Source organism: Crassostrea angulata, chromosome 7 (genome assembly GCF_025612915.1).
Source record: "Crassostrea angulata isolate pt1a10 chromosome 7, ASM2561291v2, whole genome shotgun sequence".
Classification (NCBI taxonomy): Eukaryota; Metazoa; Mollusca; class Bivalvia; order Ostreida; family Ostreidae; genus Magallana; species Magallana angulata.
The window spans coordinates 55,932,067-56,049,577 of NC_069117.1; the positions used below are offsets into that span (position 1 = coordinate 55,932,067).

A 117,511-nucleotide genomic window follows, 5' to 3' on the forward strand; every position below is an offset into this window, starting at 1 on the left:
CCTCATCATTTCTAACTTGCTCTATAAGTTAATAGAAAAACAATTTCTTTCATCAATTATTTTAAGCATATCATCAGCAAATTTGAGAGGACTCCAATCCGAGAGAGATTATACTCTGGCCGATGACTCGTCAAAAGTCTAAAATCAACTGGGGCATTGTTGAAACGGGGTTGATTCCCAGAGGAGAATAATTTCAGAATCCGAATTAATAAGTTAATACTATACCCAGATAAAGATTTTCGCTAAGTTAATGTATACAGATATGAATGTTTGTTGTTTATCTAGCTATACACTTACAAATAATATATATTACTTATATCGACACTGTTGAATATTTTTGAGGTACGTAAATATTTTAGAAAAGTGTACAATCAAATTTGTGTTGGAACAGACGGTTGTGAAGCTGTAAGAGGATTTATCGTATAATTACCTTTCTGACTCTATTACCTTTCTGACTCGGGGCCTGAAATTTGAGAGAGAGAGAGAGAGAGAGAGAGAGAGAGAGAGAGAGATTTTAGTTTTTTTAAATGTGTTTAGGAAATCAATATACAAGCAACATATGTCAATAAACGCATGTATACATGCATGCATGTATCTGTAAATGTGAATATATACTAAACAATCCTCCTTGTAAAGCCATTTAGAATACGTAAAACCTTGATGCATTGCTCAATTTTGTGTGCATACGTTGAGATGTCGGCATTTCTTTGATGCTGACAAAACGACCTAGCAAACTCTAATGCGGTCGTATTGCACTTCGGCGGCATGTCTTTGATACCAGCGATGCGACGAGCGTCTGAATTTAGCGAGCTGCTAACAGAAACGAGCTCTATATTTGTTTTGAAAAAAAGCCGCTGTTATTTTTATTTATGATAAAAATCAAATAGAAAACATTAAAAATCAATCATTATAAAGATAAAATCGTTAAACAAAACATAAAAGAAAGAAAAAAATTCGGCACTTTGGGACTGAACACGGGTCGCCGAGGCACAAGTCCACCACTCTAACGACTGAGCTACGCGGACTCTCGCTTCAGAACTTTAGAGCCCAAAATCTCGAGAATGCGTGGATCGATTTCAAAACAAATTTCATATTCTGAAGTTATTTAAGTGTCTCTATCGAATAGTAACATAAAAAAATTTCAAAACAAAAATAATAAAAAAATAAGGTTTTTCAGTTCCTTCCAGTGACGACCGGAAGTAACGGCAGACGTTCGGATATGCAAAGGGCACTGCGGCTAACAACTTTCTATCATTCCTGAAAATGTGAAATTCCTATCTTAAATGCTTTTCAAGAAAAACTGTGAACAAGCAAAAACGTAAAATTTTTAATATATCGGTACCGGAAGTGACGACTTAAAAAAGCTCGCGTAATTTTCTTACAAATTTTGTCATGAATAAGATCTGAAAGTTTCATGAAAATCGGCTGAGGTATTTTTGAGAAAACGTGACAGAAAAAAAAATAATAATAAAAGTGAAAAAGAAACAAGGCAATAACAATAAGTTCTTCCGTGGAAACTGAAGACCTTAATAAAATGTAAAAACCGTAACTGTATTACAATTATTGTGAAAAGACTATAATTGTTTCAAAGACAAAACACAAATTTGCCAAGTCATGAAGGATTAAATGAATTTTTGTATGAAAAGGCATTATCCCTGAACTCTTACATTAAAGAGCATAGATGTGCAATACTTTTACAACGTTAAGATATAAAAATAAATAAATCGATGGCTAGCAGAAATGCCTTGACTTTAATGGTGTAATTTTTTGAGCAAATAACAAATGGCAATATAGCAGATGGTCATATAAAGTGAAGTTGGACCTGATGATAAACTTATTTATAAATATTTTGGGTTGAATTAAATAACAAACGTTTTTACCGTGGGAAATGAAACGCCGGATTGAGAAATAACACAGAAGCAAAGTCTTTCTTCGTAAGGTTGTTTACCTTGATAACTGATGAGAACAAAGAAGTACCGTTGACATGTACCTAGTTCACCTGTCTCAGAAGAAACGATCACTAAACATTCTGAGCTGTTAGTAGGATAGAAATAGTATGGATATACTATAAGATATACTGAAACAGTCTACATTTGTTCAGTATTTTGTATGGCATTGTTTAATCGAAACTTATAGAAAACGACAAATATTTTGATGAGCATCATTGAATATAAGATATTCTAACAACATGTAACAAACAAGTCAAATTAAGCCATGTGGTCCAAAAAGGCGTTGAAACCTGGCCCATTTAACATGCCTCTCTATAAAAGAGAAATTTCTGAAAATTGTTGAACAAAAAAGATTTAAAATAATAAATGTTTTTGGGACCATAGAAAGGGATTGTCTGATTTGCTCTTCACATATCGGTCTTAGAAGGGTAAAAAGTCTTTAATCTTTTAATATTAATATTCTTATAATCATTTTTTGTTAGAAAATTGTATATGATACAGTAAAGCAGCAAAACGTTGTATTGAATAAATTTATATGTTTACATTTCACATATTTTTTGTCTGTAAAGTGTGTTGAAATCTACGACAATTACACTATATTTACATTCAACATATTTTTGCATGTAAAGTGTTTGGAAAACTATTGCAGGTATAACGCTGTAATACACACAGGGCACTGAAAGGTTAAAATGGCGAGTTTTCTTATGACGTCACAAACGTTGAACATCATAAGCAAAAATCAAAGTTCACGTTTGTGGCTGTTACAGTGGCTCTTCCCTTTATATGAACTTACCCTTGGGATAAAATGGGAATGCTAATGTGTCAATCACATTTGCAGACAAGGAAAGAATTTAAAAAATATTAAGATATAAGCATTAAATAATAATTTTTTGAAAGATACATTCTCATAAATGCAGCGATGCATGATTAAAAATTAGCGCGTTCCTCAACTTTTATGCACGCACTGCTTCAGTTATGAGACTGTATCTTTCAAAAAATGATTCAATGTTTAAATATAACGTCATCAAGGGATTTAAAGGGTCAGATAACCAAACCTTTGACTATCTCAAAAAGGAGATTTTTTAAAAAAGCAACATTGAACGAAAAATGTTCAAAATATTAATCTAAATTCAATGAATGTAAAACGCCACAAATACGTCACAATACAGAGATAAAGATTTGACGAATAAGATGTTCTTCTCCATTTATATGGAGAAAACATAACATAAGTAATAATAATAATGTCGAGCAAAAGTTTTATGATTCACAGGGGCTGTAAAATAAGGTCTTACACTTTATATAGAGGGCCTAGAAACACTTAAGAAATAACAGCAAGTCAAAAAGTTCACCGGGATATGAACTTGGTTGGTCGCGTGATAATCCTGTGAAGCCCATATTTAAAATGATTCAAATAGGAGATTTATTAAAAACAATATTGAACAAACAGAATGTCACTTTTAATATTTTAGGAAAACAACACCAATTAGAATATTAGAGTCTGGTCCTTCGTATAATCTTTAGATGTCTCAAAAAATATTTCAAAACAGTTGTTTAACAACTTGTCACTTGGGCTGTTTAATGAAATTTAAAAAAGGGACTGGTTTTCACATGAAAGCTAGATAGGTCAAAACTCTTTAGTTACACTTTTTTATTAGCATTTTTAAAAAATTTTGTTAATCATTACAAAAAAAGAAAACTTGTGTTCTTTTGTAACCATCAACGTTACAATTTTTAATGGAAGATAAAAATTTAAAACCGATAATACGTTATCTTCCATTAAAAATTGTGTTGAGGTTTCAAAGATGTGACGTCGATGGCAATTGATAAGGAGTATATTTGTATTTCAAATCATGCACCCATTAAAAGGCATTGTATGTTAAATCTAAAATTTCAAAACGGGTTGTGGATTGAATTTACCAACATACAAAAACCAAAGAAAACAAAAACAAAACAAGAACAAAACAAAATTATGCTAACCCCTTCCCAAAAAGCTCCCAAAACACCCCTCTCCCTAAAAAACAAAAAAAAAAAAAGAAGAAAAACAAATTTATAAAAAAAAAAATGTTGTGAAAATCGGACCTTCCTATTTGCTGACGTTTTTTGTTACGTTTAATAGAACACCGTGAAATGTGTTAAATGAAAAACAAAATTATGAACGATGTGCTCAATTTCACGTATCGTAATATAATACTTTTATGCAATAAATCCAAAAAGATCATAGCAAGGAAGGTGCTTCGAGAATATAATCCGTATTCTCAAATTTCATTTGAGAATGAAAAAAAAACGTGACCATATTTTATTAAGAATAAACCAACAAATTGATTGTCTAACATCCTATACCATGAATTTATTATATATTTTATCAAAATGTCACGACGATGAAACGTAACAAAATTTACAATTAATGCACCATTTTGCATAAAGTTAAATAAAAAGACGCTTATAAAAATATCTGAAAGTAGAGGTTCAGCTCGGAGCCATGTATATATTACTTACTTTTTTCTGAAATGTAACTTTTGCCATATAGTGCAAAAGTTTAAACCTAATCGCGAAATATAAAAAGAAACAAAACATAAAGTAAAATAAACGAAACAAAACAAAACAAAAACAAGACTAAGGGTATGCCAAATTTTATCAAAACTTCTTTTTTTGCTGGATCCAACTTAATGCAATCCAATTTCAGCCATAAGTTTGTCGTGACTGGCGTTTATTTAGGTTGCTGTAGGTCTGCATTACTGACAGACACGGAGACACTCGTGACTGAATGACTGCACGCAAAATGGGCACATGACGTCATACAGTTGAAATGTAATTGTTACGTATTCTCTTTCATCTGTAACGAGACAATCAAATTGATTAATATTTGAATTTTTTTCCCGAGGTGCAATTGTTTTTTATACAACGGTTAATATATACATCAAGCTTTTAACAATTTTGAAAAGAAAGCTTTGTTCAAAGAAAGGATTGCAACAATGTTTTGTATATTCTCAACTCAAGATCTTTATATGTTGAAGGTTTGTTTGACTTGACATTTGTCTTAAATGAACAGTGTCGAATTGAGTGTCATTTCCTATGAAAGAATTGCATTTTATGATTGAAAAAAAATCATCTTCTGTATATTGTAGGCCTTTGATCGTAGTGCAATTTATTATTTTTGAAAAAAATTAGTCAGTGATCTACTATTTGGGTTAGTGGCATTTAATTTAATTTTGAAAAATTTGAAAAAAAAATAAATTTTACACTATGACTGAAATTTTATTGAGTGGGAAAATATACCACAGTTCTTAACCTTTTTAAAAAGAAATAACTTTTATGAAGAGCAGTGTACTAGTAGCTAGATAGATACAAAGCAAAAGGTTTGAGCAAAATTTTTAAAAATATTCAGTCTGAATTTTTCTCTCCAGTTTTCCAAACCCTAGCGATTTTTCATTCAATTTAAAAAAAAAAATGAAATGATAATAACAATTCATTATTTATAGTACTAAACTACTTATATTGTCCTTATTCTGCTGGCAAATAATTTGTATTAGGTTAACAAATTCGAGAATTTATATATATTTAATGTTTGTCGTACGAATATGTGAGACAAATCTAACAGAAAATATGAAAATTCTAATACAGTTTTTGTCTAGATCAAAGAGACGCCGCGGGTATTATTCTACATATTGAACGAACGTCTTCTTTTGATTATCAGATCAGAAATACCTATTAGTCTCAGTTAATTCAAAACTTAGAAACATAAAAGAAAGTTTATAAACCATGTCAATTTCACAGTTAGTTCCACTCAAACGGTGTGTATTGCCTCAATATTTTTTTTTTTTTGGGGGGGGGGGTCTCAGTGCTGCTGTTCCAAGGACCTTTTTTACATTTAATAAAAGAAGTATTAATCTAATTACCCTTTAATTGAAAAGAATGTGATTCAAAGATATTTTATAAATACGAGAGGTGCATAAATCTCCGTAAGGAAATTGTTTTTGTTCATGTTTAAAGGGGCATGGTCACGAGTTTGGTCAAATTCTGTTTTTATGTTTTAATTATTTACAATGCTTTAGAAATGCATTTCTAATGATCAAATAAAATTTGAGAGCCATTCCTAGAGTTATAAGTAAGATACAGGATAAACAATTCTTAGTCATGTAAACAAGACTCGTGCCCTGTTTTTGTTTATATAGGTTCAATATACCAATAAAAATCTTTTTCCAGTTATTTGTCTATCTTTTTGATTTATTTTAAGCATGAATAAACAGTTTCTAACGTTTAAGACAATCGTTTGCGGTTTAAAACTGAAATTTTTACTTCAACGTTCAAAATGTAAACAAACGCTTTGTTTACAAAGCGAAGAATTTCAAGCTCTGTAACTCGCTTATAACTCAACAAATGACACTCAAATTTCGGTTGCCTGTTAGAAATGCCTTTCTGAAGCATTGTAATTATTAAAATCGGAAAAATAATTTTCGACCAAAATCGTGACCATGCCCCTTTAAGTGTCTTTGAAGAAAAGATTTTCCCCTTGGATCGATTTCAACTGTACTTCTTTGACAGGTATGTTTATTCTCGTTTAAATACTTAAAAAACTAATGGAATAAGTAGCATGGGAAAGCTTAGTTATGATTAAAATTTTTCTAAGAAATTCAATTTAGTGTATCAAGTCGTTTAATTGGTATCAACAAAAACCCATTGGTTGAGGTGTAAAACTTTATTAAGAAACTGTGGAAATTCTTTAAAAAGGTGATATTTTTTCCTTCATAAACTTCATCGTATAAATTAATCAATTGATTACTTAGTTTTTTATGTAATATCAAAATGACAAAGTGAAAAACCTTACCTTTATTACTTATGTACTGAAAAAAAAAACCCATTTGTATACAAAACAAGAATCGCCATTAGAAGAATCGTATATACAACCATCGCGTTCCACAATGCGTTTCACATATAAGTGAAAATAATTTGAATTGCTGTGATGTGTTTTTGGTAATCTTGGTGGTCTTTTTTGTAATTCTGGATTTTAATCATTTAAGGGATTTCTGTTTTAATGAGAGATCTGTCTTTTCTAATCAGTTCAGCAAAGAACATTTTTAGAATTCAACCATGCATAGTGGAATCTTTTGCAAATTCAGATTGATTTAGTAACAATTGCAATGTTTAAGACGATTTGTTGTTTAATTCCTCACAGACCATCAGAGGTATATGATAAGAATTCCTAAGAATTCCTATTGTATTTTACGATCTGACAGACTTATATTTAATCCATCAAACTATAATCAATTTATTTATTAAATTGAATAGACCAAGGGCAAATCGTTGTAATGTAGTATGTGTAATCTCTGCACTCTGAAACGTCTAAAATAATAAATATGAAAGGAGCATATTTACTGACACCTTATGATGTTTAGAACTCATAATAGAGAGGTTTAGCAGACCAACGGGTACGCGAACTTGTACGTGTAGGTTACAAGTTAGAACAACGCGTACCAGCTCACATTACTTTTCTTGTTTAGCAGTTGTAACGTGTACCTGTACGTGTAAATGTTTTAATGTACTTCTAGAAATCCTCTCCTGCTAAGCTGAGAATTTTAGTCACAGTCGAAAATTGAAAATTATGTATGTGTTAATTTTAATATACATCATTCTTTATATATGTATATTTTATATGATCACAGATGAATAAAATAGGAGAGCCATTGCATGTTTGGAGGAAGAGATACGTGTATTAATATTCCAATAATATATTAAGTTTTAATGAAAATTTATGTTTGTTGATATCAGTATTCACATTAGATATTCAGGCTTTAGAAAATAGCCAACACTGAAACAGAAGTTACAAGTTCTACTTTATGGGAACTTTACAATTTACACGTATGTTAATTCGGGAATAAAACAATCTGTAAATAATTCCTAAAAAATATGATAATTTATTTATTTTCAGCACTTTTCAATAACCAGTAATTTCATATTTCGTTCGGAATTTTTTTAACAGAGGAAGAATTTTTTCCGGCAGGAATAGTGTTGAAGGTTTTTTGGGAAAAGAGACAGGCACTCCCCTTAAATGGAATTTCCATTATAAAAGGAATAAAATAGAAAAAGTTATGTTACTGTTGAAAGAAACTGTCTAATATTAGAACAATACATTTGTCTGATTATTTTGTTGACTGGTGAACAGGATATCCAAGCGTTTTTAGCCGAGTTTATTACTAGTCTAGTGCCTAAAAGCCGATCTAAGAATGAATCCACAATGTTTTATATCTAACTTTTATCAACATAATAATACGAAATAACATACTATTCTGAATCAGTAGTTCGGAGTTATGGTTGTTTTTGATCGTTGTGTATGTACGCTTTTTTTTTTAAAAAAGACGACAAATCCACAAAAGTTATTAAGAAGTGCATATCCTGTCTTAATTGGCAAATTTATTTATTGCATATTACATTCCCAATATAAGCAAACATATAGTTTGAAAATCTCATTGCTAAATGATAGTTTAACCTCAAAATGCACCTTAGAGTAAACAAAAGTACAAAGCAAGCATTTTAAAATATGTACCAAGAGAAGAGGATCTTATGGTGGCATATCTCTGCCCCTTGTGTGCAAGTTATTTTTCTACTTATTATGTCGACATGCAAGATAAATATGTTGACATGCAAGATAGTTATGTCAACATGCAACATAACTATGTTGACATGCAAGAAAACTGCAATCAAATAAGAGTTATAAAAAATCTCAAATATCGCCAACATGTGACATCCAAGATGCTAGATACGCTACCTATTGATGTCAAAATGCAACTTATTTATGTTAACATGCAACTTCTTTATGTTAGCATGCAACTTATTTATGTCGACATGCAACTTATTTATGTCGACATGCAAGTTAGTTATGTTAACATGCAAGATAAATATGTTGACATGCAACATATTTATGTCGACATGCAACTAAGTTATGTTGACATACAACTTATAAGTTATTTATCTTGCATGTAAACATAACTTAGTTGCATGTCAACATATTTATCTCGCATGTCAACATAAGTAAGTTGCATGTTAACATAACTAAGTTGCATGTCGACATAAATAAGTTGCATGTCGACATAAATAAGTTGCATGTCGACATAAAAAGGAGGCATCTTGCATCTTGGATGTCACAGGTGGGCGATATTTGAGATTTTTTGAGATTTTGTATAATTCTCATCTGATTGCAATTTTCTTGCATGTCAACATAGTTATGTTGCATGTCGACATAATGATCTTGCATGTCAACATATTTATCTTGCATGTCGACATATTTAATAGAAAAATAACATGCACACAAGGGGCAGAGATATGCCACCATAGGATCTGAAAAGAAGCACTGTTAAAAGTATTAAGTACAACGTTCAACTTGACATAGCAGGATTTTTAGTACACTCCAAGTCTTTTAACAGGTTTCCTTAGATAATCGGCTGAATTCCCTGCAGTCATGCTGGCTATGATATTGCTATTTGCAATAGAAAATGCGTTTAGAACACACACTGTTCGACAATGGGGAGATCCAGCGCCATGTTCCTGTTGACATCTCGCGCAAATAGGATCATTGACACTGCTCGTACTCGAACCTATAACTGGACACATGCGTGTGCACTGATTGGAATTTGGTCCGTATATGAAGAGACAAAACACGCAGAAACTGGTCCCATGGGTTTCAGGCCTTCTTCCGTGACAAAAAGTGTTACATTGTGGAGATCCGACGCCATGGATAGATTGACAGTAGGCACACTGAATGTCATAACGGCGGACCCCGGTTTGAGGCTGAGATACAACAGGTCCAGGATAAGGTAATGGATTCATACAGTGAAAATAACACTGAGGGGAAAATATTCCGTAGATAAGTTCACATATCCTACAAATAGGGGTAAATCCTCCTGTTTGAGAAAATCATTTCATTCAGAATTTACATTTAAATGTTAAGTGTATAAAAAAATTAAACAATGCTTTTAGAAGATATTTCAATATTTTTTCTTACCTTCAATTTTATCTTTGGCCAGAACCAATCCTGGACCGTTTACTATCACCAGCCAGACCAACAGGGCACCTGTTCCTCTCATTGTTCAGAGATCAGTTCAATTGAAGAACCGGATACACAGGCTATATACTACGTTCGACACAGATGTCCGCTGTCAGAATGCGGAAATCTTTGTAATTTTAAAATAAGTTAAGGAAAGTCCACCTATTAATTATTTTCATGTCATATTGTCCAACAAGAATGAACAAAAAGCCCATTAATGTGTTTATAAAAAATGAACCGAGATCGTTCTTGTCTAATTAGTGTTTTAAAAAGGTGTTGTTTACATAGGGAATTTAAAACAATTAAAATATAATTTTAATAACTTTCTAGATTGGATGTTTGTTAAGAATAATTAATCTTGTTTGTATCGGCGGTCTTAACTGCGGCAAAGTTTGATTTATAGTTGTTTATATATTCGAAAAGATTAAATAAAGATCGTACATTACAGTTAATAACTATAATCATGGTCAACTGTTAATAAAAGATATCAATTTTTACAAAAATGGCCTCATGATACAATTCAAGAATCTTCTATTGGAGTTAAATACAGAATTTATAAAACAAGTATTGAATGTTAACGTTCCTTATTATTGTAACCTAGCCAATGAGGAAAAATATTAGTTAAATTTTAGATACAAATTATCACCTTCTTGTATAGGTAGGAAGGTGGAGTAGTGTTCAACGTTATTGCAATTTATATACTAATAACAGAATTGGCGATAAATTTCAATTCGATTAAGATTGTAAAGCATAGGTAATTTACGTAGTCGGTTTTTTTTAGCTGAAGTATGCCTTTTGAAAAGTATGAAAAGTCTTGTGAAATTATGGCTTTATAAACTTTTGCGGTATTAAGAAAATAGTTTATGTTTATTACATAAATTTATCAAATTATTTGTTCACTCCATGTATAGGCATAATTCAAAGAAGAAAATTACATGCTTTTTCGATTTTTGAGAAAACGAATCTTGTTACACTTCAAATTGTTTATATACGTGCGAACATTACATTTTCTACAAAGTCACAATTCCACATAAATAACATAAATATTAAAAAAAAAACCTCCTAAAAATCTCGACAATGAAATGAACAGTTAAAAAGTTTTAATCTAGTAATGGTTCTGTACGATAAGAATATCTTTTCTTTGTGTAGGACACTTCCATATTGTGACACATACTTCTATCGAACAATAAAAACAATTACAATATCATTATTTCTTTTTTTCTCTCCAAAGTTGTCGCATAACATTTTAGCTGGGATAAGAACGTTCATTAAGTCATGGGTTTGAGGCCCACTAATTTTTACCTAAACACATTTTTCTAATTTGTTATCATTAAGAGCTTTTGTTTAAACTTCATTAAATCACTTCCAAGAATAAGCATTCATTTATTTAACTATTGATTATGAGAGCTCTGATTTTAGTTCACGAGCTGTTACATAAAGAAAAGAACAAATCTTATTGTTGGATATTTAAATTCCAAATTTACTGCATTAGTGTACATGTAGGAGCAAAACAAAACACTGTTTCTTAGTTTATTTACATTCGTACACATCCAGTAAACTCAAAATAAGTCAGTATGACATGAGACTTTCTACCCGGTTTCATTTGATTCAAAGCATGATATCTAATATACGAAAGCCGAGAAGGATCATTCGAGATTCGAGATTCGAAATACGAGATTCGAAATACGAGATTCGAGATTCGAAATTCGAGATTCAATATCTAAATTAACCAATCAAATCAAGGATCTGAAAATATGTATCCTAGCGACATCAAACTGTTCTAAATAAAAATCATACGTACATGCTCTTATATACAAATAAATGCTATGTTCACTTCTCCCTACCTTACTAAATAATTATTTGTATTTACTTTTACACAGGATATCTAAGTAGACTAGTAATAATGCAGTGTGCTTCGCGGATCTAAGTGATTTTGTTTGCCCTGGTGCATTTCCACCTGATGCGTTTGAACCCTAAGGTATTTCACCACCAGTAATAGTTTAAAACCCTTTTGTGTAAAAATGCGGTTATGGTAGAGAACTTCATAAGCGTAGCTAATTTTTTCTGTAGGGGGTCCTAGGCCAATTTTAAAAAATTTTACTATGTAAAATGAATAAGCTCCAATTTTCCCGAGGAGGGGGTCCAGATCCCCTGACCCCCTCCTTTCTAGATCCCCGCATGAAGATTAGTACATGTATCTAAATAATCTAAATATAAATAATCTGTCCTGTTTCACTAATTAATATAAGCATTACTTATCGTTTTTATGTATGCAAACAGTGATACACTAGTACTATGATTATGAACAAATCATTGAGATATTATCACAGCATACGGAATTATTAATAAATACAATTTTTTTCCTTTTCCTCAGTAAACAACTTATTATGAGTCTTACTTTTGGAATTGTTTTCAATATAGAAGGATACCTACTCTCTACAATTAAAGGTAGGGATGATAGGGTGCCAATTTGTTCACATTGCCGATTTCTTGTGCAGAGAACAGTAAAACCTTTTATTTGATTGTGCATGAATATTTCAAAATTAATTGTTGTACATATATTTTGTTATAATTCATTCATTGATATATCAACAAGAAAGAATAAAAGCATATGTTTCACAGCCAAGTTAAGTTTCTCTGTAGTTTCCTACCCCCTACCCCCACCGCACCAAAATTGACTATAATTACATATAAGTCACACAAATGTTTACTTTTTTTGTAAGTAAATCTCTAAAGATGTAAATAAGCACTGCAAACAAAGATGTGTGTATTTAATATACTACTACATTACACTTAGCCAGATAAAATGTAATCAGGATGAAGCTACAAGGGGTGAGTGGTGCAAATTTACCAATTTGTCGCCATACATACAGAACACCAAATAAAGAAACTGTGAGTGGTGTGTGGAATGCATAAAAGATGGCGGCAAATTATCTCAAATAATCAGTGCAAAAACTCACAAATAGGCTGTTATTTGTTACATATCCTGCAAAAACATTGATAAAAAATGTTATCGTCCCATAACATAGCCGATTAAGTTAATGTGTACATATGGTCAACGTACATGTAATTCTAATATACAAGAAGGCGGACGTATCAGGCGGGGATCCAGAAAATTAAATTTCAAAAATGATCGGTTGAATTACATTAAATGCTTTGAAAATTGTTTTAAACTATCGCACGGGTCAAAATGCGTGATAGAAGCTATGTACAGTGTAATTGGAAACTTTCATTTTATATCAATATGTAGTATTACCTATTATAACAAATGAGAGTATAGCACAACTGTCACAAGCAATACATGTCCTTTACCGGCACCACCCCCCCCCCCTTAAAAAATGAAACAATTGCCGTTTTATTTGCTAAAATGTGTGTGGTTCAAGATTTTTCTAAAGGACATACCCGATTAGAATTGAAAAAGAGTCGTATTTGTCAAAATATTTAGATTCATTTGGTTATATTTTGGTCCATTTGGGTAAATATATGCACCAGCGCAGCTCTAATTTATATATAATCAGGCCATAAATTCAAAATATTTTCAAAAATTAATAGCTTTAAATCCAGTGGATGAAAGAAAAGGAAAGCAAGTCGAACTCGATGAGTGCTAATACCTGTGTTGAATGAATGATACAGTAGGATATGCGCAAAAAAGTCCCGTCTACTCTTTCCTACCCTATAATTATTGGAATATTAAATCCGATTATAAGAGTCAAATTAAAAATCAAGTACGGATATGTACCTGTTTATCAAAAGTAAAACTACTCATAATCTATCTACAGTGCATCGTTATGGAGCTACACAGAAAGTTTTATATTAATTTGCCGAGCCAAATAAAAAAAAACCTGGAAAACGAAGAGAAAACAAAGTGGGGACAGAATAACTGACAAATTAATTAGGACTATATAGCCCCCCCCCCCCCCCCCCCTCTTGAAATGTATATACTGCAAACAGATATTTGGCGTACAAGTTACAACATCCGCACACAATTTAAAGAAAATTTCATGTTTTTTTTATCATTTTCGCTAGCTAATGTAAGACATCACAAATACCCCAAACCCCCTCACGGAAAAGGAAATGCTAGGTGATGAGAGAGAGAGAGAGAGAGAGAGAGAGAGAGAGAGAGAGAGAGAGAGAGAGAGAGAGAGAGAGAGAGAGAGAGTCGATGTAAATCACAGGTGCGCTAACATCGTTAAAATTAAAGCTTGCTAGTTGGTCTGCCCTACCCTACCTACCTCCTCTCTTTTCTCGTTTTAGAGGCTTAATTATTGTCTATATATGCTTGTAACAAATCAAATCAATTTCAAATTCTAAATCAAACTGAATTTGACACTACAAAACTCTCTCTGTGTCTGTCTGTCTCTCTCTCTCTCTCTCTCTCTCTCTCTCTCTCTCTCTCTCTCTCTCTCTCTCTCTCTCTCATATCGACAACGGCATTGCCATACCCTACAATACACTATTCTTATCTGGATTTTTGTCTTTGAGGTTGTAAATCATTATATCTTCTATGGTTTAAAACTTTATCATAACCTATATTTTGACATGTCGATTATTTCATTGAGTTTCGTTTCATAGCTAAAACATTTGGATTAAACAGATCTTTCTTCGCGAGCCGATTTTTACACAGTTGGGGCGAATACACTTCGGGTTAAAATTGTTCGGGGGGAAATACATACAGGGCAAACAAAACCACTTAGATTCGCAAAGCCAACAGTGTTATTTCTAATTTAATGGTTTATACTGTGTGAGGTTAATTCATCAATGTTAATTTAACCATTTTATAACCACTATATAAGAGCTATTAAGACATTTATTTGTAGGAAAGAACATGTACGAATGATCTTTATTTAGAACAGTTTGATGTTGCTAAGATACAGGTTTCAGATCCATGATTTGATTGGTTAATTTAGATATTGAATCTCGAATTTCGAATCTCGAATCTCGTATTTCGAATCTCGTATTTCGAATCTCGAATCTCGAATGATCCTTCTCGGCTTTCGTACTAATACCTTTACCAAAATTATTACAAAATAACCACTACTCTTTTGACTTCATCTAAATTCTTAAAATAAAAACATTATCTAAGTTATAAATAAAATAATTTCAGTGTTGTGTTTAACATTTTTCTTTTTTTTTATTAATTTGATGGATTCTGGATCTAATCAGTTTAATTTATGCAAATGCGTGCAGTAAAATTTAAGTTTCTTTCAGAAACGCATTTTTACTTATTTCAAATACATTATATTAACCTTTTGTCCTTTTGTCAACTAGTTTTTTGTCTATTTCAATTCTCATCTATGATGACAACAAATAAATTTGAACTGATTCAAACTAACTACCATAAAGCTTAAAAATGTTAAATCAGATAGGCATACTGTGAACAACTATTGTATGGCACAAGAGTCGGAACATGGCTCTTCTCCGAAGATTAGACTTCTGTTTGCTCGTTTTCTTTGAACAGTATGGCGTCTTGTGAACATTGATCGGTGTTGTACAGGCCCTCACAGCTTGTTTCCAGTAAACCTATCCTTTAGAGAAACAAACTGATGCACATTGCAAGGAACGTAACCCGTGCCTGCGTGTACAGTCCGCACATCCAGAGTTCGACAACGGAGAACTAGATCTTTGTTTTCTGGATAATCCCGGTCCTACACAAACCGTGTAACATTTTGGAGACCCTTTTCCATGGATGCTCTGGCAGTAAGCACATAGGACATCAGTGTTGTTCGTTGTGGAATTGTCTGTAATAAACCTATATAATCACACACTATTTGGCTGAGAAAATCTTCTCCGTTCCTTTTTTGAATACTTAGAAAAACTTGTTCGGCTAAATCGCATTTGTTTAATTCAACATTTTCATTTTCTCCCTAAACTCTAATTAACTTTTTTTTATAGTTAAAGTAATTTACTTACCTCTATTTACCAATTGGGTTGCAACTTCACTGAAGTCTTTGAATAATATTTGGAGACAAAAAACAACAGAAATAAGAAATAATCCAGAAAACTTCATTATTGCAATGCTAAGTGATTAATCTAATTGTTACAATGGTCGTTGATGTTTTCATGTCATAGTTTTAAACGCCACGCTACGTTTGCATACGGATTAGGTTATTATCTGTTTATAATATATGTTAATATTTCAGAAATTCATTTTCTAAAACAATGCTTTGAAAGCACGAATACACGCAAATTTCAAAGCTTTTATAAATACCAAGTTTCGCATAATTTCGACAAAATGAACTAAAACTTTGTTGACTACAGTCATGAGATTTATTTTGTTTTGCATTTAAAATGAATGATTAATTTTTGGTAATTGAATAAATGAATAAAACGAGTGGCATGCTTACGGAAAAGGTTAACTTATATCATTATTAAGAATAATTTTTTTTTTAATATAATCAAATAATGTTCTTTTAAGAATTATCGTAAAAATATTGTAATATTTAAATTATATATGCCTTAATATGAAATAAGTATTCATAAAGTCCAATCTAATTTATTTCATCATTCAACGCATTAGAAATTCCGTCAAGATTGTTTGTACTGTTAAACCCCCTGTCACACTTTGCTGACCTCATCCGACAACTCACGACTTGCACGTCCGTGTATGTTGGTTTTTAAGGCTCCGCAGGCGCCCTATAAAGATCAGTCTGTCCGTCCGTCCTTCCATCCGCCTGTCCGTCCGATATCTTTTGTACTGAGTATATATTTTTCCCCTTGTCCCAATCTGGCTCCTACTTCACCCACAGAGTCCCTTTGGGTAAAGGGTGTGCAGGGACCTTGAACCATGTTTCTAGGTGTAAGGTTACGGTCATAGCAGAATTATAAATAAAATCCTTGTCCGAAGCATATCTTCTCACCCCTTGGCCCAATTTGGCTCATACATCACTCAAATAGTGTCTTTGGTCATAGAGTGTGCAGTGACCTTAAATAAGGTTTGTAGGTCAAGATCATATCAGACCCTGCAAACAATCCTTTTTTCAGAGCATATATACTTTCCACTTAGCCCTATTTGGCTCATACTTAAAATAAACAGAGCTTATGAATAACGGGTGTGTAGTGACCTTAAACCAATTTTTAAGGTCAAAAGTGAAGATCAAAGCAATATTATATTTAAAAAATCCTTGTCCGGAGCATATCGTCTCTCCCTTTTCTCCAATCTGGCTCATACTTCACGTACATAGTGACTTTTATTAAAAGAAATGCAGTGATCTTATATGACGTTTGTAGATTGAGTGTCAAGGTCATGTCAGATCAAACAAAAATCCTTTTTTATGAGCATATATATGCTCTCCACTTAGTCCATCTGGGCTAATACTTTACCTAAACAGAGCTTTTTGGTTATTGGCGTGAAGTGATCTTGAACCAAGTGAAGGTCATGGCAGATCTCTTTATAATCAGTTTTAGACCATAGATTATTGACCATTTGGTTAATCTGTTCAGATTGAAAAAAATGCCTGTATGTAATTGGTCATGAGATTGAATTAGACATTCTATGCCAGCTGGAAAATTTTGAAGTTATAGGTGAAGGTCAAAGCAAAATTTTCGGGAATTCTTTTCATCATATTGTCCACTATTTGAGCGGGGCCCTTTGAGATGGTTACCATCTTCATGTTGTCTAGTTCAGCTTAAATCGAAATAAAAAAAGCATCCGTCTACGAGTTTTAAGATAATATTTCCACGCACAACGATATAATTAGGATTATTACGACCCCTGAAGGACTTAAGTCAATTTTCATCTATATTTTACTTAGGAACATTATAGTAACACAATAACTAAAAAAGTCACTTTTACCTAAAAAAAAATATCTGTCTGTCCGTTTGTAATTCAAAAAGAAGAGAAATATTTTTTAAAAAAGCCCAAAAGCATCTGTGTTATAAATTCGGTGAAAGTTATTAAGTTTAATTTCTTCGACTTTCAGACTTTTTCAAGAGGCATGTATGTACGGTGCCTGATAAATCGTTGGCACCTCTTGGTGCGTCGTATCTAAATTATTATACATTATTGTGAAATGGGTAAAAAGGCCTAGTTAATTCTGAAGGATTAGAAGACTTCTATCGACTATTGATAATCTTGAATGTCTTATTTTCGCGTCATCTGGTTCTGGTTGGATCCAGCTTACTTTTTTTGAAGACCATAGCTATTCGCTGACTTTTCTGCCACGATATATTTACATATTACATTTGACCAGAAAACATTTGACCTTTTAATTCATTGTACGTTGAAAGTTTTTGGGTGGCATCGTGATCGATAAGGAAATATAAATACAAGCAAATACCTTTCAAAGCCATGTTATGATCAATACTACGACCCCCCATATAGTACATGTGTTACATTAAGAGTTTAAAATCGAAGATTTCTAAACTTATCTATAACAATCTTAGATTGTTATAGATAAGTTTAGAAATCTTCGATTTTAAACTCTTAATGTAACAGGTTATCGATTTAAAATTTACAAGCTGCTATGAGAACTTAACTTTAATTTTTTTTTCTCAAATTAACTATGCAATTTCTTTTGTAACAAAAAAAGGAAATAACCAAAAAAAAAAAACAAACAAACGGAGATGCTTTCATGTGACAAAATGTTAATCCTCTTGACACTAGTCTTTGATATCTTCTTAAGTTAATCTCCAAGCAAGTTAAATAATTGTTGGACAATAGAAGTGTGAAATTATCGTAACAGCTATATGTGTGAATGTTTACTTTTCTGGCACGCCATTACTATTCCTTTGTCAAAAAAGCAATGCCTGTCAAAAAAAAAAAAAACGTGTAAAAGGGAGAATGGTTTAAGATCTGGAAGAGAATGGTTGGGCTAGCTGTGCTGGAACCCCGCACGTTAGCATAAAGTGATATGTTGGGCTAACTGTGCTGGAACCCCGCACGTTAGTGGAGTGTGTGTGATATCGGGCTAGCTGTGCTGGATTTCCGCACGTTAGTTTCGATTTTGTACAAAGAATTATATCGGACTGTCCGTGCTGGAATCTCCGCACGTTATCAAGTTGTTATCTCGGAACTCCGAGAATCAGTTTTCATTGGAATACCATGTACCGTTATTTCATCAACTTAAATACAACTTGTTGAACTTTTGTTTCGTTTTGGAGTTTTTATTCAGCGTAAACTTGAGCGAGTGTAACGAATTGAGCTTTCCCCTGAATTCACCATATGGATTTTAAGAACTTTTACATGTACAATTTACAGTCTAGAATACAAATCAAATACAAGATACGTTCGTGAAAGTTGGGTAGTATTTTTAGTAGAAAGCCGATTGGCATGCTACCTGGCTAACCGCAACTTCACGGAAAATTCGCGATAGGAACTTTACACTTAAAATTCATTGGTGAAAATTGGTGTGAGAATCGAATTGTTCCCCGTCCTCTCAACAGAGCGAGTGATAGAAACTCTAACGTCATGATGAACCAACAAGTGCGACCGTCCATCAGCAAGAAGTCCGAAAAACAGAAATTACGGGACAGGAATCGAATGCAGCAGTTTTTGGATAAGAAATTCCAGGGATCTCCGGACTCTGTGTCTCCGCCCGCTACTAACGTTACCATCATAACGACGCATTCGGAAAGAAATCCAACGCAAGCTTCCCATGCGGATTCGGAATTGACCACCACCACTCCGTGTCCAGGTGATGTAGTGGAAACCCGTGCAAACACCGTGGACGAAATAATTAAAGAAAATTCAAAACTGAGAGAACTTACAAAATCTTATGAGAGAAATATTAAAGACCTGAATGGACAGTTAATTATATTACAGACCCTGTTACAAAAACAATCGAACTGTGCTGCCTTACAGAGCAATTTAATAGACGCTAAATGGCTTTGAATTAACTTGTATTGTGAATTTTTGTCAAATATGTATGTTTGCAATGTTTTTAAAGGTTAAATATTGTTTCAAAGTAGAACTCTGGGACAGAGTTTATTAAGGCTGTGAGAGAGATTGTTATAGATAAGTTTAGAAATCTTTGATTTTAAACTCTTAATGTAACAGGTTATCGATTTAAAATTTACAAGCTGCTATGAGAACTTAACTTTAATTTTTTTTTCTCAAATTAACTATGCAATTTCTTTTGTAACAAAAAAAGGAAATAACCAAAAAAAAACAAACAAACGGAGATGCTTTCATGTGACAAAATGTTAATCCTCTTGACACTAGTCTTTGATATCTTCTTAAGTTAATCTCCAAGCAAGTTAAATAATTGTTGGACAATAGAAGTGTGAAATTATCGTAACAGCTATATGTGTGAATGTTTACTTTTCTGGCACGCCATTACTATTCCTTTGTCAAAAAAGCAATGCCTGTCAAAAAAAAAAAAAACGTGTAAAAGGGAGAATGGTTTAAGATCTGGAAGAGAATGGTTGGGCTAGCTGTGCTGGAACCCCGCACGTTAGCATAAAGTGATATGTTGGGCTAACTGTGCTGGAACCCCGCACGTTAGTGGAGTGTGTGTGATATCGGGCTAGCTGTGCTGGATTTCCGCACGTTAGTTTCGATTTTGTACAAAGAATTATATCGGACTGTCCGTGCTGGAATCTCCGCACGTTATCAAGTTGTTATCTCGGAACTCCGAGAATCAGTTTTCATTGGAATACCATGTACCGTTATTTCATCAACTTAAATACAACTTGTTGAACTTTTGTTTCGTTTTGGAGTTTTTATTCAGCGTAAACTTGAGCGAGTGTAACGAATTGAGCTTTCCCCTGAATTCACCATATGGATTTTAAGAACTTTTACATGTACAATTTACAGTCTAGAATACAAATCAAATACAAGATACGTTCGTGAAAGTTGGGTAGTATTTTTAGTAGAAAGCCGATTGGCATGCTACCTGGCTAACCGCAACTTCACGGAAAATTCGCGATAGGAACTTTACACTTAAAATTCATTGGTGAAACATGTACAGCCCCCCCCCCCCCCCCCCCGATTTTTAACCGCAGGAACCTAGGCAATGCGAGAGGTTGTGCCATTGGTAAACGACTTATACTAATCTGTATTTTAATTTTGTTCAAAGAGTTTTTTTTTTACTATTTCAAGCAATCATCAAATGTATTTTAAAATGACACCGTAGTGATCTTTTTCATTTTCACAGAATTGGCCTGATCAGCTTCTTTAATACCTTTATATATAATTTTTCGTATCAACACATTTCCAACCCGATCAGATTATATTCTCTTTATATGAATTTGTCGAATTATAATATCATCTTTTACCAGTATTTATTTTTATGTACTTCAATCTATGACATGTCTAATACACTGAGCGATATATCTTTGGATACGGTTGTACTGGAAATGGCTGTGGATACGTTTGTCCAAGGTAACCAAAAGACGTTGAGGATGGGGCAAAGCGCTGTCCGGCACAGTATATGCTACACTGCGGGAGGTTGACGAAGCGGCAGTAGGCACAAATTGTATCGAAGCTAGCAAATCCTTGAACCACTGCAAAAAATCGAAATCCAGGTAAAAATCTTTTTAATGCAAAATGATCTGCATTACTTATTTTAAAAAAAAATCCCTTTGTATTATTGTGCTTTTAAGAAGAAAGAACTGAAATTAAGATATTAAACCTAAATTAGATACCAGTAATTCATATAAAGATAATTTATATATAGTAATGATAAAAATGGTAATTTGTTTTTATCGATAAAGTTTGAACTTCTGTTATTTATGAATAATTACATCGAAGACAATGAATAATTTAATAAATTGGAATTAATAAAGAGTATGAGAATCATGACTTTTTTACAACCAATCAATGACGATTTAATCCTTGATAAGTTATTTCCGCAATATGTAGCCATCATGGTAAATTTCATTTATCCGGGAAAAAAGATTTTAAAACCTACCTTGCCCTGGGTAGTTAATTTGTCCAGGTAGGTGATATGTGTCGACGGTTACAAATCTCCAAGCACAAAGTGTGCAAAGCACAAGAAAAATTGACCCCTTCAACATATTGTGTTCATCAAGAGACGTATACTTGAAAACAGACAACTGTGGCCGCAACGCACTGCGAGCTTTTAATTATGAGGTCTTATTTATAAAAAGAACATGACCAAAAAGGGGACAGATCATAAGGCTTGCCCGTTAAAGTGATTTATATTTTTTACGATTCAGGAAGTTTGAATTTTTATTGTCAAATAATAGATGTTTACAGAGAGACGTATGAACACTGAATCAGCCGCTGTTCGACGTAATAACATTTTAGGAAATTTAGCAAAACTACGTATTAAACTATGATGAGAAAGACAAAGAGAAAGGCAACAGGTGAGCTCATTATTAACTTCATTTAAAACCTTTTCACATATATAAGGGAATAAATGGGAAATAACCATAAATCATTTATTATTTCAATTTCAATATATATCTCATCTTCATATTTAATCAGATTTCAAAATGCTTATCAGGTAGTTCAATTCCTAATATTTTTTTCTTATTGGTTTAATAAGTTGAGATTTGCGTATTGGTTTTTTGAACTAAAGATTCCGGTTATAATACAGTAATATTTTACATCCTGATTTGTTTGCATAAAAGTAGAGAAGTAAGAAAAAGTAAATTCTTGTATGTAAATGCTGCTTTATGATGCTAAATAAACAACATCAAATTAAAATCGCCCACACATAAAATTAACGTAATTACCATTTTTCATACTTTGAACCACTGTTGTAATAATCATTTAATGTCAACGCCTGATTGTGAAAACAATTAAAAAGCGTCTCCATAATAGCATTTGACATTTAGTTAAATGGTGATCAGACCTTCGACCGCCGGTGACAACTGTTCAACAGATCTATTACGGTAATGGTTGTCTGACATGTCTGTTCTTTTCTGCCAGGAATACACGACAGAGGAGGAAGTGTTTTCCATCTTAGCTGAAAATCAAATGCAGTTCCATGGAACTGCCCTGTGTCATAAATCAAACGTTCCTAACATAATTTTCAGGATGTCGTTATAAGTTCTGTTTTTATGTGTAATGTATATCATTATACTTTTCATCTCAATTTAGGCAGACACCTGACAGGTGAGATACAGTAAAAACAAAAGTGGTTATATACTCTTTAGATAATGGTCTATCATTTGATATATATGGATTTTTATGAAACTGCATCTTAAGTGGATGCAAAAATGACACATTGAAACCGGCATTATGATCCGGCACAGTGTTTTATATTCATGCTGATGTTTATTTGCATGAAGTATTTGTGTATCATCGCTTTAAAACCTAGTCAGGGATATGAAATATACATGAAACACCAAATATAAACATGTTATTTAGTTCGCTTCTGCGACTGAAATATAGTGCTAGAAACTCTGTAGAGAACATTCCTTTTTACTAATGAGAAGATATGATTTAATGATTATTTTTCATAAATACATATCAAGTTGGTTATGTAAGTTTGAGCGTTTAATTTAATTTAATAATAAAACGTACTCAAACGCGTGATGACGTTTATATTTGTGCTCATAGCCCATTAATAGGCTAAGTGTATAAACAGAAAATTAGACGTTGCACATTTTCAATGCAAACATTATGGGAAATATACATTGAATGAAAATATTTTCTAACATTAACTTTTGGATACCTTCATGTCGTTTGAAATTACCCAGACACTTCACTGATTTCTTTTAAAGACGCATTTTCAATGATGCGATAGAGCGAGTGTTTCGTTAGAAATCGTACACTTTTTTCCTCTCTGACTACATGGTTGTAGTTTTGAACCTGAATGCATGCAGCTCTTTGTATCCAAGATTAATCTTCAAGATTAATGACTGATTATTTTATCATATTTTGACGTGTCAGAACTGATAAAGATGGCAAATGTAGGTGAACTTTTTTTTTTTAAATTCAATTTATTTAAATATCAATCCAATCTCGTTTGGGATTCTTCAGAAACAAGCAAGTATTTATGACATGTCAATAAATCAATTACAAACGCAATTATCATAAGATGGGTTGATAAAAGCCTTTGGTTATAACAGGAAATGGTGATTTTCGTGAATTAACGTAAGGGTCAGTTGGAAGAAAATATCTTAACAATTAAACAGTGCGTTGAAATATTGCCATTATTAAAAAAGATTCTAAAACTTACATTTTAAATCAGAGTTTAAACAGTTAATTATACAACGAAGGACAATAATGAATCACTATTTCTGTACCACTGCGTTCAGTTTTAAAACAGGTGTAAAGAGTGGAATACATTTAACGCAAAGATTTAGACAGGCTTAAAGTGCAATCGGCTTTTAAAACACTCAACCATTTCGTTAATTTAAACACCAAGTTTCACACAGAGCTGACGCATGTTGGTAATTTTTAAACCATTCTAGTAATTCAGCTCGAGTTTCTTTTTTTCAGGCTTCAAGCTTGTATAATAGTCTCCTATGTCATACGTAGTCGGAGGTCAACTTCAACTTCTTTATCCCTACCCACTGCTTTGTAAAAGTCACTGTTAATATTAAGTGAGTGATTGATCGTTCATAAAATCGTCGAACTATATTGCATGTGTTTTTAAAATAGAGCCAACATAACTAACTACAAACCATGCGACCAATCAGTGTGCCTCGAGATTTATTTCATTCCCCATATTTAATTATAAAATAACTGTTTACAAATTAAAATACTAGTTCTATCTGTTTAACTGACATAAAACATAAACTTACTTTAATTTAAACCTAATAACAAAAATACATAATTTCAACAGATGTATTGACTGGTAGCATAAACTAAGTCTAAATTCACAGCTTGTAAGCAAACAAACCCCCTGAAGCTACATGAAATAAATAAAGAATGATAATGTTAGCCTTTGAAAGAACGTGTTTTCTACCTTTATATTTGCAATTATAAATATCATCACAAAATAGTTTATAACCTAATGAAACTGTTTTTATAACACCCGCTACGTTATATTACAAAAGTTTTAGAATCTATAATTAAACGTTTCGAGTTTCAGAATCCATCTAAAATCCTGAACATATTGGTAAATACAATACATAGGTTACCGTATGTAAGTTTGAAATGAAAATTACATAAATTCGAATTCAAATGCACATTATAAAATTTTCCACACAATTGAATGATATCATCATGATAGATTACAAAGAATGATTTGTTTGCTAACATCAACATTATAAGAGTAAAAACTCCAGTCAAATGATAAAGCGTGAGAATCAATATTTAAACAGACAAAATTTCGGAAAAAGTTTACAAACTTGTGACCAATAAGTTCAGGAATTTAATACTATTCAACTTATAATAACATTTATCTTTTAAATGGAATAAAAATGTCACAAGACACACTAGATCTGTGTAATCACAAAGGAAAACATTATTTTATCCTTCAAGTATTTTTAAATTACCACAGATGCTTTTATTTTATTAAGGTTTCTTTTACTCATCTTTATCTGATAAGTCTTCTAGCTCAATTAGGCATCTCATCGTATTTTGTATTTTATAAATAAGTCTCTACCTGCAAACCTTGAATACATCTACATGGTTTTTTTTTTAAACTTTTTTTCATCTTTACACTGATTACTTTTATTTTGATTTTAATCATAAATGACTATCAGGGAAAATGTATTCAAGGAGTAAATTTACTATTATAATTCATTATTTCTGTAAAATCTGGAGCTAGCTGTGTCCTATTTTTAAAGATATTACTCTACGGATAATTCATCAAAATGATTGCATGTCTAATATTTGCCATCAATCACCTGCCTTAATAGGCGTGGTATCTCGCTCCTGGTGTGGACAGGACAAGACTTTTGGTTTTTTTAGATTAATTTCTTTTATTCGTTGGAAATTTTATTCGTGAAAATAAATGTTTTAATTAGTAGTAATAAACTTATTTTAAAAGAAATGACAAATTATGTTTAAAAGATATAGAATGTTGTTCCAAAGAACATATCTAGTTTAGATTGATCTATACATCGAGGTTTAATTGATGTAATTTAGAACAGTTTACTAAATAATTAAATTCGTGACATCTATGATTCGTTTAACTTACCCAAATTTATCTTAATTTGATTTACCATTTACTAATAAACATTTCTAAAAACTAAAATAACTTCTTTTCTATCATTCAGCATGATTTTCAAAAAAAAAAAACTTAAATGGAATATAGGTAACAAAAACTGATTACTAATTGTGAGTTAAAGTTATGCATTATCAATATTCTTATAAAATTATTTCAAAATTCTCAATCATTGATCATGATAATTATTGTTTGGATTAGGTTTTTAATTTGATTTAAAAAGGCTCGAATTTTACGTTGATAGGCCATTATTGGCTTCCTTAGTAGATTGATAAAATATTTTTCAAAAATAAAATCTAAGGCAAGAGAGACATATAATTAACTCGGGATGATATTTAGTGACGTTTGTTAACCCAGGTTAAAATTTTCTGTGCGATGAAATTATCTTACTTTTTCATTATCACAACAAAATGACTGAGAATCGGAATGATTACTTAAACATCATTGAGTGTACTGGCGATTTATTTTTGACAAGTATGCATTTCATTATGATATCAATACAAACATTTTTTGTGATAAGTTAAACATTTTTGAAATAAATTTCTTATTGAAATACAATATATAATTTTTGCTTTTTTCTTACGGGACCAATAATTAAATTGTCGATCGAAGGCCCCCGACGCCAAGATTTGGTGGTTGCCTGGGATAAGGATGAGAGCAATACAGTGAACAGCTATTTGGGCCATAATAATATCGACAAAGTTGGCACATAAAATCATAGTTCCCGTAACTGTAAGCAAGTGTCTGCGGCGGTGCGTAATATCTTTGCACTGAAATTAAATTGATAGAATAAGTCTTTTTAAAATTCCAAATAGAGAGTTAAGAAAAAGAATAATTTTAATAATGCATCTACCTCTTAAATTCCTTTGATCTAGTCTGATCATTTGTACGGGCCTCAAAAAACTATCAATTCTTCTCAGTCCTGTATGTATAGCAAGACAAAATGATATTATTTAAACGAATGCATATATATTGAAGTATGTGACTCCTACCTCAACAAAATGATAATATTATTTTAAAATAAATTAATAATAATACTTATAATATTTACCAGAATGAATTACTCTAGCTGTATATTTATCCCGAAATTTTTTAAATATATCTACTATATATGTTTAAGAAAAACTTACCTTGTCGTCCTACTGGCCTCAATATTAGTGAATGGATACATAAAAATTGGCTGCATATCAACAAAAATAAGTGAATTTTCATTTTTTTTGGTTCTTCTCTACACGCCGTGTAGTATATAGAGTGAGGGTTTAGGAAGTCTTTTGTTTTTATACAACAAATAAACAATCAATCACTCAAATACGGTTAGCTTAATCATCCATATATTTTCATTCTTTTTTACACAGGTTCATAAATTTAACATATATCAATAAAAGAAGGTTTTTCCAACACAATTCATCAATAGTTAAAAGGCGGTATGAGAAGAATGATAATTATTTTTGTCATACAGAAATAGAAATTACTAAAATTGTTTTCGTAAAGTCACCACTAGATAAAGATTGCACATTCTTTTAAACAAATTTAATTTTCTTTCTGAACCGAAAGTTCAATCGAACTTATATGATCGACCGACACCCGTCGTCTATCTGTAAATTCTCCTGTCTGTTTTGTGGATACTGCTTTTTAGAAACATCTGAACAAACTCAGCTAGATATATTACAAAACACCGTTGCATAAAAAGGGAGACTGGGACATAATTTACAGAACAAGAAACTTTAGAGATAACTTTAAGAAAGCCATAATGTATTACTGTATTTTACAGATGACTACGTACATCCTGTCAATGTTATGCACACAAATTCTGTAAACTCACATGTTCTTTGTTTTAATTGAATCATACTTAAAATGAAATTGGTCTCCATATTCAACTGTTTGATCTCTCTATTGTATACATACAAGTTGGTAATTTGATAAAGTGAATATGTTAAAAAGCTCTACATGAACAACATGATAAAACCCGTAATATGTTTATTACTGGTAAACACACGCTTCATTTAGAACACGTTATATGACTTGCAAGCAATTGGAATCATGCTTACCTACCCCCACGATGTACTTAAAATAAGTAAATTGAATAATAAATATAATTGATTCAAGCATAATTTCCATGTAATTTTAGTATCTCAATCAATAATACAGATCTAATCATGCTGACTGACGTTGTTCATACTTATTGTCAGACCATAACTAATCACAAAATTGACTACGGACTTTTCCGGTTTTTTTTTTCGATTACGACAAAGAGCACACGGCGGGTGTGACCGGACAGCAGATGATGCTCACTCCTCCTAGGCACCTGATCCTGCTTCTGGGGTTTTCCAGAGGTCCGTGATTGCTCTGCTCTAGACTATTGATTGAATACCGAATTGTCTACGGATTTTTCTCCGTTTTTGCCGATCAAGATATTTCCCCAAAATACGACATTTTCCCCGATAATGACATTTTTACCGATATAATATTGGGTGCACGGCGTGTGTGACCGGTCAGCAGAGGATACCTTCTCCTCCTAGGCACCTGATCATACCTCTCTCTATTTGGAGGTCCGTGTTGCTCTGCTTTGAATTTGTATTTCGTTTTATGGATTTTTGAGATGGTTCAAGGTTAGTTATTGTCATTTTTTCATCTAAGGCGAGGTAAGCTACAGACAAACAAGTTGATAATACAGGACTTGTTTGAAGTCATGTTTTCATAAATTCTATGGTTAATACAATGACCTTGTCTGCAAATACAATCTTCCACTCTTCTTTTAAAGGTTCGTATTGCTCTACTGTGAATTTGTATTTCGGTTGATGGATGTTTGAGATGGTTGACAGTTTGTTGTTGTCATTTTTCGTTGATATTCTTAACTAAGTTACTTTGGGCATACATTTTTTTAAAGTGGTAATTAGATTACTGCCACTCTTCTGTGGGAATCTATTATATGCTATTTTGTTTTATTTTTTGTGAGACAAACATCCAATAGCCTTTACAGTGTACTGTTGTTCTACGAAAACTGCAGTTGGATTTGATCAAAGGCACCGCTTTTACTGTTATTTGCAGTCTATGTACATCATTTTTAATTTTTACCGTAATAGAAATATAAAGAATAAATATTCAAACATTCAACAAAAACCATCCGTTGAATTAGCTTATTAAAATGTTATTAATTTTTTGCAAATACCATAAGGTGGAAGGTTACATCGTTACAATATGTCTGACATCCGTTTGAAACGCCATTTTGTTCCGTATTGATAGCATTATGTCGTGGTACAAAATAGCTATACACCGTTCAATTGAACTCTTCTAACGAGGGAGATGGGATAAGAATGAAATCACCAAAAACGCTTAGAAAATATGTCAATTCCCTTCGTGATTAAAGCTTTTAACTAACATTGATTATCAGCTGTTATGTACAGAATACGTGACATCGAAATGATATACTGTTTCTTTGCTATTGGCAATACACATCTGCAACAGACGATCATAAATATGTGATGGATTATCGATAAAGGTGAGCAGATATAATATTTTCACTTGAACCATATTAAATGCATAATTAATATAAAACTAAAGTTCCGTAGTACCAACTCTCGTATTAATCACTCCCAACTTCCTAAATTTAAAACATTTGCAGTATAAGGCTTGCATTGAAAGTTAGACACTAAAATAATGTATTTTAATTAAAATAGATATAGCTAGGTAGCAAAAGCAGTGGAAGCCCGGATTTGCAAGCCGAATGAGGGAACGACAGAATCTTGAAAAAGAGCATTTTTTTAATTACCACACGTACATGTGTATCACTATGGACATCTAATTTATGTGTAAATATGCATATTGTTGTTTATAATTTGTATTGTATTTAAAAAAAAGCAAAGGCAATGTAACTACTAACATTTTGTTTTAAAGAGTTAAATATAAATATAATGCATTCATCAAAGATATAATTTTTCAGATTCAAACATTATCATTAGCACTCCTAACCTTATTTCTACATGTTAGCATATACTTGTACCTTTTCTTAATTTTCATTCGTGATTTTTTTTTTAATTAGAAAACTGATCCCAAGATATTTGAGACCAAGTAAAATCAAGAAAGATAACTCTTAAGCAGGATCTTTAAAACCAAGATTTTTGCAATAATTCAGTATTTCCTTTAATTTTTCAATTTTATTCAATTCCTTTTTTTTCATCTCATTAACCAACAAATATTGTTTCTATTTTCAGATTTTTGTGGGATTTTATCCAGCAGTTTGCCTTAAAAGAATTTCTAAATATTAAAGTTTCATATTTCTGTGGATTCCAATAAAAATCATACAAACTTCATTAATGATTATTTTGTTTTTTCATTTTCCGAACTTTATAGAATTTCACTTTCATTGGATTTTTAAAACAGAAATGTTTAAAAATTTGACATATAAGGAGTTATCTGAAGGCAGACTGATATTTCAAAAATTCTCTAAAAATAAAGTATTATACTTTGAGGTCTATTATTGTTGAATACAGTGCCTATTATTTGTAACAAATGCATGCAACAAAAATCTCCTACACTAATTTCGTGTAGACATCCCCCTTAATTAACAGTTTTTAATCATAACCGTTTAAACCTTAAGCAACAAGTATACAAAGTGTATGTCTAATCATAACATAAGATGCGTTAGAGACTTTAAAAATTAACTTAATTGTGATAAAAATTACCCTACAGCTTCCAGAAATTTACGCAACGGAATTTGGAGCACACAAATTAAAACATTAGTAATTGTCTAACAAGTTTGGAACTTAAACTTGGACGAATACGCATTTCATTATGATATCAGCACAAACATATCATAAACATCAACATGTTCTGATAAGTTAAACATTTATTTAAATAAATTTCTTATCGAAATACAATATATAATACATGTAGTTGTCTTATTCCCTTACGAGACCAGTAGTTAATTTGTCAATCTGTAATTCACGTAGTCCAGATATGATGGTTGCCTGATATGAGGTTGAGAGCAATACAGTGAACAGAAAACGTAAGGAAATGTTTGTAGACAAAGCTGGCACATGAAATCATAGTTTCCGAAACTGAAAGCAAGTGTCTGCGGTGATGCGTAAATTCTCTGCACTGAAATTAAATTGATATCATAAATCTTGTAAAATCTTAAAAAAAGAGAAAAGGAAAAGAATAGATCAAATCATTCGTGTACCTCTTAAATTCCTTTGGCCCAGTCTAGCCAATTGTACGGGCCTAATAAAACCATCGATTCTTCTCACTCCTGTATGTATAACAAGTCAGAATCTCATTGCTCAGACGAATGCATATCTAGAAGTATGTGACTCCTACCTCAACAAAATGATAATCAATGTATCATATTTTTATAAGATTAATACTATAGTAATGATATTTTATAGAATAATTTGCTAACTATATATTCATCTCATATTATTTTAAATACATCCGAAAAAACTTACCATGCCGTCCCATTTTCCTCAATAATAGTGAATGGATACATAAAAATTGGGTGCATATCAACAAAAATATATAAATTTTCATTTTATCTACTCTACACGCTGTGCACTGTATAAACTGAGGGCTTGGGAAGTGTTTTTGTTTATATACAACAAATAAACAATCACTCAAATACTGTTAAACGGAAACTGGGACATAAATTACTGAGCAAGAAACTTTAGAGATAAATTTTGGAAAGCCTTTATGAATTACTGTATTATACACATGACTACATATTCATCCTGTTAATGTTATGCACACAATTTCTATAAACTCACATGTTCTTTGTTTTAATTGAATAGTACTTAAACGTGACATTGGTCTCCATATTCAACCGTATGTTCTCTCTAATGTGAACATACACGTTTATGATTTGATCATATTTATTACAGGTGAACACACGCTTCATTTAAAACACGTTATATAACTTGTAAGCAATTGAAATCATGTGTACTGACCCTTACAATTACTATGAATAAGTAACTTGTATAATAGATATAACTGACTCAAACATAATCCCCATGTAATTTTTTAGAATCTCTATCATTAATACAGATATGTATGTTACTTGAGTTTTCAAATGGACTTGAATTTTATTTAAAAGTGTATCGTAAATAAATATGAATTAATCATATTACAATCTTTAAAAAACTATTGCTCTTTTTGCATTAAAATTACGATTGACTTATTTTTATTTCCATTTTGAGTAAACATTTATTTTAAGAAATTTCAGACAGTTATCCCTTTTTCTCACCTGGCTTTTCTTAAAAAATGGGGGTAACCCGAAATGTTACACATCATTCATAATGATCAACAACCTTTACTGGGTTTTTACTTTTCATTCTCTTAAAATTTATAAATAGTTTCAACACTATTATAGTAATGGCTGTAAATTAAATTGTCTATTAGCTACGATTTATCTTTTACAGATCCCATAATGACAAACATGGCCTACTTTATTTAATTGATTGATATTCTTTACAAGATGCTTTGGGCATTTTTAAAAAAATTAGATAGATTACTGCCACTTGCTGTAGGCATCTGTTATATGCTATTTTATTTTATTTATGTGAGGCAAGCATCAAATAGCCTTTACAGAACACTGTTGTTGTACGACAACTGCGTTTGGATCTGATCAGTGGGACTGCTTTTACAGTTATTTGCAGTCTATGTACATTTACATTTTAACGCAATAGAAATTTAAAAAATAGATATTCAAATATTAATTTTAAAAAAACCCAATTTTTTCATCATATAGATAAAAAAAAATTATCAAAATGTCATTCACTTTTTGAAAGTACCTTACCCGTTTTTAATCATTACCGTTTAAACCTTATGCAATTCAAAATAGAACGTTTACTGTAAGTGTTTTTAAATCTCTATTGGTGCATCAAGGCCTAATTAGCACAAACAAATCATACATTAAATTGTTTTAAGAAAAAACTTTGTGTTGGAGCTGCCATGTTTTGCCACTGAGTCTTCCAAATATAATTTGTTCTTTGTACTATCTTTTAATCGGTTTGGAGTGTTTTCAAAATTGTCAACTAAAACAATAACGTCACCTGATATGCTTACATTTTGGATACTTTAAACTGATTTTTAACTTTACACAAATGACAGAAATGTGTATGCTGATTTTCGTGATGTGAATACACGTGTATTATTCTCTTTGTCTGATAGATTTAAAAATCTGTAACATACAAGATTAAAGAAACCGATAAATAAATCATTTATTCTTGATATTGGATTTATTATTATAAAGTATCATAGCGTGGTGTTTTCATTTTTGAGTTTCATTTGTCATGCCTGCTAGTATCTGAATATCGAAACACTTGTATATTCGACCATGACGCCAATATTGAAACAAGACAAACAAATGAAGAATAATGATTTTTATCTCCCTGAAGTCTTGGTAGCCAATGTTATTTTAAACCATTTCTAAATCTATGATTTTAGTTTTTTTTTATACTTACAGGTAATCACAAGCACCTGTGGATTAAGTACATCTCGTTAAATAAAATCACTATTTTATTATTCTTATTATCTTCAAATCATTATTGGAGACACACACAAAAGGATACGCCAAGAAAAAGTCCTATAAATATAAATTATGATATATAATACAAATAAAGGGTTAATTGCCAATCCAAAACCTAAATGTGAAAGGCAGATATAGCGAACATAGAAATGGCTCATTATGTAAAGCCTCTATAACGGTTGTTCTTTATGAACTTAAATACTTTTTTCCCACTTAACAAATTTTTGACTTGTTTAACATATACTTTGTCAATGTGATTATCTATGTTTAATGTGAAAATGGTATCTAGGAATTGTTATTAGCATTTTGTGGTGAAATATTAACATTGATTCTCCATGAGGTTTCTAATGTTGTACATGTTTATTTTAACCTTCAGGGACACTGTTTATTAATTTCTTTTTGTTTATTAGTGATGTTTACTCATTTTGATTCACGATATAAGATATTCTTTAAAATGTAAATTTCAACAACATTAAAAGTACTCATTTTATCGTGATATAAAAAGGATGTCAGAAATATTTTAGCCAGATAGTCTGCGGTAGAGAGCTAATTTACGAATTAGTAATTACATAAAATTATTTTGTTTCGTGTACCATAATATTGATATACATGTAATAACATGTAAAATAAGGCATAGTATCATTTCCACTTTAATTAAACAGGGAAGTTCAAGGAAATTACCATAAACATCCATTTTAAATTGACACGCTTGAAAAACATAAAAAAAAACCTCATGTCAAGTTTGAAGTTTTTAAATAATAAGTATTTAATTTTAGATTTAAAAGAGCTTTCATGTGATTGCTTATGACTGGTTAATATGTTCAATAAATGACCGAGTGATAGAAAATTCTAGTTTCTCAAAAACATCTCTGAAATACACGATGACCAACCTGCTAACAAGAACAAAATCACACTTCTCCTCTCCCTTGAAAAGTAATGTCACTATCAAAAAAAAAAGGAAATGTCAAAATCACCATATTTCGAAGGAAAAAAATTCATTGCGGTTCAAATCAGTCTCCGTTGAAATGTAGTTTGTCAGCCCTTGTTTCCGAAAGGGCAGAACTTTGAACATTCTCTCGGATTTAATATTCGTTGACACAATGGACACACTTCTCGGCTTGAATACACTGAAATTAGAGTAGATCATCTTGTTAGCTGATGATAATAGTTTTGAGCTTGACTAAAGGTTCGACTGAATTTAGTACTGCTCATTAATCTTTTTTTGTAGATGCTCTAAATTATCTGTGCATTTAAAGAAAACCGTACCTTTCTGTTTATTAATCCATGAAGTCTGTGAATGTATCAATACAACTTGAACACAAATAAAAAGAACCATATAAAATAGCTTCATTTTATCGAAGACCTGTTCGCGTTATATAAAGTATAAAACGTACACTGGAGGATGTCTCTGATTCAGGAGCAATAGTACAGGCGTGTCCTTTTTTGCTTAAAATATGTATTTTCTGAATCATGAGCATGAATTATGGCCTTATTCTAAATCAGAAGCTTATATCACAAATTTTTTGTCGTTCTTAAACATATTCATTTGTTTTAATTTTTTTTGCAATCCGGGTTAGGTTTTATAAAAAAAACTCCTTTATACAAATTTGTCATACACTGTTAATTTTATTTTTAATTCGGAATCAGTTATTCTTTTCCTTAAAGAGCTTAAAAAACAAATAAAAAGTTATGTTTTGACTTAATATTTCCTACAGAATATTTATTATAAAGGACATGAAGGACAAACACAAATAGCCTGTATAAAGTAGGAATAAGAACAAAAAGTAAATATGCTATTGCAATTACGAATAGTTGTCACTTTACGCCAATTTTTTATTGCATCTGTAACATTATTTTTAATACAACTCTCGTAAATCATTTTCCATTTTGTTTATATCGCAGCGTTTAAGATATGTCCGGTTCTACAAAGTGGACGTCCATAAATCATTGATATTATGCAACTGCACATAATATATTACCGTACCTCAGGAAGCATGGTGAAGGACAACGCCGATACGTTGCTTGAAGACTCTCCTAAGTTTTTCTATTGCTCAACATATACAGGTTTGTGTACTTAAATTATACTCATCATTACAAGTATACGTAGCTTTTTTAATTTGCTTGATCTTTAACTGTGTTGAAATGTTATGATTATTTTTTTAAGGAAAACATACACACACACAAAAGTTAGTCACTGAAAAATTTTTTGATGACAATCTAATATCAATTACAATTGCAAAATTTCACAAAACAAATCAAATCAAAGTAGAAGTTTGCAATGAAATAATTCATGCTCTTCTACCACAGCTAAGATTTTCTTTTCTTGAAACAGTTATAATGAATCATTCGTCTGGCTTTCGTTCATAATGTAATTAGTATTTCAAGTCGTTTATTACGGGCCGCCAGAAGGCGGTCCGTTATTTGATATACATTTAGATATTGTAAACGGGTTTCTGCGAGATAGTTATTTTAAATATAGAATTAATATTATGCTTATTATTATGAATTTAAAGTAAATTTGCATGTAGAAATATGTTTTATGCCTTTAAGAAATAAAGTATATAGGTTCATTTATTTTTGTTTTACCTGTAAATATAAAGTAGGTCAAAGACTGTCGTGTTAGATGCGATTTTACCGAGACTACAATCTTTTCGGAAAATTTTGGAGTTTTTAATTGTATTGGGATCGGTATACAGGACATTCTATATAAATGATATATTTGAATTTCTTTGTTCTACGTCAAATGAGATGACTTTGTGTGTGTAATTATTATAATTCCATGTGAAAGTGGTAAAAATATATCAGAAAATGACATCCATATCAATAATTTACGCAAAAATATGAAAGACCTGTCAATTTAAATTGACCTGATTAAATTTTGAATACTTTTGAGAACCTCATGAAATAAAATAAGCATGATTATCCTCATAAACTGAAGTGTAGATAAGATTTAATATTCTATTTCGGAAAAAAATATCCGGCTAATTTTTAACCTTTAAAATTGTGCAGTTTTTACCGGATAAGCATATGATCTTACATGGTTCAATACAATACAACAACAAAAAATGTTTTGAAATGCATAATATCTAAGAGAACAATAATGAGTTGAACTTTGTCTTAGAATATTGTACAAATCAATGTGTTCACCATTACTTCATACTATGGTAATGGTCATTCAATTACCGTTATGAATGCTTACAGTAACGAATTCAATTCTTAATAATAAAAGTAAAATGTTACACTTCAAACCGTGTTGCTGAAACATATTAATCAAAATTTAATTTACAATAAAGATTAATAGTACAACCAACTCGTTATTTTCTTCTTTGTGGTGCGTTTTTATGTAAACAACTATTGCTGATTCATACATCAAAATTTTAAATTTATATATTTTTTGCGGCCCATTTGACCCTTGCGTCAATATTTTTTTCTTGTTTTATTTTGAAAAAGCGCGGAGAAAATGAAAGAGTAATATAGGTTGAGGACAATGATTGGAACAGATATTTGTATTGTGACCATAAACTAAAGCAATTAGTAGACACATTTCATACAACGAAATCGAATTGGCGTGGCTCCGTGGTGCGTAATTTATCTGCACTGAAAATAAATTGACATTAAAAGTTTTCTGCAGAATGGTACCCATACACAGAAAATGAGTGGAAAATTCATTTTCATTACCTCTGAAATTTCTTTGATCCCGTCAATTTATTTTTTCTCAAACCTGTTTCTGGAATAATAAAGAACAAGATTGCAGGCATAAGTGGAAATTTCCAAATTATCAAAACAGGAAAACAGGTGTGAAACTAATTATCGAAACTTATCTGAAATTTAAAAAAACCTAACCATGATGCTCAAGTTTTCTAAATATAACTAAATGTCATCGTCGGAACCCAGTTTCTATCCGTTACAATGCTTTCAACAAAGCAGTGTAACGGATAGAAAACCCATGGGTTCCGACGATGAGTTAATGTAAACAAAGAAATTGAATGCAAAATAACAGGAGTATGCAAGCTTTCATTCCCTATCGCAATTTTCTTCACCACGTCTGAATTAACAATTTATAAAAGAAATTATCGAATAGTTTTGCTCATATTTTAAAAAAATCCGTCGATCAAATGCATTTACCAAAAGCGTCCATATGGACTTATTCACTTCACTTGCGTTCACAAATAATCATAAATCTTTAAAAAAAAAAAACCGAAAAACGTATCCCTAACATAATCCATCAATAAAAAGCATTATGTGTAGAATAAAATTTTATTGATACAACAAATTGCTTACAAAGGATACTGTATTTTTTTTATTTATCCTTAACCTATATTTGGGAGTTGATTTTAGTCAACTCTCCTATGCAGTTACTCTGGCAAACTGAAAGTGAAACAGTGTTTGGACCTAAGCACAAAGCATCACCACTGACAAGAAAATAATAGAAAAATTTAAAGTAATGAATGCCTAAGCATTTTTTTTTCAAGAAAACGTATCTATAAACACTTTGAAAATAGTCAGATTTTATATAATACAAACAACTAAGATATTTTTAAAGTCTTATGTATTCCTACGCCAGAGTTTAAGATAGCCTCGTTCAACCAAACGCTCGGCTGTCTCCGTCGATCTTCAACAAGCAGAAATGCACTCTTGCTTGTCGGAGATTCACGGAGACAGCCGAGCGTCTGGTTGAGCGAGACTAGAGTTCGATATTAATATAGTGCTTGGATCCATAATTTTTTTTAGAATTGCTTCGATTACTTATACATAGTTTGAAATCTATCTTTAAATATTAAACAACATGATTCATATGGGGTTTCTCGAAATTCTTGTCGGAAAAGTCTAAAATTTATATAATAAAAATTGCGTAATTCAAATACAGACTAGAAACTAATTGCCATGCAAGATAAGTTGATTTTAAAATAAATGATAATCGATACAATAAACTCCCGTCAGTGCTTCAGTACTTCGATATTTATTAAGTTTTCCTGATCATCTAAATTTAGTCGCATATTTTTCTGCAAATTTTCCTGTCTGTTTTTATGTACATTTTTGACTGTTTCTCCGGAACAACTGACAAATTCAGCAATGTAGTACAAAAATATACTTGCGTTAAAAAAATAACTGAATCCTTCATAGGACAGAACTGCTTCTATTCTACGATGATCATAAAAAAAAATTACAAAAGGATTAATTTTAATTACATGAAATAACGTATGCCATTAAGTTGTTTCTTTTGCTTTTGACAAAAACAGAACCGCTTTCTAAAAGAACTTTGCACGAAAACGTGGTTCTATCTATTGGGTTACATTTTATGAATGAAAGAGTTTTACAATATGTCAATATATAATACGAAGGACATAATTTAACAAACTGCATAAAATCCATCCAAATCCCTATATACATGCAATGTTTTAAATGTTAACACAAAAAACTTAAATTCAACCTATAATGTAAACGAAGTAGTAAAAACAGTAACGTTGAAACAATCTGAGAACATATATATAAAAACTGTAAATAATAAAGTATATAATCCATGTTGTAAAAACCTATCAAGTTGCTACTAGAAATACAAAAGTATTTTAATGAAATTGTTAATCAAATACGCAATTACATTTTTTACATGTAGCTTACCTGAGCTGAATGCTTAGGTAAGTTTTCTGATCAAAATTTGTCCGTTTTCTGTCGTCATTGTCGTTGGCGTAAATTTTTCACATTTTGATCTCCTTCTTAAGAACCACTGGGCTGATTTCAACCAAACTTGGCACAAAGCATCAGTAGGTTAATCAAAGTTTGTACAAATAAAGAGCCATAACTCCTTAAAGGGGAGTTAAACTAGAATTACTAAAAAATTGTCGGAATTTTTTCAAACACAGGGCGAAAAACCATCTTTAAGCAAGTCCTTAAAGGTGGCTTAAAGGTGACTTAAAGGAGCTTAAAGGCTATACAACCTTTAAGCCGCCTTTAAGTCACCTTTAAGCAAGTGCTTATAGGTCCTTAATGTCCAAACTTCTTTAAGCCACCTTTAAGCCACCTTTAAGCATCTTTGAGTGGCATTTACGCTCTCTTTACACTGCCTTTACACTGTCTTTAAGTGGCCTTTAAATCAATATTGATCAAGCTGAACAATAAAAACATATATTAAAAGCAAAAGCTCTTTTATAGAGATGGGAGGGGGTCATCCGAGTGATAATATAATTTCCAAGGAAAGGGGGGGGTGTTCCAGGCGGTTTTAATCGTCGCTCCATTAAACGCAGATCGCTATCATCAGCACCGCTCCGATGGACACAGATTGCCGTTATAAAATTCTTTATAATTTTTTGGGGGTTTCAAAATTATTGTAGGGATGAGCGCAGTCTCTGTATCTTAATATATGCATAAAACTAATTAAAGTATGTTTGTTTTTTATTATAAATTAATCGGTGAAAAAAATCTCTCTCTCTCTCTCTCTCTCTTCTCTCTCTCTCTCTCTCTCTCTCTCTCTCTCTCTCTCTCTCTCTCTCTCTCTCTCTCTCTCTCTCTCTCTCTCTCTCTCTCTCTCTCTCTCTCTCAGTTCATCCGGTTATTAAACAAAATAAAGATAATGAACCAAAAATGCATGATTTAATTTGTTAATCGGTTTAAGGATTGTATTTTTTTTTTCAATTTTCATTATTTCTAACTCTAGATCTGCTAGATACATGTTAAAGATGAAAAGACTCTCAACTGCCTTTGTTATATCGGGCAGGATATTACTGCTTTGTTTGTCTAGACATAGTTTTGTTCGTTTGTGTATATCTAGTTAGAGTCTATTGTTTGTCCAACTTAAGAAAACCCCTGGAACTAACACAGAATATACAAGATATACACAACAGTTGTGTCGTGTGCCCAGGTGCATGTTTGTGTATATCTAATTAAAGTCTATTGTTTGTCCAACTTAAGAAAACCCCTGGAACTAACACAGAATATACAAGATATACACAACAGGTGTGTCGTGTGCCCAGGTGCACGTCAGGGTTTCTAAAGGCGTTGAATCTTAGTATGTACGAGTATACGATAAGTCTAGTGAATAAAAGTTAATTTACATTTGTAATTCATTTTCAAAGTATTATTTCCTAGCTCTGGGTTTCAAAGATGTTATGTCAACAAATTATCGATACATGTATGTAAGAGTAAAATCTTGAGGCTCATTAATTAATGTACCGGTGATCATAAATAGGGGTTGATTATTTAAATATATGTATAAGGGTAAATATGTCAAATATACCCGGCCTGGCACATCATACAATTGTATGTACAAGTCATTTGCAATTGCCACATGCAGTAAATACGTCACCGGTAATTGGTAATTTTGTTTGTTATAGAATTGATAGTTTATAAATCATGTACATACAATTACATGTAAATATTTAAACATATTGGAACGGCGCCGCGATCATGAAAACCGGGAAATTGCGGGAAATTGAACAAATACCCTTATAGTATCAATGCATTTAATAAAAGAAATGATTTCATTTTCTTTCTTACATTTTTATAGCTATAAATAAGATGAACGTATATCTACTCGGTTTAAATTTATTAACTACATGTAAGAAAGCCTACTATAGTGAACCTAACGGTTTCCATTTAGGTGTAATATATTTTTGTTCACTGAAGACCAAGTTCCGTATTTCATTCTAAATACATGCATGCATGTAATTTATAAAATAGATATAAGTGATTGTTACAAACTGAATGGTTTGTCAAAATCTTTTCAAGTAAACACATTCAATACAGTGATTCAATATCCACTGATATATAGGATATAAAAACGCTCTTATATATGTAAGTTGCCGTGGCGCATAGGATATGTGGTGATGCTAGTAGACTAAGGGTCCCGGGTTCAATTCTCGCCGTGGCCGGTTTTTTTGTTGTTGTTTTTTTCATTTTTCTTTCTAGAACAATAACCGTTTTAATACCTTTTCTTTCATAAAGTTGATACATTTTGTTGGAAATTAAGCACAATATTGAATTAAATTTTTTTAATGGCTTAAAGGTGGCTTAAAGGTGGCTTAAAGGTGGCTTAAAGAAGTTTGGACATTAAGGACCTATAAGTTGTCCTTAAAGATGGCTTAAAGGTGGCTTAAAGATAGTCTTTAAGGTGCCTTTAAGCCATCTTTACGCTTTCTTTAAGCCACCTTTAAGCAATACATATAGCTTAAAGGTAGCTTAAAGGTGGCTTAAAGATCGTCTTTAAGCTACCTTTAAACACCTTTAAGCTATCTTTAAGGAGGACTTAAAGATGGTCATTCATCCTGTGAAAATCATTTTCTCCAAAAAGTATTAGGTAAGGAAAACTGTAGCTTGTATGGAAGCCTCCACTGGTACATGTAGTGTAAATTCATGTAGTGTAAATTCAAGTTTGTTCAAATAATTGTCCTTGGGGGTAGGGTGGGGTCACAATGGAGATATATAGAGAAATAATTAAAAATCTTCTTCAAAACTTTATGGACCAGAAAAGTATAAACTAGTGTTGAAGCATCCTCAGGTAGTATAGATTCAAGTTTGTTCAAATTATGGTTCCCGTGGGAAGGGTGGGGCCAAAATTGAGGGATAGAATTTACATGTGAATATATAGAGACAATCTTTAGAAATATTCTACTCAAAAACTATTTGGCCAGAAAAGCGTAAACTTTGTGGAATTATCCTCAGGTAAAGTACATTCGATTTTTTTTTTTCAAATCATGGACCAAGGGGGTGTGGTGGGAGGGGGGGTGTAGGGGGGACACAATTTGGAAATGGATTTTTTCTAAGGAATATATATTGTGAAAATCTTTTAAAATCTTCTCAAAAACTATTAAGCTAGAGAAGCTAAAACGTGTGTGAAAGCGTCCTCATGTAGTGTAAATTCAAGTTCTTTCAAATCATGGTCCCTGGGGGGTAGGGTGCATGAGGCCACAATTGTGGTCGAACTTTTGCATAGGAACATATTGTGAAAATCTTTGAAAATCTTCTTAAAAACTATTTTGCCATTAAAACTTAAATCTGGGTGGAATCATTCTCAGGTAGTTTAGATTCATGTTTGCTAAGTTCATGGTCCCCGGGTGAAGGGTGGGGCCAAATGGTAGGAATGGATTTTTACATAGAAATATACAGAGAAAATCTGAAATATTCTTAAATTATAAGTTGCTTACACATGTTTTTCGTAAGACATAATATGGTTTCCGAGTATATGTCTGATACTCATCGAAAGTTCCTGAATCATTACATATATAATAAAGAACTGAACCTCACAAAACATGGCTAAGGAAAGGATTATAACGTTCACACATCTGTTTGATTGGTTTCATATTAAAAGGGTTTTATTAATAGCTGGATGGAAATAAACATCTTATCAGTTTTATATTTAGAGAATAAGAAATGTGCTATTTATTTATCATGACAATATCTTTGAATTACGACAATTACCTTCGATTTCTTTATCACATTTTTCCCATTTATCCATTATTTTACACCCGATTCACCGCTCGAAGACTTTATTCCGGTAAGCATGCTACTGTTCCTTAACACTTACATATTGTAGTACTCACAATCTTCGCACGCAATTAGGCCATACATAGAAAAACATTTTCTTTGGTTGTTTTAAAATTTTGCGTAAAGTAAGTCTTTGATATTTGTTAGAAACGCAAGATATAGAGTTGTTTTTCAAGACAATTTAAAACATTGAACACATATTTTGCAGTGTTTCGGCATCACGATTTTCTGTATTTCGAAAAAAAAATGAACATGAATATTAAGATGCTTGATAGCTTCACTAATGAAAACACACTTCTTATAAGAAATCGTAGTGGTAGTATCTGACATATTTCTTTCCATTTGGAGGTTTTTGGAAACACTTCGCATAACAGTTTTAACATCACGGTATTATCTGGATAGTTTTATTCAAAATCATTGCAAGTTTTTTTTTACTTTCAACGATTTATCAGATTTGTTAGGAGAAAGTTAAAATTATTATTATTTTTAAACACATTTACAATAAGATGTCCACTACAACATGGTTCATTTTCATGACTTATTTCGTAACTTGCATGGGAGATATTTTGATAGGAATTATCCCCCTTTTCTGCCATTATGAATTTTTTTAACAATTTCAATTTTCTGCATCTTATATAACTGTTAAAATGGTACCCATATCTACTTTAAGGAAATTCAATACTTTTTACCTCTAAAATTATTTTGAGATTTTTTTATTTTCTCATTATTTTTAAAATTAGGTTTCTTTTATTTCAAACCTATTGACTATTAAGTTCTTTAAGAAAAGTAAGATTAACGAAAGTGTTTGATTACCATTCGATTTTTATATAGTAATAATTTTATCGAATAAATTAGGTTTTTTGTGTACTTTATAAAAATTTAAGGCTTCGATTTGAAAATTAAAGAGCACAAGACAGTGAGTAAAACGCACGTGTTCATTATTTAATGAAAATTGTAGGACTTCTAGAATTGTTTTCAACATTGTAAAACATGTATTTTCAAATCGTTGATAATAAAATTATCATTTATCAATAGGTTACAAAAAATAATCAATTCATCTGATGGTTAGGCTAACAGATAACAAGATGTTTTATCGTTAGTCCTATGCATGCAATTTAAGAATGAAAATAAATCGAAATAAGAAATTTATATGTGCTCATGCATAGTTTTTTACATACACACTCCAGTGAAGAGTGAAACACCCACACACTCATATAAGAGAGAGAGAGAGAGAGAGAGAGAGAGAGAGAGAGAGAGAGAGGTGACTAAAGTTTTCGATTTAAGAAAGTTCAATTAAAATATTTTATGGTTAAGAATAAATACCTGTTTCGAAAATTTCAAATCATTTTCTTCATACTTTTTAAGTCTTCAATTGATTAGAAAGAACACTTATACGAGTTTGTTAAATTCATAGTAAGCCAAGTAGAACATGATAATATTTGTAGTAAAGTGATCAGTCTCTGGGTGGTTCTTTTTGTAAACACAAATGACACATACGGTAAGGAATTGACTGTTGGAAGAGCAAGAACGTTTTGCGGACTTTCCTCACTACTAAAATAGGAAAATAGTTCAACTTATACATATGTAAAAGTCATTTCCTGAATAAGGAAGGTGTCTTGTATTGATTTCGGCTAGTCAAAATGATAAAAGTACATATGATGAAATGTGCATTAAACAAGATGAGAGTAAATGAAAAGCTCATATTTTTTCTCTCTGTCTCACAGTTGTATAACTTGGTATAGAAAAAATAATTAGATTCTTGAATCTAACAAGGGCTATATTTTTGCGGAACCCTAGCGTAGGAAAATATCATATGTTTTTGTAATTCAAACGTACTGTTGATTTATGAGCTCCATGAAAACAATAAAATTGATACTGGATTTTTTATCTAACGTACACTCAAAATTAAATAGAGGGGTTTCGGAATGTATTTTAAAAATACAAATTTCAGAGAGAGAAAGAGAGAGAGAGAGAGAAGAAAGTTTTTGATTTAAAAAAGGCAGTAAAATTTCGAAATATTAGAATATGCGTTGTTGTTTAATACAACAACGCAAAATAACGATATCTCCATCATCTCTGCATGTTTACATGCCTCTTACAGTTGATACATGTGGCTTTGTTTGTGAGAATGGGAAATCCGTTATCTTTCATCCAAACTCGTCGTTGATTAATGATCTAGTCTGGGGTTTTTTCAACATTTTCACACTCTTCAGTTTGATAAATGAAGTTTTCCATGCCCTAACTTTAATTTTACCGGTATTTAGATCCGCTCGTTCGGTGCACCGTAGACTCGTTCAAGTCTCTATGTTGTTTTTTTATGTATTCTTGCAAAATTTACTATGCTTCAGAAATGTTGATTCCTACTCTCTTATTTAAATGCATCAAAACGAGAACACTTAAACAACAAATATAAAGATTAAGGCAAGTCTGGGTGAACTGGTACAGACTTCGTAATTTGCGAATATGTACCGCCCTGAGTAGATTGACCTAAGTTTACTTTAAACGAAATGCATGTATATTAAGCATTTATTTTTTTCAGTCAACTTTAAGAAAAATAGAATACAAACAATACAAAAGTTGTATAATGCTGAATGTTTCACATTTCTAATAATGCATTGTTTTCTGTTCGTTCTATTCGTATAAAATTAAGAGAGTCTTTAACTATTTGGTGGAATTGAGACATGTTCACGTTTAGGGCACACGCGACAAAGTGTGGAACAACAAACCCTTTGTAAACTTTAATATATTTTTAAGCATTATTTGACTATTATTTAATAATATATAATGTACCGTTAAAATGTGCATTTTAACTTTAAACACAATAAAAGCGTACATATAAAAAGATTTGACGGTAAACATTCCCTTTTCTAACTGGCAATGCGTTTAACTGCGTTGCTTCATGGCTAAGTTAGATTGTTTGACGTCATCAACGAATTTAAACCTAAAAAACCTCTTTCTGCTTCAGAAGGCTTTGCATTAGATTTTCAAACTGCGCGTCTTTCACTGTTAATTATAACCAAAGTCCACCTACGCATTTCGTTACGAGATCGAACTGCACTGTTTCTTTTCTTGATGCCTTAGGCCTCAATCAGCTTGCTCAAATTATTATGTTTTGTACTCGTGTTAACAATTATTTGAATAAAAAATTCTGATGCATTTTATTTGTAATAGAAGTATTATTGCCATGTGATATTGGACTATATCTATGTTTTGACAATGTTAATGAAGGGAACACAGTGCACACTCTATACTGTATGTGGCCCTAGTTTGAACTTATTCTCATCCAGTCTGATTTGAATTGACAATAAAATGTCCGGCCGTCCAAAAATGTCGACAGGGTTCTTTGTTTTTGGATTTTTACAAGGTCCCAAAGCTGGCGCTCTGGAATACATGTTTCTCAACCACAAACGATAAGGAGGTCAACAACTTCGTAGTTATATACATTTTAAAATAACATTTTCGTAACTAATTATTTGTATTACAATCTGTTCTGATTTAAAACTTTAAACTTAATTGTTGAAAGCATGAACAAATATAAATGTATGAGCAATTATAATCTATTATCTTTGTTGTTGACTTCTCAAACTTACATGAATTAAGATAAAATGAAAGTTTTGACTTGATATACATGTAATTTTGATTCCAGTTTTAAAATACTCAAAGACCCCAGCAATGAGAATGTAATTAAAACGCACAATGTTGTATTTTGTACACTGATATTTGTTTTTTGAGATTCATGCTCTTTTTAGTCACAGGTTGTCCAGCGTAAGAATACCCGTCTATCTATTTACTTTCAACATTATTATTTCAATCCATATCAGCCTCATTCAATGAATAAACAGAAAATAATATCATTTCTTTAAATGAAGAGCAACAGTGAGATTAGCCACAGTATTCAAAGTATTGTGTCATCTGCCGGAATATTTTCTAAAAATCTCCTAAAACCTGACGTTAATACACATGGAACGTCCGACAAGTAAAGACAACTCGGGAGAAAGGAGAAAGGAAGGCAGATCAGTTCCCCCCTTTTTATGGATACTTAAGCACGAACACTCCCTAGGGCCCTGGGTATGGTTATAATTCGCTAACGTCTGTGTATTGAGGAATCAAAATATATAATAATTAGCAAGATCTAATACAGTAATTTAATTGTTAATTTTGGCAGTTTAGAAAAACAAACGTTGAATTTTAAAGAATTATCATGAACGGTAACATTTTAAAAGAAAACTGAAACACTACTACAATAGAAAAATACAAAAGTAGATTCCATTTATTATGAATACAGAAAACTGCTTCCGATTACATGTTATTATAACTTGTAACCTGCGAGTACCCTTTATTGCCGAAAAATACACTATTACTCTCTTCATTTAAGCTGTCATGTAAAAATTTCTAGGCAAATCTCTGCACTGTTCATTTATTTAATTTGATGAATAATTTTTATTTTATTCTCATCAATATCGACACTTTTTTGGCTAAAATTAAACACTGTCCATGACCTTCGATTCGGGTTCGCGTACCCATTATTGCCCCTCATATCTTTTCGTTATTTTCCAGTAATTCATCGGTTAAAAGTGCAAGATTTTGAAAGAATGTCAAAATATAAGATAAAATGTTAGAATAACACAAAAAATATGTAATAAACGCAATTCAATCATATTACATGTATAAGCAATATTCTTTTCGATGTCTCTGCGGCCACCTGCACACAAACGGAGGAGAATGTGCTTCGCATGTCTCGGGACAAATAATTAAAAAATTAAATAAATACATTGTTTATTTATTTAAAAGCTTTTTAAAAATAAGTTTTAGTGTGTCCAGTAAAAGAAATAATGTGTGTGAAAGTTAATAGCAACGCCTCTGATTTACACCGCAGGTGCGTGTCGATTAACCTTTTATCCGCGTCAGGTTGGAAACAAAATTGCTACTTACAAGCAAGCAGACGCTCGGTTTTCTTTCTTAAATATTGTGTAGTAGAAATGGTATCTTGTTTATTTTTGTCAAATATCATAACACGGAGGTAAATATTCTTCGAATTTGGACCTAAACAAAAAATGCCCTGTCATCAAAGTGGATTACAAGTCAAACATTCAGTACCATGAGTCATCGCACGGATACAAATGAGAAACGTTTTCGTAGGCTTACCTTTGTTAACTTAAAAGTGAGTTCCGAGATGTTTGATGTAAATTTTCTTCATTCCCAACTCTTATAGTGTCTTTAAAAGTTTATTTCTTATTTTTTTGGTTTGTAGCTAAAAACAACGAATAAATAGCAGAAATCTTGTTGTTTTTATAACAATCGGCAATAATGGGTACTCGGCAATACTAGTAATTAATACTTGCACGTTAATTTCAACAATATCTAAAATGGGAAATTACTAGCCACAAACAATAAAGAAGTACCAATACCGACACTAAGAACTACATATTTATAAAAAGTAGAAAGATACAAAGATACAAAGAGCAGAAATTTACAAATCAAATACAGGTTCAGGAGATTCTTAGAGTCTATGTAATTTTCTATAAAAAAAAAAAAGTGCGTAACAATTTTGAACAAATAACCGCATTTTATCTACCATTTATTGTAGACCCGTTGTACTTTCTGTTGAGTCTTCTAAACCAGATGAGTCAGAACTACTTCCTGACCTGCGCAGCAACTTCTCGAGCATGTTGCTGGTGCTGGTTACTGGGGACAAGCAGTCTTGTTCTGCCGAACACTCCCTCACAGGTGCGGAGCTTCCCTGTTGTATCATATCCTCGCTGTTGATCAAGATTTCATTAACACTACCTTGGTTCTCAAACAAATCCAGCAAAATGTTGCATTGCTCCGTTGTCAGCTCTATGACCTCCTCCATGTTCTGCGCAACAACACTACTATTCTTATCTGTTCCAAGAGAAATATTTTCTTTCGGGTGACTTTTTGGGATATCTTTTGTAGCTTGCTCATTTTTCTTGTTGATCATCATATGCGATGTTTTCTCTTGAACCTCAAATTGATTTTCGGCATGAAAAAAATCGAGCTTTTCAAATTGTTTGTCGTCTGCTTGCATTCCTGTGGCCATCTTTTTCCTAAGGTATTGTCGTAATCCTTGTTTGAGGTTTGGGTTGCATTTTTGTTCGCGAAATTTAGATAATTTATTCTTTTTGCAGCTTGGTAATTCTTTTTCTTCGGTTTGTTGCAGGAGGGACATTGTACTTTGCTTGCAAAACCCCTCTACCATGGCATTTATTTCTGACAACTGTCGTTTGGGCTTCTTTTCCTGGTTTTGACGTCATCCATATCTTCTGTTAAACCGTATAGTTTGATTTTTAGTTCCAGTTGCTGTAAATATAAATGAATACCTTTTTCACATGTAAGGATAAAAGTTTGCTAATTATTACAATTGTTGATAGTCAGGTGTCCTTTAAGCTTACACCTTGTAAATTGGATTTTATCTATACATAAAGATGTCATATTTCAAAATGAGTCCATGTTGATCTAATTTTTAAAATCATTTTCTTTGTTTCTTATATTGAACTTTATTTGGATTGTGGCCCCACTTTGCCGTCCTTGAACATTAAGCTAACTGAATGTCTGTTTGCCATATTGTCTTTCATTGATGTAAGCATTCCTATGTAAGCTCTTCATGCTTTATCGAAATATTTCAATACACAGAATTTTAAATTATGAGAAGTGTCAAAGAAATCAGGGGATCCAAAAAAAGGAATTCGTAGTCTCAATTGTTTTCAATTCTAATGTTTATTTGTACAAGTTGTTCATTTATTAATATCAACGCTCTTTAACCGGCAAATGGTATAATCCTGAACGGTTATAAACTTTGTTTAGCGCGCTTTGTTGGGGGAAAGTGTCTGAGAAATGAGGATTCGTGATGTTTTGAACTACAGTACTAGTGCAAGATTTAAACGGTCAGCATATTTGCAAAATGAATATGCAGATCTAAAGCATCGATACTTCAAACTGCGAACGTGCTCTAGGTGAAATTCATTTCTTCTATCGATAGCAAATGGGAAAAAATGATATAAGAGCGTTACAGATTTAGAATATAAATCAGTTTGCCCCTCCCTCCGCCCCACTTTCAAAAACGATGCTACGTGCCTGGTTTGAATACATTTATAGCCTTTAGGTAACTGACATTTATTTCATGATCAATATGAATGCTTTCAAAATACTTATAGTCATTTAATAACAATTGATATGAAGTCATTATTTTGTAATTTCTATAGTCGATACAATAGAATAGCAAATATAATCTTCGGCTAGGTCGAATGCTGACCGACTCTTACTTATTGTAAGTTCATTATTATCCACCGAATTGTCTACCAATTTTCCGTTTTCCAGATTACGACAAAGAGCACACGGTTGGTTTGACTCTTGGTGTGACTGGTCTGCGGAGGATGCCTACTTTTCCAAGGCACCTGATCTAACTTTTAATTTTTGTAGAGGTCCATGATTGTTCTCTGACTGTTTTGTATTTTTTTTTTTACTTTGGTTTTGACTTCTGTTCGTTATCACCACATTTCATGCATGTACTTACAAAAATTCTGAACAATTGTTTTTGATTTTTGGCCTTCATAACTCGCTGGTTCTCCTCCAGTTTGTGCAGCTTGCAATTGTCTCTCTTCAGCTCCTTCATGAATTCCACGGCCGCCTTTAAGATAGAGCCTTTGTTTTGTTTGAGGTCACTGTAAAAATGAAATTTACTGTACCCATATAACACCATACACACTGTTACATGTATCTTTAAAATGACTTTGTTAACATACTGGTGAAATTAGCGAGATTCCGTAGGAAAAGAACGAGGGGCAGAGAAAAGATATTTGGGGAGGTGTTAAGGGGAGGTTGGTGTAGGATTGGTTACGACGATGGAGTAAATCTTCTTGGCGGAAAAGCACATGTGTAATGTATCTGGTGTGACATGTAAAATTATTCTTTTTGGTATATAAATTAAATTTGTTGTCCTCAATCGTGATAGAAGTGCCTTGGAAATTAATTAAGCTGCATTTGTTACAAAATCATCATAAACAATTTAAAAACATATAAACTATTTTCTTACGGTGGGATACTGGAAGGTAGAAGTGTGCCTAATTCTTTAATCCTGTCATTAATGTTATATCGTCTGCGTCGCTCAACTGAAAATAAACCAAAAACAGAAAAAACACCAATTAAATGTAATATTTTTATAAGTGAAATGTATAGAATTGTAATCGCTTCGATCCATTGCAAACAAAGATTTTGCTGTGCCCCCTCCCGATAATAATTGCGTTCTGCGCAAGCTTTTTTTATTTATTCTGTTTGGTATGATATGATGTTTTGTTTGTTATGACATATTGTTTGTTTAAATATGACAAAAAGCACATCCTCCCCCCCCCAAAAAAAAACCCCAATTATTCATAAATGAAATGATTACTCACTTATATTGTGGTTATCTTTTTTTCTCCTGTCTTTTCTCCAGCTTTCCTCTTGGTCCCACGTCATGGACTGCTGGGCATTGCCCTTTAGTGAACTATGGCCACTCCCACTGGCTATTGACGATGTTTGTGGATAATTCGCCAGTCTTCCCAAAGGACCGTCCTGAAATAAAAAGTTTCTAAACTTGTTCAGCGGAATGCAGTGAAATTGATTACATCGACTGTTTTGTTCATTGAACTTAACCGTATATTTTTTTTATTTTACAACGATTAAAAAATGAATAAGGCTCAACAATGTACATGTATTTGCTATTTGCTGAAAACTGAACACTTACGGGTGATGAGACAGATTGTTCCAGCGTTTCTAAATCTTGGTCAAAGGAGGCGTCCACTTGAACTGCGTTTATTACATTTCCTATCAGGCAGTCCACCTACAGTTTAAAACACACTGGATCAAGTTCCACAAGCCTGGATCATAAGCTGAATTTTTCATCATATACAGTTGTTTTAAAGGCATTGAATTCAAATTGATAGTTTCAAACAACCTTATTTGGCATAATATTATCGTTTTGAAGGCATTGAATTAAAATTGATAGATTCAAATCTCCTGATTCCGCGTATTGGTCAGTTTATGGCCAATAGTCAGTCTGTCGGTAAGATTGGTTTCTAAACCAAGGATTCAAACCAAATCTCAATGAAGCTTACATCATCTAGATCTTCCATGTTGGAAATGGCGCTCCGTAGCTCTTCCGAAAGAGGAATATTGTCAATATCTTCGCTAGAACCGCAGTCTACAATTGATCCTAAAACATTTTCGATGTCCACACTGCTACAGTTTTGTAGATCGTGGGCAGTTGCTGACGCCGAAGAATTGATGAAACCTTTAGAGTGATTCTACAAATGACCAAAATATTTAGACTGTCAAGGGACCTGCAATACAGATTTGACAAAATATACTTCTATGCCATTTTAATATAGAAAAAAAAATTGACTTTTCAAAATCTGATTTAATCTTTACGTTCCATGGGATTCTCGATCTGAAACGTAAATATTTTGATATGAATTTCATGACCTATAGAAGTCAAGTTTGCTATTTCGATCTATGATAAGGCAAAAAAGTTTTCTGTGGAAACAAATTCAAAGTAAGACTCCTTTGTATTTAGATTCTCATTCTATATTGAAGCAGTGCAAATAAGGGTGTTATACCACCGAACTGGAACTTTTTAAATAAAAATCCATTCCCGTCAAACAGTGTAAGGAAGACGCATCCGAAACGGTAAAGCCTGGGTATTAAAGGTTACCAAAAATAATAACGGTAAAGCCTGAGACTCAGACCAGTAACAGTAAAGCCTGCGATTTAGACCGGTATAAAATTCTAACGGTGAGCTTGAGACCAAGACTGGTAAAAAAAAAGGTGACCAACAATTATAATGGTAAAGCTGTTGATCAAGATCGGTATAAAATGGGACCAAAAATTCTAACGAATAGCTTGAGACATAAACCAAAATACAAGGTAACCAACAATTATAACGGTAAAGCTGTTAATCAAGATCGGTATAAAATGGGACCAGAAATTCTACATGTAATAGTAAAGCCTGAAACATATACCTGGAAAAAAGGATACAAACAATTTTAACGGTAAAGCCTGACACTCAGGCGGGTAACAGTAAAGCCTGCGATTCAGACCGGTATAAAATGTGACCAGCAATTCTAACGATAAAGCTTGAGACCAAGACCGAAAAAAAGTGACCAACAGTTATAACGGTAAAACTGAGACCCAGAAAGAAATAGAAGGTAACCAACAATCTTAACGGTAAAGCTGTTGATCAAGATCGGTATATAATGTGACCAAATTTTTCTAACGATAAAGCTTGAGACATAGACCTGGAAAAAAGGATACCAACCGTCGTTTTATGCTGTTATGCTGTTTACTATTAAATATGTTCTTTTAAACAACTGAACTATCTTTTTCTTTTATTATAATTTTTAAAAAGCATTTATCTTTCACTTTTTATTGTTAACAATGCTTCCGTAGTGCATTTTTTTCTAATATGATCAACTAAACTTTAAGTGTCACTCGAACAGTTAAAAGCAAGATACAGAGCTCACAATTCTTTGTTATGGAAACAAGGATCGTGTGATATTTTATGTTTACATTAATTCAATATACCGATAAGCGTTCATTTTCAAGCTGATTTTTCCATCTTATAGGCTGCCGAAAGCGGATGAAAAGATTTTAATGCAAATCGAACAACTGATTTTTAAAACCATTTTAAAATAGGTCAAATACCAGATTAGAACAAAATCTACAGCATCTTTTAGAAAATTAACAGACAATGATGGAAGACAAACGGTTACCGATGCACGCTCTTTTATCGGTTGGTCGAAACCTACAGCTACCAAAGGAAAATCACGGATTGCACGAAATAATCATATATATCCTATAAAGGACGATATGGCTGTTCCAAGAGAAGTCTTGGAAATTTTTCATACTTTTAAATGAACATCGTTTGAACCCTGACATATTTAAAAATATCAAGCAATAAAGCATAATCTGAATTCAGGATGTCTTGGGACAGACTATAGTTTTATCTAAGTCTTAAATATAGTACAAACAATATATTATGAAAAAATTATTTGCAGAATTTTTTACCCGGGGGAGGGGGATAACAAGAGATATTTTATAATATTCAAATTTGCTTGTCGGGAAGAGGGATTCAAGGCCTATTTTCAGTAACTTTACTATGTAATTTTATTTAGTTTGAATTTAAACAACCAAACCCCTCCCCCTTCTCCCATCCCCCCCCCAAAAAAAAAAACACGCATGGCTTTTATTACTTACATTGAGTACAAAATATGTTTCCTTACTTTTCAGAAAAAGGACTGTCCATACATGCCAGGATAAAGGCGGGATTCCAATTCACAGAGTAAATTTGGATTGTTATTATGTCAATATCAGAAAATAATGCAAGCAATTTGTGTACCTTGCCTTTATACAGGACACACCCGCCAAGTGAGTATAGTTGTACCTTAATTGTAAAATTAGAATAGTTTTATAAAGCCTTTCTATAAAAAAACGAAAGAAAAGGTGAGCCCGCTCAAATACATCGCTAACAACAAAATTCTAAATTCAATTTCAAAGGGCTAAATTTAAAAAAAAAAAAAAAAAGCACAACAAAAAATATGAAATCAAATTTTTAGCAATATGCACATATACACGAAAGGTTTTGTGAAATTCCATGAAATGGTTTAAGAGTAGCTGCGTTTTTAAAAAATAAATTGACAAAAATTACTAGTACCAACCCCCCCCCCCTTCCAAAAAAAACCCCAACGATTGACGGATGACGCACTGACTGACGGACGGCTCAAGCCCCCTCACAAATTGTTGCAGTATGGGATTCATATATTAAATTGTTCTGATCACAGACTTTTGATGTTTAAATGCATTCACTATTACAACATGAATCGTAAAAGAAAGGAAAAAAACCAAAAAGCAAGTCTGAGCTCCTCATGCAAAGTGGACTCTGATCAGTTTATCACTGGAAGCATAAAAAATTAATCAAAATTTCTTCAAAATTTAAGAAAATTAGAGGAAATGCGGGCTAAGCAACATCAATTTTAGTATAAATATTCATTCCAATTTAGCAATATAAGCTGATAGACATTACATGTATGATATATTATCATTTCATTGAAGAAAAGAATCTTCAAATCTTAAACAAATATCTGCAGAACTTCTAAGAGCTACACTTATTTTTATCATCCTTTACGTTGAAGAAAAAGATAGTGACCTTGACCTGACCTTAATTCAAAAACAAAAATTTCAAATTTGATAAAACTGATAGAATCATTTGGTAATACGATCCGTTTGACTGTGTCAAAATTTCATGGATTTCTTATTGTAAGAAGAATGTTTGATAACGAGAAGATTCCTTCCTTAAGGAGTATATGATATATAACACTAGCGTAAAGATTAACACTTTTGTGAAATCAAAATTTGCGTTGGTTTCTTATTTTCTCCTGCGTAATGGTAAGCGAAGGAGTACTGCCTCTTTATGAAACGAGCGCCATGCGTATGTAAACTAAATGAATGTAATATCCTGATTAATAATGTATTTTGTTTTATCGACACTTTATTAAATTTCATTTAAACCAATTGTACAAAATTTTTCCAGTGGGGTACCATAAAACCTCGAAAAATGTACTGTTTTTATTCGTGCTTTTGTTTTTACTCTATTGAATAAATTGAGTGATTGCTTATTTTCCAACGTAAAAGGAAAGGTAAAAATTAGAACTTTATTTCGTCATTTTTAAGGTCTTCCGTTTCCAACGGAAGACCTTATAGTTTTCGTACAATTTCTTATTAAGGTCTTCCGTTTCCAACGGAAGACCTTAAATCTTATTAATAAGTCCAAAGGAAGACCTTATAGTTTTCGTACAGTTTCTTCTTCTTATTTTTTTTCCACAAATTTTGTGCACGCGATTTCTCGTAAACTATCCAACAGATTTACACCATTTTTTCACAGATAATAGGGGGTGATCTGAATTTATTTCGTTTTTAATATTTTTGCCGTCGTCACTTCCGGTACCGATTTATTGTTGATTTTGTCACTTTTTCGACCCATTTCGAAAACTATCAGAGATATGAATATGAAATTTTTAGGATTGGTAGATCATAGTCTGAAGTTGTGCCTATTGTTTTTGTTTTACGCCATTGGCGCCGTTCTAAAGAGCTTACTATGGCTCGAAAGTTGGGTACGAATTTTGTTCCCATTCTTTGTACACACGATTTCTCATAGATGGCTCGTTAGATTTTCTTAAAATTTTTAGGAGTGATAGAAAAAAAATATATCTGGAGTATCCATTTTTCATTTCTTCAAAGTTCATTTCCGGTCGTCCGTTTCCTGTCCCACGACAAAAAGCTTGTGACATTCAGATCTCAAAAATGATAAGGACTTGAGCATTCACACTTTGTAGGATTATAGACCTATAGTTGTAGATGTCTTTCAACCATTTTGTTTTGTCCGTCATAACTTCCGGTCGTCAACGAAAGCACTTCAAAAATTATTTTTTCTTTTGAATTAAATTTGTTTCATATGAAATTGAATTTTTTTTTTCATACATCTATTCAATCATATATATGTAACAAAACAGAAGGTAGTGGGCCTGCGCAGAGGCTTAGTACATATACATTTTGAATTTTTTTTGGTATTACAATTTTGCACGAAAAAAAGGAGGAAAATATTCATTTAAAAGTAAAATTCCGCACATGAAATGTTTCATGCTAAGTATGTCATTAATACAGCAAAGATAGAAGGGAAAAAAATAACAGGTTGTTACATGAAAAATATATAGATATCAAACATTTATTTAGATTTGTACATAAGTAATTAGCAGGTTTATGTAACAGTATATTTCTCTGTTAGATGCGTAGGGGGGAAATAGAAATATAAGTAATAATCCTTACATATGTGATGTATCCGATGTTAAATGAAAACAAAAATTCGACTTCCGATGAGATATCTTAAACATCTCAGAAAGCGTTTTTTAGATAAATGTTTTACCCACGAAATATCAGAAAGTCAAGTGATCAATACACGATTTAATCGTTTTCAGTTTGTCAACCGTCACTTCCGGTCCTCACCGGAAGGGTTCAAGCAAATCAAGCTATTTGAAAGTTTCACTGTTTTTCTTTTACAATTTTAGTAAAATTGAAAAACAATAAATTACAAGTGTCTAATGTTCATGAAATACTAATTTGTTATTTTCACTGAGCATTTCTGTTTGTCCGTTTCCTGTCAAGAGACAAAAAAACAATGACTCCACGATATCTCAAAAACGGTGATGACTTAAACAACCAAACTTTGTGGGATGATAGCCCTAAGTATGTATCCGTGTTTACATTATTTTGTTTGAATCGTCGTCACTTCCGGTCTTCACCAGAAGCACTTTAAAAAAAATTTCCTTATTTTTTTTTTTACATTGAATGAATACCGGTATATCATTAAACGATCTTATATGTGTTAAATAAGCAAACATATTCTACTTCCGGTGAGTTATATCAAATGTCTTAGGTACCTATCCTTTTTACAAATTTGATACCCGCGAGATTTTAGACACTGTAAGTGATTGAGATACCAACTTTTATGAATGATAGACAATTGATTGAAGATGTGTTTTACGGGTTTCTTTTGTCAACCGTCACTTCCGGTACTCACGTGAAGAGTTCATACAATTCATGTTTTTAACGAGTTGAACTGATTGTCTTTGGTGGTTCATGTAGGACGACAAACAGTGATGTACACTAGGCAAATGTATAAAAAAAGTTTTTATTTTCATTAATCATTTCCATTCGCCCGTTTCCGGTCTCGAGACAAAAAACCTAGTTTCACCAGGACCTTAAATTTTGCAGGGAGTATCGATATTAAAATCTATCGTATAAAACAAAATCGGACGGAAGATCTTTAATACTCGTTACGAGATCTAGGTATTATTTTTTTTCCCCACAAATTTTGTGCAGACGATTTCTCGAAAACTATTCGACGGATTTCCACCATTTTTTCACAGATGATAAGACTTGATATGAACTCAATATATTTTTGATAATTTTTTTGTCGTCACTTCCGGTACCGATTTATCAGCCACTTTGTTCATTTTTACGACTTATTTTGTGCACACTAAAACTCTGAAACTATCAGAGACATGAATATAAAATTTTCAGGATAGGTAGACCATAGTCTGGAGTTGAGCCTATTGTTTTTGTTTTACGCCATTGGCGCCATTCTAAGGAGCTTACTTTGGCTCAAAAATTGGGTACGAATTTTTTTCCCCATTTTTTGTCTACAAGATTTCTCAAAGATGGGTCGATAGATTTTCTTGAAATTTGCAGGAGTGATAGAACAAAACTTTATCCTCAGGAATTTATTTCATTTTTTCAAAGTTAATTTCCTGTCGTCCGTTTCCTGATCCGCGTCAAAAATCTTGTGACATTGAGGTCTCAATAATGATTAGGACTTGGGCATAAAGACTTTGTAGGATTAAAGATCTATAGTTGTAGATGTCTTTAAACTATTTTGTTTTGTTAGTCATAACTTCCGTCGTCACCGGAAGCACTCTAAATTTTTTTTTTTTTTTGCATTAATTTTATTTCATATAGAATTAAAGTATATCTATTAATCCTTACCTATGTCATCTATCCAATGTTAAATAAATAAAAAATTCTACTTCCGGTGAGATATCTCAAATATCTCAGATAGCCTTTTTTAAATAACTGTTTTACCCACACGATGTCAGAAAGTCAAGCGATCAATACACCAGACTAAGAAAGATGATAAATATTTGTTAGAAAATGTGTTAAACCACTTTCTTTTTGTCGACCGTCACTTCTGGTCCTCACCAGAAGGGTTCAAACAAATCCAGCAGTTTGAAAGTTTAACTATTTCTTTGACAATTTTAGTAAAATTGATAAACAATAAAGTACAGTTGTCTTATGTTCATGAAATTCTAACTTTTATTTTCACTGAGAATTTCCGTTTGTCCACTTCCTTGTCAAGCGACAAAAAAAAATGACTCCACGAGACCTCAAATACGGTGACGACTTGAACAACCAAACTTTGTTGGATGATAGCCTAAAGTATGTATCTGTGCTTACCTTATTTTGATTGATTCATTGTCACTTCCGGTCGTCACTGGAAGTACTTAAAATATTAGTTTTTCCTTTTTTTGTATATTTTACATCGAATGAATATACTAGTATACGATCTTATATATTTTTACTATACAATGTTAAATAAGCAATCTAATTCTACTTCCGGTGAGTTATATCAAATATCTTAAGTAGCTATCCATTTTATTAATTTGATATCCGAGATTTTAGTCAATGTAAGTGATTGAGACATGAAACTTTAATGAATGATAGTTAATTGATGGAAGATGTGTTCAACGGGTTTAATTTTGTCAACTGTCACTTCCGGTGCTCGACGAAAGGGTTCAAACAATCCACGTTTTTAACAAGTCTAACAGATTTTCTTAGGTGTTTTATCTAGCATAATAAACAGTGATGTACACTAGGCAAATGTACAAGAACAACTAGCTTTTTTCCATTAATCACTTTCGTTCGTCCGTTTCCAGTCTCGAGATATAAAAATCTAGTTTCACAAGGATCTCAGATTTAGCAGAGAGTATCGATATTTCATTGTATCGTATAAAACAAATCGGACGGAAGGCCTATTCGTTACTCGTAACGAGATCTAGTTATTATTTTCTATTTCCACAAATTTTGTGCACGCGATGTCTCCGAAATTATCCTACTGATTTACACAATTTTTTCACAGATGATAGGAAGTGATCTGAATTTATTTTGCTTTTATCATTTTTGCCGTCGTCACTTCCGGTACCGATTTATTGCTGATTTTGTCACTTTTTCGACCCATTTTGTGCACGCTTCATCTCAAAAACTATCATAGATATGAATATGAAATTTTCAGGATAGGTAGACCATAGTCTGAAGTTGAGCCTATTTTTTTGTTTTACGCCATTGGCGCCGTTCTTAAGAGCTCACTATGGCTCGAAAATTGGGTACGAATTTTGTTCCCCTTTTTTGTACACACGATTTCTCAGAGGCGGCTCAATAGATTTTTCTTGAAATTTTCAGGAGTGATAGAAATTAATTATATCTCAAGAATCGAATTTTTAATTTTTTCAAAGTTCATTTCCTGTCGTCCGTTTCCTGTCCCGCGATAACAAGCTTGTGACATTGAGATCTCAAAAATGATAAGGACTTTGTAGTATTATAGAACTATAGTTGTAGATGTCTTTAAATTATTTTGTTTTGTTCGTCATAACTTCCGGTCGTCATCGGAAGCACTTCAATTTTTTTCAATTTTGCATTTAATTTCTTTCATATAGAATTGAAATATAAGTAATAAACCTTAAATATGTTATGCATCCAATGTTAAATAAAAACCAAAAAATTCGACTTCCGGTGAGATATCTCAAATATCTCAGAAAGCGTTTTTTAAACATGTTTTACCCACGAAATCTCAGAGAGTCGAGTGATCAATACACAAAACTTATATAGATAATAGACATTCGATAGATAATGCATTTAATTGCTTTCATTTTGTCAACCGTCACTTCCGGTCCTCACCGGAAGGGTTAAAACAAATCCAGCGGTTTGAAAGCTTAACTGTTTTCCTTTGACAATTTTAGTACAATTCATAAACAATAAAGTACAAGTGTCTAATGTTCAAGAAACACTGAGTTTTTATTTTCACTGAGCATTTCTGTATGTCCGTTTTCTGTCAAGAGAAAAAAACCCAATGATTCTACGAGATCTCAAAAACGGTGATGACATGAACAACCAAACTTTGTGGGATGATAGCCCTAAGTATGTATCCATGTTTACGTTATTTTGTTTGAATCGTGGTCACTTCCGGTCGTCACTGGAAGCACTTAAAAACATGTTTTTTTACATGGAATGAATACCGGTATATCATTTCATGATCTTATATGTGTTAAATAAGCAAACATATTCTACTTCCGGTGAGTTATATCAAATATTTAAGGTACTTATCCTTTTTACAAATTTGATACCCGCGAGATTTTAGTCTCTGTAAGTGATTCAGACACGAACATTTATAAATGATAAACAATTGATTGAAGATGTGTTTAACGGTTTTCTTTTTTCAACCGTCACTTCCGGTACTCACGAGAAGAGTTCATACAATTCATGTTTTTAACGAGTTGAACTGATTGTCTTTGGTGTTTCATCTAGGATAATAAACAGTGATGTACACTAGGCAAATGTATACAAAAAACCTAGCTTTAATTTTCATTAATCATTTCCGTTCGCCCGTTTCCGGTCTTGAGACAAAAAACCTAGTTTCACCAGAACCTTAGATTTTGCAGAGAGTATCGATTTTTCATTGTATTGTATAAAACAAAATCGGACGGAAGACCTACTCGTTACTCGTAACGAGATCTAGTTCTATTTACTTATCACACGGCGCCCGTTTAACAGGTCATCTAACCCATCCGTTAAGTTTTACCGATAGGGAAAGGTTTAATGAAGCGTTAAATAACGAATGTTTCGTGAATACCAAAATATATATGACTGTATAACGGAAAATTTAGCGGAGGAGTAAACGGACCCTTTATTTAACGGATGCTTCGTGAATAAGGTCCCAGACGTAAAATAACGCATAAAATAATATTCAGCAAACGCGCCAATCGATCCACCGATTTATATGCCCTCACCCTCTGATTATTATAAATAGACACAATTTAAATAGGTAAGGTACGATTTTTCCGGATTAAGATTATATATAGGCCTTTAAAGACCCTTAATTGTTTGAAACGTATGCTTGTATATAAATCAGATGTATCAATCAGTGATTAAACATTACGGGAAAAAGCAATTTGTTGATATTTTCTACATAAAAACGGGATGGAAAAGTTGCTGTGTAAAATCGTTACAATAAAGTTGATGTGCTGGGTAAAAAAAAAGAATTAAATTAATATTGAATACATCAAGTTTTATTGAGAGGTCGCTTGTTTATGCTGAATGCTGCACTCTATTATTTTCATTCTCGATGAAGTGGAAGGAAAGAAACTCAATATGTAAGTGTTGCGCAAATGAATAATTTTATTTTTTCCTTTATAACCGGATTTATTTACTTTTGAACCTTAATTTTTAGAAGTTTTTATTTTGATATGAGATATTAAATATGGAAAATTCGTATAAATATTCAGTTTTTGGTCAAGCAATGGCGTGTGCGTCACCATATTGTTTTAAAACTAACACGGCCAGATAATGATGTCAGGGTCAAGGTGGTATTATGCATATAGTTTGCATAGTCTTCAGATGCAGTTTACAAAATAATATCCAATTTGGCATGATAAATAATTGCTCAAAGAGATTATAGCCTCTAATTTCATCAAATTATCCTTACAAAGAATTTTCTAAAATTTGGACAAAAAATATTTCTTCCCTAGATACTTTTGCCCACGGGATATTATTTTTTGAAGGAAATATGTTTTTTCTCCCGGAACTGTATCTTGTCAATTTGACACTGACACAATTATCCGGCGCATTGTTAATTTTTAAGTCATCTATGTGCACCCTCTATTAGCTATTTGTATTTCAAACTCATTAGTTGCTCATTTGATTAGAAAAAAAAACTAGCCAGAAATATAGTACAAGGACAAAAGTATATTGACATTACAGTAAGTAGGGCAAATTCTTTATCTCTAGCGGACGTGATTATTTCCACTCTCTACAGAACCCATTTTCTCACAGAGTTCACAGCGTGGTGTAAGCATTGTACGAGACAGGGTTTATTTCTTTTGATTATAGATATAGTATATCATAATTCATTTATCTAGATTTAAAAAAAACCACCATTTTATTAGGATGAAGCCTTACACAATTGTTATGATGAAAGGAATATTAAATACTATTGGATTAAGGGGGTTCGACATATACAAAAACAAAAAAACCAAAAAGAAATAAAAAGAAAATCTTGATAGTTAACTTACAATGTACCCTAGGTATTGTTTCCGGCACATGTTTGAAATATTTGAATTTTTGATGATACACAAGTTGAACTCAAAAAATTACATTTTTACGATACTCGCATATTTTATCATAATGACAATTTTGCTGTAAATGTCGCGCTTTTTATAATAGAACATGATAAATTGTCCTTTTATTGTATTCATGTTCAAATTTGCATTCGAGTGAAAAGTCGTTATAATGACGTAGATGACTCGAGATTTTTTTATGAATATCAAAATAAATAATGTGTTTACGTATTTAAAATTAATATAAGTTAAAATTAGCAAAGTCGTCAATTTCAAATTAAATTCCATTAAGACAAATCGTTAAAAAGAAATAATTTTAAAAATGAAGGAAAAAATACCAAAAAAAGGATGGAACAGTTGACTTAGGAACTCATTTATAAATATGTAAAAATTTAAAAAGATATATATCCGTGAGTTAAAACAGTGTTACTACGTGCCTGCACGTAAAAAATAAGCGATAATAGGTATAAAAATTTACTAACTTCACCTCAGAGTTAAGAATTTATTGGCAACTAATAAATTAAAAAAGAAATTAGCACTGCAAATGTATACGTTATAGCATAATATTACCTTTTCCACCAAGTCCTTTGGTTCATCTTGACAATTTTCGGTCTCTACCATCGAGGTGTCTTCATCGATGTCTAAACCATTCCTGTACTGTTCATCCATATGCAAAAGTTGTCGTCGAACAGCTTGCAATCTTTTGCTTGCATTATACATCGTTTATTTATTAATAATCTCTGAAATTTAAATGTAATGCTATGAAGAAACCAACATAAGGTGTTATTGTTGACTAAATGAATTGAATCAAAAGATACAAAATAATAACCGAATCAATCTCAAAATGATTATAAATATCAAAACCATGAAAGCAAAAACCTGTAAAATTCTACAAACTGGTCAGTTTCCTTGCTCTTGCTGATAAAACTTTACACACAGAATAATGAAGGCTACCTTCTCTGGGGTTCAAAATCAGGTCATTTCCCATGATGTTGACATGCGAACTGACATTCCATTACCCAAATATTATGGAACATCATGTTAGCCATGCGGAGTTTGTACCTGGCAGACAAAAGATTCTTATTATTTTACACCATTTTGGAATTAAGGAGGATGGATTAACCTTCAGATCATTAAACTGCATTACACTTTGTTATATGATATTAAGGGCAATAAACTAACATTTACATGAAGAGAAGTAAAGAACCCAAATAATTTAGCGGTGGAAATAGATCATTTCTCTATATTCTAATATACAGAGCTTTCTAAATAAAAAAAAACTGTTTTATACCGGTTCAAGGTGGCAGGAGATTTTTTTTTACAATTCAATGTACTGCATAATTGTCATTCTTGTCGGTGATCAAAAATATTTCATAGAGTTTCTAAAAATTATATATATATAAGTATTTATATTAAAGAGACACTTCAACACGTTTGATTGAATTCTTTTTACAGAGTTTAAAGTATGGACTTTGCAAAAAGTGTGCTTTGTAAAAACTAAAAATTATCAATTTATTGTGAAAAAAAAAATTGATGGTCCATAGTTAGTTAGCTTAGACTTTTGTCCAACAGCGCATGTGTATCGATTGTAAATACTTTAGCATGGCTTGCTGCTGGAGGTTGATAAGACCACGACTTTTGACAGATATTTGGCTAGATAAGAATCAAAAGAGATGATGACAAAACACAAGTACGAACTATAGATATTTTGAGAAAAAATATGTGAACCTACAGGTGCTAATAATAATATCACTTTGTTACAGGATTATTTTTTAACTTTATCTAGTTATAGATCATCTTAGAATCTTCATGTCTTTTCTTCGTCAGGTGCCTAATTTTACTTAATGTTCCGAGGTCATACCAAATGTAGGAAGCTCTAAACATTTTGAGATTTTAGGCTTTATTTGCCTTGTGCACGATTCCCTGCATGAATTTTTTACACTGCCTGTTTGATTCTATGAAATTGGTCGATTCAGTTATCCCTCAAATTCTATTTACAACAGCTGTTCATCAAAATCATGTAGTATCAATAAAATTTAAAAGATATTTTTAAATTAAAAAAAAAAACCTTATATACGCAATAGCGAGCTAATTATAGCAGAAAAAATATTCAATTGATCAGTGCATGAACAACTATTTTTTTTTATCAAACTGTGATTAAAATTAAAAAGAGAAATACCTCAGATGAAGCAAATTAACTAAAATTTCTTTTTCAAACTTATTTTAAACATAATATAGATCTTGTAAATATATCAGCTCATTTATATTTTGGCATTCAAGTTTGCTTGTCTAATATAATATTTAAATATACCTGTTAACATTACAAACCTATGGAGTTATCCCACTACCAACTTGACCTAAGGGGGTGTGCGTTAAGCCCCTTTCACAATTTGCGCACGATCAGAAGCGACAAAATATTCGTGCGACCGAAAAAGTTAGCTTTGAATCGTAAACTTTTGCCGAAATAATCGCATTTGAAATAAGTATTCGTTCGAAATTCGCGCGATCTAAGGGAGCGTTGAGCAATGTAAACGCATTAAATCTTGCAATGTATCTTGCGTCCATATGGGGCTGTTGTACATTGAAAGCGACTGTTGAAAGATAATGCGATAGGATCACGCGAGAGACCAGGCCCCGGTGCCATAAAACTGAGACGAGCTCACTTTTGATCTCAGTCTCACTTTTCCACTATGTGTTTCTTTTGTAAAAGTAAGACTTCGATCAAAAGTAAGCTCGTCTTAGTTTTATGGCCCCGGGGCCATAAAACTTAGATGAGCTCACTTTTGATCTCAGTCTTTATTTTCCACAAGGAATATATAGTAGAAAAGTGAGACTTAGATCAAAAGTGAGCTTGTTTAAGTTTTATGGCCCCGGTGCCAGGTGATCGGACGATTGAACGTGCACCAATGTTGGACGTGCAATCATGCGTTCCATGGTATAAATGCTCGTGCGACTCTCCGTTTCTGATGCTCTTCAGTAGACATAGTTGAAAGCGAGAGAACGTGCAGCCCGAGAAAAATCAGAGATGCAGCAGCATTTATTAATATACCTCAATATGATTATTTTATTATATCTGATTGGTCTAGAAAGTCACGTGACAGGGCGATTCCATAGGAATGAAAAAGCCGCTATGAACATACGATGTAGACAATCATGATTAAATCAAAAATATTTAATTATTATGATTCTCTTTATATCACAAAACTAACTTAACTATCTATGATTCGAGATTATAAAAGAAAAGTGAGACATAAAAATAGGAAATCAAACAATCACGACGTTATTGCTCTTGAAAAGTCAGACAATTTTTAGAAATCAACGTATTTTGTTTAATCATATTTTGTTCGATATGATAAATCGTTTTTTGCATTAATGTTTATATGGCGAAGCCCTCGGTAAATATGATTTTTCTTGGAGTAATAAATCTTCATATTTCCCTCACCATCATGCAATAAATGTATATTGTCAATTTTGGTCTGAAACAGAGATGCTTATATACTAGTGGCATATTGAGGCTTATAAGTCGTGCAATGATAGTAAAACGTTGCAAGATTACATGAGACATGTTGAACAACAGTCTCATGGTCGCAAAACACACGCATATACAGCAGCAATTCATCTTACGACCTTTAAAAATCGTGCATCACTCTTGCGAGGACACAAAACGTTGTAAAACGTTCGTACTAGTGTTTGCGCGTTACACTGCGATGATTTGGATCGCATTCGGTAGCGTCTGAATAGTGTGCATGTCCACTATTTTGTGGAGACTTGATGCGAGCACTAAAATGCATGCAACGAATGCGAGACATCGTGCAACGTATGCAAGAGCTCGTTCAACGAATGTGAGAGTTTGTGCGAATCTAAAAAATTCCGATCGCAAAGTGTTGTAAAGTGCTAGAGCGCCAATTGTGAAAGGGGCTTAAAGGATTAAATTATTGATCTGCAATGCCCCTCCATGAAATAAAATTAAAATGGAGACGAAACAAAGGAAGATGACACGGAGGGCAAATTGCGGGACTTCATATATTTCGAACTGGGAATTGACTGGAAAGTAGAATTTGGTACGACATGCATCGGTTCGGTCGTTTCAACAGAACAGGAGCAGGCCTATCGTAGCGAAATTCCTTTATGAAAATGACATATTAAGTGTCCTACAAAAATCTTACAAATTAAAAGGAAGAGTATTCGGCATTAATTAACAATTACAGTGCGCTATTAATGAAATAGAAAACAACTTAATCCTATCATAAGGGAGCTCAGAAATCAAGGAAACAAAACCAAACTAGTGAAAGACCGCCTGAATGTGAACGGAAAGTTATATAAAGACTTAGAAAGTAGAGACGAACACAACACTGGAACACCAATAACATGCAGCTACACACGCGCACCAAAGAATTCGGCCAACAAGAGCCCAAGGACAACTTTACGAAACAGCAGGATGACCTGATAGACAGACTACACACCCACGGCCAACCTGTCATTAGGACGGGTTCGAGAGTAAGGGTGCGCCGAGGATTTGTTTATCATCGCGTTGAATGTTCATAAAGGTCTAAAAATCAAACTAGATAACTTAAAACTCTTTGTAGAACTTATAATAAATAATAATAAATTATGCTATATATATTTTATCAGAATGTTGGTTAAATTAAAATAATTGTTTACATTTACATGGATAAAATGATTATTATTTTCTTAGATTTTTCTCTTTTATATATATATATATATATATATATATATATATATATATATATATATATATATATATATATATATATATATATATATATATATATATATATATATATATATATATATTTAAAGCCTTGGTACAGCAAAAAATACTTAAATAACTATGTGTTGTAAAGAGCTCGTGCGCCAATTGTGAAAGGGGCTTTAATGACATTTTGAAAAGTAGATAGTGATTTTTAGTTTTAAAGAAAAATTAATTTATTACACTCATTTGTAATTTAATCCATTTTAGCTGACTGATGGTTTGAAAGAAGATAGGTGAATTAGATAGCGCAAATGGCCATTTGGTTAAGTCGTAAAATACAATTTTAATCTATTTGATTTCTAATAAATCTATTTGATAATATTATAATACAATACTCAGTTCCTCAACCTAAAGAACCCATTCTACAAGGATATCTTTTGTCTGATGTTCTGATGGGTTGAGCCATTTCAGTCACAACACAGTGCTTTGTTTAAATGCTTTATGTTACTTTGGCCATGAATTTGTATTATTTTTACAAAACGATCTAGTGTTAGGATACAAAATGATATTTTTAATACAAAATGGGTCATCTTTCCATGTTTTTGTTGATTGAAATCGGTTTGTTTTTCATTACACTTTATTTAGAAAGAAAAGATAGTCTAAACCCACACCATAAAATAAAATTTCTATAAACAATATACTAGTACTATGTCAATGATTGGATACGCAAAAGTCATTTTGAATAAATATATTGAACATATTCAAGGGTTTTAAATCGATGGTTAGTGTAATAAACATTGTTTGGAATGATTTATTTTAACAATAACAGATTTGTTGATATCTTAATTTTACATTACCTAACCCCTCCTTATATAGGCATTTTACACGCCTAATCTACCATTTTTTTTTATACAGCTTGTGTTGCTGTGCTCGGAAGACAGGTACTATTATTATCATTATCATAATTATTGCTAAATAGAAACAAGTTTAGGAGAAAATAATGTCACTTTTCAATACTGAAAATATTCACCCCTCGACCAGCACTCCTGACACAATAAACACATTTAACTTAATTTTGCGATTTATTTCGCACTAACAAATATCAATTCTAAAGATATTATATGGCTATTGTTTTCATCATATCAAAGGATAAATTTATATTTACTTTATCTATTATGATTCACTCTATTTCTTACGTAAAGTTACAGTAACTGTGATTCATAGTCCTGTAGAAACTGACAGGACTGATATGTAATTGATCTGATTATTCGAAACCTATAGCGACCTTCGAAATATTGCAGACTGCACGAAAGAATCACGATGGTGTCACTAAAAATCCCAAAGAAGACGATCTGGCTGTTTCTTTTAGGTAACATCCTTATGTACATTTAAAGAAATTAGTTTCTTTTACTTACTTTTTAAAGTCAATTAATTAGTTTGCTAAAAGAAAATTTTAAGAAACATTAAAATTGATGGCTTTCTATGATGATTCATACGCCACCTTGATATCCCGCATGGATCACCAAAGAAAGTATTTTAATGTTAAAATAATGCACATAAATATTTTACAATATCACTTTTGAATGACATGTGTTTAAACACTTGTTGTAATGCCCACGTTTTTCACTATGAAAAGAAAATATTTCTGTCAAATGTTTTACAATTTTCCACGCGCAGTACTCGTATAAGCTTTTTAAATAGCGCTGTGACCCACCTTGACATCTATCGACACCGCCAGACAAGATAAGTCACGCTTTACCACACGTGACCTTGTTTCTCTTGAACATACGAACCTGTCAAGTGTGTTGTTTACTTCTGCGCTAAATAGTGAAACCTGAATTGTTTGTATTTGAAGGTCATGGAGGTCAAGTATGTTTGGCAGCGTGGAAGGGCAAGTTGAAATATGTGTTTGGACGAATAAGTTATTTGTTCGGACAAATTACGACTAAAAAGGATTTGTTCAAACAAGTAAGGTAATTGTTTGGAAGAATAAGCTGTTCGACGAATTAAGATCTATTAGCTATTTGTTCATAAACGTCGATGCATTTAATATACATTTTTAGTGCATTGTTTGTTCTACCTGAGTGAACAGGACAAAACACCATGACACCAAAATATATTAATATACTTTCATGTTAAATACTGAAATCTGATTGGTTTAGACGCAGTATATAATCCGTTCTATTACCCTCAGCGTTAGCAACACACTTGTCAAGGGGTAACACAACGAATTGTTACATGCACGTAAATTATGCGCGTACGGTTCGCCGTACACTTTAAGTCATTCATATATAAAAGTAGTAAAGTTTTCTTTAAAATTAAGACATGCTGTATAATTAAATAAATAGTGCCTGTTCTGAGGGTAACATTTATAGTGCCTCCGACTTCATTCATTACCAGTCTATTATATAGATACTGTCTGTTTGGGAGGGTAAAAGTTGACATTGACACCCCTCGAAAACCATTGTCGACCTCCGCTTCGAATTACAAGTCAGCGTGTGATTTGTTCCCAATAAGCGAAGTTATAGGGAAAGCTGAAAGATTACTTTATTGGGACAGCGACATCGTCAAAACATCTTCCCCGATAAGTATCCAAACTGCTAATCAAGTCTCCAGTAACTTAAAGGTTAAAAACAAATAAAGGACAAACACAAAATACTAGACACAGTGATTAGAAAAACGCAAAGCTTGATGCAACTCTCCATTGACTCAAGATTTTCGAATGTATAAAAGTTGGCAAACACGAAAGCAAATTTAAAGAAACAAAGACTAAATTTAAAGAGACGGATAGTATATTTTAACAAATATCAAAAAGAACTAGTAGGCTAATTGTTCGAGAACAATTAGAGGTCTTTCCACCTAATATTTTAATGAATTGCTAGATTGCTCAATAAGATATACAAAACATTACTATACCTATGATATATGTTGTACTATAAAATGGGAAAACCACAAGGCCATTAATTGATAAATGGTTTTACAAATGTAAAAGAGATTTTTTAGTTTTATTATTATCAAGCCATTTCTTTAAAAATTCCGTGTGGTATATATCGGTAAAGATTTATCTAATTACTTTTCTGAATTTTTTTCCACTTACTATGAACAAAACTGAGCCAAGTGAATATTCTTTACACAATCGTATAAACAGTAAAGCTAACAATAGAAGAGAGTGTTCTACAGGCTAGCTGTCTTTGTACAAAATGAATAACAAGTTCTACTTGAGTAACCACAGGACTTGATGTGATACCTGGCTGACACAATTGAATACCATATTGCGCAATCCAGCAAGCTATTGAAACCCTTACTATAATTCTGTATTTCAAATGATATGAAAATTCATTATTTAAAAGACATCTAAATGACGTTGACCTTTGACCTTTATGTCATTTTGTTTGGCCAAGGTAGAGGCTTCTATTCCAAGTGGTCCGAAGTCTGTATGACAAATAATAAAAAAGTTGGAAATGATTTTATAGAAAATTAAAAACTTTCAGGTGGAATAGCTACTAGAAGAGGGCCTCAGATCCTTTCGGTATGAATAGATTGAAGAATCCTCCAAGTGTACTGAATACATTGGTAAAAGTTCCAAGTCTTTATCTTTTATGGTTTCAGAGGAGTAGCGATAACAAGCATTTCGTACAATAGGGGCTATAACTCTGTAATTATTCAAAAGTATAAGCCAAAGGGCTATATTTTAAATTGTCTTAAGATGTCCTACTAAATCCATAAAAAAGTTTTTCTCTACCACCCTTAACAAAAGAGATATGAAAACTCATTAATTAACGGCTTCTCAAATGACCTTGACCTTTGACCTTTTTGTCATTTTGTTCGGCCAAGGTAGACGCTTCCATCCCAAGTGGTCCGAAGTCTCTATGATAAATAATAAAGAAGTTGGAAGTGATTTTATGGAAATTTAAATACTTTCAGGGGCAATAACTACTACAAGGGGGCCTCAGATCTTTTTGGTATGAATAGATTGAAGAACCCTCTAAGTGTAATGAAGACATTGGTAAAACTTCCAAATCTCTATCTCTTATGGTTTCAGAGGAGTAGCGATAACAAGCATTTCCTTCTCAAAGGGCAATAACTCTGTAAGTTCTGGGAGTTCTTTGACACAGGGTCAATTGGTACCATAACTTTTAATGAGCAATTACATAAAGTTTAAATTGGATAACTCTAATAATAAAAAAGTCACTCCGAGCTAAATAGAAAAGAAGAAGAAGAAGAAGAAGAAGAAGAAGAAGAAGAAAAAACATAAAGAAAACAAGAGGTCTTTCACCTGAAAGGTGGAAAGACCTAAAAAGTTAAAACTAGGAAAAAAGTGCTGGATCTGTATCGTATAAAGTGCATGATTTTGAACAGAATACCTAAGAAATGAAAATCAACATGCATATAAAGATCCTTTCACAATTGGCACACGAGCAGAAGTGACTGGATATTCGTGGGATCGATAAATTTAGATATATATCGTAAACTGTTGCTGAAATAATCGCATTTGAAATCAGTATTCGTACGAAATTCGTACGATCAAAGCAAGTGTTGTGCGATGTAACTGCATTAAATCTTGCGATATATCTTGCGACTGCTGTACAATGAAAGGGACTGTTGAAAGATAAAGTGATAGGATCGCGCGAGAGACCAGGTGACCGGACGATTGAACGTGCGCCAATGCGATTGGACGTGCGATCATGGTACGGATGCTCGTGCGAGTCAGAAGGGGTATATATACCGCCCATTTCCGACGCACTTCAGTAGACATAGTTGAAAGCGAGAGAACATCCCGCCTAAGGAGAAACAGAGATGCAGCAACATTTATAAGTATACCTCATTACGATATTTATATTATATTTGATTGGTCTAGAAAGTCACGTGACAGGGCGATTTCATCAGAGTGAAAAAAGCCGATATGAGCATATGATGTAGACAACTATGATTAAATCAAAAATATTTAATCATTGTGATTCTCTATATATCACAAAACCAACTTAACTATCTATGATTAAGAATTATGAAAGAAAAGTGAGACAGTAACAGTTGAAATCAAACAATCACGACGTTATTGCTTTTGAAAAGTCAAACAATTTAAAAAATCAACGTGTTTTGTATAATCATTTTTCTTAGAGAAATAATTCTTCATATTTTCCTCACCATCATGCAATAAATGTATATTGTCAATTTTGGTCTGAAACAGAGATGCTTATACCGGGTATATATACTAGTGGCAAAGCATGGCATATTACTGATAAGTTGTGCAATGATAGTTAAACGTTGCAAGATAACATTAGACATGTTGAGCAACAGTCTCATGGTCGCAAAACACACGCATAAACAACTGCGATTCATCGACCTTTGAAAATCGTGCATCACTCTTGCGAGTACACAAAACGTTGTAAAACGTTCGTATTAATCTTCGTGCGTTGCACTGCGATGATTTGGATCGCATTCGGTCGAGTCTGAAAAGTGTGCATGTCCACTTTTTTTAGGAGACGTGCAACGTACGCGAGAGGTCGAGCAACGTATGAGAGAGCTCGTGTTAATCTAAAAAATTCCGATCGCAAAGTGTTGTAAAGTGCTCGTGCGCCAATTGTGAAAGGGGCTTAAAGGATTAAATTGTTGATCTGCAATTCCCCTATATATATATATATATATATATATATATATATATATATATATATATATATATATATATATATATATATATATATATATATATATATATATATATATTAGGGATGTCAACGACTACCCGGTTAACCGGGTACTCGATCGAACGTCCGAGTATCGAATACTAAAATCGGTACTCGGTTACTCGGATGTATATTTTTTAATATTTCTAAGTTTATTTAATAATGCATTAAAACATCGGTTTTAAAACTTTTAAATGTCCATTGCACTTGTACATACAGTAATTAGGATTTCCTACGCCTTTAAATATGCTAAATGACCGTTATCGCCTGTGGCAGTGTTTATATAGTAATTATCATGACCAAGCACCTGTAACCTAGCTTTTCTCACCTCTGGCTGTCTTCTACTCTTATTTTTGGCTTACTTCAATGATTTGTTTTCACTGAACATCGTTTATATAGTCTATTATATAAATTAGATAGCACACAGAAGAGAAATTGAACAGACCTAAAATGCCACCACCGACTTCAACGGTCTGGAAATATTTTTAAAGAACTAAAGATTCAAAAAACGTAAAATGTCAGCTGTGATAAGTAAACTTATCCTATACGGGGGGAACGACAAACATGTTAAATCACATTCGTCTTAAACATAAGGAGGAATCTGACAGGCCAGAAACTCCAGAAAATCAACTGACTTTATCGAATTTTGTCAATTCTCCAAGAAACCGTAAATTCTCGGGAAAAGAGACATGATATTACACGTGCGATTGTTGATATGATTGTGTGTGATCACATGTTGTTACAAATGGTCGAAGGCAAAGGCTTTAAAAACTGATGTCCATCGTCGCACCAAACTACAACATACCGTCCCGTAATACTATAAAATCTAGGAACGAAAAAGTGTACTAAGATCGTAAATCCGCTATGTTAGGAGAACTTGATAGAGTTGATACTGTAGCACACTTACGGGGAAACCTCCCATTAGATCATGTGGTTTTATTTCTACAAAAGTGACCAAGGTTTTACAGTTTTACAAAACGTCCGAGTAACCGAGTACTAAAAATTGACTGATTTGACATCCCTAATATATATATATATATATATATATATATATATATATATATATATATATATATATATATATATATATATATATATATATATATATATATCGGGAGTTTAAATAAAATAATGTAATTCAGTTTAATGGAAAGAATGTTCTGATTTACGAGGGTTGTCGTGAACAAGCGCAGACAGATCAAATAACTTAAAATCTGTGCATAGCAATTTCATAAGACTTCTATGTTTTCTAAAATGACTCTTTGGCAAACAATGCTGAAAATTCAAATCTGTGCTTTAATTATTTCTCATGAAAATAAAAAAAAATCTGTACATATAACAACAAGTTTTGCCAGGCGGCGCAATGTGCGATGTCAATCCAGTCGTTACGTTGATGCTCGAAGACAATAACCATTTTTTTTTCACTTGTTACAAATATAAAGAGGCCAGAGATGTTTTTTTAATAAGATTTTCAAATATTGTTAATATAAATATTGTTAATACCCATGCCCTACTTTGAGGCGACAGCACAATCAGTGACATCAAAAACAAACATTTATTTTCTTTAGTTTATCGTTATATCAAAGACAAAGAAAGATTTAGTTGATGTATGGGCACCATTGAAAATTGATATATAACTGTCATATGATCTGTTGACCTTACATGTTGTGTATACATTATTTGTACTGTATTAAATACTTGAATCAGGAGAGGGTAGTCTAAGTTTTTGATCTTGTCCCAAATCCCAGCTGTAATTTTGTACAATAAAAATATGTTCCAATCAAATTTACCCTGTATTACCTGCTATCTACGTCCCTTTTACTGACATGTGTCGTTTAGCATTTTGACGTCTATTTCTATCGGTCGGGGTTTTTTCACTTATTTCCATCATTCTCGTATAAATATTTTCAATGTTGATATACTACTTATTCACTTTAAGTAAAAAGCCGCTTGGGATTAATTTCAAGGTCGTTACAAAATTTTATATTTTTCACTTACAGGTTCCCCGCCTTAAACGCTTTCGTCGTCATTTTATTACAAGTTGAGGCTTTAAGTTGTCACAAAATGCGGTGCAAAGTCTTTAAAAGTTTCGTTATAGTTAAAACATTTAATGGGTAAATAATAGAATTGATAAAAAAAAATTCAACATATTTAGTATTCGAATTTTTTTTTTTTTTTTTTTTGGGGGGGGGGGGGTTGTATTCTTTCTAACAATTTTCGTTTATCTACACAAGAGGAAGTTGATAATTTTGTGGCAAATTTAAAGCAATATAAGCTGCAATTTTTATGCTAAATTTTTTTTTTAAGAAAATTTTATTTCTGCTTAATTGACAAAAATATCTCTTAGCCGTATTTTTTTCCCCGGAAAAGCTGTAAATAAGCCTTAATTGAAGCAAAATTGAATTACTTCGTCCTGTACAAAAATTGAACTGCTGTATTTTCCTTAGAAGAGAAATCTTTCTTCTGACGAAATTAATGATTCTTTTAAATTTTATATATCATAAGAGTTTAAGTTTCATGCAGACTTATCATACTAGCAGGTTTTTGCAGCAAAAAAAAATAATTCTAAAAAATACATCTCATTTTGTTTTAATAAGACACTTTGTAAAATAATGAAACCCTATTGTGTTATCGCTACTGGTCTGGCAAATGAATACAAGATAGAGAACGTTGTAGTGATAAACTAGTTACTGGTTTAATGATTTTTGTAAATATAAATACCATGACTGTAGAGATGCCATGCATAATTTTAATGTATACAATCTCAGACGAAAATAGGATTATATTTTGTGATAAGAAAAAGGTTTATATAAAAAGCCCAGAAGTTTAAACATATCTACGAACAATAGCAGGGAGACAGAATGGAATACCTAAGAATATGTAACCAAAGGCAGTATTTTTTCGTTTTTTTAAGAATATTAAAAAAAAATCTGTTGTGATGTTTGTGCAAGAGAGGTTTTTAACATTTTAAGAATCTTTTAGAAAATATAAATACTACTAATTATGACAACACTAGTGAAAGTTACGATATATTACCATGTTATGTTGGATGTGTGCATTTAATAAGAAGTTGAGAAAGCCCCTTTGAAATTGAAATGTAACAAGTGAAATACTAAAGATAGTGTTATGAATGAACTTTTTTTGAAATATAAAGAAGTTGTGATACCTATTTTATGTAGACTTTAATAATAATATTTTGACTCTGGGTTTTTTTTCAGTCAGTTGGTCAAGAGGCTGTATTGTACCAATTTAAAACAAAAGGTGGCATGCAAGATTTTAACAATTGGAGGGTCTTGGAGGAAAATTGTAAAGTATTATATTAAAGTCTCTTTATAAAACTGTAAGAGCATATGTTAAACAAAGGTATATTAATAGAAACTTTTAGATTCTCAGCTGTAGCTCTACAATGTGAAAATTGTCCCCATTATTATTTTCATTGTACCGATACACCCCTGCGAATGTGTTCGGAATGTTTTCTTTATCGTTGCTAAGTATGTAATATATCCAGAGGTGCTCGAATGAAAGTTCACGAGACTTCACCAAGATTTGTTCAGTTCCTGTAAAATTTCGAGCGGAAGTATTAAGTGTTAGGATAATATTCTCAAAATACGTACGTACTGGTCGTTTATCATATCATATCCTACTTTGATTTATGTTAAAACATGAACATCTTTTAAGATTTATGTCTTATTTCACCGACTAGTGGTTATTTATATAAAACGATAATATTCAGAACAGAGTTATCGTTCGTGTTCAGCCACGTGTAGAGTGGTTGAAAATATAAACATTGGTTTGCTTAATAAAATCATAGCCATGTTTGATGATTGTGGTGTGCAATACCATGCTTTTAGAAAAATAATGGGTGTCTGTTTTTGCATGAAAACCTAGTATATCGAGTCATTTTCAAGGAACATTCTGCATAAAATTGTATAGTCTGTTTCACTATTGATGCTATTACTAGGTCAGGCGTGGATCCAAAATTAATCCTATGGGGGATCTCTACTTAAGCATGTTAATTGTTGCAACAGAAATATTTTTTTGTATTGTCACATTTATTTCTAGAACTCATTTTATCAAACAATTAATGAAGATAAAGTTTAAAATCTATAAACCTCTAGATTTTATATTTGATTACAAATACCTAGATTCTATGAAATAGACTATAAACACGAGGCATGGTTTTTACTGCGAAACTGAAAGGGTCTGGTCTGGAAACTGTATATCTTGTATTTTAATATTTAAGATTGTATATTCACTTTTGACCTAAAATTAATATTCCGCTGGCCGACATTCTTAGCCGTTTAAAAAGCTAACATTATTTATACAGTGGGGGTCGGGATCTAAAATAAACACTAGAAGCGTGAGTGTTCATGAGAGTATTTTTGTCACGTGTTCATGATTGTTAAGTTCTCCAGCACTGATATCACAAGATTTGTTTTCGTAATAAAGGTCAACATAAGATATGTGGGTACACCACTTGTCTTGTATGTGTTCTCTTTAGATCAACTAGACTTTGACCCGTGCGTGCACGGGTTGACATTGCATATCGGACATTTACGAAATAGGTACATAGACACACCTTATTATTGACATTTACATAACAAAGCTTAATTTAGCCTACAATAATGCTATTAATTTCACCACACTTTCCTCAGTTTGAATAATCTGTGTGTCGGGAAAGGTCCTCACCACAGTTAGAATGCCTCCCTTATACCCGTAATGTAGCAGAAAATTGCAGAATCGCCCCGAAACGATTTTGGAGAAAGTTCATGAAGTTGCCTTGAAAATAACAGTCAAATTCATCACAAAAAACCTTTTTGAGACTGCAAATACCTTTCAACTAAAAATTTAAATCCAAAGAATGGAAGAATTTAACACCTTTTCACAAACTTACACTATTTTCTTTGTAAAACTGGTTCCTTAGGACATTATTCATTTTTACGACAAAACATATTCTATCTTCACTCTCCTAACAAATATAATGTAACTGGGTTTTTTTGCATGTAATCAAATATTTTTTGTCATCACGAAAACAAAAGTAAGTACTTAGTTGAAATGCAAATTTGTTATTTTATACTTATCTCATAAGAAATCACTAATATATATGAACAGAATATATAGCAAAATTTACCCCTATTTGCATTATCATTTCCGAGTTTATTCATGCAGATGTGATATTGTGGAAACATAAACAAAAGATCCCGTTCGCGTGAATGTATTGCGCAAGCGCAAGATTGTAAAATCCAAAAAATCCAGGTGATTTCCGGGATTTTTAGAGGAATTTTCGTTGATTATTAATTAGCGAAGCTTAACTGAGAAAAAATAAAAACAAATTGGTAATTTTCAAGTACCAATGTTGTTTAAAATATATAAAACAAAAGACAGTATTCTTCCGATTTCTCGCTATTAAAGACCAAAAATTCGAGGTTATTATTTTAATATAGTAGTATAGATAGGCTTATAAATGTGGGGTAGGATTTATGATATCTGTGTAAAGCTAACGCGGGTTGTGTATTTTTTCTGCAATGTCGCCTTATTTTATTGTTTAAAATTTGCATCGAACAAATTTTATAGTTCAAACACGGTAACTTGTGAATTTCATTTTCTCTGGGTATAGCACAACATGCGGGTTGTATACTCTGTTGTACACGGTCCGATTCCATCGTACACGTTCTATATTTCTCAAACACCTTAGCACAATTTTGACGATCATAGCTAATTTAACCATGACTTATGCTTATGATCAAATATCAGGAAAGAGCTTCGATTTTTTATCTTGTTTATATACATGGTCTTTACAAATGCATGTTATCTGTGTTTGTTTACTCATAGCTATAGATTACGTGTTAATAAAATCAATCGTATAGAGAGTCATTGCTGAAAAACTGTTGCTGTACCTGGGGAGTAAATAACCTGCTATACCAGGTGTGTGTACAGTCAAATTTTCTTGCAAGCATTTGCGTGAATATTAAGAGTGTTATAACTAAGGAATCATTCTTTTAGTATTATGAGGTGGTCAGTTTGGTCGGAACATGATCAAATCCAATAAAGCCCGAACGTTTTAGATTAAATTTGATCATGCCCCGACCGAGATTTTCTCCTCGTGATATTCAAAAAATGATTCCTTATTAATAAAATTTATATTATTTTCAGCAATCGTACGATTTAAATTTGACTATTGAAAAATTTAAGTGATTTTCATTTCTTTTTGATTTATTGCACTGTACATTAATAAATCGATTCGTAATTTTAAAACAAGCAATTAAATACGCTGAAAATGTAAATCTTAAATAATGTTATGGAATCCTAGCATTTCTGTTATTCTATATTAAGTCATGCGTTTGTTAGGCAAAGCATGAACTAAATTTATTATGAAATTTAAAAAGTCGTTTATTTTTCCAACACAAATTCTCATTCAAGAACCCTGATATATTTTATTGTCACCAGGTCTGACTCTACGTATCTAAACGTTGTCCTTGCAGCAGACCCATGGAATCTCATCTGTCGTTCTATTACAGATAGATGTACTATTTGTACCCTATCAAATCAAATTTTGTAAAGGCAGTGACAATGAATTAGCGTAACTCTACATAAGTTGAAATGTAATGACAGTTTAAAAGGGACACTTGTCTTGAACAAAGAATAGACACCATTTTGCCTCAATTCGTAAATTTGATCAAACATTTGAAAATTTGCAACTTGGTGAGGTCAAAACTTGAATATTGCTACCTTTATTGCAGGATTATGGTACTCAATTGAAAAAACGTGCATCGATATTTAACCCTATAAATTAAAACCGTGTTGCTGGGGTAAATTGTTCGGACACAGACATTTAAGATGGTATTGCAACTTGATGAGACCAGTACTAAAATATTGGTACAACTATTGCGGAATAATGATATTCAGTGGAGGAAAACATGCATAGATACATAACCTTTCAAAACCGTGTGGCATGGGTAAAAATTAAAACCAGGGTATAAGGTAAGGGGTCTTATGACAGTAAAATCATAAAAATCATGTTTGGAGTGATTCTTGCAGAAGAAAAATACGAGAAATTAGATAATATAAGTATTAATGGTCTAATTTGGTTATTACTCATCTTTTTGACGCTACAGATTTGTCAATTTTTATCAGGACGTTGGAGTTTCTTGTGTTTCTACGTCAAAAAATAAAAAAATAAAAAAAAAACAAGTCAATTTCGTTGTCTGTTTTCTTACAATAATTGTATAGCTTAACAAATGATTTAAGGTGGCTCTATTCACCACTTTTTAATGACGCAGTACGCAAAAAAGTAAATCTGGAAGCATGCAATTCCAGTACTGGCTGATTTAAACTGAGGCGAAATGTATGGGGACCGCTCTTTTGAAAAACTTGTTAAATGAATAGATTTAATTTGATGATTGGAAAATTCATTACTTTCAAGAAATGTGGTATGCGACACCTTCACGTTGTGTGGTATTATTTATCGAAATAAACAATAAAATAAAATATAATTTTTTAAATAGTTTCTTTCCCATCATCGATATGTTACACAGCAGCGCAGTGGGTTAGTGGGTTCACTACAAACCTATAGGTCATGAGTTCGATTCGTGTTGAAAACAATAAACTTTTTAACTTTCCAAAATTTTCTAAGAAGTATTTTCTGTTTGAATACTGTGAAAGAAAATTCTAAACCGGTGAAATTTCTCTCAGGTTGGGATACATCGACAGATGTTCTTTACCACCTCAAAGGGATGGGAGGGTGGCTTTGAATTTCTCTCAGGTTGGGATACATTAAACCTATTAGCCTTGTGAATTTCCCCCTTTATTTATTTGACTAAGTTTTGCATTAAAGCGAATATATTAAGTTATACAGGCCAATAATGAAATATGTATGTATTTATCATTCCAACATTATATTTAGGAATTTTTTTCAACTTAGAAATTAAAAGTTCCCAAGGTGTTTGGGCCTTGGGACTTAGGAACGATAACCCTTACCCGAGGAACTTTCATACCAAATAAGATTTAAAATATTTTTTGTGTTTATTTGCAATGATTTTCATTCAATTTTTTATGTCACATTAATTAAAATACATTTTCTTATAACAGCAAGCAACTTTTCAGATGATTTGTCAACAGAGTAAGAAAATATGAAAAATTATATTCTGGGGAAATACTAAAAAATTGCAAAAGAACATTTTTGAATGTTAAGAAGTGTTATATTTTTTTTAATGTGTCCGAAGGAAATATCCATCATATGACAAAAAATTTCTCTCAATTTGTTAATAGCTAACTTTTTAAAAAAATATTTTATAAAAACACGAAAAAACATTTAAAAATTCTTTTAAAATACTTATAGTATCCCTATCATCATTCTAATATTTGATAAGTATATGTTTTGTGGTCTTCTATTGAAAATTGGAATAAACTGTGGGTGTATAGAGCCACCTTAAAGAGACAATTTAATAATAGCGATCAAAAGTATAGACTTCATTTTATGTCTCTATCAATGGCGATTCCTCTCCTCCGCAAGTATGTATCCCTTACACACCAGAGTCCGTTGTAATGGAGAAGATGCGCCGGTCATACACAAACCTCCACGATCTTCCAGATCGTTGCAGAAAGAACTGTTATACCACCACAATCAGTTAAATTTTTCACCGTTCAGATTGACAAACCCTTCACAGATTTGCTTTTTTTTAAAGAGACAAAAATTTCAAATGGGCTATAACCACAAAATCCAGTAATCAGTGCAGGACAAACAACAATTTCTTTCCGAAACCCTACAAATAGGTTCATAACATTCAAAGGGTAAGAATATAGGTTTAGGTATGAAGATACTGTGGAAACAGAAGTATTTGCTGAAGATTTAATTTCGTTATTTTCGTTGGCAGTATAAATCAACGAAATAAAATCTGTGATGAATTTTTAACGAAAGTATTCATGAATACAAAGAGATTACGATACGACGAAATTAAATGCCAACGGTATTTAATTGGCTCAGAAACAACGAAACTTTGACCAAACGAAAATATGCCCTTCTACAGTAGATGAGTTAAACTCTATAGAAGATTATTTTCTCACTAAAATTGGGTAGATAAATCTGCTAAAATCCCATCATTAGACAATTTAAGATCTCAATTATTTCTTCACATGCAAGATTTATATGCGAGATCAATTAACAATCTAGATAAGAACGATTATCCTGAATTTTTCTCTTTGCTTAATAGATTCCAACACGTTTTTGCCAAAGATGACTTTGATTTAGAGCTATTTAATGAGGGGGGACTCATAAGATACACACTGATGAAAATTATCATGAAGTTTTCTCTTTGTTTAATAGATTCCAACACGTTTTGCCAAAGATGACTTTGATTTAGGGCTATTTAATGGGGAGATAACTCATAAGATAGACATTGATGAAGAAAGACCTATCAAACAAAAGCTTCGAATAAAACCAATTGGTTTTGAGAAAGAAAAAAAGAGTTACATTGACTAAATGCCTGAAAAAGGTATTATTCAACCCTTAATTTCATAATTAACTTCTTCTTCTGTATCGCTGAGAAAAAAGATATTAAAATGAGATTTTGTATTGAGTATAGGGCCCTCGATAAAGTAAACACAAAAGATACAATTCCCATTCCAATCATACAGGATTGCATAGAAACACTACGGAAAAATACGTTTTTAAGTTCATTGGATATGGCATCGGGATATTTGCAAATTTAAGTCGCTGAAGGAGACTGCATTTACCACCAAATATTGTTTATATGAGCATTTTAGATTACCATTTGGACTATGTCATAGTCCAGCCACTTTCAGTAGAGTTTTTCAAGGGGTCTAAGCAGTATAACTTGGAATGAATATTTGGCTTATTTAGTTGATGTCATTATTCTCGGTAGGGACAATTTTTCTCATGCTAGAACTCTATCTTCTGTCATTTCTAGATTTGAAAAAGTTCAAATTGAAATTAAAAGCTCAGAAATGTGAACTTTATTAGAAAGAGATAAAAATTTCTAGGGAAGTTAGTCAGTCTTAATGGTATATCAGTCAATCCTTATTAAGATTTGACCAATACCAAAAGATACAAAACAATTGGAGTCTTTTCTTGGATTTGCAAATTGCCATAGAAATCATGTGAATGGTTTTGCTAATATTACACATACACTGTATCAACTAGTGAACAGTCAAATTTTTGTGGACAGATGAAAATTATATTGCATTTAATATCATTAATCAATGCATCATTGACGCCTTGGCATTAGCATATCCAAATTCAAAAGAAACTTTTTTTTTAGATACAGATGCCTCCAAAAATACAGTTGTTGCGGTATTATCTCAAATTCAGAATGGTAAAGAACAAATTTTATGTAAAGTAAATTGTTGACATATGCAAAGAGAAAATAGTGTACCACCAGAAAGAACTCCTAGCAATAATTACCTTTACAAAATAATTCAGACATTTTTGTTAGCAAATACATTCATTTTAAGAACTGACCACAATAATTTAATCTGGCTTTTGAACTTTAAAAACATTGAGGGTCAACTTGCTTGCTGGATTTAAGAATTGTCTCATTATAACATTATTTTACAACATTGGCCAGGTATACACCATCGAAACGCAGATGCCCTGTCAAGAATTCCAGATGATTTTAACCTTTGTAATGACTGTAAACCTCGGGTAGAGTTAAATCAATTACTTTTTGGAGGTTGTCATTTTTGTAAGCGAGCAAAACAATAAACGTCTACTTTTGAAAATGTCATAGATTATGTTGTTCCCTTAAGAATAAGATCAGTTAACAATTTGAATGCAATTCCTCTGGGTTTGTCAGATGTGTTATTTCAGAAGAGTTAGCTGAGAAAAGATAAAGATGATTTTTCTTTTTTTCCCCTGGCCAAATAAAGAAGTCTACCTATATCCGCTCTTTATCATGTATGGTCGAAATCATTATTTAGTGTATAGGTAACATCAATATAATGAAGCTCACATACATTTTACTATTCATGAAGAGCTTAAGTAGGTCAATAGATAATTCTGTGAAAGAAATGTCATACATGCAGTTTAAAAATGAAAATCGGTCGGTGAAAGAAGATGTGTTCAAGTGTATCACTCCATCTATAGGAGAGAGAGAGAGAGAGAGAGAGAGAGAGAGAGAGAGAGAGAGAGAGAGAGTGCAGTACGGTTTTTCTATTTATCAATGCAATAAAAAATTCGAATTATTTAAATATGCGTTGTTGATTAATAGACTACTGCGAAATTACGAGATATCTCTCATCTGTAATTGTCTACATGCCACGTACAGTTGATATATGCGGTTTTGTTTGTGAGATTTGGAAATTCGTCATATATTATCCTAACTCATCGTTGATTTATGATTTAGTCCTGTTTTTTTTAACATTTTCATTCTCTTAAGTTTTATAAATAAAGTAGTTCACGCCCCAAGTTAATTACCTCAGCATTTAGATCCGGTATTTACCTCTCGTATGGTGCACCATAGTCTTACTCAAATCTCTATGTTGTTGTTTTATTTTTGTTTTTTTCATTTTCTTGAAAATTTAACAATGTTTCAGAAATTTTGATTCTTGATCAGATTCACCTTTTTTTTCATTAACTTTTAATTAAATTCATGTATTTATCATGGGTTTACTATGGTAAGGACATCTTATACTGGCCAATAAAGCATTTTTTTTTCGAACAATTAAAGAGAAGTAGAGTAAAAACAATACAGAAGTTGTATAATGTTGAATGTGGCACGATTCCATTGTTAATGTATTGTTTTCTGAAAGTTCTAATTAAAACAATTAGGATAGGCTTAACTGAGTTGGAAGAATTAAGCCATTTTAAAGTTTATGGCATATGCGACAAAGCTTAGAACAACAAACGCATTCTTAACTACGAAATTTTCATTACATTATTTTACTACTATTATTTGATAATAAATAATTTACAGTTAATCTTTGCATCTGAATGCTAAACTTTTAACAACAATCAAGGCATATACACAAAATCTTTTTAAAAAATCCTGATGTTGGGGAAAATTGTCAATTAATAGTCTATATTTTTAGAAATAGCGCTAGGCCTTTATAACGATTACCATTACTCTTATATTTGTTTTTCCTTCAAATTCTCATCATATTTCTCGATAAGATTTCCCTTTTCTGAATTCATTTATGTCAATGCTAGGTTGTGTTTGACGTCATCAATGACGCCTTACAAATCAATCATAATAAATTCAAATATTGGTGCTTCAATGGGATTTGCAACCTATCTTCAAACTATGTGCCTTGCACTGTTATTTTAAACATATGTCCGCCATTGCATTTTGTTTTGAGATCACGGTGTAAACCAAATATCGGATGACACACAATATCAAACATTTATTTAAACAATAAAATGCTCACTTTGGTGATTCATTCTGGATATGAAGGTAGCGACATTGCAGAAAAAATACATAACCCGCGTTAGCGGGTTATGTAAATTTTTTCTGCAATGATCGCTACCTTCATTACCCGAATGATTCATCAAAGAAAGCATTTTATTGTTTATATTAACATCTTTCTATTAGCCAATTGATAAATTGATTATGAAAATTACTATTAATGTACGTAAGTACGTTAACTAAAAGAAACAGCCAAATCGTCTCCTGTGAGACTTTGAGTCTGACATCGTCATGATTATTTCATGCAGTCTGTGATTTTTCCGAGGTAGTTGTGTCTCGACCAATTGATAAACTGGGGGTGTCAAGTTTGGTCCTGTCACTTTCTTGTCAGCTTCAGCCGCTGTGTATATCGACCAATCAATAAACGGGGCGTGTAGATTTCAATCTGGCTGTTTCTATAGAGCTATAAATTCGAATTAACTATAAGTTTCCGGAAGAAATAGAGGGAATAATACTTGGTAGATGTAAATATTAATCATTGAATGCGTAACTTTATAATATTTTGTACTTTATTCAGTTCTTTATAAAATATCTACTGAAAGTACTTTAGTTCATTACAAAGATCTTTTCAAAAACTCTTTTTAATGTCAATGATCAGAGAGCGTCATATCTTATTCCTATCTCCGACAAAAATTAGTAGTTCAAACTACATATGTACACGCCTTCCGGTGCAGTACTTTCCGCACTTCCTTGGGCGATGTTTTTTTGCAAGTTGTAGGCACCATTGACACAGTACGTGGGAATTCATAGAATGGGTTCGAAAATGTGCTACATATTGTCTCTGTGCTGAAAGTAAAAATGAAATATATTTTACTATACTATACTATCACAAAACCGACATCAGCAAACGTCAACTTGTAGAAATATTTAAATTGTCTGTAAATTAAGTAGGTCATTATCAGATAATCTAAAAAAAACAACATACCTTGCTGTCGACGTCCTTTCCATTTTTTGGAATGTATAGATGAGAATTCAATGCAAAATAACATGATAATCAAGTAGATATGGATCTTCATTCCAAAACCAAACTTTCTACTAAGGTATCATGCTTTTGTGAAAATGCTTTTGGAATTTTTTTCTACCTTGATATTTGCATAATTACTTACATTTACATACACTAAGTGGTTCTCTGTTAATAAGCGTTCGTGAACTGTATGGATATTATATAACTTCATGTGCATTACCAGCATTACAATTCATTCCCTCTTTTGTTAATTAAGTTCATTATATATAACACATGTAAGTTTGAGAAAAAGCTGTGAAAATATGACACGAACCGTCTCTTTTTCAAGACAAAGGAGTAAACTGAATTCTAAATCGTTTTAAACAACGACCAGCACTAAGTCTAAATTTACAAAATGTGCTACAAAATAAATTTACTTGTTGAGGTGTTAAAAGCTATTCAGGAAATTTACGGACTTACTGTTTGCAAAAAAATGTTTGTATAAAACCTTTAGAAGGAAAAAAATGAAAATATTCCTTCGCCACAAACATCGAGATGTTTACTTTTCTGTACTTGGGTTGATTGATGTGTTGTTTGTGTAAATGGATAAAGGTGCGTAGAGTTGTTCCATTTTCTCCTATATAAAACTTTTTTGCATCCGCTATAACATTTGTAGAGGCCCAGGGCATGTTCGCATTAATACATGTAATAAAGTCCTTTTTCCCGAATTTGAACGAATTCCCAACTTTAATGTATTTTCAAGTTCCCCAACAGGGGTATTGTCCCTTTTTGACCGAATAAGACTGTCGTGGTGAAAAGAAGACTTGCAAAGTATCATTCGCATTAATGATGTTTTCTCTGTTCAGTTCTAAAACTTTTTTATACCATCATCTATGATTCCTAGTGGATAACATTGTTTATTCAGGCTCGCTTTTAATTCATGTAAAGGTTAATTTCTTTCTTCATTGTCACTATGTTAGTACCAACGCCTTAATAAGGTGTATGGAATTCTGCGTTTAGTATTGCTCGGAGGCAATAATTGGAATGACGATATTGACGGGTATCGGCTGGTTTGTAATACATGTCGGTGGGTATATTTTTTCCGCACACGATGAGATCATCTAGAAATGGAATACAGCGGAAACTTTCGTCTAGCGTCAAGTTTGGATCAAGATTATTCACGATGTCTATAAAAACTGCTTTATTGGTGTTGATCTCATTAAAATTAATATTAAGTTTTCAATTTTATGTTTAAAAAAGGCGAAAGGAATACATGCATTAGATAAATAGTAATTCAAACGTCCTGCAGAAGTCTGGGTAGCCAGTATTCTTAATTGTAACATGAATAAATTCACTTCTTAACAGCAAATAATGTTAATTTTAGGGATAAATAATGTAATCGGGGGCACGTGTGGATTAAGTAAATTTTTTTCATTGAAATATTCAGTTTTCGAATCATTTCCGGAAACAGGCACACACAAGGATACGCCCAAAAGAAGTCCTGTAAATATGGATAATAATACATTATAAAAATATGGTGTTAATCGAAAATCCAAACCCCTATGTGTAAAGAAATATAACAAACTTACAAATTCATGGCAAAAGGAAAATAGATGATCATGATCATCATCGATCGGGATTGTTCTGTATGAATACTTCCTTTTTTTCACTGAACAAACTTTTTACCGCTTGTTTTAATTTACAAATACCTTTTATTTGTAACTTTTATATATCAATTTAATTATCTATGTTCGAAGACTTAATGTTCACTAGTGATTGTTATTAGCTTTTTGTGGCGAATATTAACGTCTTGTTTTTTCTCACGTTTTTACATATGTATTGTTACTTTCAATGTGGTACAACATCCGATTTTTACCTTGGCGAATAGTTAATCGGTTTTTTTTTGTCCGTTGCTTTTTACCTATTTAATGAGATAAGAAATTATTTAAAATGACAAATTTTCTTGACATAAAAATACCCCCTTCATCGCCACAGAAAAAGGAGTTGATAAAGCTTCTCACTGAACAGTATGGTAGGGAGTTCTTTCACAGAAATATATTTTGTTTCATGTACCTCAGCTAGCACACACCGGTATTCCCAGCGGTGTACGTATAGAGATCATATTTTCCAAAAATAACACTAACCATAATATTAATATAAACACATATTATATAAGGTATAATATCATTGCCACTTTAATAAAACAAGGAAATACGATCGATTTACCATTAATCATCAATTTTGAAACGACACGCTTGAAATACATGAAATGAATCATCAAGTCAAGTTTGAATGTCTTAAATAATAAGTACTTAAGTTAATGATCAAAAGGCTTCAATGTGATAGCTCATGATTGAGTAAAAGTTGATCAACTACAAACAATAACAAAATCACAAAATCACATCCCTCCTCGCCCTAAAAAGCAATGTAGTTCACAAATAAAGGAAATGTTAAAAATCCTCGCATTTCAAACCATAGGAAAACACCTCATTGCCGTTAAACTCCGTTTCCGAAGAAATGTAGTTTCCAGCCCCGCATTTCTTTTCGATTTAGGGTTGTGTAAATTATTGAACAGTTTATGGTTTTTTACAGTGTTAAACACCAAAGACACAATGTTTGTGAATTTGGATATCTGATCAGACGGAAACAAGTTACTGAAATTAGATTATAAGTCATCTAGCTATTAATATTGTTTGAGCTGGACTAAAGGTTCGATTGACTTAAGTAGATTCTCTAAGAATTCACATATCTGTACATTTTTCAAAAAGCATACCTTACTGTCTAGTAATTCTTTGAGTTTAAGAATGTATCAATACAACGTTAACTTGAACACAAATTAACAAATCCATCTGAAATTTCTTCATTTTGTCAAAGATCTCTGTGCGTAATATGTCGTATTAAACGTAAACTGGAGTATATCCCTGATTTAGAAGAAAATGTCGAGGCATGTCCTTTTTTGCCTGCAATATGAATCCTTTTAATCATGAGTATGAAGTATTGGTCTCTGTCGAATGGAAAGCTTATATCACACATTTTTTGTCGTTCCTTTAAATAATCATATGTTTTAACGTTAATTTAAAATCCACGTTAGAGTTTTAACAATTAATTGTTTTATAGTTATTTCTTCTGTTAATAAGATTTTTACTTCAAAATTAGTTATCCTTTTTATAAAAAAGCATAAAAATAATGTTATGTTATTACCGATGCATTGCTTGAGGACTAAATTCCTAAATCAAAACATATACAGGTTTGTGCATTAAAATTGTACTCATATATTACAAGTCTACAAAGCTATTTAAGTATGCTTGATCTCTAGTTGTGTAGACATGTTATAAATAGTACGTCTTTCATATTTTTCAGGAAAAGAAAAAAATGCCTCTGCATTTTTTTAATGAAAATCTCATAAACAGTTAAAAACTGTTGATATAATAAGATTTATTAATTAAAAATAAATCAATTTATTTTAGAGTGAAGCTAAGTTTTTTAATTATTCCGGAATATTTTATTCCGGAAATTTGTACAGTTTTGGTTTACGTTTAACAAACTTCCTTTTTGAAAAAGGCAGCAACCGGGATGCACATGAAAAAGTTGTGAGAAAAATATTTTCAAATTAGTGAATCTTTTGTACAAAATATCGTGCGAGATTATTGAAACTGGTTTGAGTAACAATTTACAGTGACAATATTTACGTCGATAGTCGAAAAAAATAAAGGATTAAGTCGATGTTGGTGGATTTCTGTTGGCCTGACGTTAGCGTGCGCACATCATGCCGAAAGTAAAGAAGAGCAAACGGATTGCAGAGCGGAGAGAAGGTCCGACAAAAAATCATCAGCAGTCAAAAGAAAAGAGGGGGCAACCTGTCAACACGGACACTTCGGTGACAGTGGAGAAATCCCCGGAGGTTGACCATGTGGTTGGAAACACAAAACATTGCCCGGAATCAGGTACAGTGATTGGGAAGGACCTGCGCCACGCGCCATTGTCGCATTTTAGAGTAAAATGGCGCATTAAATCAGTTACTCTAAGCGCCGAAGTGCGCAATCAAATTTCTCATCGGTAATAAAAGTTTTAGCGATGTCCGCTGGAATTATACTCTGTACGACTTACCTAATCGTCTTTTAATACATTTGTTTTAAAACATCAAATTTCATTGGTCGTGTTTGGTAAAACAGAAATAAACAACCAATAAAAACGTTTCCACTCATTTTTGCGTGGTAGATAATTCCAGAATTTCCTCCGAAAGAGAAGTTGAAGTCGCCCATTATTCTGAGTTCTCAATTATGTAAACTAACCCCAAATGCAGTAAAATGATGATTAATATCTAATTGAAAAGACGTTTTCACAGCCTAAATTAATCCCTGTTGTGATTATTAAAACTCACGACTGTCTTAATTACCATGCTTATGTGCATTGAAAATGACAACCGATGTTTATTTAAGTATCGATACTACAATTAGTTGTAACTTGTAATTAGTTAATAACTCGCAAAATTAATATTAAAATACTACATGTAAGAAAAACTGTTTCCCTACAGTTACAATGTATCTTCAAAGTTTGAAAGATTCTCTACATAATGGTAATAATTGGGTCAAAGGGTTTGACTATTACCTCCAAAAAACACAGAAGTACAGAGACTGATTTTATATATCATTTAGCAAACACCATTACAAAAACTGCATCAGTGAAATGTATAAACACATTAAATAAATGACATTTAACCAATTGGTTAAGTTTTTAAATTTTTTAGAAGTTGTTTTGCTCTAGGTTGGTCCTTGATAATTTCAATTTTACGAAATGGCCCCAATGAATAAATAGATGGCCCTTTCATTATGAAAATGGCCCATTAAAATTAATAATGTGGGGCCATAGTCACATCGACATTTTTGGCCTTCCCAATCACTGCAGGTACAGTTCAAAATTTTACTGAACACAATGATATTCCTCAAATGATTGTTAGCTATAACAACGTTTTAGGTTTAAATGTTTCTCAAGAGTTGAAGAACAAGATAATTAACGGTCAGTACGTAGATTTGGCAAAAATGTTTGTTAATTCCAATGAGCCTCAAAAACAATCACTTGTTATGGTGAACGGCGAGCTTCAAGCTACCGAAAAAAATGCAAAAAATATTACTAATATTCAACAATGGACAGATGCTTTTATCATATTTGCAAGCATTTATTTGGAGGGTCATCCTACTAAAGCCTTAGATCTCTTAAAGTACATGAATGATGTTAGGTTAGCAGCAGCTAGATCATCCGGTTTAGGATTTAAAGAGTATGACCAGCAATTTCGATTAAAGCTTGCAAAAAACCCATCGGGAGCATGGGGGACAGTTGACCCGGAATTGTGGTTAATTTACATTACACCTATAAGTAGGTCATTTCTGGCTGCTGATACACAAAACCAGAGTCAGAATAGTAAGTGTTATACATATAATTTTCAGGGGTCTTGTTTCAAGGCACCCTGCAGTTATTTGCATCAATGTATGAAATGTAATGCCCAGCATCCACTAGCAATTTGCCCAAAGAAATAGCAGATGCAGTCATCCAGGGGGGGCCAGCCATTTCGTAGTCAGGGCTCCAATAGAGGATATAGGGGACAGTATCAAAATACAGGGAGTAGAGGAGCATTCCATTCTGAGGGGGGGGGGGGGGGGGGGGGGGGTAGGGGCAATCACTACTAGGCTCAATGTCTGGAAGTTGGGATATAACCCAATCAAAATTCATAATTTAAAACCACTACTACAAAATTATTCAAATAAGGCTATAGGAACTGAATTATTACAAGGTTTTCAGTTTGGTTTTAGAATTGGCTATAAGGGTCCAAGGCTAAGTCAAAAAATATTAAAATCTTTTTTGCAATTTCCAGAAGCAGCACGGAAAAAATAAATAGTGAGGTTTCTTTTATAGGCAGAATTGCAGGCCCCTTTTCAAACAAACCAATATCCAACTTATGAGTTTTCGCCAATAGGTATAGTCCCCAAGTCCGGAGGTAGCTGGAGATTAATAACACATCTTTCTTATCCAGAAATGAATAGTGTCAATCATTTCATAGACCCAGAGGACTGTTCAGTTGCATACACATCTCTAGATCAGGTATTACAGGAAGTTGCACGGTTAGGTAAAGGCACTGTTTTGGCAAAAATGGATATAAAGTTTTTATTTAGACTAATGATTATAAACCCAGGAGATTTTGACCTCCTAGGTTTCAAGTTTGAGGGAAATTATTACATTGATAAGTGCCTGCCAATGGGGTGTGCAATTTCTTGTAATCTATTTGAAAAAATTTCAACATTTTTGCAATGGGAATTGAAAAGACGAATTGAAACGGGTAAAAAAAAAAAAAAAAAAATTATTTTTGGGTGCCTCTGGTTCAGATGAGTGTGTTCAGCTGATGCAAGGGTTCCAGGACTTGTGTGAATTCATTGCTGTTCCCTTAGCACAAGAAAATACAATGGGTCCTTGTACAAACATAATTTTTCTAGGTTTAGAAATAGACACCTCAGACATGGTTGTAAGAATCCCACCAGAAAAAATACAGCAATTAACTTCACTTCTAACATCAAGTTTGATGAAAAAATCTCTCCAGCTTCAAGAAATTCAGAGTATTGTTGGGAGTTAAAATTTTTTTAGCAAAGGTGTTCCAAATGCAAGGGATTTTAATAGGCGGTGAATTTCGTGATACTATTACCCTCGAGAAGCTTTGGCCCCCTCCTTTAGAGCAAATTATACAATTTGTTGGTTACATGTCAGCAAAAGGGTTGGGAGAATCTACAGCAAAGACCTATAGATCTGTCTGGAATTTCATACTATCTCAAGTTGTATAATTACACAGATGTGACTCAAAATTTTATAGTCAGAAAATTATTATAAGGTTAAAGAAGAAAGGTTAAGTCTAAAGATATCAGATTGCCAATAACATTAAACATTTTGGAGAGCATATTGAAATCATTGCCAATTGTCTGCAATAATATTTATGAAGCAAAACTTTTTGCAGCTGCTTATAGTTTAGTTTTTTTGTGTGTGGATATTTTAGGGTAGGTGAGATAACCGAGGGGAAGAAACAACCTGTATGTCATGCAGTCCAGTTTAAAAACCTGTAGTTGTCATTGGATAAATCTTTAAAAATTATATCTGGAACACTCCAAAGCTGATCAAAGGGGAAAGGGGAAAATGGTTGTTATTGGTGGCTACATTAAGTACCCAGATATTAAACCCAATGATGAGCTGTTGTTTGACAGGGATGGTGTTCATTTGTCTGAAAAAGGAACTGAAATATTTTTAAATACAATTTGTGCAGCTATTTAACAATTTAGCAAAACTGGGATACTTGTTCATCCCAAACTCTACTAGTTTTGAACCAAGTTTATTGTTCATGTGGGATGTGGCAAGGTCTAGGCTTAAGGAACTACCCGCTTCCCCCACATGGTGGCGGTGGCTTCACTGAATACATACAGTGCATGCATTCACTTTCGCCATGTGGATGAATGCGCGTGTTGTTCCCGATCTACTTGTGCACAATTGATGTGCAGTTGAAATTATTTGATAATGACAATTTGAAGTTGAACAATTTTTGGCTCGAATTGCCGTTTACCGGAATCTTAGTTGACCAAGTTGGTGTTTTGCATTTATATTGATTGCAATTGTTGAAGTTGTAATATTCTTTTTGAGCCATTTGCTAATTTTTTATGTTGCAAATATTTTCTTTGCCGTTAACCGGAAAGAATAAATTTGCACAGTTGGTTGTTTGAAAATTGTTGAATTTTTTAGACAATGATGTGTTTTTGACCATACCCATTTGGTGTCAATGCACTAATGGCATTTCCATTGTAAAATTATGATGTAATTTACAAATACTTTATTTACACATATTTTACTCATTGTCTTGAAGCCAAGACCAAATAATGCCACAGAGGGGGGTGGATTACAATACATGAAAATGAATAAATCTGTTGTGAATCTGATTTGGTGTTTTTTTTTTATTATTTAGAGTTCAATATGGCATGTTAGAAAATATGCATTGGTTTTATGGGTGCTGACCATGTTGAGTGTTAGCATGCTTCAGGTCTACAATAATAAGATTTATTAATTAAAAAATAAATCAATTTATTTTAGAGTGAAGCTAAGTTTTTTAATTATTCCGGAATATTTTATTCCGGAAATTTGTACAGTTTTGGTTTACGTTTAACAAACTTCCTTTTTGATAAAGGCAGCAACCGGGATGCATATGAAAAAGTTGTGAGAAAAATATTTTCCCCTCCCACCCTTGTTACCCCTTTGATTTGTTTAAATATAAGAATTTTACTGCGTATTGAACTTTGTATTTCAGGATGAGCTTTAAGAAATCATTGGTTGGAAAAAAGTTCACAGATTCAGTATTGGTTAACCTTCACAGTTTTTCAACTGACTAAAGTTCAACTAAGGAGTCTCGACTAGAAAACCCACCACTTCATGAAAATTGCATTTTGAAGAATGTGCTTCTTGTTGTTCCTGTCTTCCCGTCATACCAGATGAATGCGCGTGTTGTTCCCGATCTACTTGTGCACAATTGATGTGCAGTTGAAATTATTTGATAATGACAATTTGAAGTTGAACAATTTTTGGCTCGAATTGCCGTTTACCGGAATCTTAGTTGACCAAGTTGGTGTTTTGCATTTATATTGATTGCAATTGTTGAAGTTGTAATATTCTTTTTGAGCCATTTGCTAATTTTTTATGTTGCAAATATTTTCTTTGCCGTTAACCGGAAAGAATAAATTTGCACAGTTGGTTGTTTGAAAATTGTTGAATTTTTTAGACAATGATGTGTTTTTGACCATACCCATTTGGTGTCAATGCACTAATGGCATTTCCATTGTAAAATTATGATGTAATTTACAAATACTTTATTTACACATATTTTACTCATTGTCTTGAAGCCAAGACCAAATAATGCCACAGAGGGGGGTGGATTACAATACATGAAAATGAATAAATCTGTTGTGAATCTGATTTGGTGTTTTATTTTTATTATTTAGAGTTCAATATGGCATGTTAGAAAATATGCATTGGTTTTATGGGTGCTGACCATGTTGAGTGTTAGCATGCTTCAGGTCTACAATAATAAACAAACAATTCAATCAAACTGGTTCAATCATTGTTGAAACTTATTGATATTGAATATTCATCTGTCTTTCTTTCATTATGTTTTTACTGTATACGTGGGTTTCCTGAAATTCGGTTGAGGGCAATACTGGGAACAGATATATGGAGAATATCCGTATTGAATAGCAAATTGGAGACACATTTCACACAATGACATCCAATTACGGTGGATCCGTGGTGCGTAATTCATCTGCACTGAAAATAAATTTATATTTCACGTTTTCTGTAGAATTATATACATACTCAGATATGTGAATAAAATTTGATTAATTTCCCATTACCTCTTACATTCCTCTGACCAAGTCTATTTATTCTTCTCAATCCTGTTTCTGGAACAATGAAGAACAAAATCACAAAATCACAAAATCCGCAATAAGAAGGCAAAAGTCAAAACTCCCAATTTTTAAAACAGGTGGGATAAAAATTATCTAAACTATTCCAAAATTTAAATCAAACTAACCATGATGTCCCATTCTTCTCAGTGTAAGTGAATATAAACAAACAAATTGACTGCAAACTAAAAGAATTATGTAACACTGGATGAAAAATCAAGTTTCAGCAAAACTGAAACTATATGGAAACCTTGCTGAAACTTGAAGTTGAAGTTTCATGTATAGTTTCCGCAATGCGGAAACCATTATATCGATTCAGCAAGTATCCGTTAGGTTTCAGTCAGCAGAAACTTTAGTCTAAGATTCCTGATGGTTTCCGCAATGCGGAAACTAAATTTGAATCGTGTGAATAGTTGTGTAAATTATTATGGAAATATCAATCAGTTTCAGAACATTTCCGCTAGGTTTCAGTATGCTGAAACTTTAAGTTAAGATTCCAAATGGTTTACGCATTGCTGAAACTATTACTAAAATTGATTTGAGTTTAATAGTGATATCATTTATTTTCAACAGGTGTAAGTTTAATTCTAGCCTAATGATAATGAATCCGTACATACTAAAATGTATAGTAAGGTTTCAGCGTGACTGAAACTATATGTATACATGTAACTATCTTCAAATGTGGCAAATAAGGCGATTAAGAACCTTACTAAGTAATTAATTGAATTTGAAAAGAAGAACTGATGTCTGATCTTGTTTAATGCATATGATGAAATCATTAATCTTAGGTATTCGGGCACGTGTATACATGTGTATACATTCTTTGTCCATGTGACCTCCTCTGTGATTTTCCTGTATATTCTGTGTGGATTGCAGGGTTTTTTCTGTCAGGAGTGAACAAAAGACTGTTACATAACATATACACAGTACGAAGCGTGAGTTTATAACTGGAGCCCGGCGGGAATTTTTTTTCAATTTGTGTGTACCTGAGTTAGTAAAATAGACAAGTAAATTATAATTATTTAGTAAAATAAATTAATATACCTATTTTGTAAGACTCCTTCTTAAATCATTTAGTTATCATTTGAATGAACCTTGAGGTACAGTAACTAATTAAGCGAACAAATTAAGGTAAAGTCGTTGTAAATTTTTACAAATCGTACCAAATATTCGTACAACCTGAAGTTTAGAGCTAATTCATTTCTTTTTTAATACCACGCCAACACATGTACACAGGAATTTTTTTTTTTTAATTCTGCAGTTGATAATAAGAAGTAAAACCCACTTGGAGTTTGAGTCTAATATAATAATTGTTTAATTATTTACATGCATTTCAGACTTTAATGCATGTATGACTGTATCATGATTCACTGGCGTCGGAAGCAAATTGAAAGTGGGGGGGGGGGCTAGACTAATCCTCAGAAATATTGAGGAAAAACCCTAAAAAACCCTAATTCCCAAAATCATGAAAATCCTAATCCGTGGGGGGGGGGGGGGGGGGGGGGGGGGTATACCTATACTATATACTTCCGAAAATAAATTTCCCTACCTATACTATATACTTCCGAAAATAAATTTCCCTACCCAATTTTTTTTCCAAAATCATGAAATTCCTAATCCGTGTCGGGGGGGGGGGGGGGGGGGGGGGGGCTAGTATGCCTATTACTCCAACTTCTCAATCTTTCAAGGTAAATTTAGGAACAATTACATTTCCGGCGAGAAAAAGGGGGGGGGGGGTGGCTATATGCCTATTGGTTAAGTCTAACTTTGCACTAAGCCCCCCCCCCCCCCCCCCCCGGTTCAATGCCTATGTGATTCGTGCATTTCTTTACTTTGTATTTACTTTCTGTACTGTAAACACAGATATTGATACATGTTTATGAAACATGCACATGTTTCTGTTATAAGATATAATAAGCATTATTTATAATTTTACTGAAGTTATACGTTATATTACAAAATCAGTTTAAAATCCAGCACTAGCCATGTAGTGCACGTGATTTTAATCCCATTTTTAAAATTTGATTATACATTCGTATACATTTGATGTAGAAAATATACCAAATAATTAAAATTATATTTTGTTTATATATCAGTCCGACGTGTACGTCTTACTTCCCGGCTTGTTTAACGCGTTTGTATTTTAATTTCATAAGTATTCTTAACGTACTGTTCATCGCATGACCAATCAGTGCACATGTGTAACTGTAAAATAATGGTATCAGGAGAAAACGTACCCAAGAGAAAACGTACCCAGGAGAAAACGTACCCAATCTCTAGGGTACGTTTTCTCCAAGAGAAAACGTACCCTATGAAAATCATAATTATACTACTTGATAGTTTTTAATACTTTTAAATACTATTTTCATAATAAATATACAGAAATGTAAGAGTTTTATAGATACATGTATATGAATTTAATACTTTATAATTTTAAACATTAAAGTGGTTGGACATATTAAATAATTTTTTAAATGCTACTTTTATGCATATTTCAATGCATAGATGTATAGAAATATATTCATTTTATGAATAATATCTTTATAATAATTGTAGCAACTTTTATTTTAGTACGAAATAATTACCTGTCATAAAGTGTTTATCAGTCTACTTCTTCTAAATATCCATTTTCTCAATGCGAGATCCTCTGATTTTAATTATAGTGATAATGAATTAAATACCTGAGCAGTTAATTTATTATGTAATATTATATATTGCCTCCCCGCGCAGGAGGTAGAAATATTCACTCTCCACACATTATACATGTCAGTGGCGTCGGAAGAAAATTGACATCAATGTTACATTTCGTAGTAGTTTCCATATATATGAATCAAAGAAATATTTAAAAGACTTCAGTAGACTTGGTTTATTAAGCAAAGTTTGTTCTATAGATAAATTTCAAAAAAATGTTTAAAATAACGCGATATCGACTTCTTGACATACTCATCATTTAGTTCTCCAAATGAGATTGCAATAAAAACTTATTATTTAACGGTTTCTTTTATGGTGTATTAATTGTCGATTATTAAACTGCTCATGTTCGTGTATGTGTATTTTACAAATATTGTCTTAATAATTTACGTACGTGACCATGGTGACTATGCATTAAAAAACAACAACAACAATTAAATGATACAAATGTTCATTTTAATTTTATTTTGTTTCATTTAAGAATATCTATGAAAACCATTATTTATTATTTTCATAGGGTACGTTTTCTCTTGGAGAAAACGTACCCGGGTACGTTTTCTCCTGGAGAAAACGTACCCTATAAATTGGGTACGTTTTCTCCTGGGTACGTTTTCTCCTGGGTACGTTTTCTCCAGCATTCAAAATAATTGCCATCAATTCATCGTAGTTGTAAATTCACCGTACGGGTGAACGCTGTTAACCGGACCCCGCTAATTGCGATCGGCATCTAATTATATTTGTGATTTCTGTGTGTTCATGCAGAACCTGCTCTGTGATGAACATAATATTTTCACACCTCTATATTTTGAATAAGAATATGACCGTGCTTAGAATCGTGGTGAAAATTGGACAAGTCAAGACTATCTTGTCAGTAAACTATATATGGCTCTATCATATTTAGTTTGGCAAAATCATCAGTAGGCCTACATGTAAATAAAATATAGTTAAAGACAAAATCTGATACATATGTCTTATTAAAACTTGTTTTATTTCATTAGACATTTGTAAACAAACGGTCGGCCATTTTTTTTTTTTTTGGTTAATCACGTGTTACAAATACAATTGTAACAAACACACGCCAATACTTTGTCGTATTTAACCAGGAAATACTGACTCTGACAGTTCTTATTTAAAATAAATATACATGTAAAAAGTATACTCTTCGGTAAAAAATGATAAGTTTGATTAAACATTATTCATTTTAAACTATCCCAAGATGCACTTTTCCAAGATTGAGTGCGGGACGGTTCGCCCCTAAAGACCTTTCGCGCTGAGACGTTTCGCCCCGAGATGGTTCGCGCCTATTAATTATGTGGTAACAGTAAATTGATATCAGCATGGAGAGCCTCCAAATAATGAGTTATAACACCTTAGGGTAATTAGAAATTTGATGAGACACATAATTATGATTGTTTGATTTAGATGTTTTGCGGCTTTTAATTATGTGGTAACAGTAAATTGATATTAACCTACCATTGAGAGCCTCCAAATAAGTTAAGGTCAAGATCTAGTAAATGTAAGGTGCCTACAGGTTTATGAAATTCAGGATATAAATTCTTTTAATGATGCTTCATATTTATTTCTTTATTTGATAGGGTGTACCGGGGCTTAAATTTTTGGAAATAAACAATGAAAAATCATGTTTTAAACAATCGTTTTCTATGCAATATGAAGGATAAAAGTAACAAATCTCGGAGTTTTGTCCATTTTTGACCAATGAAATATATCTAGAATGCCTACCGTCTCTCCAAAAACGGCATTATACAATACAAGCTCTTGACCTCCTCTTTAAAATGATGTCATATAGAATATAGGTACCGGAATTACTTATCCCGTGATTAAATATAGAATGTCAAAATATTGTTTTATTTTACACACAATTCTTTAAAAGCCGTAAAATACGGGAAAAAAATTCATCAAATCAAGATTATCCAGGGTATACACATATATAATTATATAAACGTCCCTAATATATGAATGCTTGGGTGGTAAACAAGACGAACAATGAATCTTTCGCACATTATACAATTTACAAACTCTAAATGTAACGAAAAAAAATTATTAATTAAATCCGGAAAATGAAATCTTTCACGTTTTTCTTTTTCAGCATTGACAGCATACAAAGTCAATGTTTCCGGTGATTAGTTGCATCCTCTGTTCGGTGATTCGGGTGAATGTTTTGACCAGCTGGACGATGTGAACGCAAGGTATTGCTTTGAAATTGATTATTTTCACCATTAACTTATACATGTGTTGGATGTTTATAATTTACTGTAGTAATTTTAGGGAAATCCAGGTGTAAGTTCTTGAAAAGGAGGTTGATGGGGGGGGGGGGGGGGGTGAAACACACTTATTGTTGATAAGTTTTTCCATTGTTCAACAAACAATAATTGAATCAAAATGAAAATAACATAGCTTCAAACATAAAATAAAACATTTTAGACCAGATACTACTGTAATCATTATATGACATAGTTTAAACAGCAACTGGCAACTGCATAGTAGCTTCTGTATTCAGATTTTAATTCAGAATGCTTTTATTACATGTTAGGCTGAATGACTTATGTTTATTGTTTAAAAATCTAAATGAAACTTTATTATTCATGTTTAAGATAAATAGAACAGACATAAAGTACAGCCCAGTGTAAGGAACAAGTTCATCGCAAGAAGAAGAATGTTAATGCTACCACTGTCCAGAACTACTAAGTCTGCTGTAGCCATGATGTGATCATATGAGTGCTTCACCGGTCTGGACAATGCTCGAAAGTCCCCCAAAAAGGCCTATTTCCATAAACTACGACTCGGGTTACATCAACAACAGCCAAGGACACTCCTTATTGATTCGAATGGACACATCTCTACGACCCGACTAAACCTCTGCAGAACAAGACTTTTTAACTGTAAAGTATTCTCATTTCAAAAAACCTATAAACTATAAAAGTACTTTTTTTATATGATCAAATACCAGTATATTACAATGTCTGTCTGTAAGCTAGAATCTTAGAAAATCACATGGTTTTGACTTATTAAATGATTGATTAGACCTTGCAGATATTAACTTTCATTTTCTTAAATAATTTGTTATATTTGCAAATATTGCATAAAATTTTAGACTCCATGTAACATATATCCTCACACCTCCAAGTTGATAAGTGTTAACTACTTTTTTTTCCATTTTCTTTGTTTAAACATTTATTGATAACTTAGTTTTTATTTGCAGCAATATATGAAAAATTAAGAAACCAATCTTAAATGTAAAAACACTGCATTAGGAGATGAATGCATGGGTCATAGAAATGATAAAACACACCAAACAATATTCAATTATGTCGTATATGAAAATATATAAAGACAACATATACCCCATGTATTACAATTTTTATATAACAAAAGTACTTGGATGGAATGTTGTTTCCATGTGGGTTTTATTTTAATCTGTGTTATGTAACTAATATATAATTGGAATTAGCTTTTATGTCATAAGTAAAATGCTGGTATTGATGAGAATTGTAAGGTGAATGATCTGTGTGATACTTTGTATTTTATACACTCATGCTACAAAAAGCAAGTACATGTACATGTAGTAATACTTGTCGTATATAAACAATGTATATTTTACTTCATGTCTTGGATTTAGAAATATTTATGTAGGTAATTAAAAGTAGTGAAATGTAGGAAGGTAAACCGTGTGTAAAGAAGAATATTCATCAGGAATGAAGTGTGTTGCAATCGGCATAATTAATTAAATGTGTACATCATATTTTTGCACATGATTTGACAGACTGCTCCATTGTTAGCTTTTTATTGGCCAACAAGCTTTTCATATCTCCCTATGGGTCATCTATTAAATACTGACAGGCTTATGATATTAAAATCTGATCAGTTGGTACATCATGGGTGGAAACAGGTGAAAAGTTCACTTTGGACTTAATGGATTATCACAAAAATGATATCAAATCCTGTTCTATTGTAAAACATTAGATTATATTACTAACAAAGAAAAGGTTTATCCCAACTTGTAAGTGGGTCACTTTGACCTCATTTTGGAATTTATTGACATATTCAAATCAAATCTGGGTCATACCTCTATAGTCAACTACTATCTTGTAGTGTATTTTTTTTTTTTAAATGGATACTTTAGACTTTTCAAAAATATTTTATGGTGTACATATTCATTGTAGTTCAAAACAAATTGAGACAAGTGTATCATGTTCATGTAACAGTGAAGTTTTCTTTGTTTATTCATGTACGTGCAGTTATTTTGTAAATTGCATTCATATTTTTAAAAAAGTAAGATCTTTTTGCATTTTTAAAGGGAGATTTGATAGGCATTTAATCGAGATGAAAAAAAATACAAATGTAAAGATTTCTATGGGAGGTTTTTTTCTTGTGCAATTTTATCATTTTTTAAATAAAAGTCCTTAATAAGGGAATTGCCATATGGATGTTTCTCCATTATTGTATCTTGGCTGTATTTTATTTATTATTGGAAACAATTTCAGATTTTTGAACAAAATAAATTTGGAACTGTTTGAAATTGTTTTGTTTTTACATAAAGTAGAAACCTTGCTCAGCTTTTGTGAAAGCAAAAATATAAAAAGTTTCAGTAAGTTTAAGTTGCGGAAACCCTTTGTAAACAATATGTTTCCCAATTGTATATGGAGGTTAAAACTATGCAGAAACTTCAAGTTTCAGTAAGTTTCCGTCGCGGAAACCAATTGTAAACAATATGTATCCCAAACGTATATGGAGATTGAAACTAAGCAGAAACTTCAAGTTTCAGTAAGTTTCCGTTGCGGAAACCATTTGGATTCATGGACAGCCTAAGTTTCAGCACTGCGGAAACTTAATGAAACTTGAAGTTTCCGTGCTGAAACCTGTCGGAAACTTAAAGTAACCTTAAGTTTCCGCAGAGTTTCCAAAGGGTTTCCGCAGCGCTGAAACCAGATATTTCATCCAGTGTAAGCTTTCATTTTATACCGCAATTCTCCGCACTGCATGTGTACACTGTGATTATTATGGGCGGTTTCGAATAGTTTTGTTCTTATGAAAGAAATTATTAACCCATCGATCAAATGAGTTTAACTAAATCACCCTTATGTTGCCTGCCTTCATTCCACACACACACACACACACACAGATATATATATATATATATATATATATATATATATATATATATATATATATATATATATATATATATATATATATATATATATATATATATATATATATATATATTTTTTTTTTTTTAAATGAAATATATAAGGCAATATAATATACATCATTGTCAATTTAATTAAGATTTGAGTGATCAAAATCTTTCAGGTTCCATAAAACGGAGGTTCATAAATCTTATGATAGTATACAACTGAACCTAAAAATACATGGTAAAGGATAAAGTTAACAATAACATATTATTTCAATTATCTTTATGATTGATTACGTATTAAAAGATTTGAATCAATGGCTTGACTAAAATCCCAATTTTATAAGCTTTACATATATAGAACTGTTAATGAATAAACATTGATTTACGACGCTCAATGTCGCTTCTACAATCCGTTCATTATCTATACCTAGGTTCATCGTTTCTAGGTTCATCGTTTTAAGACGTTATGCCGACATGCAAGCATGCTAATCTCTAACAAATGCTGATGAGTATACTCAAATTCTTCGCATGCATTTCACACGAACGTGAAAAAACTATTTTTTTTCTAGATATTTGAAAGAGATGGGTTTATTTCAAAAAAATTTATTTATATAGGAGCAACAAACTAGTAAGGTTAGTATGTACGGTATTATTGGGATATGTTGATTACAGCATTCGTGTCCCGTCCCTCTTTGATATAGTAAGTCCCGATCCCCGATGTTCGTTTTCACCACGTTTTGTTGATTTTCTGAATAAATGCACATGCACTTCGTAAAAACAAAATTCTACGAGTTTTTGTTTTAAACATATACCCCTTCTTTGCATTTGGAGATATTCTCACTTATACAAAACATTTCTCACGAGAATTTATAGTCAAAAAATTCACTCCGCACCGGAAAAGTCGAAGGCGCTCTGGTATAGAGCACCCCCCCTCCGCCCTGCCTGTTTCCGGATTACATCTGCCTATAAGCAAGTGCGCAAGCAATTGCGTACATATCATTCTAAAAAAAAACCAAATAAAAAAAAAACAAGCAAACCAAAAAATTTTAAAATTATTTTGTGTCTTTAATATTGTTACGATTCAAATCTATAGTCAGCAAGTTCAATCAAATTTTAAATCTTTTATTAAATCATTGCCGAAAAAAATCATCCAAAACTTAAGAGGAAGAATGTTAAGTAAAAATAAGTGTATCAGTTAATCAACCTTTTCCTGATTATCCTGACCATAAATTTGAGAAGTGAAAGCGAGTTAAGGGAAATAGCTATTCTCAAAACAAATACGTTGCTAAAAGGATCGTAAACGACTATATACTAGATTTCAAATTTCCTCTTTTTTTACTGAGATTTGATTTATATCAGGTTATTCGGGTTTTTTTTTTTTAAATTAGTAATATTAATAACGATTTGAAATAGTTTTCTTTAGTAAGTTTACTTTATGTAACTTAAGATTTAGAATGTAGACATTAAGGGACACCAGTCAGCTAGTAAACGGTACATGTTCTTTATTACATGAATAGTGTATGATCTCTTCTGCTATCAACAATGACGTTGAAATAAGCTTTAAATTATTATATTTGTTTTGAATGTAGTATTACATGTATTTTTGAAAAAATGATACTAATGAATTTTGATTATATGATTGAACAATACATCGGAGAGAGAGAGAGAGAGAGAGAGAGAGAGAGAGAGAGAGAGAGAGAGAGAGAGAGAGAGAGAGAGGACAAACAGACAGAGAGAGAGTACGAATTTTGATTTAAAAATGCATTAAAAATTTAATTTATTTGAATATGCGATGTGATTAATAGACTACTGCAAAATGACGACCTATCCCTCATCTTCAATTGTCTACATGCCTCGTACAGTTAATATAAGCGGTTTTGTTTTTGAGAATTGGAAATCCGTCATATATCATCCTAACCCGTCGTTGATTTATGATCTAGTCGTTTTTTCATTTTCTTTCTGTTTTGGTTTATAAATAAAGAAGTTCACGTCCTATGTTAATTACATCAGCATTTAGATCCGGTTGTTTACCGCTCCTACGTTGTACCGTAGACTTGCTCAAGTCTCTTTGTCGTTTTCATTTAAGTTTCTTATTGCTAACTTTTTAACATAGATTATGGCATACATATAAACTGAACCCAAAAACCCCCTGATCTTGTGAAAGATTGTCAATTAATTTTCTATATTACTATTCTATAATAAATTTTATAGAAATAGATATTGGCATTGACAATGATTACCGCCACTCTCACCTTGGTTTTTTCTTGTCATTCTCTTCAGAATTGTCGACAAAATTTTCCTTTAGTAACTAAAAATGCATTTACTTGTGTTTCATCATGTCTAAGTTAAACTTTGCATGGCTTCATAAATAAAGCAAAAGAAATCATTTTAAATTCGAATCTTAGTGCTTCAAAAGGCTTTCATTCTATTTTCAAACTGCGTGTGTTGCACTGTTAATGATAACCAAACTCCGCCTGCGCATATTGTTGCGAGATCGAACTGCACTATTTCTTTCCTTGATGCCTAAGGCTTGCTCTATTTTTCAAATAATTCTGTTTTGTGAAACGTTTTCATGTTTATAATTATTTGTAAGATCGTCTTCAGAAGAAAATTCTCATGCAATTTATTTATAATAAAAGTATTCCTTGTCCATCTATATATGTATAAGGATAGAGAGATTGCTGTTCCACATTACATGTAATACAACACATCGATAACAAAAGAATATAAAGGGTGAACTGGGTGTTGCATTGTGGAATTATTTGTCAATGACTTCTTTTAACACGTTCACATTAAGATATACTCTACAACATATGCAGGTTTTATTTTCACCTTGAAAGGGAGATATTTTGATAGGAATAGTCCCCCTTCTCTGATATTGTGAATTTCGTTGACAATTCAATTTTCTGCAATTAATTTTGTTTGCAAATTATTTTCATTAATTCATGAATGGAAACAAAATTCAAAATTATTTACAACATTGGCTTTTTGCATAGCTATATCATAATTTTATCAAACTTTTGCTAAAATCAACATTTCAAAGTTTGGAGCTTTTTATTCTGAATTTGAACAAAATGTGATGGCACATAAAAAATTCCTAGTGATTTTTTTAGGAGGGATTCGATATATCAACCTTAGAATATGCTTTATAACTAATAGAATGTTCATAGTAATTATTTAGCACTCAAGGTAGATACTACGATAGGAACCACCCCTACGTTTATCCTCTGGAATCGTGACTTTTTGTGTCAATTTCTGTTTTGAACCATCAAAAAAGTAGTACATTCTTTATTAATTAACACGAACAGAATATAATCAGAATATTTATTTGATTATTTTTAATCATATTAACCGCTTATGATATTGTACATTTATATTTCTAAAATTAAAAAAGTTAAACTTTACCCAACTCAGGTTGTGACAATCACTTTTTAGAGTCGTAAAGTTCGGGGAAATGATTTATTAAATCATGTTTGAAGTCATAATGGATAAATGACATAGCATCATACAATCAAATCAATTATGACGTCATAAATGAGTTAGAACATCAAAGCATCATTGCAAAGATAGTAACGTGATCAGTGACCTGTAACTTCTTAAAGGGACATGGTCACGATTTTGGTCAAATTCTATTTTCCTGTTTTTATTATTTACAATGCTTTAGGAATGCATTTCCATATGTAATTGAATAGTGAACTGCGTTCTATCTAGAACGCAGTTCGCAACTCAAAATTTAGAATTCCTATTTGAGGCCCGATTGCCTTATATACAATTGAATAGTGAACTGCGTTCTATCTAGAACGCAGTTCGCAATTCAAAATTTAGAATTCATATATGGGGCCCGATTGCCTTATACGCAATTGAATAGTGAACTGCATTCTATCTAGAACGCAGTTCGCAATTGAAAATTTAGAATTCATATTTGGGGCCCGCTTGCCTTATATGCAATTGAATAGTGAACTGCGTTCTATCTAGAACGCAATTCGCAATTCAAATTGTTGAATAGTGAACTGCGTTTTATCTAGAACACAGTTCGCAATTCAAAATTTAGAATTCATATTTGAGGCCCGATTGCCTTATATGCAATTGAATAGTGAACTGCGTTCTATCTAGAACGCAGTTCGCAATTCAAAATTTGGAATTCATATTTGGGGCCCGCTTGCCTTATATGCAATTGAATAGTGAACTGCTCTCTATCTAGAACGCAGTTCGCAATTCAAATTGTTGAATAGTGAACTGCGTTCTATCTAGAACGCAGTTCGCAATTCAAAATTTAGAATTCATATTTGAGGCCCGATTGCCTTATATGCAATTGAATAGTGAACTGCGTTCTATCTAGAACGCAGTTCGCAATTCAAAATTTAGAATTCATGTATGGGGCCCGATTGCCTTACACGCAATTGAATAGTGAACTGCATTCTATCTAGAACGCAGTTCGCAATTGAAAATTTAGAATTCATATTTGGGGCCCCCTTGCCTTATATGCAATTGAATAGTGAACTGCGTTCTATCTAGAACGCAGTTCGCAATTCAAATTGTTGAATAGTGAACTGCGTTTTATCTAGAATGCAGTTCGCAATTCAAAATTTAGAATTCATATTTGGGGCCCGCTTGCCTTATATGCAATTGAATAGTGAACTGCTCTCTATCTAGAACGCAGTTCGCAATTCAAATTGTTGAATAGGGAACGTCGTTCTATCTAGAACGCAGTTTGCAATTCAAAATTTAGAATTCATATTTGGGGCCCGATTGCCTTATATGCAATTGAATAGTGAACTGCGTTCTATCTAGAACGTAGTTCGCAATTCAAATTGTTGAATAGAGAACTGCGTTCTATCTAGAACGCAGGTTGCAATTCAAAATTTAGTTCATATTTGGGGCCCGATTGCCTTATATGCAATTGAATAGTGAACTGCGTTATATCTAGAACGCAGTTCGCAATTCAAAATTTAGAATTCATATTGGAGGCCCGATTGCCTTATATGCAATTGAATAGTGAACTGCTTTCTATCTAGAACGCAGTTCGCAATTCAAATTGTTGAATAGGGAACTGCGTTCTATCTAGAACACAGTTCGCAATTCAAAATTTAGAATTCATATTGGAGGCCCGATTGCCTTATATGCAATTGAATAGTGAACTGCTTTCTATCTAGAACGCAGTTCGCAATTCAAATTGTTGAATAGAGAACTGCGTTCTATCTAAAACGTAGTTTGCAATTCAAAATTTAGAATTCATATTTGGGGCCCGATTGCCTAATATGCAATTGAATAGTGAACTGCGTTCTATCTAGAACGCAGTTCGCAATTCAAAATGTAGAATTCATATTTGGGGCCCGATTGCCTTATATGCAATTGAATAGTGAACTGCGTTCTATCTAGAACGCAGTTCGCAATTCAAATTGTTGAAAATTGAACTGCGTTCTATCTAGAACGCAGTTTGCAATTCAAAATTTAGAATTCATATTTGAGGCCCGATTGCCTTATATGCAATTTAATAGTGAACTGCGTACTATCTAGAACGCAGTTCGCAATTCAAAATTTAGAATTCATATTTGAGGCCCGATTGCCTTATATACAATTGAATAGTGAACTGCTTTCTATCTAGAACGCAGTTCGCAATTCAAAATTTAGAATTCATATATGGGGCCCGCTTGCCTTATACGTAATTGAATAGTGAACTGCGTTCTATCTAGAACGCAGTTCGCAATTCAAAGTTTAGAATTCATATTTGGGGCCCGATTGCCAAATATGCAATTGAATAGTGAACTGCTCTCTATCTAGATCGCAGTTCGCAATTCAAATTGTTGAATAGTGAACTGCGTTCTATCTAGAACGCAGTTCGCAATTCTAAATTTAGAATTCATATTTGGGGCCCGATTGCCTTATATGCAATTGAATAGTGAACTGCGTTCTATCTAGAACGCAGTTCGCAATTCAAAATGTAGAATTCATATTTGGGGCCCGATTGCCTTATATGCAATTGAATGGTGAACTGCGTTCTATCTAGAACGCAGTTCTCAATTCAAATTGTTGAAAAGTGAACTGCGTTCTACCTAGAACGCAGTTCGCGATTCAAAATTTAGAATTCATATTCGAGGCCCGATTGCCTTATATGCAATTGAATAGTGAACTGCGTTCTATCTAGAACGCAGTTCGCAATTCAAAATTTAGAATTCATATTTGAGGCCCGATTGCCTTATATGCAATTGAATAGTGAACTGCGTTCTATCTAGAACGCAGTTCGCAATTCAAAATTTAGAATTCATATATGGGGCCCGCTTGCCTTATACGCAATTGAATTGTGAACTGCTTTCTATCCAGAACACAGTTCGCAATTCAAAATTGAGAATTCATATTTGGGGCCCGATTGCCTTATATGCAATTGAAAAGTGAACTGCGTTCTATCTAGAACGCAGTTCGCAATTCAAAATTTAGAATTCATATTTGAGGCCCGATTGCCTTATATGCAATTGAATAGTGAACTGCGTTATATCTAGAACGCAGTTCGCAATTCAAAATTTAGAATTCATATTGGAGGCCCGATTCAATTGCATTTGAAATTGTTGAATAGGGAACTGCGTTCTATCTAGAACACAGTTCGCAATTCAAAATGTAGAATTTATATTTGGGGCCCGATTGCCTAATATGCAATTGAATAGTGAACTGCGTTCTATCTAGAACGCAGTTCGCAATTCAAAATGTAGAATTCATATTTGGGGCCCGCTTGCCTTATATGCAATTAAATAGTGAACTGCGTTCTATCTAGAACGCAGTTCGCAATTCAAAATTTAGAATTCATATATGGGGCCCGATTGCCTTATACGCAATTGAATAGTGAACTGCATTCTATCTAGAACGCAGTTCGCAATTGAAAATTTAGAATTCATATTTGGGGCCCGCTTGCCTTATATGCAATTGAATAGTGAACTGCGTTCTATCTAGAACGCAATTCGCAATTCAAATTGTTGAATAGTGAACTGCGTTTTATCTAGAACACAGTTCGCAATTCAAAATTTAGAATTCATATTTGAGGCCCGATTGCCTTATATGCAATTGAATAGTGAACTGCGTTCTATCTAGAACGCAGTTCGCAAATCAAAATTTGGAATTCATATTTGGGGCCCGCTTGCCTTATATGCAATTGAATAGTGAACTGCTCTCTATCTAGAACGCAGTTCGCAATTCAAATTGTTGAATAGTGAACTGCGTTCTATCTAGAACGCAGTTCGCAATTCAACATTTAGAATTCATATTTGAGGCCCGATTGCCTTATATGCAATTGAATAGTGAACTGCGTTCTATCTAGAACGCAGTTTGCAATTCAAAATTTAGAATTCATGTATGGGGCCCGATTGCCTTACACGCAATTGAATAGTGAACTGCATTCTATCTAGAACGCAGTTCGCAATTGAAAATTTAGAATTCATATTTGGGGCCCCCTTGCCTTATATGCAATTGAATAGTGAACTGCGTTCTATCTAGAACGCAGTTCGCAATTCAAATTGTTGAATAGTGAACTGCGTTTTATCTAGAATGCAGTTCGCAATTCAAAATTTAGAATTCATATTTGGGGCCCGCTTGCCTTATATGCAATTGAATAGTGAACTGCTCTCTATCTAGAACGCAGTTCGCAATTCAAATTGTTGAATAGGGAACGTCGTTCTATCTAGAACGCAGTTCGCAATTCAAAATTTAGAATTCATATTTGGGGCCCGATTGCCTTATATGCAATTGAATAGTGAACTGCGTTCTATCTAGAACGTAGTTCGCAATTCAAATTGTTGAATAGAGAACTGCGTTCTATCTAGAACGCAGGTTGCAATTCAAAATTTAGTTCATATTTGGGGCCCGATTGCCTTATATGCAATTGAATAGTGAACTGCGTTATATCTAGAACGCAGTTCGCAATTCAAAATTTAGAATTCATATTGGAGGCCCGATTGCCTTATATGCAATTGAATAGTGAACTGCTTTCTATCTAGAACGCAGTTCGCAATTCAAATTGTTGAATAGGGAACTGCGTTCTATCTAGAACACAGTTCGCAATTCAAAATTTAGAATTCATATTGGAGGCCCGATTGCCTTATATGCAATTGAATAGTGAACTGCTTTCTATCTAGAACGCAGTTCGCAATTCAAATTGTTGAATAGAGAACTGCGTTCTATCTAAAACGTAGTTTGCAATTCAAAATTTAGAATTCATATTTGGGGCCCGATTGCCTAATATGCAATTGAATAGTGAACTGCGTTCTATCTAGAACGCAGTTCGCAATTCAAAATGTAGAATTCATATTTGGGGCCCGATTGCCTTATATGCAATTGAATAGTGAACTGCGTTCTATCTAGAACGCAGTTCGCAATTCAAATTGTTGAAAATTGAACTGCGTTCTATCTAGAACGCAGTTTGCAATTCAAAATTTAGAATTCATATTTGAGGCCCGATTGCCTTATATGCAATTTAATAGTGAACTGCGTACTATCTAGAACGCAGTTCGCAATTCAAAATTTAGAATTCATATTTGAGGCCCGATTGCCTTATATACAATTGAATAGTGAACTGCTTTCTATCTAGAACGCAGTTCGCAATTCAAAATTTAGAATTCATATATGGGGCCCGCTTGCCTTATACGTAATTGAATAGTGAACTGCGTTATATCTAGAACGCAGTTCGCAATTCAAAATTTAGAATTCATATTGGAGGCCCGATTGCCTTATATGCAATTGAATAGTGAACTGCTTTCTATCTAGAACGCAGTTCGCAATTCAAATTGTTGAATAGGGAACTGCGTTCTATCTAGAACACAGTTCGCAATTCAAAATTTAGAATTCATATTTGGGGCCCGCTTGCCTTATATGCAATTGAATAGTGAACTGCTCTCTATCTAGAACGCAGTTCGCAATTCAAATTGTTGAATAGGGAACTGCGTTCTATCTAGAACGCAGTTCGCAATTCAAAATTTAGAATTCATATTTGGGGCCCGATTGCCTTATATGCAATTGAATAGTGAACTGCGTACTATCTAGAACGCAGTTCGCAATTCAAATTGTTGAATAGAGAACTGCGTTCTATCTAAAACGTAGTTTGCAATTCAAAATTTAGAATTCATATTTGGGGCCCGATTGCCTAATATGCAATTGAATAGTGAACTGCGTTCTATCTAGAACGCAGTTCGCAATTCAAAATGTAGAATTCATATTTGGGGCCCGATTGCCTTATATGCAATTGAATAGTGAACTGCGTTCTATCTAGAACGCAGTTCGCAATTCAAATTGTTGAAAATTGAACTGCGTTCTATCTAGAACGCAGTTTGCAATTCAAAATTTAGAATTCATATTTGAGGCCCGATTGCCTTATATGCAATTTAATAGTGAACTGCGTACTATCTAGAACGCAGTTCGCAATTCAAAATTTAGAATTCATATTTGAGGCCCGATTGCCTTATATACAATTGAATAGTGAACTGCTTTCTATCTAGAACGCAGTTCGCAATTCAAAATTTAGAATTCATATATGGGGCCCGCTTGCCTTATACGTAATTGAATAGTGAACTGCGTTCTATCTAGAACGCAGTTCGCAATTCAAAGTTTAGAATTCATATTTGGGGCCCGATTGCCAAATATGCAATTGAATAGTGAACTGCTCTCTATCTAGATCGCAGTTCGCAATTCAAATTGTTGAATAGTGAACTGCGTTCTATCTAGAACGCAGTTCGCAATTCTAAATTTAGAATTCATATTTGGGGCCCGATTGCCTTATATGCAATTGAATAGTGAACTGCGTTCTATCTAGAACGCAGTTCGCAATTCAAAATGTAGAATTCATATTTGGGGCCCGATTGCCTTATATGCAATTGAATGGTGAACTGCGTTCTATCTAGAACGCAGTTCTCAATTCAAATTGTTGAAAAGTGAACTGCGTTCTACCTAGAACGCAGTTCGCAATTCAAAATTTAGAATTCATATTCGAGGCCCGATTGCCTTATATGCAATTGAATAGTGAACTGCGTTCTATCTAGAACGCAGTTCGCAATTCAAAATTTAGAATTCATATTTGAGGCCCGATTGCCTTATATGCAATTGAATAGTGAACTGCGTTCTATCTAGAACGCAGTTCGCAATTCAAAATTTAGAATTCATATATGGGGCCCGCTTGCCTTATACGCAATTGAATTGTGAACTGCTTTCTATCCAGAACACAGTTCGCAATTCAAAATTGAGAATTCATATTTGGGGCCCGATTGCCTTATATGCAATTGAAAAGTGAACTGCGTTCTATCTAGAACGCAGTTCGCAATTCAAAATTTAGAATTCATATTTGAGGCCCGATTGCCTTATATGCAATTGAATAGTGAACTGCGTTAAATCTAGAACGCAGTTCGCAATTCAAAATTTAGAATTCATATTGGAGGCCCGATTCAATTGCATTTGAAATTGTTGAATAGGGAACTGCGTTCTATCTAGAACACAGTTCGCAATTCAAAATGTAGAATTTATATTTGGGGCCCGATTGCCTAATATGCAATTGAATAGTGAACTGCGTTCTATCTAGAACGCAGTTCGCAATTCAAAATGTAGAATTCATATTTTGGGCCCGATTGCCTTATATGCAATTGAATAGTGAACTGCGTTCTATCTAGAACGCAGTTCGCAATTCAAATTGTTGAAAAGTGAACTGCGTTCTATCTAGCAATTCAAAATTCAAAATTTAGAATTCATATTTGAGGCCCGATTGCCTTATATACAATTGAATTGTGAACTGCTTTCTATCTAGAACGCAGTTCGCAATTCAAAATTTAGAATTCATATTTGGGGCCCGATTGCCAAATATGCAATTGAATAGTGAACTGCTCTCTATCTAGAACGCAGTTCGCAATTCAAATTGTTGAATAGTGAACTGCGTTCTATCTAGAACGCAGTTCGCAATTCTAAATTTAGAATTCATATTTGGGGCCCGATTGCCTTATATGCAATTGAATAGTGAACTGCGTTCTATCTAGAACGCAGTTCGCAATTCAAAATGTAGAATTCATATTTGGGGCCCGATTGCCAAATATGCAATTGAATAGTGAACTGCTCTCTATCTAGATCGCAGTTCGCAATTCAAATTGTTGAATAGTGAACTGCGTTCTATCTAGAACGCAGTTCGCAATTCTAAATTTAGAATTCATATTTGAGGCCCGATTGCCTTATATGCAATTGAATAGTGAACTGCGTTCTATCTAGAACGCAGTTCGCAATTCAAAATTTAGAATTCATATATGGGGCCCGATTGCCTTATACGCAATTGAATAGTGAACTGCATTCTATCTAGAACGCAGTTCGCAATTGAAAATTTAGAATTCATATTTGGGGCCCCCTTGCCTTATATGCAATTGAATAGTGAACTGCGTTCTATCTAGAACGCAGTTCGCAATTCGAATTGTTGAATAGTGAACTGCGTTTTATCTAGAACGCAGTTCGCACTTCAAAATTTAGAATTCATATTTGGGGCCCGCTTGCCTTATATGCAATTGAATAGTGAACTGCTCTCTATCTAGAACGCAGTTCGCAATTCAAATTGTTGAATAGGGAACTGCGTTCTATCTAGAACGCAGTTCGCAATTCAAAATTTAGAATTCATATTTGGGGCCCGATTGCCTTATATGCAATTGAATAGTGAACTGCGTTCTATCTAGAACGTAGTTCGCAATTCAAATTGTTGAATAGAGAACTGCGTTCTATCTAGAACGCAGTTTGCAATTCAAAATTTAGTTCATATTTGGGGCCCGATTGCCTTATATGCAATTGAATAGTGAACTGCGTTATATCTAGAACGCAGTTCGCAATTCAAAATGTAGAATTGATATTTGGGGCCCGATTGCCTTATATGCAATTGAATAGTGAACTGCGTTCTATCTAGAACGCAGTTTGCAATTCAAATTGTTGAAAAGTAAACTGCGTTCTATCTAGAACGCAGTTCGCAATTCAAAATTTAGAATTCATATTTGAGGCCCGATTACCTTATATGCAATTGAATAGTGAACTGCGTTATATCTAGAACGCAGTTCGCAATTCAAAATTTAGAATCCATATTGGAGGCCCGATTGCCTTATATGCAATTGAAAAGTGAACTGCTTTCTATCTAGAACGCAGTTCGCAATTCAAATTGTTGAATAGGGAACTGCGTTCTATCTAGAACACAGTTCGCAATTCAAAATGTAGAATTTATATTTGGGGCCCGATTGCCTTATATGCAATTGAATAGTGAACTGCGTTCTATCTAGAACGCAGTTCGCAATTCAAATTGTTGAAAAGTGAACTGCGTTCTATCTAGAACGCAGTTCGCAATTCAAAATTTAGAATCCATATTGGAGGCCCGATTGCCTTATATGCAATTGAATAGTGAACTGCTTTCTATCTAGAACGCAGTTCGCAATTCAAATTGTTGAATAGGGAACTGCGTTCTATCTAGAACACAGTTCGCAATTCAAAATGTAGAATTCAGATTTGGGGCCCGATTGCCTTATATGCAATTGAATAGTGAACTGCGTTCTATCTAGAACGCAGTTCGCAATTCAAATTGTTGAAAAGTGAACTGCGTTCTATCTAGAACGCAGTTCGCAATTCAAAATTTAGAATTCATATATGGGGCCCGCTTGCCTTATACGCAATTGAATAGTGAACTGCGTTCTATCTAGAACACAGTTCGCAATTCAAAATTTAGAATTCATATTTGGGGCCCGCTTGCCAAATATGCAATTGAATAGTGAACTGCTCTCTATCTAGAACGCAGTTCGCAATTCAAATTGTTGAATAGTGAACTGCGTTCTATCTAGAACGTAGCTGCAATAATGTAGCCCTCTCCCGATTTTTTTTTTTTTTTTTGGGAGAGGGCTACAACTCCATAGTATCTCCTTAATGGTGCAAGTGCGGGAGTGATTCACTCCCGCAACGATTTCGTCTCAAATCGTATATAAATGACGATAACATCTGCATTTCTTACCTGAACTCAAATATTGTAGATGTCTATGGCATAAATTAATCCAAAAATATCAGGTATAGTCCATATATCGGTTATTTTTCGTGTATGTCAACAACGCAAGTTGAATTTGTCCGCCATGTTTACTGACCTTGACCGGTTTTATTTTGAGACAGCCAATGAGAATTTAGGAGCGGATCTTGAACTGAATATAGGAATTCCCCGATTTTAAACATAATTAACGCGGTAAATATGAATTTTTCATTACATACCAGTTCCTTAAATGATGTTTTAGTGATAGAACGAGGTTAGATAAATTATTTATAGTGACATTCACGTTATCAAGCCCATCAAAACTCCAAGCGTAAATCCCATAATATCACGCGAGAACTGTCATGGCTGCTGAAAAAGACGACTGGTAAACATGCTGATGTGTTTTATCTGGTTTTGATTTATATGCGGTTAGTTT

General features: G+C 32.6%; 1 protein-coding gene, 3 long non-coding RNA genes and 1 pseudogene across 4 annotated transcripts; all 5 read right to left on the reverse strand.

Moving 5' to 3' along the window:
• Nucleotides 1-9,206: 9,206 nt before the first annotated feature.
• LOC128191842 (uncharacterized) lies at nt 9,207-10,077 on the reverse strand. Its single transcript, XM_052864166.1, has 2 exons — nt 9,946-10,077; nt 9,207-9,844 (listed from the first exon to the last, which is right to left on the reverse strand). Exons 1-2 carry the CDS (start codon nt 10,025-10,027, stop codon nt 9,342-9,344), a joined length of 585 nt encoding a protein of 194 aa, XP_052720126.1. The 5' UTR covers nt 10,028-10,077; the 3' UTR covers nt 9,207-9,341.
• A 16,162-nt stretch (nt 10,078-26,239) lies between these two features.
• Nucleotides 26,240-27,252, reverse strand: LOC128191863 (uncharacterized). The gene is made up of 3 exons (XR_008244476.1): nt 27,146-27,252; nt 26,869-26,937; nt 26,240-26,785 (listed from the first exon to the last, which is right to left on the reverse strand). It is a non-coding gene; the product is annotated as an uncharacterized LOC128191863 (long non-coding RNA).
• A 3,662-nt stretch (nt 27,253-30,914) lies between these two features.
• Nucleotides 30,915-34,915, reverse strand: LOC128156712 (uncharacterized). The gene is made up of 4 exons (XR_008239756.1): nt 34,801-34,915; nt 34,425-34,661; nt 31,195-31,263; nt 30,915-31,112 (listed from the first exon to the last, which is right to left on the reverse strand). It is a non-coding gene; the product is annotated as an uncharacterized LOC128156712 (long non-coding RNA).
• Nucleotides 34,916-48,424: 13,509 nt separating this feature from the next.
• Nucleotides 48,425-63,962, reverse strand: LOC128155739 (uncharacterized; annotated as a pseudogene).
• Nucleotides 63,963-92,435: 28,473 nt separating this feature from the next.
• Nucleotides 92,436-97,251, reverse strand: LOC128155210 (uncharacterized). Its single transcript, XR_008239580.1, has 3 exons — nt 96,367-97,251; nt 96,188-96,235; nt 92,436-96,101 (listed from the first exon to the last, which is right to left on the reverse strand). It is a non-coding gene; the product is annotated as an uncharacterized LOC128155210 (long non-coding RNA).
• Between the last annotated feature and the right edge of the window lie 20,260 nt (nt 97,252-117,511).

Coding starts and splice junctions, on each gene's coding strand:
- LOC128191842 (XM_052864166.1), bottom strand. CDS start 10,027: ATGAGAGGAACAGGTGCCCTGTTGGTCTGGCTGGTGATAGTAAACGGT. Junction 9,845..9,945: donor GGCCAAAGATAAAATTGAAG/GTAAGAAAAAAT, acceptor TTTCTCAAACAG/GAGGATTTACCCCTATTTGT.